Source organism: Perognathus longimembris, chromosome 6 (genome assembly GCF_023159225.1).
Source record: "Perognathus longimembris pacificus isolate PPM17 chromosome 6, ASM2315922v1, whole genome shotgun sequence".
In the NCBI taxonomy this organism is placed as follows: Eukaryota; Metazoa; Chordata; class Mammalia; order Rodentia; family Heteromyidae; genus Perognathus; species Perognathus longimembris.
This window is the reverse complement of record NC_063166.1, coordinates 61,393,739-61,537,917: the sequence shown is the minus strand read 5'-3', so window position 1 is coordinate 61,537,917 and position 144,179 is coordinate 61,393,739. Positions and strand designations below refer to the sequence as shown.

Genomic DNA, 144,179 nt, shown 5'->3' with positions numbered 1-144,179 from the left:
ACCTTTCTTCACATGAGTTTTGGGAAAAGAAAAGAAAAAAATTAAGCCATTTTTTCTTTGACACATATAATTGAATACATTGATAACATATCTAATGTTTTAAAGTATGCATACTTATATGTGTACTTTATGCACTACACATATACTTTATATGTTTATATATACAGAATCATGGCTAAATCAGCTTTATTACATAATTAAGTACACATAATATAGCTGACATTTCTATGGTGAGGACATTCAAAAGCTATTCTCTAAATGTTTCAAGAAGAAAATACAGTGTTGTTAATGATCAGTTAAGATTCCTTAAATTTCTCTTCCGGTCTAACTGAAATACTATCATTTTTGACAAACATTTTCCCTATCTCTCCCCTAACCACCTTTCCTAGACTCTGTGAAACATCATTCTCCTTTCTACTTCTATAAACAGAACATTTTTAGATTCCACAAAATATATGGTCATGATTTGTCTTTTGGTACTTGGCGTGTTTCATTAGCATAAGATCTTGTGTGCTCATCCACACTGTCATAAATGATAGATTTCCTTCATTTTATAGCTAGATGGTATTCCATTGTGTGAGTATATATAACATAATCCTTATCCACTTATCTTCTGATGGACACTATGGTAGATTCCATACCTTGTCCACTCTGAATAGTGGTGATAAACTTGGGATTCTCAATGTATCTTCAATTTACCAATTTTACTTCTTTTAAATGTCTACTCAGCAGTGAAATTTTTATACTATATGAGAGTGCCATTTTTAATTGATTTTCATATGGCTGTGCTAACTTAACATACTTCAACTATATGCAAGAGACTTGTTATGCTTTGTCTTTAATTAAAACTCCTATTAGACATAGGAAGATATTTCATTGTAGTTTTGATTTTTGTCATGCTGGTGATGAATGATGCTAAATATATTTCCTATACCTTGTACATGTTTGTATATATGATACTTTTCATTTATGTTTTGGATGAAATAATATTAGTTATGATTCTTGTGCATATTTTTCTACTTGCATTAATTGAATTAATATGGTTCAAAACACCAAAAACTTTCATAGCTCTATTTTACTATAGATTTAGATCCTTTTACATTTTTATATGCACACCATATCTTTCTTGTATAAATACTAAAGTCTCTATAATATATAGTAGATGTTAGTACCACGTCACACACTAGAGTATTTGGAATTATGCAGATATAAAAATTGTCAAAGGAATTAGTCTAATATACAAGCACCTACATTTCAAATCTAAGACATCTGTTTTCATAGCCACTCTTATTCTTATCGTATCAGGGAACATTATGGGGTGACAAGAGTGGCTACAAACTTGATTAGAGTTTAACTGTGCACTGGCCTTAGGATTTCTAGAAGGAAAAAGATGTTTTCATTATTAACTTAGTCCATCTAATCCTAAAATTAGAATAGAATTACTTCTGAATTGTAACAAAATCAGCAATAGGATAAAAATAAAAGGATGTAAGTTTCCTTCCCCAATACATCAGCATTTAATACAGACAAGCAAGAAGGATTACTTACATTCTTTTAGAACTCAAATTTTAATTCTTAGCCTTTACAAGTGAGAATAAATTAACTTGTTCTGAAAGAGGATAGTGTTCGGAAATTCTACCATATTTGACTAGATTTCAGATCAATTTCTGAAGTACACATTGAGGCAGCAGGAAGTCATTTTTCATATGCACGTATTGCAGGTCAAGTGTCAGCTTTCAGGACAGGGGTCGCGTTTATTGACACATGCTTTAAGATGATTCCCGTACTCTGATTTATGATATGACTTTTCAAAGTGAGTAAGTCCACTGGTGAGCCAGAATGCTAGTTTTACTGTTGATTATGTGTTGGGTTCTTGAATATCATCCCACCTTGTCTGAATTAAACAGAGCTTCACCAAAACTCTGTACTATGCAGTGAGTTGAGAAAGTAAAGAATGACCTGGTCTGAGAATCCAATATAAAAAATAAAAAGAAGGAGGAGGAGAAGACTTGTGAGAAAAAGTCATATCTTTCTCTGAGTGCCTATTTTCTCAGGGAATTGGTGCTCACCTGATAGTTCCCAACACACATGATTCCATTTCCCACAATGCAGATAATTGTTGTCTCCAAAGGATGGGAAACTATTTTTTACCTCAGGATAACAAAATATTGATTTCAAAGGAGATATTTCAATAATAAGAAACAGGTTCTTATAATTGATACGTTTGGAATTGGGGGAACTCTCTTTATTATGTTTTGTGTTCAATCTAACTTTTGAATGACAATTCATTTTCAATATGTCTATGTGGTTGTTCAAGCTAATGTTAATATGGAGAGAAAAACTGGTAACTTCTAAAGGACAATCTCACTGCTTCCTGAAAAATCCATGCCAGGTTAGTTTTACTCTGACTTCAAGAAAACATATCAATACTAGATATGCAGGTGACAGAATGCCTATTAATAAAATAATCTAAATATCTTTATCAAGGTGTATGTCTTATACACGTGATGAGAATTTTGTAGACATGCATATTAGATCTGTGAGAAACACAGAAGTTTGCTGTGTTTGAGGTTATGCTAACTCTGCTTTACTCTAAATCCACTACTGCTGGTTATTTTGTCAAGCATAAAACAGTTCTTTCCAACTATTTCCTTTTCTACCATTCTTATGACACATTTGAGACAACTTAACCAAAGCCTGTATCTTCTAACTTGTCCCACATTAAAATTGTTGCATTGTGAACTATATTGATTCCTTCAGAATTTTAATAGACATAATGTTTGAGGGTAGTTTCATTTGATTCTAATTAAACACAGATCAATTCCATGAAGCTAAATGAAATCATAAAAAGTGGTACTTGGGGTGATGTCAACAATTTATTTAAGATATTATCTCCAGCAGGGCAATGATGGCACATGCCTATAATCCTAGGTATGCAGGAGGCTGAGATCTGAGGAATGCAGTTTGAAGCTAGGCCAAGGAGGAAAGTCCATGAGAATGTTATCTCCAATTAACCACCAGAAAACCAGAGTGGAGCTGCAGCTCACAGTGGTGGGGCACTAGCCTTGAGCAAAAACAAGCTCAGGGACAGCACCCAGGCCCTGAGTTCAAGTCCCCTGGCCAACAACAACAACAGCAGTAAAAAGAAGTTATGCAGGCCCTGACTTCAAGTCCCCTAGCCAACAACAGCAACAACAATAAAAAAGACATTATCTCCAGAGATTTTTTCTTTTGGTCACAGATCATTTCTTATAAAAATGCAATCATTCTTAAAAGCTGTTAGAAATTAAGTTCTTGATATTGCCTGCAATCAAGACTCTCTTTAGTGGCTCCAGCTGGTATCTTCTCTTACCCACACACTTGCCTGTGTCATGTGTCAAAAAAAGTGACGCAACATGTAGAAATTCATTATGGTTAGAAGACAATGATGTTGGATGACTCCATTGTAAAAACAATGGTGTCTGCCTTCAATTTTTTTCCTTTTACCTATTTTTTGGGTAGATCATTAAAAAAACACAATTACTGTTCTAGACATTTGTGGATGTTATGCGGTTTTTGTTCTGGGCCACAAACCACATTTAAAAAAAGTTCTTAAGCCTTTTACTGTCATTGATTTGGCGAGACACTTAGCAAACAAATTGTTTCAGAATGCTGACGTCAATATAGTTGGTGCACTGGGTGATCAGATATTTCTCTTATAAAAAAGACTCAAATATTGCTCATTCATAAGTCAGAGTCAACAAACACTTTTTAATTGTGTTTAGTATCATATGGCCTAAAACTATTTTTCAAAAATAGAAAATTTCAATATGATTGTGTCCATGAACATTCTCCTTCACTGAAGATTTTAAAAATAGGATAGGAGATATTTTGATGTTAAAAGATAAAAACTCAGTCCTGTCAACATAATTTCAACTCAAAGTAGGCAAAAGAAGAAACATTGTTTGTAGATTTGAACCTTTTGTTAAATGAGTTAATATGTATGAATTTGTAAAAAGTCTTATTGCAACTGAAGCATAACGACTGTGGTATTTATTGTTATTTGTCAAATATCAGTCACAATTTAAATTTTTTAACATGTAAAATAATTGCTTTGATATCAACATACACATACAAAAACACATACCCACTGTAGATAGTGCTATACTAAATACAGGAATACAGGTATCTCCTTGAAATGGTCATTTAAATTCTTCTGTGTGTGTGTGTGTGTGTGTGTGTGTGTGTGTGTTATGTGTGTATGTGTGCAATGAACTCAGGGACTGACACTCTCACTTGGCATTTTTGTTCAAGACTTGGCACTCTATCACTTGAGCCACATCTACATTTTTTACTTTGTTTCTTCTTGTCAGCTGTGGAACTTGAACTCAGGACCTGGGTGCTCTCTGAGTCTCTGTGTGCCCAAGGCTAGAGCTCTACCACTTGAGCCACAGTGCCACTTCCTGTTTCTAAGTGGTTAATTCGAGATAAGAGTTTCATGGGGACTTTTCTGCCCAGGCTGGCTTTGAACTGCAATCTTCAGATCTCAGCCTCCTGAGTAGCAAGGATAACAGACAGAGCCACCAACATCCGGCTGATTTTTGTTTTAAATTTATTTAAAATCAAGTCAATAATTATATGATATTTACAAATACCCTTCATATTTATAAATTCATTTCTTCATTTCTCATTTGATCCTAAGATATATATTATTACTTTTTTTAAAAGATGCATTATTACTTCTAATTTACAAATAAGTTAAATAAATGTTATGTAGGATTTTGTATTAAGTACAGTGGCATCCACAGCTATCTGGTCATTAGAATCACCTGGAGGGCTTTAAAGTAAATCACGAAGCCACTATGATAACCTCATAAATTATGCTTTATCTGGTCAACAGTGTAACCTGGGCTTCGGAGTTTCAAAGAAATACTTAGGAGGTTCTAATGGGAAGAAGTGTTTGGAAGCTCTCTGGTGACAAGCAAGAACCACATACTGTATGTGGGAGTTCTGAGATATTACTAACTTTCTATATTTCACTAAGTATAGCTTGAGCTGTTAATCATAACAGTTTAGAAATTCAGATTGTGTGACTACTCTTCTCAGCATCTCACTTTCAGCAGAGGAAGAATAAGGTTATCTTTCCATCTGCCTGTCAGATCATGCTAATGTTCTGAAAACGCATGATGATGGTCAAATCTAAAATCTGTGTACCTCTTCTGTTTATAAACTTTGCATGAATTTTGTATGTGTCCATAAGGTTTTTAGAGAATATTTATCCCATTTGAGGAGAGGCATCTGAGATAGAAAGTGGTGGTATAGCCTACTGAAAGGCACTGTACCCAATGAGGAGCAAAGACAAAATTGACATCTAAATCTACCAAAGCCTATGAACATGTATTTGTAATCATCATAATGTCCAGTGTGGCTTCTACCTATGTGGATAATCACAATGAGATATGTTTTCCTAGGGGGAAGTTACACTGTGAGTAGCCAAGGATTCTTGTCAAATTAGTCATCAAAGCTACTTGAACATACACTTCATTACAGATACATCATCTTTCCTTCATTTGATCTTAGGGTTGGGCATCACTATCTTGTCCTGGTTCAAAGTACTTCATGTTCTCATGGACTGTATGTCCTTTGAATAGCAAAAGGAAGAACAGAAGGAGGAACAGCCTATTCATTGACATTATTAGTACTGGAAATTTCTGACACTGAGAGCTGAGGTAATTTTAAGCTTTCATGCAGCAAATAGATTTAAATAAAGCTGGAGTTCAGTCACAGTAAGCCCATTAAAAGTCCATAAGTAAGTTTGGGAAATACACCCAATGGTTTCTAGATTAGCTGAGTTGAAAAATAGGTGACATGTTACCCTTGTCACGACATACTAGATTTCAAGAGCTTTTCTGCTGCTTTATGTTACCTACTAAACCCTAGGAGATATAGATAGATAGATAGATAGATAGATAGATAGATAGATAGATAGATAGATAGATAGATATAGATAGATAGATAGATAGATGTATATATATGTGTGTGTGTATGTGTATATATATATATATTTTTTTTTTGGACTGTCCTGGCACTTGGATTCGGGTCCTGAGCACTGTCCCTGACTTCTTTTTGCTCAAGGCTAGCACTGTGCCACTTGAGCCACATCGCCATTTCTGGCCATTTTCTATATATGTGGTGCTGGATAATTGAATCCAGGGCTTCATGTATACAAGGCAAGCACTCTTGCCACTAGGCCATATTCCCAGCCAAACCCTAAGATATTGTTTGAAGAAACTCTACAGAAAATATGAACTTATTTCTTTTCTCTTTTGGTTATTTGTGTTTACATTCATAGATTTCCTCATCACCACCTATCTACATTTTCCTGTAGGAAATCTTTAATCATCATTCCTTATCCAATCTAAAAGAATAGACCATGTATGGAAAGCAATACCTGGCATTAGAAATGATTCTTTTTTATTTTCAGATGAAAATCATTGTTTCCATTTTTAAAATTATTCAAATAGAAAATAGTTCACATTTTACAGAAAGCTGAAGGAGTCATTTGGAAAGAAGATTCTAATAAAAATGATCTATACTTTAGTGAGTAAGAGATCTTAGAAGAAAAATAGCCATCAATAATAGGGTATACAAGGCATATAGAATCAGGATATTGAATAAATATCAAAGTGCATAATGAGAGCAAAGATATGCAGTAATTAAATTGACTTTAACACTATTGTGATGATAGTTTCACATTTTGTTCAATGTCTGAGAATGCTAGATAATACCTTCAAAATTTGAACTGGCAATTAAAAATGACAATGATGTTTTGTTTAGTTTTTTTTTTTACTATGTTGAGTGTAATGATATCATTCTAAAATTTTCTATATAGAAAGGAAGAAAGTGAGAGTTACCAAGAAGCCAAATGTGTTTTCTTCCACCATATTGCATAAATTGGGGAATTGGGGAAACATTTTCCTAATTTCCGGAGAAAAATTTGTGACCCAAGAATTCCAACCTCAGCCAAGTCAACATTCATTAGTAAGAGGAGGATCATCTCAGAACAGAAGTGACTCAGGAAGTACGTGATCCATTTATCTGTCATGAAAAAAAATTACTCAAAGAAGTGCTTTTTCAACCAGTACATGAATCAAAGTCCAGAAATTAACTCAATTTGAATATTGGCATGATTCAAAAGAAAAGGCAGTGGTTAATAAATTTGCTGAAGATTGAGGTCTAATTGTTAGAAATACTGTTATAAAACTTGACAAATATCTGACAGCAATTCTTGAACAGGAGAAAAATCATAGTACTTGAAAATACATTAGTAGAGCCAGGCACAAATTTACATCTTCAGTCTTAGGACTAATGAGGCTGAGGTAGGACAATGACTAAAGGAGTGGCCTTGAGTTCTAGCCCCAGTACTGAGGTCCACAAAATGTGTCCCCTGACTGTATTATTATTAAGACAAAACAGGGCTGATCGTTTGTTGTCATTCCTACAACCTGTATTTTTACCTTAGACGTTTTCCTCCAGAGAGCCTTTCACTACACTTACAACCATTTTATAATCCAGTCATCAAATAATAGCACTATTAAAGCTCATTGCATCTTAAATATTTGGACTACATCTGTAGCCTCTCCATGATTAAGATTTTGAATAGTTGCCTTAATATGAAAACATGTACATATATGTGACTAGTGCTACAATAGCTATGGGAATTCAGGTATTTCCTGCAGATGCCCATTTGATTGATTCTTAGAACTGATGTTTTTAGATCTGATAGCAATCTTCTTTAGCTGTTTGAAGAGCTTTTTTACATTCAGTGTTTCTTACACAGAGTTTTATATTCCCGCAATGTGCAGCAGCATGGAAGAGCCTGAAGATCTTTATGCTTCGACGAATGTGCCATTTTCAGAAGGACAGATGCTACATTATTCCCTTCATATGGTCTATCTGAAATAGTCAGTCATAGAAAATGTACAACAGTGGTTGCCTGAGGCTGGAGAAAGGGGAAAATGTGAGGTAGCTGTCTAATGGAAATAGTTTCATTCAGGCAAGATGAATAGGGTGTAGGGCTCTGCTGTTCAGTACTGTGCCTACAGTTAACAAAACTGTAGTGTGTATTTAAGTTTATCAAGGATAAATCTCAAATAAAGCATTCTTTTTTTAAGTTTTTATTCATGAAACTGTAACCTCTCTGTACATCAGTTTTATAATAATGCTGAATAAAATAGCAGACAATTTTAAAAAGAATTAGTATATTGTGTATGTAACTAAAGACATTCCGAGAATACAGGGTATGTAGATAATTACTTTATTCCTATGTTATATAGACTTCCATTCAAGTATGTTACAGAAGCTTATTACTAAATGAGCATGTTGTATAGACATAGAATGTCATATTCAAATTCTGCAAAGGAAGGACAGAATATTTACTTGATCAATAAGCCTTGTGAATTTCTACATATAGTTAAGAAAAAATGATAGAAACAGTGAAAGGAATGTGATGGAAAATAACATATAAGAAGTTAAAGCAAGAACAAAAATAAATATGAGGAGGGCAATGGGAAATTAGAAGATTCCCAATACAAGGGCATTAATAATTCTGAAATCTCAGAATTTCTGAAATATCATTTAATTATTAATATATAAATAAATATAAAGGTTATATATCTTATATGACATCATGTAAATCTGCTTTAAATAAATTATATTAACATATATTATATATTTTATAATATATAGTTTTAAAATTATATGGTATATTTTATAATTATGTTACGTATTATATGATAATTATATACATGTTACATACTATATTGATGGAATTTTAGGTTTTTGAGTCTAATATTGGATTATGTTTATTTTAATCATACACATCAATGTCAATCCACATTTTAATGTAAGTTATGCAGGAAAGATGACCAGTCAACAGAGACTAAAGTATAAATGAGAAAGTCTGGAGTGAGTGGGAGGATTCAGAGCATAAGAAAGCACCTGTACTAGGCAATAAAATAGGAAGAAATGGGGTACACATGATCCCCTGATACAGGGTAAGTGCTTAGTAAATGGACATTATTGTTGTAAAGACAATCGCTATGTTCATCCTTCACAGTGTTTGGTCACAAAACTATTTTCATCATTTCAGAATGGAGATGCTTGAGAAGTTAAGCCTAATGAGGAAGACTGAATACATGAGAAAGAACATAAGATATAGGAGGTAGACGTGAAAAAAATGAAATCAATTGGGTATCAGCCAAACAAATTTTTCACTGTGCACTGAGCTGGCCGAGAGCAACCCTCCTCGTCAGCCAGAGGAGGGAAGAAGAACAGTTGCCCGTGGGGGACTATTTTGGGAAGGAACACTGCAAAATGGATGTCCCACTGGACATGCTCCATTCTTAGGTATTTAAGATACAAACACCACTCTTACCCCATTCTCTCCTCACTTTGATGGAAATGGCTGTGTTTCCTTAATTCCTGAAGTGCAAGTTAAATCAAAACCTGCCCTCTAATTTGTAGTTTAAAACTGGTTAGTTTTGGCTGACTAATACTAAAAACCTAACACATACTATCATTTTTTTAAATCATCTTCGTTCCCTCTCTCTTATCCTCCATACACACCCACACTAGCACAGGAAAACAGAACGCTTAAAATCTCTCCTTAAAGGGATATTTACCCACCCAAATAGAGAGTGGCATTTTCACCATGTAAGATAATTTGGCTGTATAGCTTTATGAAATCTCCCTTCAGTAAGCATTTGGCAGTACCCCACTTCTCCTTCTACTTGAATTTGATGAAAGATTGGGACATGGCTTCCCCTTATCCTTGCCAAAAAGAGCATGGTGTGTGTTTACCTAGGAATTTTATCTTCCTCATGTTTTTCATCTCCTGTCTCAACAATTGGAAAACACAATGACAATACCTCCAAGTACACTGAATACCAAGTATGCCTACAACATGGAAACTAAAAGAACAAAAATTACACCGCAGCTATTACTAGATAATTTTAAAAGATATTCTTTGATAACGCCAACAATAGGCCAATAGGCCATAGAATATGTTAAATTTATTACACAAAAAAACAATTGTGTCACATTTCCCTGAAGTGATATTATCATCGTACCCCCCACTGATAAGAATGGATGGGTGGATTATTTTAAGATCTTTTTAATAAAAGGGGATCAGCCCTGATTTTATGTCAGTTGTATTGAATGCCAGTCTGAATCACTCCTATCTTTGTCATGCCACCCATATCTGACCCAAGAACGCTACCAAAGAAAGGAATAAGTGGTTCCTCCCACTGTCCTGGAATTTTTCAAAAGTGTTTTACTAAGCTAAAATTGTACTTTCAAGAGCTGATCTTTTTTTTTCCCCAGAAAGTAATTGGCAAGATAATTTCTGAAACCTAGCAAAGTCTACTTGCACCTAAACATAAAATCAAAACTGAGAAACATTACAGAATTTTAGTAAACCTGGAAAAATGAGTCAGAGGCAAATAAATGGATAATTACATTACCCAAAAGACATTAAAAAATAAATTATCTGGAAATAAGTGATAAATTCTCTTCACACACTCCTGGAAATTCTAAACTCAGTTCAATAGGCAAAGAGTTACATTTGTAACACACAAAGGCTGAAGAGAGAAATAAAGTGATGGAGGGTACCTAATAGATGATGAGCTTCCTTAGCCTATCATTAATATACCTATGATTTATCAGAAATGCACTTGGGTTGCTGGTGTGAGTATGTTTTGGAGAAGAGCCTGATGAGTCCATTCCAGTCAAATACAACAGGTTCTTGCTTCATGTATATAACAGACACACACACTAATATATGATGTATGCATTATGTTATGCCATATATTACATAAAATATAACATATATATGATTTCTGTTACTGTATTATATTAGAAAACTTACTGAAAGAAACAATCAAGAGTCCCTTCCTTCTTTGTGGTGAAACTTGTTAAAGACATTTGGTTCTACTGACACATTATTATATAAGCCTATGAAGGCAAAAATAATTATATCATTTTCTGTGTGAAATTTTCATGAGAGTAATATGAAAGCTAGGGATTGATGATTTCCAAAATAAAAGAATTTCCAAGATACTTTGGCAACACTGTTCTCCAGGATGTGTGCCATATTCTATATAGCCTAAGATAGTCTCTGTTTATTACTACTTATCTGAAATGACACTAGGGGAAACAGTGCTGAGGACTTAGGAGCAATACAATTGATATTTATAATACTTAAATAAATGAGATAAGTCAAAAGCAGGACATGTGGAATCAAAATGAAATGGTAAAGATGGGAAGTGCAACAATGTAACACTGTCGAGTGGAAGAAAGGAACATTTTAATAACCAGCAAATCAGATGTGGTGCACTGCCTGTAAAGAATATGCCTAAGTATTCTTCATCCATCAGTTAGTCATTCAGCAGTAAAACATCTAAAATATTGTACTTTGTTCAAACATTCTATTTACAACACTGAGGAAAAATTGATTATTGATCCCTAGAATTCTTCACATGAGTATGATATTATGATAAATATTAAGTAAAACAAATAGATCCAGTTACATAAAATGTGGGAGACTTCCCTATTATTCTTGTGTAGGCAAACATTTCTTTAAATTATCTTGAAATAACCTAGAAAATTAGCCTTCTTAATCATTTTTAGTCAGTGCAATAACCCATGAAACTGAATAAGTATCAGAAAGCTCCCAGAAGTTATTTTCTTAACAACTAATATAAGTTTATTCTCTTGTGTAGAAAATGCCATTCTACTGCAAAACACACAAATTTGTGTGGTAATTAATGTATGAAAAAAATGATGAACAATGGTGGGGCAATCAATGTGACTAGAATATAAAGCATCTCATTAATCATAACCCAGCCAGATTTCAACATGAGCTAAATGCATCATCCTTAATTTCATAGTTACCTTCCAATCAAAATAGAACAAAACATACAATTAAGCCGTCTAAAATAGTTGGATTAGGTCATTATATTTGTTGGTCAAACCCTTTCCTTTGAAAGACAATGGATTTCTTCATAGGAAACTCATGCTGGCTGGCCTACTATTGAATACTACCCATTGGTTTTTAGATCTTCCCTAAAGGGAAAAGTACCCAACTGCTCTATGCAAAATAACCATTTCTTCTAGAGGAAGCACTATTAGAACATGAATTGCAAGAAATGCAGAATTTTCCACCTTTCCTGACCTTCAAGAGAAAGCTTTCAATATTTCATCAAAGCATGCTTTCTATTGTTTTTTTCAGAGATACACTTCATCAGGTTAAGAAAAACTTCCTTTTCTTCATGATAGAAAGAATTGCTTATTTTAAGAAAGAATTGAATCAAATTGTATATTTTTCCATCATTATAAGCTTATATGATTTTGTTTTCATTGCTATCCATCACTGAATATTTAATTTAAATAATTTTAGCAATTTTTTAAATCATAGTGATTAACCAGGTCTTGTGCATTGTCCTTACTAAGCAAATTCTAGCCTCATGGAGAAGCTGAATACTAATGGCTTTTTCCTGTTATCTGAAGGTTTACCTAAGGGTTGTCATTATTATTTCACTAACTGGTAAAGTTTTATTTGAGAGACTTTTTTACTTGAGAATGCTGAGTAAATTGTATACAAGACTATTATAGTTTTACAATCTCTGGGGGTATTGATAATAATTCAAGATAAAAATTTCAATTTGCTGGTTAAAAATATCTCACTGTGAATTTGTCTGTTATTACTCAAGTACATTTGAATTGTGAATTTGATTTCTTAAATAGGTATGGGAATTTTTAAATTTCTTCTGTTACCAATTTTAGAAAGTTTCATTCCAAATATGCTTTTCAATACATGTGCTTTTATATTTTTAGCATAGAGTCAGAGTTATTCATAATACTTTTTTTCTTTTGTCTTTCCAGTGTTTTGCAAGAGATGTATAATGATATTCATTCCTCCTAGGTACAATGCTTTGGTTTTACACTGGTCTTGTTCTTAACAAGTCTTGCAAGTTGAACATCAATTTACTTGTCTTCAGTAAAAACTGTACTCTGTTTGGTTGTTACCTTGCTATTTCATGTCATTGATTTGCTGTCCTTTTCTGGTTATTTATTATGTTTTGTTAGTCATTTTAAATATTGGGCTTAATTACTTTTTTTTCTCTTTATCTTAAATTAGGTTCTTGGCTCTATCTCAAGAGGTTCATATTATCTAAAAAAGGATGCAAATTCCCTTTTATGATTTTAGTATGATGCCATAAGACTATAATGTTTTTTTATCATTATTCAATTAAAAATATTCCAAATTCCATTGGGGACTGTTTTTTAATAACTGTATTACTTAAGAAATATTTCTTTCCATTTGGTTTATAATTAATATCTAATTTAGTTATTTTATGGTTGAACAATACACTCTATGACCACATTGTTTGAAATTTGGTGAGTGTTTGGGGTAAGTTTTCAGTATGTGTGAAAACCATACCCATCTATTTGGTGGCTAACAAGTTATGCTATTCTAATTTACTTGGCAGCTAGTTTTAATTCATTGTGCTTTTTAGAGTTTTTGTATCCATACTTTTTTCTTCTTCTTATGTTTACCTGAGAGAGAAGTGGTAAAATCTCCAAGTATTGTTTTGATTCGTCTCTGTTGTATATTAGATTTTAATTCTGGAGATTCTTGAAATCACTGTTTTGTTACTATTTTATACATATAGATTATAATATTACTCTATCTTTAGTGACTTTACTAACCAATTTTCCTCTAGATACTTGGGATTTAACACAGACACTCACATATACTAGACAAATGCTCTACCACTTGTGTATATGCCCAAGCTTTTTATTTATATTTTATTTTTGAAATAGGGCTTCACTAACTTTTTTGGGGGGATGGCCCCAAATTCATGATTCTCCCGTCTTCACCATATTTTTTCTTTTCTATTTTTCAGATAGGATCATGTCTTGGCACTCTCAAATCTTCTGCATCAGCCTGACAAGTTTTAGAATTACAGGAATATGCCCAGGCTTCTGTTAATGTGACATTTATTGTCTGATACTAATATAGCTACATGAAATATTTTTGAACTAATTATATGCCACATTTACTCTAGATGTTTTATCTTCCTATATCCCGTTTTCCAAATAATATCTTTATATTTAAAATGGAATATTTAGAACATTCACAATTAATGTCCTCTCTGATAGACTCACATTTATATTTTATAATTTATATTATAATTCAGTGCTCCCTGTTACATATATTTCCTTTTCCTTTTCTGTGGGAGGGTCTGTATTTATTAATTATCTTATGTCCACAAAATTTAAAATACAGGCACATAAACATTAATAGCAAAATGAAACTCCAAAAGAAGATACTAAATGATCTATACTCATTAAAGTTAGTGAATTGTTTGTTAAAAACAAACCTCAGAAATAAACATCAGTCCCAGGAGGTAAGAAATTTAAACTAACTTACTTTTTTTTAAAAGTATATATGCTACTTTTTCTATAAGTGGTTGTGTAATACTACATGATCATAGGTAATGGCAACACGTAAATTAACACCATTTCACTGAAAATGTAAACAAGATTAAATACATAATTATCATTCCCTAAATCTAAATATTCAGAACTATATAAAAAAACAATGGAATCTATTTTGCAAAATCTCAAGTTCAATATTTAAGAGGAACAACAAATACATTGTTTTCATAGGTACCTTTTAAAGGAAAAAAAAGAATAATTTGCTATCTTTGAAAACAATGGTACCATTAATGACAAAAACTCATTCTTGAAGGGTTAAGCAAATGTAGGGGAGGAAAAAACTACACATTCTTAGGGCTTTTTAATGTGTTAAAGTTCATAAAACCTTATAGAAGGGGTCATTACACTTTGTGGTAGAGCAGGTTCCTTCTGGAACACAACGTTGTATTGGAAGTGCAATGCAGATTTTGGAGAAGCAAAGCTCCTCCAGTCTCTGTTCCTCTTACTAAACGGGACAGGCATCTAGGTCCAAAGCAAATGGACCCAGTCTAAATTCAGTAAGCAGAAAATGCAGCTTATCTCCAAAGCCATCTCTGAGAAGCCAGACACCAAGTGTCTGAAGAGCTGCAAAGTAGTCGCCCTGGACCTAAACTACTTATAAATCTTAAAACAATAAGCCTCTGGCCCAGTGCAAGTCTTCTGACATTCAGGGTGGCACCATTGCTAACTTATTTTCTGTGGCTGACCCAAACTGCAGTGATACCTCTTCCTTTTCCTTGTTGAGAAAAAATATTCAAAATATACAAATAGGGAAAGATGATTGCATACTAATTGTCCAACAGCATACCCAGTAATTGCTGTATTTTCTAGGCTAGGAGTCAAGAAGATTATTCAAAAAGATTGGTATATATTTTAGGGTGTGAAGAACACATTTTGTTCTCTGTTGCCACTATTTGCCTCTCTCATTGTAGCACGAAAACTATAGTTTTGTTCCCAAGAAATTTATTTAAAAAAAATAAAGGCCACTGAATTTTGGTCTATCTTAGCTTGAAGATCTTTGTTCCAATCTAGGAAAATAAGCTAGGTTTGATTTTCTTCTGTGAAATAAAACCATGTATTTGGTAACAAGATTTTCCAATTCATCAATATATCATGAACATATTTCCATCCTAAAAGAACTGTTACTAAAATTTTGGTCAATTACAGTTTGTTTAACCTGTTACTAGATAATTCTTTTACAGGTGTTTACTATCATAAAGAATGTAACAGTGGGATCATGGTATTTGTTTGGCTTGATTGTCAATTTGCATTTGAGTGAGATTCTGTCTTTGTGACTTCATCAGTTATTTCGGTTAAAAGACTGACCCTGTATAGTTTTAGATGACCTATTCAGGTACAATAGACAGCCACAAAGACTAATATTCCCTAGTCGGTCTTTTTTTTTTTTTTTGGCCAGTCCTGGGACTTGGACTCAGGGCCTGAGCACTGTCCCTGGCTTCTTTTTGCTCAAGGCTAGCACTCTACCACTTGAGCCACAGCACCACCTCAGGCCGTTTTCTGTATATGTGGTGCTGGGGAATTGAACCCACGGCCTCATGTATACGAGGCAATCGCTCTTGCCACTAGGCCATATCCCCAGCCCTCCCTAGTTGGTCTTTAAACTGGTTTGGCTCTTAGTGCAAAAGTAAATTCTTACTTCCATTTATTTTTCTCAATGTACTATGTAAACTCAGTCATCAAACTCTCTGAACAGTTTTCTTGAATGCGTTCCACAATTGAGCTAGTACTAAACCTATATGTACATAGAAGTAATTCTAAATAGTCTAAAATATTCCATATTAATATGAGAACAATATTCTTATGTTTTTGAAAATGAAACACTGATAATTGATTTGAGGCAAATTCGCAAGCATTTACAGGTGATAACAAAGACAACCCCCAAAGTAAAAGAGGGCAAGCGAAATATGAGGTTCTTTGTTTTATTTACTTGCCTATGGGTTTTTCCAGTCCCCTGAGAATGAAATTTCTCTCTTCTGACACCTATCAGCTTTCAGTGTTCTCTTCCTCAACCTTCTTTACCTTTTGAGTAATTAGGAAGTTGGAATGTATATAATGATAGAGGCTGAAAATTGGCAACTTGCACCCTAATTGACATTTGCCAAAGAAATGCATGTCCATATGTTTTACTGCTTACATCTTTATCTATAAAAAATACTTCAGACAATAAAACTTACCTACCTCTCCAGGGTTTTGTAGGTATAAAGGAATGAAAGTGATTGTTTACATGGATCCTTTAACCTTACATGTTATATATGAATTTACCATTCTAGTTAATGTTATTTAATGAAGACCCAGGAATAAAGTTCTCTTGGTTGTGCAGCACCTTTCTTTGGGTAACGGTCTTCTAGGGAGGTATTGTCCTTCATTAGGTCTAGTCTTGGTGAAACTGCAAATCAAAGTGCCTGGCCTCCCATGCCAAACTTGTGATCACATTACTTAAGCTGGACAAATTAGACTTTCTATCTTTGAAACTAGTGTCTTGAACTTAGTAATGAAAAGCTGGAAACAAAAAAAGGAAGCAGAGCATGTTTATTTCAAAACTGGAATCCCCAACAAGAAAGTGATATAGTTGATCTTACCGGGGTCTCTGGGATCGTTTGTTTTTACCCTTTTGCTTTTCTTCTTATTTTTAAAAATTTCTTACTTCAGTTCCATATTTTGCCATGCCTAACCCAAATATTAAATTTCCATTCTGCTTAAGTTAGCAGAATTGAAATCTGTGGCTTGCAACCAAAGTATACTAACACAGAATTATGACATATATTTTAACATCTAGCCACCAAATCACCATCTCTACAATTTTGATTTCTCAATACAGTTTTGTGATATAAGAGAATTATTCAATTTCCACTGGGCTTGTCTAATTGAAACTCACTCACTTAATTCCACTAGAAATCATAAATCTTGAACATTTTACTTTCTTCCACTATGAAAATTTTACAGTTTGCACATCTTGTTCCAATATTAATTATTTCATTAACATTGGTATAGAAAATGATAATAAAGACCGAGTTCAAATGCTTCCTTTCTGACATAAGGTAATTTTTACTCTATGTATCCCTTATAATCACTTAGAAATATTTTTCTTTTAAATGCATATGAGTAATTCTCACCAGAAACAATTTGACTGAATTTCTGAGCATGAGACCTGAAATGAAATAATTTGTACATATTCCTTACCGATTTGGAAACACAATAAAGGTTGAAGACTACGGATCCCCTTAATAACAAAGATGCTTAAAATGAAACATTTGTCTATTAGTAGTACTTGTCCCATTCAGAAAGCTTTGTCTAGATTTGAGAATGAAGATATGATCCTGAGGACTTGGTAAAATAAACAGTCTTGAAAAAAACACTAATCCACTGCAATTATTTTCCCATCAAAATAAAATAGTCCCAAGCACAGTCTCTTCCAAATAACAAATCTTTAAAACCAAAGTGAAAATTTAAAACCAACCCTTCAAATAGCATCTGTCCGGTACGCAGATGGCATGTTTTGATTCATTTCCCGTTCCACCTTGGTGGAGTCCATGGGATATTTTGAGATCAATGGGTAATTGGGAATTGGGTGCCAACTTAGGTGTTTGATTTGGAAATTGCATCTTGTAAACCATCAATTCCAAATACAGAGCAAATTGTTCCTATTATGCTTCCCTGAAACGTGGTAAAACAAACACTTTAACACATTTCTAATTGCAGGATCCATGTTCTCTGGGTGGCAGGTGGAAATTCATAGCTGCCAGGAAAAGTAAGACACCTGCTTTGTCCTTAAATACCCATTGATGGCTAAGGGAAAAGAAGACAACAGGATCTGCTGTAGAATAATCCTGTGGAGTAGACAGTCATAGAAAAATGTGATTTCAGGGTTCTTTGGAAGACCTTTCAGAAAATAAATGCAAGACGTAAGTCTGGAAGCCCTAACCCATTTGTTTTATATGTGAAGGATCACTGACAGAGTTATACACCTGTCAAACTTCATTGCTAACTTATACCTAAGAATATAGATTCTAGGTCAGCAGATATCCACCCTGACAACACTAGAGCTTATCTGGGAATTTTGATAGAAGTTGATGGCACAGCTTCATGCAGAGATTCCAATGTGATTGGTCTGGGAGATAACTTAAGCTGAGAGTAAATGGATCATTCAATAAGGATAATAAATTTGGGATATAAAATGAAAATTTATGGATTTGAATTGAGGCTTCAACACCATCATGTGATTGCTTTGGGCAAGTTGCATCTCTCATCTCTGCTTTCTTTTCCAGTTTTGCAAAGTCAAGATTCAGGTCATACTTGCCGAGGAGTGAATGAGGATGCCCCTGGAGCCTCTTTTCTTTTTCATCTCATTTAGCAGAGAGGTGGTTCTGCAGCAATCAGCTCAAGAAAGAACATGCTTATATCAACCCCTAACCCCTTCCCATTTACTTCTAATGTAGCCCCTGCCCACAGCAGGGATCAAAGCTTTACCATCTCCTAGGTGTTCTCTGTGTATTCCCCCATCTCCTCCTTCCTCTAGAATTATGTGGAATAATACTTTTTTAGGCTTCAATGTACACTTAACTTACCCCTAAGACTTAAAACACAAGAGCTTCATCCCTACCCTTAGAACTTCAGAGTTTCAAAGTCTTTAGGCTTGACGGTGGCTCAAGAATTTGCGTGTTTCTGTCAAGCTTTCAAACTTGATGCTGAGGATCATCTGAGATATATTTTTGAGAGACAGTGATGTAGAATATTTTGGAAGCAGCTTTCTTCTCCATAGTAATTGGCCATGTTTAAGTGGAGGATGAGAGTCTGAGTACTGTGCACACATTAAGATATTTCTGAGTATACATTCCCCCCTCAACCATCTTTCTTCTATTTATTTGTACTGCTAATGTTATGGGTGTGCCTATGGTAAGAGTGGAGATTATACACATTTCCACATGTAAATATGTTTTTGAATGGATATAGCACATAGTTTGGACTTTTTATTTACTTTTTTTTGAGAGGTCAAATTGGCAGTATTTATTGGAGAGCTGGTGACTACAGGTGGACTCCCGCCTCAAAGACCTGCAGCCAGGAATGTACCTTGCACAAATCTTTTAAAGACAAAACACATGTTTGGAGTGGAGACCAAGCCTTAACAAATAGTGTTAAAGCAAACTGTATAGAGAAATACTCAGAGGAGAGCAAAACTTCCCATCTGGGAAATAATCAGGGATGAGCATTCTCTGTAGTAAAGCTGTTTTGTTTTGTTTTTTTTTTTAATTTTTTTTTAACTAAACAGTATGACATCTGCAGCTCAAAGAATGGCCTAGCCAGGCACTGGTGGCTCAAGCCTGTAACCTCAGCTACTCAAGAGGTTGAGATCTGACCATCCTAGTTGGAAGCTACCCTGGGTGAGAAAGTCCGTTAAACTCTCTTTTTTTTTTGGGGGGGGGGTTATTAATTAAGTTTTGTTGACAAGGTATTGTGCAAAAGGGGTACAGTTACATAATAGGGCAGTGAGTACATTTCTTGTGATATCTTATACCCTTGTTTTTCTTTCCCTTCCCTAGATCAGGTAGGAATATATACAATACCCAGTGTACCAAAGACATATACAGTAGCCACGTGGACTACGCCAAAGGAAATTCACCTAGAACATTAAATATAACATCAACAATAGAGTTTGCTTATCCTTGTCTTATATGATCATACATATAAAGCTTTTGAGCTACTGTGATCCACTGAGAGGTCTTTTTTAGACCTTTTTATGTTTAGTAGTTGTTTGGTTTTAGTTACATAACCTAAGGTCGCTGACCCACACCTGTGGGAATTACCATTTGACAAGAACTTTTTTGTTTCACAGACCTGGTCTCTAGTGTGCCCCCCCCCCATCTTAAGAGTCATATATCAAGGAGATCATGCCCCCTTGTTTTCTGTGTTCTAGGCTTGTCTCACTCAACATTATTTGTTCGAGTTCTGACCATTTCCCTGCGAATAACAATATTTCACCATTCCTAATCGCTATGTAGTATTCCATTGTGTATAAGTACCATATTTTTTGGATCCATTCGTCATTGGAGGGGCATATGGGTTGTTTCCATATTTTGGCTATTGTGAATTGTGCCGCGATAAACATGGAAGTACAAATGTCTTTTTGATATCTTGGGTTTTGCTGTTTAGGATAGATGCCTAGGAGTGGTATGGCTGGGTCATAGGGTAGGTCTATATTGAGCTTTTTGAGAAACCTCCATACTGTTCTCCAAAGTGGTTGTACTAATTTGCACTCCCACCAACAGTGCAGAAGGTTTTCTCTTTCCCCGCACCCCCTCCAGCATTTGTTGTTGCCTGAATTCAGAGTATAGGCCATTCTAATTGGAGTGAGGTGGTATCTCAGGGCTATTTTGATTTGCATTTCCTTTACTGCCAGGGATGTTGAACATTTCCTCATATGTTTCTTTGCCATTTTTATCTCTTCTGTGAAGTCTCTCTTTAGCTCCTTTGCCCATTTAATAATTGGTTTTCTGGGCTTGGAGGGGGTTAGTTTTTTGAGTTCTTTGTAGATGATGGATATTAGGCTTTTGCTGTGCTGGTGAAGATCCTTCCCCATATGGTTGGCTATCTTTCTAGTTTGGTGGCCATGTCTTTAGCTGTGCAGAAACTTTTTATTTTGTGGTAGTCCCATTTGTCGAGTCTCTCCCCTATCTGTTGTGCCCCTGGGACTCTATTCAGGAAATCCCTTCCTGTGCCTGTAAGTTCTAGCATCTTTCCTACCCTGTCATTCAGTAGTTTTGAAGATTCGGGTCTGATGTTGAAGTCCTTGATCCATTTTGAGTTGATCTTGGTGCATGGTGATAGGCTAGGGTCTACTTTGAGTTTTCTACATATGGTTGCCCAGTTTCCCCAGCACCAGTAGTTGAAGAGGCTCTGTTTTTTCCATTGAGTTAAAAGCTCCTTTGTCTAATATCAGCTGACTGTAAGAATGAGGCTTTATTTCTGGGTCTTCTGTTCTATTCCACTGGTCTTCAGGTCTGTTTTGATACCAATACGAGGCTGTTTTTGTTATGATGGCTCTATAATAGAGCTTGAAATCTGGTATTGTGATACCTCCTGCACTGCTTTTTTTTTTTTTTTTGCCTAGAATTGCTTTGGCTATTCTAGGTCTTTTGCTATTCCATATGAATTTATGGGTTGCTTTCTCTATTTCAGTGAACAATATAGCTAGGATCTTGATGGGGATTGCATTGAATTTGTATAACAATTTGGCAATATGGCCATTTTCAGTATATTGATTCTGCCTACCCATGAGCATGAGAGGTCTTTCCAGATCCTTGTGTCCTCTTTGATTTCCCTTTTTAGATTTTTATAGTTCTCATTAAATAGGTCATTCATGTCTTTAGTTAGGTTGATCCCTAGGTAATTTATTCGTTTTTTAGCTATTGTAAATGGTACATTGCTGGTGTACAGAAAAGCTGCTGATTTTTGTGGGTTGATTTTGTATCCTGCTACTTTGCCAAAATGGTTTATTAGGTGTAGGAGTTTGAGGACTGCATTTTTTGGGTCCTTCAGATATAAGATCATGTCATCTGTGAATAGGGATAGTTTGATTTCTTCTTTTCCAATGTGGATCCCTTTGATGCCCTCCTCTTGCCTTATTGCTATGTCTAGGGATTCCAGCACTATGTTGAAAAGAAGTAGGGAGGGTGGGCCTCCTTGTCTTGTTCCTGAGTTTAAGGGAAATGGTTTTAGTTTCTCCCCATTTAATATGATATTAGCAGTTGGTCTGTTGTATATGGCTTTTATTGTTTTAAAGAATGTTCCATCTATTCCTGTTCTCTCCAGGGCTTTTAACAAGTATGGATGTTTTATTTTGTCAAAGGCTTTTTGGGTATCAACTGAGATGACGATGTGATTCTTAGTCATAGCTCTGTTTATGTGGTGAATTACATTTATCGATTTACAGATGTTTCACCATCCTTGTTTCTGTGGGATGAAGCCTACTTGATAGTGATGTATAATTTTCTTCATCAGTTTCTGGATCCTGTTAGCTAATATTTTGTTGACGAGCTTTGCATCTATGTTCATTAGTGATATCAGTCTGTAGTTCTCTTTTTTTGTTGGGTCTTTGCCTGGTTTGGGGATGAGTATATTAGCTTCATAGAATGAGTTTGGGATTTCTCCCTCTGTTTCTATTTCGCGGAAGAGTTTGAGGAGTATTGGTATTAGCTCCTCACTAAAGGTTTTATAGAATTCATTGGTGAATCCACCCAGGCCTGGGCTTTTCTTTGTTGGGAGGCTCTTGATTACCCCCTGTATCTCGCTGTAAGTTATTGGTTTATTTAGTTGATTTATTTCTTCTTTATTCAGTTTAGGCAGTTTATACTTCTCTAAGAATTGATTCATTTCTGTAAAATTATTGTTCTTTAGTGAGTACAGGTTCTGGAAATAGTTCCTTATGATTGTTTGAATACCGTGTGTATTTGTTTTAATTTTTCCGGTGGAGTCCCTGATCTTACAGATATAAGTCTCTTCTCTTCTTTTTTTTGTAAGTCTTGCAAGGGGTCTGTCAATTTTATTTATTTTCTTAAAGAATCAGCTTTTTGTTTTATTTATTTGTTGAATGGTCTTTCTATTTTCAATCAGATTTATCTCTTCTTTAATCTTTGTAATCTCTCTCCTCCTAGTCATTTTAAATTCAATTATTTCTTGTTTCTCCAAATGTTTTAGTTTCATCATGAGGATATTCACTTGCTCTGCTTCCATTCTTTTAATGTGTGTGCTGAGGGCAATGATCTTGCCCCTCAGTACTGCCTTAGCTGTATCCCATAGGTTTCTTTGTGATGTATTTACATTGTCATTGTGGCTTATAAATTTGTTAATTTCATCCTTAATTTGCTCTGTGACCCAAGTGTTAGATAACAGTGGGGGGTTTAACCTCCAAGTATTTGTGTAGCCTCTGTGGTATCCTTTGTAATTGAGGGTTACCTTGATTCCACTGTGATCAGATATAATACATGGGATGACGTCAATACTCTTGTATTTGCTGAGGTTCTTTGTGTAGACTATGACATGATCTATTTTGGAGTATGTTCCATGGCCTGCTATCTTGTTCTGTAGTTCTGTGAGAATTTGTTTGACATATTTAGGGCCTCTTTTATTCGGTGATTATAAATTTATCACCATGATGTCTTGATTCTGGATTTTTCCTTGTATTAAAATGTAGTACCTTTCTTTATCTTTTTGAGCTGATTGTAATGAGAAGTCCAGCTTGTCTGAAATCAGGATGGCTACCCCTGCCGTTTTGGTAAGTGTGTTTTCTTGGAATATCTTGCTCCAGCCTTTCATTCAGAGCCTGTTTTTGTCCCTTGTTGTAAGATGGGTCTCTTGAAGACAACAGATAGAAACTTTTTGCTTACGGATCCACTCTCTCAGTCTTCTCCTCTTTATCAGAGATTTTATACCATTTATATTCAAAGAGATCATGGATAAGTGTGGTTTTTTTTCCCTTCCATTTTCCTGTTAGGCTGTTTTTCCTCTCCCTTCTTCCTTGTCTTTATTGAGCTGCTCTTCCTGTTGGACTCTGGCTATTGTAGTTTCTTTCGGTTTCTGTCTGGGGTCCTGTACGTTTTCTGTTGGGTGGGGTTCCCCTCTTAGAATTTGCTGTAAGGCTGGTTTTTTATTCACATAATCCTTTAGATCCACTTTGCTATGGAAAGATCTAGTTTTTCCCTGGAAGGTGAATTCTAATTTAGCTGGGTATCTAATTCTGGATTGGTAGTTGTTGGCCTGGAGGACATGGATTGTGTTCTTCCAGTCTCGTCGTGCATTGTAATGATTCTGATCTTTTTTCCATTGTAATATAGTCTTTCTTCATTTTGGCTGCGTTCAAAATTTGTTCTTTATTCTTGAGATCTGAGGTCTTGATAATTATGTGCCTAGGCGAAGATTTCCTAGGGTCTGGTCTGCCAGGTGTCCTATAAGCTTCTGTTATTTGGGTGAGGTTATCCCTTGTGAGATTGGGGAAGTTTTCTGCAATAACTCTATTGAATATGTGTTGCATACTTCTGCTCTGGTACTCCTTTCCTTCATCTATTCCGATTATATGCAGATTATATCTCTTCTCCCTGTCCACTATCTCCTGGATTAGTTTGCCCTGGAGTTTGACAGTTTCTTAGAGTGTGGTAATCTTCTGGTCTTTATCAGCTGCATCGTTGTCCAAAAGAGAGATTCGAGATTCAATATGATCAATTCTTTGTGATGTGGCTTCGAGTGTGGTTTGCATTGTGGCGAGTGAGATGTGTATGGTTGCCAGATCAGCTCTCATTGTGGTAATTTCTTCTTTTAATGATGTTTTGAATCTATTTTTTCATGCATTTTGTTTCTCAGGATGTTAACGTCTTCTTTAACGGAGGAGTAAACTGTATCCATTTTTGGTTCCATTTCTTTCTTGACTTCCTGAAGGTTCTTTGAGACTTCCATTCTAAACTCCTGGAACTGTTTCCTGAATTCAGTCCTGAGGCTTTCGATCATTTCTTCTATCTTAATCTCATTTGTTTTTATATTCTCCAACTCCTCCTCGGTCATACTACCCTTTGGAGCTGGCGAGTTGGCTTGACCTTTCATGAAATTGTAATATTTCTTTGTGATTTATGCATCTGGAGATCTGCACCTGAAGGTGGTGACCTTGGCTTGGCTTTGTGCTGGTTCCCTCTGGTCCGTCAGTGGGGACTTGTTTGTGTCCTGGCTCTGGGTTTGAGTTTCGCTGTTGAACCTTACTGCCCTATGTGTGAGCATGACTGTCTCGGTTGTTGCTGAGGCAGTTACCTTCACTGCAGTTAGGGATGGGTAGGTTCTGTATCTTTCTCTGCAGTACTGTGCTCTGCTGCCCACCTGTGCAGAGTGTTCCTGTCCAAACAGGTGTTGCTCTTGAGGGGTGGCCCGCCCACCTGTGCGGAGTGCACCTGTCAGAGCAGGTATTGCCGCTGGGGGGCCCTGCCCACTTGTGCTGAGTGCACCTATCAGATGGCGTTCAAATGCCTACCAGTGGGCTGGGAGTATGGCCTAGTGGCAAGAGTGCTTGCCTCCTACACATGAAGCTCTCTGTTCGATTCCCCAGCACCACATAGATGGAAAACGGCCAGAGGGGGCGCTGTGGCTCAAGTGGCAGAGTGCTAGCCTTGAGCAAGAAGAAGCCAGAGACAGTGCTCAGGCCCTGAGTCCAAGGCCCAGGACCGCCCCCCCCCCAAAAAAAAAAGGCCTACCAGTCCCTGGTTCCTTGCTGGGGTGGGGAAGAGCTGGTGCAGACAGATTCAGGCTCCCCAGCTGGGGCTTTGGGGGACACTGGCCTAAGGTGTCTCCCGGTCACTTTGTTAGGTGCTGCTCCACGTGCTGCTAGCTCCTGTGTCCTCCCAGGAGCTGTAGGGTCCTAGAGCCACCAGATATGGGGCTCTTTTGTTCCCTCGGGGGTAGGGAGAGGGAGGGAGCTTTAGCTTCTTTGTCCCGTTGTGATGGGCTCTACATGAGGGTTTGGGTCTCAGCTAGAGCTGATCTCCCTTGGGGCAGGCGGGGGAGGGGGGCCGGCAATGGGGAACTTACTGGTCCTGGATTGAGTGTGTGTCCTGTGCTGCTGTGGGCTTTTCCGGGCTGGGGTGTGGCGATGGATCTTTTGGCGGTGGTGATCCCGGCTCTCCCTGTCTGCCCGGTTCCCCTGCTGTTGTCTGGTCCCGGCCTTTTGGTCCTGCACCTCCAGTCCTGCGCAGCCATCTGTCTCGGTCCAGTCTGTAAGCAGTCTGGGGCCCTTGGAGCTCCTGCTGTCTGGACTCTGCATTCGCGGTGAGACATTTTGGCTGTTGCTTCTCTGGTCGCTGATGGTCTATGGTTTTGTTTACCGATGCTGGGGCCACTTTCCCAGCCTGGTCCTGTATGGGCTGGGGTCAGTGGGTGGGAACCCTGGAGATTTTTCTGGCTCTGTGCAGGTTATAGGCTTTTCTTTCTTTGTTCTTTTTCGTTTCCTGTGTTTCTCTGTTTGTTCTGGTTTTGGGGTTTGCTGGTCTCTTGATGGGGCGTTGGGTGTTGGAGTTCCCAGCTCTCTATTTGGTTGGAGTGAGTCGGGGTGCCTCCCTATTGTGATGGTGCCATCTTCCCTCTCTCCATTAGACACTTATTTCCAATAAACTACTCAGAAAATGCCAGAAGTGGTGCTGTGGCTCAAGTGGTAGAGTGCTCTAAGGCTTTTCAGAGCTGGATGGAAAGCCACCCTCTCCGGGACGGCTGTGAGAATAAGGCAATGATGATGTTACTTAGACTCAGTATCCATATGTATATAGATATTGATCCTCCCCTGGAGGGCTCCAAGCAGATGCCCCCACCTGTCTAAAGTCTCCACTCAGTATCTGTGTTACCTAGGTAACTGGCATACCTAGAGGCAGACATTCACATAGCCACACCTCTCCAGTTTGAACTTTTTAGATGGAATCTAACATTAATTGTTTTGACTGTCGAATCCATCTTGTGCATCTACTATGTGACAGAAATTTGATGAGATGCTGGAATTACTATGTTAAATTGACACAAGAAAAAAGGTAAGCATGTCCATAAACAATGATAATTTCACAACAAATTTCATACTTTACATACTACCTGAAATGAAAAGGCTTACATTGTGTTAGTTATTACTAGGAAAAGGCCACGGCTGGTTTCTTTGTTACCTTTCAATCCTTCCTGGAGACATGATGGGCCAGCCTCATTCTTGCAACGTCCAGAACCCACTACAGAGATTGGCTGTATGTTTGATAGATTAGTTAATCAAGGATGATCATAGTGCTTTTCTGCATCATGTAAAGGGTGGATGAATGAGAAGAGGAAAGGGGGACATGAAGTCAGGAATGCAATGTACTTTGTTGGATTACAAAATTAAGAAGAGTGAAAGAAGGGGTGGATAGGGAAGAATGGGTGAGAGTATTGAAAGAAGTGATACTGACCAGGATGAAAACTTCTTTGTTCAATGGCAAATCTTTTTTTACAGCTACATAAAGATAAGTGAAGGGACGAAGAAAAAGTTCTTTTAGTTCTAAGTTATTTGTGCTCTAGCTTTTAAATCATTATTACCTTATGTTTGCACGCATGCTTTCTTGCAGAAATCATCACTTTTTTTAGTTTTGACTTCTCCTCCTATATGCTTGAGAGATGAATATTTATTGACTGTTTCATTGTAGTGTAGGGGGTGTGAAAAAGTTTGATCTCACAACAGGAACTAGAGATGTGAACTAGTGACCAAGGGCTCCCAGCCCTCATGCTCTGCTGTGCCCCTTAAGTAAGGGACACATATCCCCTGGGTATGTGCTTCTATCTATAAACATTCTGGGAGAGACTCAAGAGGACTTGATTTGAGACAAATAATGATACTAAATGAAACTACTCATGACATAATTTAAGAAGGGAATTTTGTTTCACATGATCATCAAAACAAGCTTCTTTAATGAAGTTACAATTACCCATTTTTCACTCATGGAATAGATCAGCTACTCCATTTCTTCATTCATCTTCCTGTCAGAACAGGTGTATTCATATTCAATTCCTCTAGTAATGTTTGAAAAATGGCCTTGGCTGGTAAGAAGAAGAAGAAAAATCATTGCCAGGCTTTATATTGTCTGTACTGACAATAATGGAATAAGAATGTGAACTGCATGTTAAGATATTAGGACTTTTTTCATTTAAAATATATCGTACTCAAAGTCTACCCAATTATGTTAACATTGGTAGATCAAAAGAAGTTGGAAAGACAGTCAGCTTATCTCTCTGTCATACTTTGACTTAGCAGCTACGCTATTTGTTATTTACATGACCCAGCCCTAAGTAAAATAAATCCCAGGTCAGCTGTTACCTTTTAGAACTTCCAGAAAAATTAAGGACTGTTTCTAACTTCCTGGTTTGTCTTAAAGCAGCCCCAGATTCAGCTATTTATCCTTACCACCTAGATTATATATTCTTCAAAATATATTCATTACTAGGAAATTCAATTCATATTTACAATCTGAGATTTCATTGGGATAGCATGTTCCAATGCTGATGAAAAACAGATCTGCTAATTTAAACCATATCAACTTCTGCACTCTGAGTCTGAACACCTTTACTGTGAAAGACCCTTGTAAAACCCAAAAGTGAGAATCACTGGAAATCATAAACATGGACTGGAATAAAAGCCCAGTGCCTGAAGAAGTCCAGTTACAGTTCTACATAAACTTAGTTACAGTAAACTAAGATTACAGTAAAATATTACTGACTCACAGTCACCCACATTTGGAGAAAATAAAGTACATTAGTATGATTTGGGGATTACTATACTATCTCCACTAAAAAAGAGGCATTACATCCCTAAACCCAGCATAATCACAGGCAGCCAGTATCAGCTTACACAGTCCTAGTGTGACCATTTTTGTGATTGTAAACCAGATGCATTCATTGAATTCCCATGAGGAATTTGGGCCAGAGAAGGTAGGGTTTTTCAATAAGGAAAATAGATTTAAATAAGGGAAATTAATCAAGATAGCTTTCCTGAGTCCTTACATGAACACCATTAGGGTAACAAATACCATGTTCAGAAGATACAGATCTTCAAGATATTCGCTATCGGATCATTTGGATCAAGATCCATAATTGTGCCTTGATATTTTGTACTATTGGAGCACCTTGCAAAAAGGGCATGGCAATCGTGTTCTGCTTGTGTCATCAGCCCACAGAGCCTTAGTAGAGTTAGCTTATGACTGATTATTAGGGGTGGAGGCCCAGAGGAGGATAAAGGAAAATCAGTTACACATTGATAGTCATAGAAAATTGAACTGCAATTGTGATAGCTTTGCAAGACTGCTCTGATTGAAAAATAATTAGTAGGATTTATGGCTCATGGTTTACTGGGAATGATAATTACATCTCAAGATTGTCTCAACAGACTACAGTATCGAATAGATGTCATGTAAATTACAGTAGGTATCTGTACATCAAACTTCACAACACTTTTTCTTTTTGTTGATAGCAGGAAATGTGTCAGAGGAGGACTTAACCTGTTTTAGTGTAGCAATTTCGCTCCCTAATTCAGACAGGTTTTAGTTGGAGGTGTTTATCACTTTGTAAATTCTTAATGTTTTGTGACCTTAGCATCAACCCATGGTAAAGGATCTTCCTGAATATCTGAAAAATCTTCCTAGCAATGTCTTGATACCATTGTATCAAACTCATTTTTTCCCTTTTGGGGTTAAGATTTTTGCTAAATGACTATGTATATACTAAAGCCCTCATCAAATATTGTTTAGAACTTATAGGTGAATATTCTATCAACTGTATGCAAATAAATACAGCTTAAATAACTCAAGCTGGAAAAAAGAAAATTTTGATTTGCAATCAGGTGTTAAAGAAAGGGTCACATTTATTTTCAAGAAAGCATTGTACTGAAACATTTTATTAATACAAAACATAGCAATATGATGACCTGTTGGAGAAAAAGTTGAGTCAAAGAAGCTACATATAAAGGAATTCATTTTGCATTATTTCTTCTAAACAAAATCCAAGAAGAAGTACAGTTGATTTAGTCATAAATTCAGAAGAGGGACGTAGTAATCAGAAACATTTGGTGAATGCAAGGCATGACAGAGCCATCTATGATATTGGAATAGTCTGTGTAAGGTTGATTTTTATGTATAACCGTATTAATTGAGCTTATGATTTGCACACAATATACACTATAACTTAACAACTTGATGGAAAAATATTGTTATGATCGCAGATTATAAGGCATTCTACAAAGTATGTTAGAATTTACTTTAGTTCATCAAATAAGAGTCAACTGGGAGGAAGAACCTGGTTTAGTAAAATGAATGAGAGTGACAACTAAGTGTCATAACTGGCACATTCGTGTCCTTTAATGACCAATAATTCAAATAAATTCTGGACTAGGATCTACAAAAGAAGGAAAATGTTTTACATCACTATGTTGCACTGATAGTTTTAAGCAAAAGAAATCAGGCATTTTAGATGTTTATATTTTAGGAAAATTGGTTTAACACATCTAGCTACTTTTTCATGGTTATATATGACAAAATGTTACATTACCTACTATTTAACTTTTGAGAGAAAAATATAAATCTTTCTTAAAGTGATATAAAGTTTCATAGGAACTTTTACAGTTTTAAAATTCTATCCTGAATAATGTTGTATGTTAAACAAGAGTTTTCGAAGGTTTATGGAATGAATTAGGGAGGCACTCCTTTCAACACAAGTCAATAGGGGGTATGAGGGACAAGGTAACAAACAGTACAAGAAATGTATCCAATGCCTAACATATGAAACTGTAACCTCTCTGTACATCAGTTTGATAATAAAAATTTGAAAAAAAATAAAGGCAAAAACTAAATCCATGAAGTCAATATAATTGAGGTGAAGATCTTCACATACACGGCTAAGCCTGGATCTACTTTTATTATACCTGATTGTATTAATCACAAATACTTTAGTAAGTTCCATGAGGACAAAGACTTTCTTTCATTCAATGAAATGCTGACAACACCTTTGGTATTGGCTGATTTTAATGAATATATATATATATATATATATATATATATATATATATACACATAGAGAGAGAGAGAGAGAGAGGAGAGAAAGAGAAAGACTAGATTATATTAACTGAATTTGTACTCAATTAAAAGAAGGCAATAAGCTTGATTCAACATTATTTTATAAAAACAAAAGGGAAAACATACATGAATGATCACTTTTTATATGACTTGTTAGAAATAATCCTACAGAAAAGTCGCAAATATCCAAATACTCTTAGAAATGAGAGACATGAAATATATAATTACCCATTTAGAAATGAAAGATTTATTCTTCTAATTGTGAATGCTTCTACAATACAGCTTCTCCCATTAATCTTTGGGTATTGCTTTAACTGAAGAAGCTTCCTTGTCCAAGACCCTTTCTCCAACTGGTCAGAAGGGAATCATAAAGACAAAATCCCCTTATGCTAACTGGGTCTACTCTAAGAACAGCATAACTCAATACTCATAACCCAATACTCTACAGCCTCAGTAGAACCAATCTTGGCTTTTTACTCCCATTTCCAAATGTTTACCATGACAGCATCACGAATTAGTAGACTGGTTCATTCTAATCTTAACTTCAGCAAGATACCACAGGCATAAGCTTACAAGAAATGCTTCTATTGATTTTAATTTTTAGCAGAAAGATTTGTCCAAAACCACCATTTTTCTACTCTTCTATTATGTGCTACAGTTTAATTTTAATACTTGTTTATCCCAAGCTTAGATGCAAGCTTAACCAGTTTCCATAAAAATAGACATGCCTGCTTTATCATAGATTTACCTCAGCTTTCTAGTTTTATTATGTGACTTTAGAAACTGGGGACTCCAGCTGTGATTACACACATGAACAAATCAGTTCACAACTCCTCTGGCAGATTTCTGAGCCACCTTGCTTGGGAAACACCTGGTAAAAACGTACTTTCATTGAACTTTAGGCAATTCCAAAGGAGTTGAAAGTCACTTAAGTAGAAACCCAACCATGATGCTGCTTTTCACATCAAAAGCAAGGTCCCAACTCCACAGGATGTGGCGGATTGCCAGGGGTTTAAGATTTGAGGGACAAGCTCACTGTGGCAGGCTTCTTTACATAATTGACAAACCAAAAGCCAACTCAACAAAGTTAACAGTTCACCTCTCTTTGGCCACAGAACTGGTAGTGTGATATTCCTTTGCTGCACGTAAATCAATTTCATGGGGCCATGAGGGGGTTGTTTTGAGTCTCTAGAAAACTAGCAACAAATTTCTGGATAGCTAAACAATGTCAGAACAAGGTACAGAGTGGTTTTAGGGTCACATTGGAGCCACCATTGTTTTCTTCTCTTCTTTTCTTTCTCTCTCAACTCTGCCAAACTACTTTTGGCCCAAGAACCATGCATTTGTACTCTAAGCAGATGGCCATACGGACCTGTGGTTGCTCCATGGGTTGCTGATAAATTGGATCAGGACATCACCATCACATCTCCAGATGTGTGTCACAGAAGCTTTCCAGAGAGTTTTCTGATTATTTTTTTCCCAACCACCTAGGCTATGAGGCATGCATTTCAGACAAAAGATGTTACACAGACTGAGCAACATTGTCACAAATTATTGGGGTTCTAGACTGAAATGTCTTCCCCTTCTTTGTGAGGACACTCTAAACTGTTATTAAAAGAAGGATATTATTTTAAAAACCTAACTCAAAATGAGTCCAACTGGCCACATAAAATTTCTGAAGGCAGGATTGAATTAATATGAGTTGTCTTATTTTGCTTCCTTTAAAGGAAGAGAGGAAATCATAAATTGATATTTCTGAATGCCCATATATGTCAGTTTTATTACACAATAGCCATAACCACCCCAGTTTTTGTTTCCTCTTTCTAATTTCATTCTTGAACTCATCAAAGTTAAAGATTTGTTCTATCCACTTCTAATATTCACCACATCTTTCTTCAATGGAAATTTCTTGGCAGAGCTGTCTATTCATAAAACAAGCCAGGCTATTTTCAAGATTATATTTGTCCAAAGTCTTACCAATCAATTGGCTGGGCTAGAAGTATTTTGTTGCATCCAGATGGAATCCAGGAATAGTAAAAATGGCTTTGTCAATGTCACTGGTTCTGGACTCTTGCGTGCTAAGGACCCAAGGGTAGACCAACAAACCGAGGGGCTTGTGACTCGTTATTCAGAGATCCAAACTAAAGTCCAGGGACTCATAACTCTAGGTACTCAGACTAGAAGTTACCCGCTCTGGGACTTGACTGTCAGATGTTCCACACTTAGAGACCAGTGACCCACAGTTTGTAGCAGCAGCTAGTGATGGCAGTAACAGGTGATTGCCAGGGTTACACCTCCCTAGCTGTCAAGACCTTGGGCTGTTAACAGTAATTCTACCCATAAAGACTATAAATAGGCAAAAGACCACACGGAGCTACCCTATCATTGTGTGCCTAAAGTTGTAACCCCAGAGGATATCCTAGCTAACCCCCAAAGGGAGTGGAATAGTGAGGCTGTACAGCCAGGATGGAATGTGGCATGGCTGTAGTACAGAAACATGCTGTTTGTAACTCATCTCAGTCATAGCAAAACTTTTATCCATATAAACTTCACACACCCTAAGATAGGCACACTGCTCCCATCTGTCAGTGATACGTTTCTCCTTGAGTCACTAGGGGAATGTCTTTTCTCCTTTTGACCTGACTGAAGTTGGCTTCTGCCGGGACAGCCAGGATTGCGGCTCTCTGGAGTAGCTGCAGGTGAAGTCATCTGTAATTTTTCAAGGTTTGTCTTGCCTGCAGTGAAGGTTTCTGGCACTGTGGCAGTCTATGACTGGAACAAGGCTTCCTGAACCAGGAACCATGTCTTCAGCAGCCATGGTTACTGTGTCTCTTGCAGCTGGAAAGTAGCTCTCTCTGGATAGTTTCTGACTTGGGCTGCCAAGCATAAAGGAATGGTGAGTCAAATGCCTGCTGTAGATAGTTTCATTTATTCACAGAAAACAGCAAAGGGTATCAAGGGTTGAGAGGAGGAAGGAATGATTAGACAGAGCACAAAGGATCTTGGAGGCCATTAAAGTATTCTGTATAATATTACAGCAGTGGATACTAACCACTATACATCTTCAAAACCTGATAATTTATTAACAGTGAGTGAGAATATTTTAATAATAATAACATGATAAAAAATCTGTTATAACAAAGGTACCACTCCTGTGTGAGATTTTGATGAGAGTGACTTGTCATATGTGTGGTAGGAGGTATATGGAAAATTCCTTTAGCCTGTGCTCTATTTGGCTGTAAAAATACAACTTCTTTAGGAAATCAACTCCATTACAAAAAAAAATTAAATAAATCACTCACTTTTTCTTAGCTTAAGAGATAATTCAACAAAAAATTTTTATCAAAATGTAGCTGGGGGCTGGAAACTTAGTTTTGTGGTATAGCGTTTGCCTAGCATACATGAAGCCCTGGGTTCGATTCCTCAGTGCCCCATAAACAGAAAAGGCTGGAAGTGGTGCTGTGGCTCAAGTGGTAGAGTACTAGATTTGAACAAAAGCAGCTCAGGGACAGTGCCCAGACTCTGAGTTCAAGCCCCAGGAATGAGAGAAAAAGTTCAGCTGGGCACTAGAGCCTCATATCTGTAATCCTAGCTACTTGGGAAGATAATATCAGAGGGTCACAGTTTGAAGTCAGTCAGGGCTTCAAAGAGCTGCTAGATTTCAGCTCTTATTAACTAGCAAAATACCAGACTGGAGGTAGGATTCAAGCGGTAGAGCATCACCCTTGAACAAACAAGCATAGAGGACATGATATCTTGAGTTTATGCCACATTAGCAGTCGTGTGTGTGTGTGTGTGTGTGTGTGTGTGTGTGTGTGTGTTGGATGAGTTCCACTGTATGAGTGTGTGTGTGTGTGTGTGTGTGTTGGATGAGTTCCACTGTATGAGACAACTGTAGCTGAGTCTCTCATGTCTCACTTAGATATTTCTTCAAAAAGTAAGGTCCTAAAATCCTTCCACTTTCCACTCCCCCTTCCACCAAACTGAGCTTGCCAATGCTGGCTGGAAATTGAATCTCACACTGACTGTATTGCTGACCTGTGACTGGAAGTCGAGGTTTCCATGAGTTATCATGGCCAGGATTAGTCTGCTGAGCTGAATGATTCAGTGAATCCTAAACCTCACATGAAACAGTCATTATGGATGCCTATTCAGTCTCCTAAGTGTTTTGTAAATCACAAAGGTTCTGCTACTTTCTTCATGGGGGACTAAGGGACCTCAGCACCAAAGACCATAATTACTAAAGGATTCCTATATCCAGTCTCTAAGAGGCAGTCAATAACAAATAACATTTGATGGGGAACTGGTACACACAAGACATTTGGCTGAGTCACTTACCTTATTGTATAATTTTCTAACAATGGTATGAAGTTCACATGGATGGTCTTGATTTATAGGGGAGAAAACAGAAGTTTGGAAGAGTTATATCATTTTGTGACGAACATATTATCTGATGTTTATGGCTTCTAATTTTAAAGTTCATTCTCCTCATATGATGCATTAGGAGAAACTCAGTACCACTGATAATTTTGCACAGTTTGTGATTGATGTTATAATACCCAAATGGTCCTTGGCCTCAAAGGGTACCTCCTGCCAGCAAGAAATAAGAGAAAATAATATCTACTACCTATTAATGTTTCAGGAAAATAATACATACATACAAACACACATGCACACATACACATATACAAACCTGCTCACACAATCCTTGTATCTATCTCCTCTGTCTTGGAAAATATGGCATAACAAAAAGTGATACTACCTTCAAGTTACAGTCCTTAAATGTGAGGAATTTTAAAACAATGAAAGAGAGAAAGATTTGATTAAGTTTTAAAATATATTTTTAAATATGTATGCCATGGTAGGACTTGAATTCAGGGTCTTGTGGTGTCTTCCATCTTTCTTGTTCATGTCTACTACTTGAGCCATGCTTCCAGTCCGGCATTTTTTTCTGGTTGATTGGAAATGGTGTCTCACACCCTTTTTCTTCCTTGACTGGTTTGAACTGAAACCTCTAGGTATCAGCCTTCTGAGTAGCTAGAACTACATATAGGAGCTTTCAGAGCTCTGTGAATGTTTTAAATACTAATTATGTCATTTGAATATTTTATTAGAAATTGTAAATTATTTAAAGCACCCAAAAATCCATCTTGTTCCTTTGAGAATTATATATCTATATAATAGTATATATAATTGTTATATAAGTATATAGGTAATATAATATATATTATCTAATATATTACATGTTATCTAATATACTAGATAATAGATATTATATTTAATGGTATTTTCCCAAGGTTAGATAATTCTATAAATGTCAAATAGAACTTCTTAAAAAACACCAAAATAAGAAATTAGCCCCCAAATCGTAATGTTGCCATACCCAGCAGTTTGGGTTTTCAACTAACATTTAGACCCAATTTAATCTTAATACTTTATGAACTGAAGAGTATAATAGTGTTGGTGCTTAGCCTAAATATTTATTTTTTATTGTTGTTTTTTTGTTTTCTTTAAATTTTTATTGTCAAACTGATGTATAGAGAGGTTGCAGTTTCATACGTTAGGCATTGGATACATTTCTTGTACTGTTTGTTACCTCCTCCCTCATTCTCCTCTTCCTCCTCCCCTTTTCCCTTCCCCCCCCCCATGAGATGTTCAGTTCATTTACACCAAACAGTTTTGCAAGTACTGCTTTTGTAGTCATTTGTCTTTTTTGCCCTGTGTCTCTCAATTTTGGTATTCCCTTTCACTTTCCTAGTTCTAATACCAGTATACACGGTTTCCAATGTACTCAGATAAGATACAGTGATAGTGCAGGTACACCACAGGAAGGGGATACAAAAAGATCATCAATAATAGAAGCTATGGTTACACATAGCACGATGAAAGTAATTACAACAGTGATATAACAATCTTTTCCATAACATGGAGTTCATTTCACTTAGCATCATCTTATGTGTTCATAAGGGCATAGCTGTTGGGCTGTTGTGATCCTCTGCTGTGACTAGCCTAAACCTGTGCTAATTATTCCCTATAAGGGAGACCATAGAGTCCATGTTTCTTTGGGTCTGGCTCACTTCACTTAGTATAATTTTTTCCAAGCCCTTCCATTTCCTTACTAATGGGCCAATATCATTCTTTCTGATAGAGGCATAAAATTCCATTGTGTATATGGACCACATTTTCCTGATCCATTCGTCTACTGAGGGGCATCTGGGTTGGTTCCATATTCTAGCTATGACAAATTGTGCTGCGATGAACATTGTTGTGCTGGTGGCTTTTGTGTGTTCTTGTTTGTGGTCTTTTGGGTAGATGCCCAAAAGTGGGGCTGCTGGGTCATAGGGAAGCTCTATGTTTAGCTTTCTGAGGAATCTCCATACCGCTTGCCAGAGTTAGCCTAAATATTTAAATTACAGATATCAGTCAAGCCAAGACTATATCCTTTGTCCCTAATGCTGTATTTTTCAACAATTAGAAGCCTGAGTATTGGTGACTGGATGCTATGAAGAATGTAGGAAGGGACAGTAGCCATCTTGTCAGAGCACTAAAGTGGGCATGCAGCTTAACACTTCCAGCCAAGAAAATTCAGTTTAGATTCATTGGCTTCCAATACAGTCAAGCCTCCTTTCATACCTCATGACATCATCTTTACATAAATGACAGGAGACAATACATTTCCCACTGTGAATTCAAAGGTCAAGATATGTAGGAAGAATTATTTCTCTACAAATTCACCTGTTCCCTACCACACCCCCAACAATGGCTCCATGGCTGTCTAGCAATACTTATTGTCTAAGAAAGTTACACATTCATTTCAGTCTTGGATGAATGGCTTCTGTGCTAGTTGTAAACAGTGTCTCTACTATCTCAGAGGAAAAAGTAATGATCTTTGACATATTTCTGTTTCTGGATCTCATTTCTCAAGCACAGTTGGATCAAGGTTTCATCCCTCATCAGTCTTCAGATTTCTGCAGGGATGTGTGTGGGCTGCTTGCAAAACAAAAAACAAAACAAAAAAACACAAAGAAACAGTAGATCAGGCCTACTTTCTCTATCTGTATGTAAATAATATTTGCCATTACCTGGCACTTCGGACTGGAAATGTTATGTGATTCCCTTGGTGCTGGAGGTCTTGTAGTAACTGCATAGAACCAGTTAGTCATGTGTTTCTATGGTTATTTATAAATATTATGACCAACCTAAGTCAATATATAATGATTATAAATGATTGTTTTTTTAATTGCCAGGAGCTGCTTTCTTCCCAAGTTCATTTAGGAGGACTCTGATGAATGTAACTTAACAACAGAAAATATTAACAGGGACAATATTTTGCCCGTTAGGTTGAGATTCAGACATCAGCTTGCTGTGAAAAATGAGCAAAGGGTGAGTAAGAGGAAAAGGGAGCCTTTCTGACTGTGTTGGAAGGAATACTTATGTCCAAGCATAGGAGCAATTTCTCAGGAGAAAATCATCTCTACATTTTGAGTGGAGAGGCAATCAACTGTAATGAAACTTTCCTCTAGGCCTGAAATTACACAAGAAGAATTAGGAAGTTTCTTGAGTTCTCTCAGACTGCACCATTGATTGGCAAAAACTTCACAATTCAGGTTTATTAATGTGAAATACTGGATAATCTAATGTAAAAGTTGAGTGGAAAGGGAATTTAATCAGTGTGTGCTAAAAAAACTTTAGGTGATGCTTTATAGAGAATACACAAAGCACGCTTTGGAACGTTCACCAGGCTCAAGTCAGGCCAATGCTCTCCAAACACACATTGGAGCTTAAAGCTTGCTATCTGAATGGCTATGTAGTTATGCACCATAAAATGATGATGCAGTTAATGGTGGATTTTTATATATAAAACTGCATCACCTGTGATTTCATAGCCATCCAGTTTATCTGTTACACTCTGTGATTTTTATACTGATGAAATAGTCTAATACATATTACCCAGAACACATTCCTGTTTTTAAGTGACATGCAACTATAGTTGTAGAATAGGAGCCAGGTTTGTTTGTACTATTTAAAGAAAAGCAGAGACAAATAGTTTAGTCAAAAGTGAACCATTGCAATTAAAAAAATTGTCATATACGTACAGAATCTTTTTTTGTAAATATCCTCTTTGTCATTAAACCTGTTCTAAGATTTATGAAAGACAGAAGGGTAGCTGCAGATGAGAAAGAGAGCAAATCACACTATGCAGCCAATTGTGAGCCAGGGACGAGACCATAGCTTTTTATTATCTCTTACTAAGCTTTCTGCTACAGCTACAAATACACAAAAAGGAAACGGTAAATTTTCGCTCAAATTTCTGGTGATCCCACACTATGATTATTGGAGTTGTTGCTTTTGGATCCATGAGGAGTGCATTACAGAGAAAGTGGCTTATCTGATGGCATCTGGGAAGCAAAGAGAAAAAGAGAAAGGGGGCTAGCATTGCACTATCTCCTTCAAGGGTAAGAATTCCCCCTAAAACCAAAAGGCCTTGCACCAGGCCCCCACCTCTAAAGTTTCCAACCACTTCCCAGAGTATCCCAGATGGAGTATCAAACCTTTAATGCAATAGTCTTTGGAGACATTTATGCAGACCATAACTTTCTAATAACAATAAGTTCAGGAGGGAAGTAATAATTGGATATCACATTTTTAAATCCTCCCTCAAGTGCAGGAAATAATCTAGAGTCTATTGCAGCAGACTGGATGAAAGATGATAATGGATCAGGTAGAATGGGAGTTCTGAAGATAGGAAAAATGAGATGCATATGAGGGATACTTTGAAGAGAAGCTAGACAGTTCTTGATGAATTGGATGTGGAAGATGATGGAAAACAAGAATGACTCTCCAGCTTCTGGCTTCGGAAACTGGCTTGATGGTTGTGCTGTTTACAGAGCTGGAAAAAGACTGAGGAGAACCAGGCTTGACGGAAGAATGCAGATGACTTTATTTTGGCCCTATTTTGCTAGACATGCCTTTGAGACATAGAAATTTAAAACATTCAAAATAAATAATTGGATGTTTGGGTCTCGGGTTTATAGAAAATATATGACCTGAAGTTAGAAACTTGAATGCTATCAGATGATAGGTTTAATTAATAAATTCATTGTAGAGGTAAGTTTCCAAAATAATCTCTGCAGTACACAGAGCTTTCAATTTTGCCCTTACTTTTGAGAATTTGGGTCATTGGCCTCTCAACTCTGCTTGTTCCTCACTTTCCTTGTATCCTCTTTCCTCTCTTCTACAGTGCTTTGTCTTATGAAAATTTCCACTTGCTTCTTCTAGCTGACCAGAAAGAGATCACTACATCCCATTTTGAACTGCTGTGGAAAAACCCCACTGAAAACAATAATAAATAGCTCTAAGGTAGTTTTTAGCAAAAACCAAAGAAGTTTTCTCTCAATGTAAATGGAACAGTCCTTGTCACTCTTTGTTCCTGATTTGTCTCTTGTATTTAGGAAGATTCTCATTTATACTTCATACTTAAATATTTACTCCTATGTGTGCTACCTGACACATACAGTATGGAATCCACATTGACTCAGAATATCAGAAATTGAAATATGGAGACATCCTTACAGACATTTTCAACCTGCTAATGTAACAAATGTAAAAAATATCTAGATTATTTTCACTGTCTCTTTCCTCTTCTTTCCCTTTCTTTCTTTGCTTCTTTCACTAGTTTTTGTTGTTGTTCGGTACTTGTGATTCAGTATTTCATCATCTCTCTATGCTTTCTCTGTCATGGCTGGTGCTCTACCCCTAGAGGTCCAGTCTGGTATTCTGGGCTGGTTAATTAGGGATGAAATCTTTTGAATTTTTCTACCCTGGCTACCTTTGAACCATGATCCTCAGATCTCAGCCTCCTAAATAGCTACGATTAAAGACATGAGCCTTCAGCATCTCACTTGAAACATTTTTTGTTGTTTTTTTTTTTTTTTTTTGCTTTTCATGTGTTTTTTTTTTCTTATTTATTGTCAAAGTGATGTACAGAGAGGTTACAGATTCATACGTTAGGCACTGGATACGTTTCTTGTACTATTTGTTACCTCCTGCCTCATTCCCCCCCCCTCCCCCTTTCCCTCTCCTCCCATGAGTTGTTCAGTTGGTTTACACCAAACAGTTTTGCAAGTATTGCTTTTGTAGTTTTTTGTCTTTTTATCCCATGTCTCTCAATTTTGGCATTCCCTTTCACTTTCCTAGTTCTAATACCAGTATATACAGTTTCCGATGTACTCAGATAAGATACAGTGATAGTGCAGGCACAACCACAGGAAGGGGATGCAAGAGGATCATCAACAATAGAAGCTACGGTTTCACATGGCATGTTGAAAGTAATTACAACAGTGATATATCAATTGTTTCCATAACATGGAGTTCATTTCACTTAGCATTATCTTATATATTCATAGGGGCATAGCTATTAGGCTCTTGTGATCCTCTGCTGTGACTAACCTAAACCTGTGCTAATTATTCCCTATGAGGGAGACCATAGAGTCCATGTTTCCTTGTGTCTGGCTCACTTCACTTAGTATAATTTTTTCCAAGTCCTTCATTTCCTTGCGAATGGGGCAATATCATTCTTTCTGATAGAGGCATAAAATTCCATTGTGTATATGGACCACATTTTCCTGATCCATTTGTCTACTGAGGGGCATCTGGGTTGGTTCTATATTCTAGCTATGACAAATTGTGCTGCGATGAACATTGTTGTGCTGGTGGCTTTTGTGTGTTCTTGTTTGTGGTCTTTTGGGTAGATGCCCAAAAGTGGGGCTGCTGGGTCATAGTATTAACTCCATACATGCTCTACTAAGAAGGTGTTTAAAATGAAGAAAATGATAAAGTAAAAATCTAATCCCACACATTTTTGATAATCATAATTTCTGGTTTGGGTGTATTTCTTTCTGGAACTTACATTATACATACCCTTCAAGGAAATAAGGGGACCACATTTGCACCAACCATTTGCCCATGCAAATGTCACAGCCTTTTGCTAGGTGACCAAGAGGAGGACTCCTCTCCTGGCCTGAGTGGAAATGACTGCAGGATCATCTAGAATTCACTGAGGATTTTGAGGGAAAACTCTCCAGTGGGAGCTGTTTATAATAGTCATGGATGAGACAATGCCTTCTTGAGCTGGAGCTGTAACTCATCAGCAAGCAACTCTGGTGGCCCTGTAACTTTCTCGTGTCCATAGAAACATCAAAGCAGTCCATGCTGCCACAAGGGCAGTTAACTTGCCTGTTTGCTAATGACCTCCCACTCAAGGCAGCCAGAACACTAGGAAATGATCTAACCATTGTCAGTTAAGTAATCAAATTGTCTTGGACCCCTATAACCTTTTAGCTTATTTGAAGGAAAGCAAATATTAACGGGGGGGGGGGGTTCCAATAAATCCATACCACTGACCTTACTAGTAACTTACAGTATGTAAATGGTTACTTAGTAATGTACAACTCTTACCTCTACTGGACCCAAGGAAAAGATCTCGCTAATCTATATTATTAGGAGAATTATAGGAAAAAGAGTTCTCTCCAAGGAAATACAATTAAGGCAAGGAGGACATCTTATGATTGAAATGTTCTTCCTGACACACTTTAGTTGTCCTCAGAGTTTCTGAGAGCTCATCTTTTCCTGCTACCTCACTCATACTTCTTCACTAAGCCCTAGTCCCTCTCACTTTCACATGTAGAGCAATCACACTATCAGCTTATGTTTCTTTCATGACTGTTTTGTCCAACCTGATTTGCTATTTTCCTGTCACTTCTTCATCTAAGAACTTTATCTTCTTTTTGACAAGAGCATAAAAACTCAAATTTCCTAAGAATGGCATCATTCCCTCCACAGCACTGTTGCTGCTGATCTAACTACATTCCATTGACTCCATGAAAAAAATAAAATAAGTAAATCGATAACAAATAAAAGACAAAAAAGAAACCCAGAGCCTGTACTGGGCTTATATAAGCCTATAGCTTATACAAGTATTAGCAGACTTCCCTGAAAGTTCCACCTTAACCAAATACCAAAGCCCTCAGTTCTTTTGCACAGCTTGTAAGCAAATGTGAGCTTGTAGACTAGATTTACATCTTTCTTACAAAGAAAGAAGAAATGTGAGTCTTGGAAGAAGGTATAACGAAACTTTATTTGTAGCTGTGTGATCACGAATTCCTGGTTAAAGATGAACTTGACTGATGGGTGTTTCATGATAGCCTCCTAGCACTTAATCTTAGCAAAATATTATTGTGCTGAATTTATTACAGTTGAGTCCTGAAATTAAAAATGGCCATCTGTGGCACATGTGTGTGGTACATAGAATAGTAATATATTGTGGATCAACATAAAGCAAAGGATACAGAGATTGTGAAAACTTAGGTGAACACAGTTACTACACCAAGACAACTAAATCAATATTCTGGACACCAGCATTAGTCCTCTTGAATGTTACCTACTTTCTGACCAATGAAGGGTATATATGAGATATATGTTAATAATTCTTTTCCACATTCCTCTTTTACAGACAATATAGGCTAAATCTGGAAATTCAGTGTACTTCACTGAAACAGAATAGTGAATTGAACAAAACCAATTTTTAGAACAAAAACATCACATGTATCAGAGAAAAGAAAAATGCTCCATTTTGTCTACAGAGCAAAGGCACAATGAATGTCTACAGTGTGAAAGAGTGTTCTTCTTGGATTTTTAGGTATATGTCAGGTCGAAAGTAAGGAGGTGTGGGTACACGGTTTGTGACCAAAGAAGGAGATTTGTAGTTTCATTAGGAAACAGAAAGCACTTGAAATAAATATCAACTACAAATCCTGAGAAAACACAACATATATTACAGGGCTAGAGGTGTAAAAGTTTTAAAAGAAAACTGATCTGTCTGTGAATCGAATAGAAACCACCCACCATGGATTAAGTTGTTTTTATTTTAAATGTCTTTCTTTACACTTTAAATTATCCGGATCCAGAGGTTAGAAAAGCTAATGCATGTGAAAATTTTAGTTGTAATTGTAGGCATATATTCTATCAGTACTTAATAAGATTTGATTTTTTTTGCTGTTGCTTTCTTTGTTATTGCTCATGATCTGGAACTAAAATCGTACAACTTATCAACCACAGAACCAGCACACAAACACAAAATGAGATCTATGACCCCCTTCATCTACAAGGACTTCTGATTCCCAATAATCTAGGGAAAATGTAGAAGCCTGACTTATGAAGCTAAACCATGAGTGGTGGTAATAGGTTCTGCCTCATATCCTGGATCACATGCTTCATAACCCTTTGCTTCCAGGTAAGAAGCCCAATTACTCTGAATCAACAGCTATGAGGAATTTGACAACACATAAAAAGGCCACATGTCCTTCCCCTCGTCAGCAATCTCAGCTGAATTCTCAGCCAATGGCCAATAGAACCTTCATTTCCAATCAGGAAAACTGTTATAGGGTAGCAGCTCCAGTCAGTATATAGCTTCAGTAGCTTGAGACAACCCAAGTAAGAATTGCTAAGGCAGATCTTCTGTCCTGCCCCATACAAGCAGAAACAAAATACAGTAGTTGTACTGACCCTATAAAATTATTATGCATGCTAGGTAATTGTTAGACAGCTAGTCTGCTACCCATATTTTCATTCTGGAATGAATATATTGGATTAAATGACTAGTAAAACATGTCACCTATCTGTTAGGTAATAGATTTGTTCATTATACTTGGGTAAATATGTCACTCTCTTCTTTACACCAATATTCCAGATGAATATTCATTGGTTATTAAATACAGGCACATTTCTTAAATCTGTATCTTCTGGTCCTTTTTTTCCTACAGAAAAAAAATCTTACCTGTACTTTCCGTCTAGCACCAAAAGATGATTTTCAGAATCATCACTTCATTGCTCAGAATATACACTAATTAGAGAAGTCTTAAAATGATGCAATGTCATACACTGTGCATTGGAACAGACTTTATTGAAATTATCTTTTCTACGGCTGCCATTGTGTTACATGCAATATATCATTATAGCAACCTAAGATTGTGCTGGTCTGTTTATTTTAAACATCCATGTCATACTACTGCCTTATTTTATGGTTGTTCTCAAATGGAGACATCAGAACATTGATGTATATACTATGGCCAACCCTGATGACGCTAGTGAGTCTCACTTTTTGATCCAAAACAGAATTTCTAATTTGGCTCTGTTCTATCTCACTTCGTTGGTGTTGGTCTAATGTGTCTATCTCTGTTAGTTGATGTTACCTTTATTCTTTAGTTTTCTGCTTCTAGCTTGAGCTATACATTTTCTCTAAGCACCCTTACTGTTAAAATTCTATCAAAATTATCAGGAGGAATATTGAGCCAACAAAATACAGAGTGAACACTATTCAAATTCTACTAGAAAACTACAGAGTTATTTATGAACACATGGTAGGCAAACATGGAACACACTAAATATCAACAGCTCTGCCATTCTGTGATACCAAACGATGAAGTTCTTGCCAGAAAAAAAGTTGAAATCCAGAGAATGATCATGAAATATATTGAACATTTATATTTTAACAAACTGGAAAAATCTAGAACAAATAGACAATTTTCAAACCACCCACAAGCTTCCAAAATTTAGTCATGATGTAGTCTTTTTTTCATAAATGTTGGGTCCCTACCTGGTTATAGAATGATTATAATGCTGTCTCCATAGAATGAATTTGGTAGTGATTTCTTTACTTCTATTTCATGAAAAGTTTGAGGAGTAGTGCTGTTAGTTTATCTTTCAAAGTCTTACAGAATTCATCTGAGAATCCATCTGGCCTCAAGGAATCATAGTACATTTACACAAGAGAATTTTACTTACCCATTAGAAAGAATAATATTATGCCATTTGCAGGGAAATGGATGAGCCTAGAACAAATCATGCTAAGTGAAGTAAGTCAGGCTTGGAGAGAAAAACTATCCATTATTTCTCTCAAATGTGAAAGGTAGATGTAAAGTACAACTAGGGATAATGATATGAATAGGGATGATGATATGAATAGGGCTGAATACATTTGCATACAAAGTGACTAAAGAAGGATATACTTGAGGAAGCAATCCAAAGGCATAATTCTTCTGAACAACCAAAGTACTGTTTATCAAAACAAATGCCAGGAAATGGAAATTTTTTTTTCTGGGGTAGGGGTTACAGGAATGGATGGGGGGAAAGTAAGCAGGTGAAGTTCTTGTATTCAATGTATGCTATGTAACAAATGGAATACATAATTTGTGGGTAGGAATAGAAAAGGGAAAATGGGAATGAACAAAGAAGCACTGTTCTCATAACCTGGAGTATGGAATTGTAATCCCATTATACAACTACTTAATAATAACCATACAATTAAAGCCAGGTGTTGATGGCTCATAACTATAATTCTAGCTACTCATGAGGCTGTGCTCTAAGGTCTGTGCTTTGAAGCCAGCCCAGGCTGAAAAGTCCATGAGACTCTTATCTCCAATAAACTGCTCAGACAAAACTGGAAGTGGCTCTGTGGCTCAAGTGGTAGAGTGTTAGCCTTGAGCCAACGAAGTTCAGGGACTGTGACCAGGCCATGAGTTCAAGCCCCAGTATCAGCATGGGTTGCACACACGTGCACATGCATACACACATATAGATCCATCCATCCATCCATCCATACATACATACATACATGTATATAAACTTAATCAGATCAATCAGTAGCAACATGAGTGAAACATCTCCCAATAGAGAAAGGCCCAGAACTGGATACTTGCTGAATTCTACTAGACATCATTTTTTTCTGCCTTCCCTAATTGATTTATTAAGTTTGAAAAAGATCAGACCCTGAAGAGAACCCCCATGAAATGACTTCCTTCACCACTTCCTGCCACCTCTGTGTGCCATTGGGAGAGAAAAAATAAGAAAAAGAAAAAGGTAAAGAAAAGAGTCTAGAGTTGAAGTGACTAAGCCAGGCTTCTCAGCAGATTGTTTGGTAGACTGAGGCTTGGTCCCCACAGCGCAGTCATTGGAAAGACACAGGATAAGGAGCTGTCAAGGACTTGTATGCTCATATATTTATTGTATGTATGCATTTGAGGCAGTTCACTTATATGGCTGGTAAGTGAGTCTTGTCCTATGGGGTTCTTAGTGTGTTCACACCATGCATGTCTAGCTTGTGGTAGAACTAGTGATTCAAGTTACTAAAGACTTAGTCATGAATGTCTCATAGCATCCCTTGGGCCACATCCTACTGGACACACAGGTAACGCCATGGGTGATTCCTTGTGGAAAGAGTTGCAACAGGCAATGGATATTAGAAGATGCGGGGCACTGGGGCCATCTAGAGGCTGGTTACCACAGTTTGTGTTTCTTGTAGAGCGTGAAGGTTGAGAAGAGGGAGGTGAGAACAGGAGTGAGAAATTTAGTCACAATGTCTCTGGTGCCTGGCACTGGTTTTCCTCATGCTTTTCTAAAGGAAGCTTCATATGTTAGTCACAACTTTTCTCGAATAGTCAAGCTGCTTGAACTCTGTCTACTAACCTTCCTGAAACACAGACACTGCACAGGGCAGGAAACTTTACAACTTTACAACCGACAGCTTAGTTGGTTCTGAAGCTTAGTCCCGAAATGGAGTAAGTTAGAGATCTTTGAAGATAGATGATAGATATGAGTAGAAAATAAATAGAAGGATGAAGAGAGAATCAGAAATTTTAAATGCTTCCCAGGTGATTCTAACATGCAGAAAAAGTTGAAAGTCACCAATTAGAGGAAAACCTTCTGAATTTTCTCTTTTGTGGACTCTCTCCTAAATTCCCCATCTTATCCTTGCAGCAATTATTTTCTATATCCAAGCTCCTTGTTTCTCAACTCAGACCCTGATTACTCAACTTCTCAACAAAGTTGTAGAATTTCTTGTTTTACTTCATGGACCAGTTAATTCCATTAACCAACATGAAGCTGGTCTTTGTAGATCTCCCAATGTGTAGGAACCAATTCCATTCATATACCCATGGGAGAAAATTGGATATGAGGATCCACTTCAGGTTCTTGACTAAGGAGTGATATAGTGAACCTTCTCACCAAGTACTCAAGAGGCAAACATCCTTTTTCAAAGGGGAAATTAATATGTACCAAATATAACAAAGTATATTATAACACGAGAAAACAAACCCCTCCTGTTAACACAAATATACCACATTATGCTAAGAGGAAGAAAAGGAAAAGAAGAAGAGGATAAGAGAACACAGAGATTGTTTTTTTGGTCTCCATGCTATCAATCAGTTTAATCATACAATGTTTCCAAAGTACACCCAGTCCAGAATAAGTAAACTTGTGAAATGACTTTGCAATTAAGATGCCCAAAGTTCACAAAAGCTGAATCCTTCCCAGGAGTCATCCTTACTACAACCTTTACCTTGGAAATCACATGTGAAATAGTTGGATCCCTTTCTTAAAACACCATATTTTGAAATTTCACTCAACTACATGGTAACTACAGTATCATTTATTTCATTACTTACCATTATAACAAACATAAAGAACTTCCGGTATAAATATTTGGCAACTTGAATGAAATTACTTCACTGTAGTGGTGGTTGTTCTGTGTTTCTTGAGAGCTCATCAAGAATATAATTAAGGAAGTCTGTCCTCTATTACACTCTAAAATTAAACTATGATTTAATAGGATGACTTCCATTTGCCTGGTAGTTAAAAAATGTGGATTCCTGTCCTGTTTTGTCACTGGCTGACTATTTGAATTTGAATGAAACAGTCAAATTTGATGAACATTGGTTCATTTATCCATAAAATAAGAAACTTCATGTTTTAATATATCCCAAATCATTTTCATCAATAAACATATAAAATTTTGGTTTATATTGTTGAAGTGAATACAATAACTATGCCTCACCATCTCCCCATATCTTCTTTCCTAAAGCTTTTTAGGAAAGTTCACTACTTTGAATCACCACTAACTTTGAATCATAGAGTTTCTTGGACAAAGGAAAATATACTAGTCTATAAATGTGGTAGAATAATCATTAGCTACCATTTGTTTACTGAGAATATACAGTACATAAATCTAATTGGTACCAGGGCCTCACTAAAATCCAGCTATAGTTAAGTGAGGGTGGTCTTAGAGAACCATGCATACTGTTGAAGTTCATAGGAAATACATTAGAAGAGAAACATACATGTTGAAGAGGCAGAAGAGCCATCATTTAAGCCTAGCAGCCCCCACTTATGATGTAAGTATACTTGAAAGGGGAAGAAAAGTGTATCTGTTAGAAAATATTGGTCTCCTTGGAATCTCAGAGATTAACCTTGAAAACCTCACTCTAGCACAGTTTTGAGCATACATATGTCTTGATAAAGATACTCAGGAACAGAAGAGATGTAACTACCATGCTAAATAGGAACCAGCATTTTGTTCTGTTAACAGAACTACCAATAGTTCCTTAACTTATCTATGGCCAACAAGTCAGCTTCTCATTTGAATCTGACTTGTATATCTATTAATAGGTGATTGTTAAATCTGAAAAGTATGATCCCACTCCAAAATGAAGGTTATATGTGTTTCTAATTGGAATGGACAGTTCTTGGTGAACTAATTTTATGTCTACTGAACTTCTCAAAATGTTGAAGGATTCTGGGAGGGTCTCATAATGAACTCCCTATAATACTGCCAACATTATCACCCAACAAACACTACATTTCCCAACTGAGCTTCTTTCCCTTCCGGTGTTAAGCCATTTATTCTTTCTTTCTGACCTCTTTCTCCTTCCCTTTCCCCCAAATAAAGATAATTAATTGACAACTTCTTGGATTAAGAATGGTTTGGGTTTAAAGAATTGTTGCAAGAGATTTAAAAGAAATGATTATGTAGAGTTGGAGCAATAAATAGGCCAATGTAGCCAGTTGATAGAGAAATAGTAGCAATTGAGGTGAGACTAGAATTCTAAGTTGGATGTAGATCTGAAAGGCTTCTGAAGGTTAAGGCATCTGGTGCTGTATAGTACCAGTCGATTAGAATTTTAGCAGTTAATGACAAGGATAAAACTGAATTTTAGGAAGATTTTGAAAACTGCACATTCTAGTGCATGAATGAGTTACACCATAAATTCTAATCATCATAAAAGGATTAGTTACCATGACCGTAACAAAGACCTGAGACAATCAATTTACAAAGGAAAAAAGTAGTTTATTATTTTGGATCAAAATTTGTGAGGTTTCAGTTCATACTCTGGGAGCCTGTAGCAAGACAGCAGCTTGTATTAGAACAAAACTACCTACACTGTGAACAGGAAGCAAAAGAAAAGGAGAAAAGATAGTTTGACAACTCCAAATAGGGAATTTTCCCAATGGCCTAAAGTCCTATTATTCTACTCCTCTTAAAGTTTCCACTGCTTCCCATTAAAATCAATCAAGGGGCTAAGCCTATAATACACAGACATGGGGGGGGGGGTTTAAATCCAAACTCCAGCAAGTACTTTGAACTTCTGTCCAAGAGATCATCACACATTCATTTGCTGAGCATAGAAGTTAAGTACTTGGAGGGAAATGACTAATATTTACTCCGGTAAATAAAGAAGATACCTGAAAGAAGCTAAGGGATGTGGGCCTGTTCATACTTAATGGAAGGAGGAAGGACAAGAAAGAATCAAGAGCTCTCAAATGCATCCCTTCCCTTCCTCAGGGGTAGAGAGTCTGGCTTTGAGGTGACCAACAAGTCAACATTGGCAGCAACTGAGCCACTAAAGCAATATCCAGTAAGCTACTGAAACCACAGAAGACTTTGAAACACATGCGTCTGGGTTTCAGTGTTATTCCCAAAAAATGCTGGTAGTCTTCCCCATTACCTCCCTCTGTGAGGAGTAGAAACAAAGTTGACAAAGAAGGCAATGGAGAGGAAGTGTACTCATCAGCTGAATCGTAACATCTGGTAGGGACTTTTCTGTTGTCACAGATGCTGGGAGATGCTTAATAATCATGCGAGCTTCTGGAAGGACCTCTTCCTGCAGGAGGGTGAGACAGCCTTAGGCTCCCAGCTGAGGGGAAATAGGTCTGGGTGAGTAGGAGAAAAAGGGATATAAAATGCATACAGAAGGGAGTGTTTACAAACCAGAGAAGAGGACACAAAATCACCTGGCCTTTTAATGTTATGTATTTCCCCTGACTTAAATATTTTGGTGATGCAGTCTGGCCCCCAGAGCTTCCATTTGAGTTGAAGTTCCCTTTTTCTTTTGCTTCAGTTTAGTGTTTTGCTTGAATCTGAGTCATAAGCTCCTTAAAGCTGGCAGGAAGCAAATGGTCAGGCTGGGCTGGCGGCTCTCGCTCTCTCCCAAGCAGAGGGAGTGTCTTGGCTGACACCTAAGCAACCTTTCCATCCCCAGACTCATTACAGAACCAATGAAGATTAGGAAAAGGGAGGCTGGGCTGTACTCTGTGAAGAAGAGGAAAGAGAAGCCATCCTGGAGAGATTCAGGCATGGAAGCCATTTTTAAAATAGAATAGCTTGTGAAACTACCTCAGTCTCTCACCAAGTCATGTACATGTTTTGTTTTTCTTCCTACCTAAACTGGCCTATAAACACTGTATTTTCTAGCTCCCACCTCATCCCCACAGGTTTTCATTCTACATCAAGCTTCTGATTGACTTTCTTCTATGATCTTCATCCCCCCATGCCTCATCGCCACAGCTACTCTAGTCTATGTTCACACTCCTAGAGTTGCAAAGTAGTAAGATGCAATCCGAGTAAACCAGGGAAAGATGTCTTTTCTGATCCATTCCAGTTCCCCTAGTATCTCCATTCAGTCATCTTAAGATGAATACAAATACAACCAGAAATGGAGATACCATTGCCAATCATTGACAACTGAGCTCCAATCAGTTGTCAGGACAAAAAGCACTAGCAAAGAGGGTGCAGATTTTGAGAAGGGAGAGAAATTGGAAGAGAAAAGTATGTGAAAGTTGCTTTTATAATTACTACAATGTGGGTGACCCTGAAGTTCAGGATGGGTGGGAGGGAGTGGGAACACCTGGATAGAGAGAATCTGCCAAAAGTCTAAAGGGTGTTGAAAAGTAACGCAGAGTGTTGGAAACAATCCTTACTTCGTTCTTGCTTTGTTTGTTTGTTTGTTTTCCCCTTCAACCAACCTGGTTACTTCAGTTTAGGACTGTACTTTGGCAAATGTTCTGCTTCCAGACCCCCACAGAAAAATATCTGTCTCACCTAAAGTAGTTCCAATATTCTGTATATTCCTCTCTCAATTCCCCGTGTCTCGCCCACAGCCGCCTACCATCATTTCCGTGGCTCTCATCCACTTTGTCCTCAGGCTTCTCAAACTCCATTTCTGACATGCAGCAAGACTCCCTAAACCCAGGGTCCCTGGCCTCCTTTCTACCCAATGTTCCTGTTTCTACCAAATGTACTTCTGTTTCTTCCTGCTTGTGCCATTGATGGATTTAGTACTGCTTATGCAGACCAACACTTTCCTGTCAATCAAGTCCTTGACCTCCAGAAGGCTGTCTTTGACCATCCAATTGAAAGAAGGTAAAAACAAATCAAAACCAAAAAAAAAAAAAAAAAAGGCCCTAAAATATCTGAAACAGGTTTGGTTTCAAAAAATTAAAACCAGTGAATGTTGAATGTGTAAAATAACATCTCCCACTGTCCTAGAGAGAACTTTGCAAAGCAGCTCTATTTCCTATATTCGAAATATATGCCATTTTGTTATGAATTGAGCTCTTTCTTTTCACAGACACTGGCTCTTTGTTTATTTCAGATATGAGTAGCTACACAGCTGCTCCTGAGCTCAATATTTGCAGCATATTAGTTATGAGAGATAACATTGAATTATTAATATAAATAATGTGTTAATATAGCCCCACCTGTATGTGTCAGGGGTCTTGGTCTTGGAAAATAGTCTCTATACTTAGTATGAAATTATTTTAGAACCAAAATAATTTCCATAGTGGGAAAAGCATGGTCATAACCACCAGGTTAAGTAAGTGTGCTTCTCCCTTTCCAATTGGTTAAGATGAGATATGCCCCTCAATCTTATTCCATGTTTCCATTCTGAACATTAGAATGACAGCATCCCTGCAGACAGATTGATCTTTGAGTAACTCGGCCAAACTAAAGGTCTTGTGTCGTGGCTTAATCTGACAGCTTTGGTTTGAATGGGAGCAAAAATGAAGTAGTGAAGGTTTTCAAACAAGTTCTGGTAGGATGGTAGTAAGCAGGGAGTGGAAGGAAAATGGAGAGATGTTGGCCAAAGGATAATAATATTAGAAAGAATAATTTTCTACAACTCAATTGTGCAGCAGCATAACTGTATTTATTGACATGCTAATGGTGCCTCCAACTTGCAACGGCTAAAATCATAACTTTTCAACTTTATGTGTATAAAGTGATATAAATTCAATAGAAAGTGCACCTAAATGTGCATCCATTATTGTTAAGAGTACTCATGCAACTATTGTGGTTTTCACTAGTAGCACGATATCCAATAATTCACCAGATATTTTGTACTTTGTTACAGGATGGACTTTCTGTTAGGTGATTTTGCCCAAGGATAGTCTGATTAAAGTTGTGAACACAAGCTCAGCTTGTGCTTAGGCAAGTCTAAATTGAGATATTCAATAAGTTAATGGAGGTTTTCAATTTACAATGTGTTTATAGTGAACACAACACTAATCTCATATGGAGAACCATCTGTGTTATACTTTTGAAAAATGTAAAGAGAATGAATACATTGCATTCTCACCAAAAAAAAAGTAATTGTGTGAGGTAATCCATTTGTTCGCTAAACAAAAGTACGTCATTCAACATCATGCACAGAGTAAAAATATCCAATGATTATCATTCATTTAAAGTAATATTTGAAAAGTAAAAATGGAATAGTGAGCCACTTCTCCCCAGCTACATCATTTTCTTAGGATTGGTGCCTTACAACAACAGAATTTATTTTCTCACAGTTCTGAACTCTACACCTTCAAAGTCATGGTGGTAACTTATATTTTGTGACCTTTACAATAACTTTAATTTTAATTCTGACCATGTCCCACAGCATTGAACTCTTAAAATGAGCTCTGTAGTTTGTATGATATTTAATGCTAGGATCCTTCTGGTTGAGGTCAACTTCAGGCATCAGCTTTTGAATTAGGGATTCTTACAAATGATGCCAGGTGTGCAGTTCTATTATGCCCATGAATAGTGCTTGGTTGAGGACCAAATTCTGTTTTTCCCACTTGTGCAGAAGTCATTGGCATGTCAAGTTGCAGAAATGTCACTATTTTGTATGCCAGAAAGAAAGAAATAATGTGCATAAAACTACCTAATGCTAATGAGCATCAGTTATAAAGAACATCCTTGACTTAAGAAATAATAATTAAAATATGAAAGATATTTGATTTTGAATCAAATAGTGTTGTGTGTGTGTGTATGTGTGTGTGTGTGTGTTTTGCCAGTCCTGGCTTGAACTCAAAGTCTGGTCACTGTCCTTGAATTTTTATGTTTTGCCCAAGGCACACACTCTACCACTTGAGCCACGGCTCCACTTCTGGCTTTTTCTGTGTATGTGGTACCGAGGAATTAGCCTGGGGTTTTGTGCATGCTAGGCAAGCACTCCACCACTAGGCCACACTCCAGCCTAATTGTGTGTGTTTTGTGTGAAGAAACAGAGACATGCATACATTCAAGAGATACTTCATGAGATTGTTCTTTTACACTTTACCATTCACTCTGTCCAGGAAATTTCCACATCTTTTACACTCTCCAGATCTGCCAATCATTTCTCCTGTCCACCCCCACATAACCAGCCATACGCCAGCCCACACTGGCCCCATCTAGCTTATCCAATCACATTTGGAATTAAATCAGAAATACCAGAGTCTGGGAATTGACATTATCTGGCATATGGTTCTGGGGTGTCTCAAAATTTTTCTTTAGCTTCTCTTTTCAAAAGGCTAGGGGGAGTAGTCCTGCTTCACTTCCACAAAATACCTCAACATCTTTCCAGTAAATTCTCTTCTGTGGCTTAAGTCAGATAGAATTTACTTGTGTGGCCTGGAACTGGGATGATCTTAACTAACACAATGCCCTATGGACATTTTTTGAAAGAAATTAAGAAGACTGTAAGTCCTGAAGATAGGTACATTTTTATTATCTTTTAATACTTATTTCAGCAAAGATTAAATACATAAAAATATAGTCATATTTGAAAAAGAATAATACAATGATATCACTATAATTTTTCATCTCATTCTAACCATATTCTAACCTAGCCCTCTCATTTCAGGATTGTGCAAATAGAGTGACAAGGATTCAAAGCTTTGATAACCATGAGATCATTATTTTAGATTAGCCTGGAATCATTCTTAACTTATTATAACAAGTTAAATAATGATTCATTCTAATTCATTCAACTAGGATGAATAATGATTTTATTTTTGGGTGCAGTATTAAGTGACCAAAAAACTCCTTGGTAAATTGCCTTATGTTCTTTCTGTCTATATAGTATTATAATTTCTTTTTCCTTCAATGTTGGGCAATATTGGGCTTGCTGAGCTCCACCCCCTTGATCTACTCCCAGCTCCTTAGTTTATAGTTTGTTTTTCAGATACAGTCTCCCTGACTTTTACTGAAATGCATTGGAATTGTGATCTCTTTGTCTCTACTTTCTGAGTAATTGGGGCTATAGTTGTATAATACCATCCCAAATCATAATATCCTGATTTTATCCAATTTGAAAATCATTATGCTTAATAATTTTCCACTTTGAAAAAAATGTCAAACTGAGATAGGTTGGGTACAGATCATTTTACACCTTAATGTGAATTGTCTAAGTCAGTTTAAGTTGATCCAGACACTTAGATAAAAATCACTCCCATTGAATAAATAGGAAGATCCAGTGGAAGTCTGAAAAATAAGGGATTTTGTGCAAATATTTCCTAATTCTCTTCTTTCTTAAAAAAAAAGTTAATGTGCTTAGAAAATTCTCATCCCTGGAAAGAAATGAATATAAGTCAAGGTAAATATATCAAATTAGCCATCTGTGCAAATAATCCATTCTGGAAGGTGACCTGCAAATGTCTTATGAATGGGAGCAAAGGGTTTCTAGTCTAGAGAGGGAAAACCGGACTGGTGTATAATATACAAAGCAGGCAGTAAACTGTGCAGCTATAGTTTACCTTACTTAGGGTGATGTCATGGTGCTATAGTAATTGACTTGAAAATAAGAATCAGAGAACAGGAATGCATCATTGTTTGTCCAGGACTGTCTGGAGACTCAGAGCACTGCCCAGGATCATTCTGATTCTACACAGGGGATCACAGTACTTTAGAGAAGCAACAGGTGTTTCCTCGACACTAAACGTCATGGAAATAAGGTCACAAAGAAAGAGACAAAAGAAGAAGGGAGGAGGGGAAGCAGGGAGGGAAAAAAGAAGACAAAAAATGAAGAAAGGAGGGAAGGCAAGTGGGAAGATTGAAGGAAAAAGAAAGAGGGAAGCAGTGGCAGAGAAGCCCTTCTCCCCAAAATACGCAATATCTGGCCTGCCGAAATGTTAGAATATTGTGGAGAGATGCTGATCCTCTCCTCAGGTTTGTCATAATCATATTTTCACTAAATTACCTGTCATAAATTGATTTTGTTTCATGGTGTCATCTTAAGTATGGAAGTTATTAGCTCACTGCTGCTTAACATTCAGAACTTGCAGTACATTACCTTTCTTACATGTGGTTTATCAGTTAAATCGGCATTTCTTACTTTAGTAACTTTACCACCCAGCCACAAAGTTCCTCAGTCCCACAGGTTTTGTTTATGCTTGCAGAGCTCATAAATAGGCTTTGCTTTTCCATACCCTGGAACCTTGACATATTCTAATTCTCTCTAGGCAAGAAATGGAAAACCTGTCTTTCAACCTCTAGCCACCACTCCCTTGAGCTTACCAGCCTTGAGTTCCTGAACTAGCAAAATAGGCTCAAGCAAAATTTCTTCTCTAGAGCCACACATGCCTCTTCTAATACAATGGTTTATGAAGAATCTGTTGGTATTTAGCAAATGAACTATGGTTTTCCGAATGCCTTTTTCTATGCTCTCAAATACTGAGCTCCAAAGTCTAAGCATCTTTCATGTTCATCATAGTGCATCAATCACCCATACCTACTCACAATAGACCCTCTCAAAACTGATGATGAGATGAATGAACACAGAGACACAAACAATTGTTAGAAAAATCTACTCAGTATATGAAAATCATATACAATACAGATCTCCTGGCTCTTTTTAAATTCTATAGAGATAGAAACAGAATATAGGGCAGTGTGAATGACTCCAGTCCATAAATGCACAAATGAGTTACATAAATCCTGTAAGTCAAAGTCTTATTGAAATCAGTTTGAACACCTTATTAGTTTTCTCTTAGTAATGACTTAAGTGAAATCATGGACATGCATACATCTTATATTTACATAAGTCATGATTTCATTATGTTTGAAAACCATGTAAGACCGTAATAGAACATTCTCATTTAGTAGGTCAGTTCACAAACTACCAAATAGTATAGTTTGAGTTCATGTCTATTAGAATATAAAAAGATTTCCTGGTGAGTAATTGAACATAGCTGTTAACATGGTAAGAACAGAGTGAATTTAATATACCTGTTAAAATCATAATCTTAACTTAAAATTGCAACAGAAAATACAATAGAGCCCTTTAAAACAGGTGGTTGTCACATTTCTATGAGTGTATATATGTGAACATATATTATACATAAACACATACATATTGTGTGTATGTATGGTAAAACGTAACTGACACATTGTAGTGGATATATTTTCCATACAGCAATTTAAGTTTATAGATTTTTGCATCACAAGTGTGTATCACACTCTATTAAACATGTGGTCAGAGGGTACAATGTTAACTCTGTTGCTTAACACATTTAATCATGGTTACTCACTCTTGCCTACTATTTGCTTTTCCATCATTCTCCCTACAAATGCCTATGTATCATTCTCCCCCACACCCTTACCCCCACCAAACATGGTCTCATTCATTCAAGTGGAAATAAGAGCCTTTTCCAATAAAGGAAGCTGGACAGACCACATGAAGCAAAAGGACTCCAAATCAAATGGCCCATTACTCATAGTGAACTGTTGATCCACTAAAATGACTGACCAGGTAACTGGGTCAATGAGCTCAAGGGAAAGGATTACTAAGCCATTAAAGCATCAGGAGAGTTCTTCCCCCTCCATACCCACTCAACAAGATGTGTGCATTTAATAGGACTGCTGGTTCAGCTCTCTAGAAAGGAAGTAGTTCTCACTTTGCCAAGCTTAAGAACCACAGTTTTAACCTTCACTCACAAAGACAAGTTGTGGTCCCAAGCTCCATGTGACTCATTTACCTGTACAGTGTGTGTTTCTCCTGGAGACATGCATGTATCTCAGAGCTGGGAGTACCTCTTTCCTCCAAGTCCTTCTCAGATTTCTTCTAGCAAAAGGTTATTTCAAGGTCATCAGTCTAGCCCGCAGGTTTTGAAAGAAAAGAATGACTTCTTAAGACTTATATTAAATATGATTATGACTGTATCCTCTTTATTTTCCCCTTTCTTAATGGGCATTCTTGGGAGTGGAAAAAAATCAAAGACATTCCCACACAAAAGTCCACATTGAAGTATGTTTAAGTGTCAGATTAAAACTAACAAAAGACAGGAAGCAAGGAGTTAAGACCTTAACTCAGTGCTGAACTCACCCTATTGTGCTTATGTACCAAGAGGTCAGAAAAAATTCAGGGTCAGAATTAGCTGCTTCTGTTTCCTTTCACTGCTGAGATATTATACTTAAAAAAAAAAAAACTAAATTGACAAGAACTGTCCAAGAGTCCAAAACCCACTCAGCCTGGTAATCTCTGCCTATCTTAGCTTTGAGAGGCATGTTTCAGCTTTACACCTTTTTAAAATTAGAAAAACATCTGTTGCTTTCGGTAAATCTTTTTTTGTGCCTGTTTTTTCTTTTTGGTTTTGATTTTTTGGTGCTACACAGCATTGTCCTTTCCCTTTCAAAAAATTAATAAGAAAAAGAAAAGATGACAGAAATAGGAAAAATGAGAATTTCCTATCAGTAATTATCTCACCAGTAATTTTTTTCTTTAGTAAGGAAGCCACTAAACTTATATTCAAATTTAATTTTCTAATCTAGGATCTTTTCCAACATCAAGTATAGTTTTGATTCCTTCTGGTCATGTTTCAAATTCTTATATAGGAATAATTTTAAATGTATTCTTATGCAGTGTATGCATTCTCTCCTGATATATACTCCCCTAAGCCCCTGGCACATCTTTACCTAGAGTTCTTTCTCACAAGTTCTGGGAAAGACATTACAGTTATGCACACAAGCCAACTGTTAGGAACAAAGAATGTGTTTTGTGCTTTGTATAATGGCAAATCATAGGTGGTCTTCCATAATCCATAGTGATTCTGAGCAAATTGGTATTGCTTTTACGATTTCAAATGAAGTTGGGACACTGAATCTAACCGGCACCATCTTGGGCATGTGGTAGATGATACAATAATGGATTTAACTGGCGCTGCCTAGTCTTCATGGGAGGCAGGGAAGTCCTACTTCCCAGATGACAGGCATGCTTGAGTTCCTAGAGGCAGAGGTGCAGACTTAGACTATAGGTTCTTTGGCCTGTCACTCAAGTGCCTGGAACTTGGGAGATTCTCAAATTCCCTGTGATCCAGTTCACCAGACCAGATTTTAGGATCAGAGGAGGGCAAACACCATTACACCAGGCCTTCTGTGCTGTGTCCTGTCTCCTGCTTCTGCTTCAGTCAATATGGTGGCCCATTTCAGCTCTCCAATAGGGTTAATCTGGGCTTTTGGTATTGTTATTCTGCCCTTTCTTTTCCCTCCTGCTCTCATGGCTTAGTTTTCTAACAGAGTTAAGTATATTTGGGCCACTGCAGGTCTTTGTATCAATAGTCTTGCAGATGTGGCCTTTGAGTCTTCCCTGTAGTAGAAAGATGACTGTATTTCAGCAAAATAAGTAATAACAATGGGATAAGAAAAGTCCTTGAGATAGTAGGGATTGTCTTTATTTATTCTGGGCATGTGAAAGCCCAGATTCAAAGATGTGCTTTGGAATCCTCCTTACTCCATAGCTAACGTAATAACTTCTAGGAAAGGTATGTCTTTTTATGGACTTCAGTGGGATATTTTCATGGATTCATTCCTTGATGAGTACCTCGGTGCTAGTGGTACTTACTCACTAATATTTATTTCCACAGAAGAATGTCCATCCTATATTTTCTGCTTGTCTCACTGTTTGTTTGAGGGTTTTTTGTTGTTGTTGTTGCTGTTTGTCAGACATGAGGCTTAAACTCACGGCCTAGGCACTCTCCCTGAGCTCTTTTTGCTCAACGTTGATGCTCTACCACTTTGAGCCACACAGCTCCACTTACAGTTTACTGGTGGCTAACTGGAGATAAGAGTCTTACAGACTTTTCTGCCTGGGTTGGCTTTGAAATGCAATCATCAAATCTCAGCCTTCTGAGAAGTTAGGTTTACAAGAGTGAGCCACCAATGCCCTGCAATTTATTGGCATTTTAAGGCTGAACTAAAACCTCAAGAAGTCGTAACCTGACAACGAAGCACCTGTCTGGTCCTTAGGACAGATACAAATCTCCCTTTCCTAAACACCTTCCAACCAAAAGATAAACGTGTAGTAGAATTCTGCCAAATGATTAAAAAAAAAAAAAGCTGATAAACATTCACTGAGATGAGGATTCCAGAAAAGTGTGTGTGTGTGTGTGTGTGTGTGTGTGTGTGTGTGTGTGTGTGTACATGGGTATTGGGGCTTGAACTCAACGTCTCCAGCTCTTGCTGGTGATTGTTTTTACTCAAGGTTATCACTCCACCAATTAAGCCATACCTTCACTTTTGCTTTTCACTGGTTAATTGAAGGAAATAGTCTCAGGAAATTTTCTACTGGCCTGGCTTCAAACCATAGTCCTCAGATCTTAGCCTCCTGAGTAGCTAGGGTTACAGGTATAAGCCACTGGTGGCCTGCTCAAGCAAAGATTGTAGCTTCTCTGGTTAAAAAAAAAAGGCATAACTGGCATACACTTTTTCTTCAAACTACCTTGAACAGCATTATAACTTTGGAGATGAACCAGCCTTCTGTCACTATCTGGTTATCAATGAGAGAATGAAAACTAGCACCCTGCACTAAGTGTGGAAGATATAATAAGTGGGTCATTTCAAAATGTTTCACCAGCCTTCTGCCTAATTTTACCTTTCTTGTTATGTAAGACAATTATAGACTTGGTTTTGAAGTCTCTGGGACCAAGTTTCTTGCACAATTAAATCATACATACTTGACTCATTGTCAGTTGGCTATTGCTGCATAATAAACAACTCTACAAATCTACAAGTAAGCTGGGAGAGTACTATTGATTTGAGCCAGACTTTTTTTTTTTTTTTTTTTTTTTGGTCAGTCCTGGGCCTTGGACTCAGGGCCTGAGCACTGTCCCTGGCTTCTTCCCGCTCAAGGCTAGCACTCTGCCACTTGAGCCACAGCGCCGCTTCTGGCCGTTTTCTGTATATGTGGTGCTGGGGAATCGAACCTAGGGCCTCGTGTATCCGAGGCAGGCACTCTTGCCACTAGGCTATATCCCCAGCCCGAGCCAGACTTTTTTTGGCTTCTGCAGGCATCTGGAGTTACTGAAAGGTAGACTTTCCCAGATGTGCCCACCTGGAGTACCTGTTATCTACCCCATCTTCTCTCTCACTTTCTACTTACAGAGCCCAAGCTTTTGCTCATAGGGCAGCAAGGTTTCAAGAGAAAGCATACTGTGAACGTTTCTATTCCCAATACATGCGTGAGTCTCAACATGACACTTGACCAAACCTGGATGAAAGAATTCAGTAGTGAAATGGAACCATTACCACACAATCATATTACATGAAAGTTGAAGGGTTTGAATCATGAGATTATTTGTGACTCTCACATAGGAAGTCTTTCCTAAACTTATTTTTAGCTAAATGTTTGCTCTGCTTAATTCATGGAACTGTTGAAAGAACCCTTTATTTTGGAGTCCACAGTAGACTAAATGGGAGGCCTTCGGAGATGCAAGGGACCAGATGCTCTACCACAAACTGAATTACTGCTGGTAAAATTATATCTTTGGATGTATACTTGCCAGCATAATGTTCTCTATCACCTACAGACTTTGGAAAGGAAACCAATTTAAGAAGAGCTTCAGTTCCTGGCTGTATTTTGAAAGTTTAATGAACATAAAGTGATCCTCATATTTGCCATCAAATAATAACACATTAAGTGATAGTCATCTACTTGGGATAATGCTTGTCTTGGCCTAGAAGCATGATTTCTATACTATCTTTTTCTTCTCTCTGTACTGTCATCATTTGAAGCAAACCAAATGTCATTGCTGTCATTGCTCTCCCCAATGAAGGATAAAGACGCTTAGAAAACTTTGAGGTGATGTCTTACAGATGGACATGGTTGATCTTGATTAAGACAGCAGAGAGTCTGTAGCTCAGAAAAAAAAATCTATTGATGAACTTTCACCTTTGATCTATGATATGTCAGAATCCAGCTTCATGTTATTAGTTTTTTTCTTCTTGGGTGTTATAGCTCAACTCTAGGACCCTGCCGCTCTGCATCTAGGTAGAAATATGTATCGTGTTTTCCTTCTGGAGTTTGAATAGGCAGCATCTCTTTGGATTTAGTGCAAAGTTCACCAGACTATAGCCTGCAGGCCAAATTTGGCCAATTAAATTCTGCTGGACAACAGTTATCCCATTTCCTTATATATTATCTATATATTATACTCTCTCTTCCTCTTATCTGCCAACTGTAAGGTGTTAGGACAATTTTGAAGCTATCATTGGATCTTGCAAAGACCTATAATGAAAAATAAAAGCCCTGAGTTTCTGAATGAGTGCCAGGGACAGATAATACTCCTATTTAGTCAACAGGCCCATATCCTCTCACTTCCTTGAAACCTAAATCGAAGGACACTATGGTCAACACTGTGTTAAATTAAGGAACAGAGCACTGAGAATTGTTTATCGTAGCAGCTAATACTCAGTTAGCTTGACTAAATGAACGGGCGATACACAGTTCCATACACAAATATCATAGTTAAATATTGAGTAACTATAGCACAAAAATATTGGCCCAAGCCTATATTAAACTTGGAGGTAACAAATGTGGTTACCATTTCCCACCATAAGGAGATGAATTCCCACTAGGGAGGATTTAATTATACTACTTTTAAGGAGAAGTAGATAAACAAGCCAGACATATACTTTTATTCTCTCAAAACAATGAGAATTCTTAGTACCCGGTGAGGAACATTGAGAAAAAAAATAGTGGATGCTTCATAGAAAAGTAGGAAGTTCTATGGCCATACCACCCTGAACGCACTCGATCTGGTCTGATCTCGGAAGCTAAGCAGGGTCGGGCCTGGTTAGTACTTGAATGGGAGAAAATTAGGAAGTTCCCAATTTTGCTATCATTATTGAGTCAAAGGCATGAGTCGAATGCAAGCCAGCATTAGAAACCTAGCAATTGCCTTGGTCAGAAAAGCAGCCATTTTCCCTGTCCACAATGTCTTCTGTACTCCATTTTTCTTGTCAGCTCCTCTTCCCCATGAGTTATTGCCTCCTCAAAAGACTTCAGATCCATCTTTGATTCCCTATTTTCTTTTGCCACCTCCATAAGTAATACATGCCTCTGAAAGGCATTTCTCATACTACATTGCAAATACAACATTACACATCTGTCTCTTCTACCAGGATTTAGGCCAGGACCATTCCCTGGAATAGTTTCTAGAATATAAAACATGCTTATGACATGAATTAATGGGAAACTGTTTGCTATGCCAGTGGAATTTAAATAGGATTAAAACTTAAAATGACTTTAGGAACACATAAAATATAGGTTCTTGGGCCTCTTGAGTTATGAGAATCACCATGGGGTAAAACTATGGAATTACATTTTTACAAAATGATAGTGGGGCATAGAAATCTATGTTCTAATCTTACTGTCAAGAAATCATTCAGAGGAGTTGGGTGGAATTGCGAGAAATGTAGAGAATAATGAAAAGTTGTGGCAGTGATCAAGATGCCTTGTACTCACACACTAACATGTTGAATTTGTACTACTACATAAAGATACTAAAACTAAATGGAGAAAAGAAAAAAAAGGAAAGAGAATGAAACATTCTAGACCCAGAACTGAAGACAAAAGTCAGCTCTTTTGCTTTGCGGCTTTTCCAGGTCACCTGATGCCACATAGAGGTGAGGTGAAGCACATCTTGAATTCATTCACTTGGTTACAGTAACTGAGTGCAAAGCACATTTGTCATTTGGGAGGACAGAATAATAAAACTCCTCATGAAGGATTTTGTGTTATCTTCGTCATCATCTCCATGGATTTTATATCAAGATATATAAAGGCACAGATAATCTGTAATAAAAGTTGATTGGAATCATTTGTTCAAGATTATATCAAGGTGCTAAAGAGGACTGGATGTTAAGTCGAGCTGTATAACTGCATTTTATGTAGAGGAGGACAAAGTAACATTGAACAAAAGACCTGAAGGAAATGAGAATGAGAATATTTGAGGGGAAGAGTATTCAAGGAAAAATAAATGAATAGTAAATAAAGTAGGAAGATTCCTGAAAAGCCTGAGAAACAGGCAAAAACAAAACAAAACAAAACAAACTCAGGATGGTTAACATAGAGTGAGAAAAATGAGTAATGTGTATGACAGTCCTCAAAGATAAAGTGATTTCATTTTCTTGGCCTTTATAGGTCACTGTAAGATCTTTGCTTTTCCTCTGTAAGTTGAAAACCCAGTGGGAGGTTTGGGGCAAAGAAGAAACAGCTATGACCGAAATTTTAGCAGCATCACTGTGGTTACCATGCTAAAAGTAGACTGAAGTAGCAGCAGGGGTTGGAGCTGGGATACCTGTTATGAAACTGTTTTCTTCATTCATGCATAGGTCAGTGGATAAGATCAAATGTGCCAAGGATGAGTTCTGATTCGATTTGCAAGGTAGAACCAATACATTTTTCAAACAGGTCAGGGAAATATGAGATGAGGAAGAGGGGCATTTAGGAAATTCTATAGTGTGGGTCTGAGCAACTGTAGTAGTGGCATTGTCATTTACTGAGCTACAAAAGACAAGAAAGTGAGCAAATCTGGGGGTACAAAGCAGAGTACAAAGAGGAGTTAAGGTGAAGCAGCTATTTCGTCCACTCTGGTCTTCTCTGGTTGTGTCTTTCAATGTGCCACTTGGGATCTCCATTTCCTAAGGAAAGGATAATTGCATATGTTTGTAAAATTACTGTATGAAACCATAAGGTGCTATCACGTGCAAGTTATGGGTATGTGTATGTGGAAATCTCAGGATGGTGTCATCAACCCCAAGAAAAGTTTTTCAATTGGGTTTTGGAAAGCACTCTGTGGGATCTTGGACCAGAACTTATCAGGTTAGGTCTTATTTTATTTTTTCTGAAAGCAAATGGAATGCCCTCTCTGGAAACTTTCACACTTCACTAAACTTTTGAAAAATGGAATGCCCATCATGAAACCATAATCTGAGGGGACATAAACAAGAGACCTTATATATCTAGCTCTTCCAACCAAGAAGCAGAGGCATGCTGTGTTGCCAAAGGGACTATGATTTCAACTGACTATACCTACACTCGTTTATTTCCTTTATAAAGAACCTAGAGTCCATTCTTGCCACCCATCTCCCATCTCCAACCCTTCCTGCCTTACCAGCTCTTCCCTCATTCCCAGCCATCAAATCTTGGTAGAAACAGCTGTCACCACAAAAAGGCATACTGGGCTAGGACAGCCAGCTGGCGCTGTGATTCACAAACAAACTAACCTTGGGATTTTATTTTGAGCAAAGGGGCTTCCTAGCCTGTGTTTTTAGTGGCTATCCATATGTTTTGCTCTTAAATAAACAAACACCATCCTTCATGCCATACTGGACCATATTGTGGGTTTACAGGGTCACTACCCAGCATTGCTTTGTGAAATATGTCCTTCATATTCAAAGTTTGCCACTGAAGGCATATGTACAACCAGTTTACGTAGCCTGACTCGTGCCCAGGCCTGAAATTCTTTTCAAAGAGGGAGAGGTGTGAACATTATTGCTCTAATAACAATTTAATGATCATTTCTCAAAGTGTAGGAAGAAGGGAGAGCTAATGAATGAGATAATACCACATTTAACATTTTTTAAGAAACTGGCGAAGTAAATGTGTTGCAGCACAGCACCATCTACTGTCCACACAGGAAAAAGAATGTGAGGCTAGCGATGGAAAGAGAGGAAGGAAAGGGCTGAGAAGGTTGGGGTGGGTGAGAAAGAAAAAAGATAAAGGAAAAGAAGCACAAAAAAAAATTACTTAGATGGCTATTTAGACAACTCAACATTGCATTGATAGAGTAACTAAGCTGTGAATGTATATGCGACTCCACCAACAATGCAAAAGATTCTGATGCGTCCTATTTATAAGAAAAATTACTTTATCATTTTCAAGATGCAAAAATAAATAAATAGCCTGCAAAAAATGGGGGAAGTGGAACAGTGAACAAATACAGACAGAACACTTAAAGGAAATGGGAAATGAGTATGAAGGAAGGTGCTCTTGGGGTGGGGAAAAACAATGCAGGGGGTGACTCTAATCAAGAAGCATTGGATACTTATGTGGACAAATTAAGTTGCTTGAAGTTAAGAAAAAAAGAAAAAATACCATTTTCATATCCAAAACCAGACATATAGATCAATGGATGAGAATGGAAAGTCCAGATATAGAGCAACACATTGAGTTTGTTATTCTTCTTTTCTTTCAAGCCTCAAAACCAACAAGCAAAAAACATAAAGCAAGGCTTTTTCTTTTGTAATCCAGTTAAAGAGCTTAAACTCAGAGCCTGGAGAGTTTACTGAATTTTTTGCTCAAGGCTAGTGCACTATCACTGGAGCCATAGTTCCATGTCCAGCTTTTCTTTGGTGGTTAATTGGAGATAAGAGTATTATAGACTTTCCTGCCTGGATGACTTTGTAATAGGATCTCAAGATCTCAGCCTCCTGAGTAACTTGGATTACAGATGTGAACCACCAGTGTACAGCTTGTAAGTCTTAATAAATATGAGAAGACTGAAATAATATTTTTATTCATACTTTATCAGATCACAATGGTTTAAATTACAAATGAATAGCAAGAGGAACTATACAAACACATGGAGAAAAATAACTCAAATTTGAATGATCAGTGGATAATTAAAAAATATCAAGGAAGGAATTTAAAAAATATCTCTAGGCTAAAAAAAAAAAAGAAATTCACTTGGGGATAGAAGACTCCCAGATCCTTGAGAATACAGAAGAGAAGTTCCAAAAAGGAAGCTAATTATTATGAGTGCCTACATTAAAAAAAAAATCTAAAAGCTCTCAAGTAACTCATTATGTACTCCAAAGTCTTAAGAAACTTAAGAACGAGCCAAACTCTGATTTAATATATAGAAAAAATAATAAAAAGAACCAGTGAAATGAAGAGTTGGTCCTTTGGAATAATGAGGTGTGACAAATCCTTGGCCAAAGTAACAAAAGAGAGAGAAGACTTCATAAAAATAGAGATGAAAGGGGATACTGAAACAGCTAATCACAAAATTCAGGGGCTTGTTAGGAACTATTTAAAAGCTTATATTCTAATGAACTAGAAAATCTAAATACATATGAGTTTCAAAATTGAAGAATGTAACAATTTAAGCAGATCAGTAATTTACAATTAAATCAAATTAATAATTATCTCCTGACCAAGGGAAGCCCAGGACAGAACAAATTCAACGATGTGTTACTCCTTCATAAAAAACAACAACACTCCTCAAACTATTCCAAAAAATTAGAAAGGCAATGAATGACTATCGATTCTGTGAATTCTATGACTATCTTTCTGTATGAAATGCCTTCCAGAAATGTTTTCTGGTAGCTAATCTTATAAAAATAGGTGGCTATAGCTATACAGTTTGGAAAACTTCCATTCTTTCCAAGTGCATCATTATATCCCCATTTATTTAGGGGGACCCCTACGTATTCTTAGAACCCAGTGACATCATTGCCTAAAGAAAAGAGTTCAAATGCTGCCACCTATAGGCAGAACATTTCTTGTGTTGAATTTATCGCTCCTGCAGTCAGCCAAACCAAGGAGGAAAGAATAAGAATTATTACTTGCAAAACCATTTGGTGTAAACCAACTGAACAACTCATGGGGGAAGAGGGAAAAGGGGGAGGGGGCAAGGGGGAATGAGGGAGAAGGTAACAAACAGTACAAGAAATGTACCCAAGCCCTAATGTATGAAACTGTAACCTCTCTCTGTATATCACTTTGACAATAAAAAAATAAAAATAATTTTAAAAAAGAATTATTAAACCCTCACAACATCAAAAGCAACTTTCCTGTAGTAATCTTTGCCTCATCCACAGTTTCATCAGCACCTCTCTTTATATCCCAGATCCACTAATATGTTCTTTGGACTATAAGAATTCATGTATTAGCAAGAATTTCTCATAGGTCTGTCATATAAGGTATTGCACCAACAACATACTCAGATAGGAAGTTCAAAGACTTTACCTGGAACAGTTCACCAGCTTAGCAAGGATATATATTGGATTGGCTGTGTAATTAGAAATGATGGCACAATAGCATGAAACTTGTGCTGAGGAGTTGTGAGGACACAAGAGAGGAAAGTAGGATCATCAGAATAGGTTGGGCATGGATGAATAGCTTAAAGAAAAAAAAGATATGCATGAGCATTCACCTGTAATGCTGATGCATCATCTGTTAACCAAGTAGAATGAGATATGAAACATAGAGAAGGCCATAGGAACAAAGTCCTCAAGGCTTAGAAGTCACTAATTTTATGTAATCTTAAAAGACTTCAAAGACAAGCATTACTTATGATTAGAAAGCTCTGTAGGACATGAAAGCTCTGTAGGAATATTAAAGTTAAAACCTCATTTGTACATATCGAGTGGACAGTAGTTACTAAGAGGAAATGAGGAGAGAAATCTTATCTACACAGAAACTTCTATTCCCAAAGGATATAATTAGCTTGTCTTTAGTGATGATACTAGAGTGAATTAGTCTAACTACTGAATTCCCCCAGAATATTGACTGCTGAGTTTAAGAAAAAGCCTAATATGTTAAGACCCATCACCTTTTTAGGTCTGAAAGTTACACATTTGGAGAGGATATGTGTCCCTTCTGATTTCTGAAAAATGATTTTGTAGAAATAATAGCCATTACTCAGGAACTTTCCACAATGGAAGTAAGTATCTTACACACTTAACCTTGCTATTTCTTTGCTCAGAACTTTACCATTCATAGGGAAACCATTCATTTATGACTCAAAATCTTCATTTATATTATACCCTTGAGTAATTGCTCTCATCAGTCATATAAAAGTCTGAAGATGTACGTAAAATTACTTAGCCAGTAGCTTAAATGCTTAGGTAAGCACTCCCCCAAACCTCAAAAATCTATAATAAAATGAGGGCTAACATGTCACAAACCTGGCCATATTTTTGATATGTGCCATTTTTTGAAAGATAGAGTTTCAATAAATATTATTCCTCTAGCATGTCATAAATTCACTTCTCTATAGCTGCAATAGCTTAATCATAGTTTTATGGCCTTCAATTTTTGTGAATTTGTCCATCTTCGGTCATCAGTCTTTTCCCTTTCAAAATATTCTTCATAAATAATTCAGAAACAATGACTATATTGTTTTCCATAATGTTGTTTAGTTTTAATGTTTTAACTCTTTCTCTCCTTTTCACTGTAGGTCTCTTTGAATCATTCTGATATTGATTTAAATAATAAACTGAGGTAGATTTTTAAAGAGTACTCTGTCTTTTAAAAATAATAATGGAATATTTTAAGAATTACTAATGTGCATTTAAATAAGCAACAGTAGAAAAAAACAATCTCTCTTCATTGCCTACCCCTGTAATGTTGTTCCAGATACGCACGCAGCTATTTAGCTAGAACCTATCAACATGGATCCATATTTTCCCCAAGCCTTAATGTGTGGTGAGCTGTGTGAGACAACCTTTCTCGTGGATATTATATTGCTTCATACAGAAGGTAGCTCTTCTAAAATAAACTTTCTAGGTGAGCCTCTTCTGTTAGTGTCTTAAAATGCTGAATAGCACAGCCAAGAAGTCAAGTTTGAAACATGAGTCAGTTTTGTCCCTGCTGGCACACATTTAAAGACATTCCATTTACCAAGTATACCTGCCCAATCTTCATAAATGGACCCATTCCTTTCTCATTCTCTTTTATTTTTGTAAGCCAAGAGTGAGACACAAGGAAAATAAGATCTCACTTTCACTGTTATGAGCGAAGAAAAAGGTGAAATTCTCAGATTATCCACTATTTTGGGGGAAAAGTTATTGTTAGCCCTTAGAAGTTACATCAAAAGCAGTATGGGATTCTATCCATCTTTGTCAGGAATGAGGAAGGATTACCCTGAGCCTTCACTCCATATACTTATCTTCCTCATTAGAGATCTCAGCATGGTGAGTAGTGGCATATTGAAAGAGTCTCACTGATGAAGAGCAATTGCTTAACCCTTACCCAAGAGGTGTTTACAGATACCATGTTCAAGTCCACTCTGCTGATTTCTCATGTTGAGAGTAGGTATTGAAGTTCATCCAAGGGTTAATATCCTCTTTACAAATCTGTTTACAAATTGTCACTTGTCCTGAACCCATATTCCATAATCGAAGTTCTACAAGGACCAAGAGCTTTATGTAGAAGATGAAAAGCATACTTCACTTATCCTCCCTGACTGCATTTCATGCTACAAAAATCCTCAACAATACTCTAATGTTGTTTTTTTAGAAACTTAGATATAGGAAGGACCTTCTGTAGTGAATGTGACTGTATTCCAACTGGAAGCTCTCACAGTATTGTTTTTGTCATGTCTGCCTACCCATCTACAAGCTTCAGTCAGTTTTGTTCCATATGGCCAACACTTGTGACTCTCTTCAGAAAGATGATCTTGGATTGCAGAAAATAGTTTTATTGAATAGAGAACTAGAAGTACTTGGGAATCTACAGTCTTCAATGGTAACCTACTAGCCTTGTTTTCTTGAAATTGAAGGTTATCCCAAGATGTGGGAATTTTAGTACTAAGAACAGAACAGTTCAGGGCAAACCAGAATTACTAGTCCCACAGAACAATCCCCCAGCAACATGTATATCATTGGACTATGCGGTCCTACCTAAACTTTGCTTCTTAAATTGAAACAAATTGTCAGAGAAAACTACTTCCTTGCAAGGTCCAGCTCAAGGTAGAATTTTCTTCATTGTTCATCTTCTGTTCTGTGTCTGCTTTTTCTACACTCACCTCCCCAGGAAGGGCTTACTTCCTGCAGATTACATACAGCCCCTTCCCATCTCAATAAAGTACTTCTGGGAAGTCCCACTGAGGACATCTCTGCCTCTCCATGCATGCTTGAAAATAGACTGAAATCCACTAAGTAAGTGATCACAAATTGTTGAGCCTCCTGCTCTGAACCAAACTGATAATACTCTCAACCTTGTGAGTTTCCTTTTCTGGTTTCTGTAGTGTTAAGTCAACCTGAGGCAAGAAAGATGGTGGAGGTGATAGCAGAGTTGACACTAATGGGCCAAGAAACCAAGTCATCATCACATGATTATTTATTCAACAATAAGGATCCAAGTGTATTTTTCCTGAAATACAACTACAGTCTTTGTATTTTAAAACATAATATAGTTTTCTCTATAATAGATTCTCTATAAAAGATTTCTCTATAATTAAAAAATCCTTTACTATGATAATTAATAGTTATTTAATTGTTTACATATATTTAAAATATTTATATTGGAAACTGTCACTCAATAAAATACTAGTGGAGGCTAGAATCTCTGCTTTAAGAAAAATTTTCAAAAGATCTCCTTCACTGACTTGCTCTTTCTTTGAACCATTAAAGTTACTATACGGTAAGGAGCAATTTGCAATAATTTACCAAAAAAAAAAAAAGAAATCATAATAAGGTAGCTGTATATTCTGTGTGTTTGATTTAAGGAAAAGAGTTTCCCTTTCAGGACCTCACGACTGTACAAGGTTCAAACAAAGTGCGGGGCACTAATGAACAGAGTCTGCTTTCCTGTGTAGGGCCCCTGCACAGAATGACTTCATTCAGAGCTACTGCTGGCACATGGAAAGTGTTGGTTTAAAAAAAAAAATCCCACAGAGTTCAGACAACCTTTTCTTAACTTTCTTTTTTTCCCCCCTTGTTTGTCTTTCAGGTCTAAGCCAGGGATAACATAAATATTCATCAGCTGGTATTTACAGTAGCTGTGAAGTTATGAATGAGGTCATGCGACTCCCCTCCTAGCCCATCTGCAACATGGCAACTTCTCTACTCAGCTCCCAGCCAAACGACACTTGATGAAATCCCCAAAGTGTACTAGTAGGCTTTTCAAATTCAGGCCATTTTCCCCCCTTTTAATGCTCAAAGCAGAAATGCTGTCTGCTTAATGTTTACCCTGGGATTATAGAAGAAGAAAAAGAAAAATATTGCTTTGCCAAGCTTTAAAGTTTCAGATGTCTTGATGCAACAGGCAAATGTGTTAGCAGCTCACAATATTGGTAGCATATATCAACGGATATGAATGTTGCTGGTTTTACACACACACACACACACACACACACACACACACACACACACACACACACACACATTCTAAATACCAGACAGGTACCTGGGGCATTCATTGTGTGAAGACCAGAAAAAATAACTATAGCTTTGATCTCTTTCTACAGACGTTAGAAAGAAATGTTGAAAAGCCCTTGAATGAGACAACATCAAACAGGTCCGCCAAGCTAACATTAAAAAGAAGATTACTCCTGAAACAGGAACAGAGTAACAGGAGTTACTCTTTCTGTAGTTCCAATTTCTCACCTATCAGTACTTTACAGTCTAGAATCGTTCTTTCTTCAGGGTTTCATTAAAACAATACTTAATAGAAAGATAGTTGTCAATGAAAGAAATAGATTGGTTAGGAGTACATATCCCACAGCTGATCCATCAGTCAATTGCCAGTGGTTAACAATCATAAATAAAAGATGTTTTTACAGAGAGAGAGCAAGTGCGTCAATGTGCAACATTCTGCTTATAAACATTCTGTTAATCAGGGTGTTTCATTACCAATGTACCTTGTTGTTCTTTCCTTGTCACTGTGGAAACGTCATCTACAATATCAGTTAACGGAGCAAATTTAGAATTTGAAGATCATTTGTAGCCAGTGTTTCCACAAGTGCCATACTTGGAAAATTCCTCTTGGACCCATTCTGTATTTATGAATTTTAAATCACAATTGCAATTCAAAATCTCTTAAAATCAGTGTCCTGTGTTATTTCTGGGTTTTGCTATCTTACCTATATATAACAGTGGAAATAATTGTCTCAACCACCACACCAGAGAGATGGAGAGCAGAGTCACAGGTGTTCAAATAAGGCCCAGATTCCAGCCTGGCAAAAAACTAAGCTGGAACAGATATTCGTGGCTAGATTCCTGTCCGTCTCCATCCTGGAGTATGCTGTGCCAGGACGAGAATTTGAGCCAGAGGGAAGTGCTCAACTATAGTCTCCATGACTCTGGCCCTTAGCAGAACAAAGTCTGATGAAGAGCTATTGGAGAAAGTCAAAGGCAATGACCTTCTGCAGGAAAAGCTAGAAGGTAGACAGGATTGATGGATTGTCACACATGTCTTAGAAACATTTGGGAAGCCAGCTGAATTAGCATAAGCAAGAAAACATTTCCTCCCCCTCTAATACTTGCTTTATGTAACGCATTCTGAGCTGGAAATAGCTTAGAGATAACTAGTTATTGAACTGTATGGAATTCATAACATAAGATTATACCAAGGGAAATCATTCGAATTAGATAACCATTATCCTATGTTGTCAGGGAAAAGGTCACTCAAATCCTAAAATGTACCCAAATCTTGTGTACAAGTGATTCTATGATTAATTTTTGGGCACAAAAAGCAGAACCTATCCAAGGACCAAGGCTTAGGTCTGTATTTCTAGCTACTCAGGAGGCTGAGATCTGAGGGTAGCAGTTTGAAGCCAGCTCAGGCAGGAAAATCCATGAGACTCTTATCTCCAGTTAACAACTAAAATATTGGAAATAAAGCTGTGGCTCAAGTGGTAGAGGGCTAGCCTAGAGCAAAAAAAAAAAAACAAAAACTCAAGGACAGTATCCAAACCCTAAGTTTCAAGCTCCAGGACTATGAAAAAATTCATAAAGTCTATAATTTATCTACTTATTTTCCTTGTTTTTAAAGAACTATTTAAAGTTTAAACACACTATATGTATTTTAGACTTTCTTTCATCCCTCTAAATCATTTAGAAATTCAATTTTTTACCCCATAAAGACCTTATTTGTTTAAGTACTTAGTTATAATTTTCAGCAATGCAATATGACTTCAGATCAGGTGAAGTATTTCAGATTCAAAGTTCCCATTCAGCCTGGCCTATGAAACTTTTGAGGAGACTGTTGCATGGTATAAGAAGTATAAAACTGTATTTTCTGTGAGACCACTGAAACATGTGACTTCCTTACACTCAGGATGCTTTAGCTAAATCTCCTTTTGGCTTCAATCTCAAGTCTTGTTCTGCCAATATGGTGTTTTCCTATAAGTAGATTTAATGCTACTTTGTTTGGATGCTAACCACAGCTATACTGAATTATCATTGATCTCACACACTGATCTTTTATTCTTCCTGGAGCTCCCAGGAAAATATCATCTCCTTTTTCTCTCCTCCTTAAAGTCTTGTACTCTGTTTTTAGGCAGAGCCCATAGTATATCATTAAAAACAGAAGATAGATTTCCTTTTCATTGCTTCTGAGGGACCATTCACCAGGTTCTGCATATTCAGTGTTAGTTCTCTTTACTGAAATAGCACTCAGCAGTTGATAGCAGAATCAAAACCATGCCCAAAATACAAAGGAGCCTCAAACCACTTCTATGTTATAAATCACACACTGGGTTTGGACTTCACCACTCCATGAGGCCATTTGCTTTCTGCCTCCTCTGTGAACTCTTTATACTATCTGATGATCTTACTTTCTTCCTGTGCTTCCTTGTCATGGTAATGCGGGATACAAAATTGTGTCATTTAAAGACAATTGATCTTTTTTTTTTTTGTTGTCGAAGTAACGGTTACATGGAGCTTCCTTCTGTTATATAGCTAATTAGGATAGCCTTGCCAGAGATTTACATAAACAAATTCTTTAGGTTTCTTACATCTAAATTTCACTGTGTATTATTATTATGAACTACTGTGCTGCTCCTATGAATGAACTGACCCTCCTAACTTACTAAGATGCTAACTGCTTTTCTATGACCAGTTCAAATTGTGATTTGTTCCTTCCTACAAAGCACTGTGGCAATGCTTAAAACATATCTGTCAGTATCTAGGCAAACTCTAGAAAATTAAAATGACACCCTCCTTTCCTTTCCTCTGATCCTCCCTATGAAATTGTTTTAAAATATATATGCTTATCATAGATCATTATTTCACTGAGCTTGTTCAACAGTGCAAACATTTTGTATTGAGGTGAGATGGATGGGAGCACAACTCTAAATGAATTCAGGCTATGAAGTCACTCTGATGATTATATTAGGAAGATATTGGGAACATGTAATTTGTGCTTCATTTCTGATGGAGAGCCAAAATGTCAGAAGGGTCTTGAGAACACAAAGTATGTTGAAATTGATAGGAAGGTTTGAATCCTCACACCCTGTGAGGGTTTGCCTGGGGGTTCTTCTTGATTTTATCTCTTCCTTCATTTTTCCCTCTCCTGGATAAGATAAAAACTTCAGAGGGCAAGTGAACTTTCATCATCAGGAAGGTGTATATGGATGCAAACTTTTGAAGACCAAACAAGAACAATTAATTCATCATATATCGTCTCTACTCAACAATTAAAAAATGTTGTTGCCATTTACTTACCTAAAGCCTAGAAGAACTTTGAAAGCATGTGCTAACAGAGATGATGTTTGGTATAAAAGGAAGAGATTCTCATTCCTGAGCTCTACAGAGAAAGGCATTTCAAGCAAGGAAGCAGCAAGATGCAAGCCTCCTTTCCAACTACACAACTTCCTTCTTGAGAAAGGCCTGGCCATTATATCATAGAGCTTCCCCAAGACTTTGCTATATTGATTTCTTCGCACTTACATCATTTTCTCCACCATTTTCCTGCCCAATACAGATTGGACAAGAGATGGCAAAGAAATCGGAAGCCAATCAAAGGATCCCAAATAAATTGTTAACAGACCTAGAATAAGATCAGCCAAGAAACATTTATCTACAATGAGGTTTGAGGGGAGATCTGTGAATTTCATTTGGTTTGTGCTTGCATGACAACAAAGCATCTGGCTGATTTAGTGGAAAGGAGGAAAATGGTTTATTCAGTGGCATAGACAAAACCAGCACTTGACCCAATAATTGGCTTCTCCAATTTATGAATTCTGGGTTTTGACTATACTGCACTAGCTTAATTGTGAGTATTATTTGATAAGAAATGTACTCACTGCCTTATGTATGAAACTGTAACCGCTCTGTATATTACTTTGACAACAAATTAATTAATTAAAAAGTTGCATAGATTAATTCTTTTTATTCTTTTGTTTCTTTGACAGATTAGCACTTTACCAATGCTTGAGTCTACAAACATTTTTCTTTTAAACTTAGTGGTGCATGTGGTGTGTTGTCGGGGTCCTTCGCCCCCAGCGCTCTCCTGGCCAGCAGGGAAGCGCCCCCCCCCCCCACCCAAGGCGGGCCAAGAAAAGGGGACCGCCTGCACCCAGCCCCCCTTTAACTGGAGGACAATCAGACAGTCCGGGAAAGTGTCACACATGGTCTCGCTTTATTGGAAGGAGCTTTGGCCTTAAAATGGCAGAAGGGGGAGGGGTGTGAAAGCACCTAGCTAGGGGCTATGAGGGACGGCCTGGGCCGAGGGACCAATCCTAAGAGGTGGCCTAATTCTACCTCACAGCCCACAGGACAGCTTCCGGGTTCACCTCCAGGTGCCATTTTGGCCACACGTGGTCCCAAGGCTGGGAGGCGGGACCAGCTAGAACCACCTTTCTGGTTCTGTAATCGCCCCCACGTGACCCCCGGGTGGGGACACACAGGCGGGGCCAGACAGGCGTGCCCCACGTCTTTTTTGTCAATGTGTTTGAGAATCCTGGAAACAGTGAATTTTACCTTTACAAGTGTGCAGAAAATTTTGAAAATCCTTCCTTCATTTTACATTCATGAAAAAATTTCTTCTGACATTTAAAGAGTATTAAAGATTACTTTAAAACAGAATGGTAGAGTGGGTACCTGTGGTTCATGCCTGTAACCAATATGTTTTGGACTCTAACTGAAAATAATAGCATATTAACAATATCAGGAGAGAACAGAAAGGGAAAAGGAAAAGTAGTTTTGAGAGTCTACTTCTACTTCTTTTCTTAGGATTCGTAATTCAGTTTAAGCCAAATATTAAACCATGACTCAGTATCAGAGATACTGAGTCAAAAGAAGAATGGAAATCAAACAAGCTGCTCATTTGGACCTTAACTTAGGGTCCCATATTTTTTGCTTATTGTAACATTCCTGGAAATTTTCACTTGAACTAATTCTCATGACCTAAATTTAGAAAAGTAATTCAATGAAAAAGCAAACAGAAAACTACATTTTGTTTTAAAGTGTCTTTTGGTTTCCCCCAATTGTCTATTGCACTGCAAAAGAAAGGAACGTAATTGTAACTACTTTCAACATCCCATGTGTATCTGTAGTTTCTACTATTGATGATGTTCGTGTATCACCTTCTTGTGATTGTATCTACACTATCTCTGTAATCTTATCTGAGTGTATGGGAAACAGTGTGTACTGGTATTAGAATTAGGAAATTCAAAGGGAATACCAAAATTGAGAGACAAAGGGTAAAATAAGAGAAACAACAACAAAAGCAATACTTGCAAAACTGTTTGGTGTAAGTGAACTGAACACCGCAAGGGGGGAAAGGGTGAGGGGGGAGGGGGGTATGAGGGACAAGGTAACAAACAGTACAAGAAATGTATCCAATGCCTAAAGTATGAAACTGTAACCTCTCTGTACATCAGTTTTATAATAAAAACTAAAAAAAAATTTAAAAAAGAGTTTTGAGTACTAAAAAAAAGAGAGGAACGTAAATAAGAAAAATTACTTCTGTATAATATTACACCATTAATAAACAAATTATTCCATGAAGAGGCAGAATGCAGATTGAGAAAGTAAGTCTTTGCCATCTAGTTTTCTAACAAAGGATTAATATCTAGAATGTACAAAGTACTCAAAATACAAACTACAAAAAAATTCTAATCAATAAATGAGCACATGGATTGACTAAATAGCGCTCAAATAAAGTATAAATGGCCAGTAATACATAAAAAAATTCACCATTCAGATGTTCATGGTATTACATGACTAATTTCAGCACTAAGGAGACTGATGCAGGGAGATTATATATTTGAGAACAGTCTGAACTAGATAGTTAGACCCTCTCTATAAGCAAACAAATAAAATACCCCTCCCCAAACAGTGTTCAATGTCCTTGGTCATCAGGAAAATGCAAATCAAAACTGTATGAGGATTCCATTGTAGCCCAGTTGGAATGCCTATCGAGAACATAGACAACAAAAAATGCTAGTGTGGATACTGGTGGAAAAGGAGCCTATAGGTAAGATTACAAATAAGTCCAGCCACTGTGAAAATCAGTATGGAGGTTCCTATACCAGCTAAAAACAGAATACTGTATGGTCACATACCTGTTTATAACCCAAGGGAATCAAAGAAGCATAAACAGTGATGTGTCTTTAGTGTTAGGAGATACCTTCCCACAATGTCTACTGCAGCACTATTCACATTAGCCAAGCTTATATGACCATGAGTAGAGGAATGTATAAAGAGACAGGTCTATGCACACAACAGAGAATTAGTCATTTAAGATAATGAAATTAATCACTTCTAAGGAGTTAGATAGAACTGGAGATCATTATGTTAAGTGGTATAAGCCAAATTCAGAAAAACAAATACTATATGCTTTATCTTATATGTCTAATCTATTTTGAAGGTATGAAAGTAGAATGACAAGAAGAATAAAAGGGAACACAAGAGGGTAATGAGAGGGTGAATGTGATCAAAGAACATTATAAAGAGATGTGATTTATAAAGTAGCAAATAAAACAAAAGTTTTCATAATTTTATACATTGAACAGAAACTTTTAATTTGTAATATCTTCTTTCAGAAGGAAGCTTTTGCATTTAACATTAGAAATCATTTCAGTATTGTTTTCTTTTGTTAAATTTAATTAAAAATAAATTGGACATCTTATTTTAATGTAAGAATAAAGTATAGTCCTACTTTAGTAAAATTGCATCTACCTACCCAGCTGCTTTTTGTTAAATGTTCACAGTAATGACTGAAGTGAAAGCCACCAAATATAACTGGTACTTCTTGAAATATTTAATCATTTAGTGATGTTTTCCTAATGACTAAAATGCATATTGGAAGTTATGATATTTTGTCCTCCTGTTAATAATGATTTTAATGAAGTTTTCCTTTCAAAAGTGTTTTGCTGTTCATACTATATATTTATAATGACCTGATGGTGTAGGCAGAAGCCACTACTCTTCATTGACACCTTAAGATTGAGAGTACTAAGGCTCTGTAATGGTTCACAGAGAAAGTCATTCAGGATCCTAATGCTTTCGTGATAGCAACGAAGTACTCACATACAATGTCAAGGGCCTTGACACCAATGACTTTGGAAATAAGATACACGTAAGAAACACTCAGGAGTTTGATTGGAATTGCAAATAAATGGGCTCTAAAGATAAATGATCCAAGAAGAGAATGCAGATAGGAAGGCAGGTCCAGGTTTATTTCCCCCAGGGATACTGAGTCAAAAGAAGACTGGAGGGCTGGGGATATGGCCTAGTGGCAAGAGTGCTTGCCTCGTATACATGAAGCCCTGGGTTCGATTCCCCAGCACCACATATATAGAAAATGGCCAAGAGTGGCTCAGTGGCTCAAGTGGCAGAGTGCTAGCCTTGAGCAAAAACAAGCCAGGGACAGTGCGGAGGGGGAGGGGGGAGAGGGAGGGGGGAGGAGGAGGGGGGGAGAAGGGGGGGAGGAGGAGGGGGAGGAGGAGGCTTACTAGAACATTACTGGTCATTTTCACTTGAACTAATTCTCATGGCCTGAGTTTAAAAAAGAAATTCAATGAAAAAGCAACAAAAAACTACATTTTATTTTAAAGTATCTTTTGATTTCCCCCAATCAGCTGTTGCACTGCAGAAAAAAGGAAAGGAAATAAGAAATAAAATACTTCTTGCTTAAGTCAGATTTGGGTAAAAACAGGAAATGTCATCTTATAAATTAGATAAGGAAAGATTTCTTCTCACATCAACATACAACAATGACCTTCTGTCATTTGGGTTAACATTTACATTGCCTAAGATAAACGCTCACCCTGATGTCTTTTTCTAACTACCATGTGACAGAGAGCATGCTGAAGCAAATCTAAGTTCAAAAAGTATATCCTCTGCCTTTACATTATAAGAAAACTTCAGGCTTCCTAAACAAACTTTACTTTGTTGCTATGCAACCGACATGCTACATAGCACATCAGACAAAAAATAAATGATGAATTTTACAATGAAGAGAAAATGTCTTTGCTTCCTGTTTGAGAACAAACCACAACTTCCTTTCATGCCGTCCTCTACCACAACCCTCTAAAACTGTTTCACAAACACCACTGTTTTGGCAAGATAAACAAGCAAATGAATAACACAGCAGTGACACAGATGCCATTTGCAAACTGCACGCTAAGAAACATCAATACCATGCTATTCATTAAAAAAAAAAAAAGGCTGCAAATCCAGGATTTCAAGCCTGATAGGCATAAGGAAGTTTATTTCACACTCACATTCTTCTGCCAGATAGAAGAATATAGGCAAACATAAGCAAAGAAGATTCTGGTGATTTCCATTGCTACTTACCTAGCATGTTTACAGAACTCAGGCACGGTTCTATTTAATGGCCTAGACTGAGATTTGGAATATGAGGAAGACAAACATGTATAAGGACATTATATTTTAGGGAGTGAGAACTTTGTAGTTCATACCAGATGTAGGCCCATCCATGTTTAACATGAATTGCTCAATGTACAAATGACTTAAAAATTGCCAACACTGAAAAAAATTTACATGTAAATATAGCTAGATACCCTTCTGGAGAAAGTCATTAAAAATAAAAAGTATACTTTCATGAAAATCAAAAGAAGTTTCTGACAGGAAGAAAAAGTGGAAATAGCCCAAACATTTAATGATTATAGAAGAGATAACTTGACTGTGGCATATCTCTACAATGGGTCACTACAGAACAATGCACAGAAATAATTACCTTTGGTACATTTCATAACATGCATGGCTTTTACACAGGATAAGCAGAGAAAGCAAAGTGTATAAAAATTGTTCCAAGTTCAAGGCTCCTCAACACCATTGGCAATACAAGTCAAGAAAGTTGACTTCTAAAGGAGCAGGTACTTTGGGAGATGATGAAAGTATTCTTCCATCATATTGTACATAATTGCACAATGTAAAAATTAATCCAACTATATACCTATCACCAGTCACTTTACACATCTCTATAAAAAGTATACTGGTATTAGAAGTAGGAAATTGAAAGGGAATACCAAAATTGAGAGACATGGGGTAAAAAAAGACAAACAACTACAAAAGCAATACTTGCAAAACTGTTTGGTGTAAGTGAACTGAACACCTCAGCGGGGGAAAGGGAAAATGGGAGGAGGGAGGGGGGTATGAGGGACAAGGTAACAAACAGTACAAGAAATGTATCCAATGCCTAATGTATGAAACTGTAACCTCTTTGTACATAGGTTTGATAATAAAAATTTGAAAAACAGTAAAATGTAAAGAAAGTATCAGTTATCAAAGAGCAGCTTTTGGCAATTAAGGGTGGGGTCATGCATTCTGCCCATAGCCCTACACTAACAGCTGGCTCACTCATCGGATGAGATAGAACCTTTGGGTTTGAGAACACACAATATGTTTTAACAGACTTCTAGGTGTTTCTGGTACACATGAAGTTTGAGAAACACTAATCTCATGCATAAAGTATATAAAACAACCTACAAAAAAGATAGAATTAGACTACCCACTTCTCATTGCTTCCTCATCCAACCTATCAAAATTAAAATAAATTTGGTAAGGAGATGGATACCCCACAATATCCCAAGGATATGTGTAATGTATGTGTTTATGCATGAGATTCAGGATAGTATGCACAGTTGACTTACTCAAAGAACTGATGACAAGTTTAAGGAATAAGTCTCATAGCAAAAATTATGTCATCAACACAACCCCTTCCTGTTTCAAAAATTAGATACTTTGTCTTTAGTGTTATCACCACTGTCAAATTACCTTTAAAAAGTTAAATGAAACAATTGTATAGCTTTCTGATTATGGAAAAAATATCAAACATAAAGCTCTCAGATCTGTTTTCCAACTCTGCATTCAAAGAGGTGGCACCCAGGAGCTCATGACAATGATAAGAAATTCACATGTGAAACTTAATTTTCTTTATTTTCACTGGAATGAGCATATATTTGCACAAACATCTTTGGTGGATCTTTATTCTCCTGATAGAAAATGCCATAGGAAATCATCTCCCCAAACATCAGTCACTGCAATTTATCATCTTCAAAAAACAGTACCCTAGGGGCTGGGGATATGGCCTAGTGGCAAGAGTGCCTGCCTCGGATACACGAGGCCCTAGGTTCAATTCCCCAGCACCACATATACAGAAAACGGCCAGAAGGGGCGCTGTGGCTCGAGTGGCAGAGTGCTAGCCTTGAGCGGGAAGAAGCCAGGGACAGTGCTCAGGCCCTGAGTCCAAGGCCCAGGACTGGCCAAAAAATAAAAAAATAAAAAATAAATAAAAAAAAAATAAAACCTAACAAAAAAACAGTACCCTAAGTCAACATAAATACTCTTTGCTACCAACAAAAGTATTAAAAATCAGAATCCAGAACCAAGGTTACTCTATAACTACTCCTTGATTACTACTAACAAGGAAAGTAAAAAAAAAAGACATAATAAGACAATAGTATTTCCTCCATATATTTGGAGAAAAAAAATAAGGAATAATATTTTATTTTGTCACAGAGATTCTTTTTTGAAAATATCAAACTTAGATATACTTTCAGAAACAAAGTCTATGCTTGCATCCACATGGTGATTTAGGAGTGCTCTGGAATTTAGTGAAGGGAAGGTGGAGATAAGTGAAACAGACCCCTCCAAACAATAAAATATATTGATAACACCATTTAAAAATCAAACTTTATGGTGGTGATTCTATCAATGGTGTCACTCAATGCTTCACAATGACTGAACCTTCAATTAGGGAGATAGAAATCAGGTTAAAATTGTTTTCCTATGAAGTTTACCTTCCATTTGTCAAATACTGAATGTGGAAATAAATCTGAAAGTCCTATGATCAGGTGCATAGGATTGCCAGCAACAACGGTATCAGGGCCTCCTCATTAGTGGATCATGACCTGGGAGCTTGATACCTACAATCACACCTTTCCCCTTCTTCTGTTCTTCCATTGCATCCTAGGAACAGAGTCTTAGCTGATGGTTCTGCTACCCTACTTAGTAATGGCTCACTTTCATTCTGGGCATGGACACGGGATTGGTTAAAACATGGCATAGGACAGTAACCTCAGAAATCTGAGAGGATCTACACTTTCTCTCTTGAATGGTCTCCATATAACATGACATTAATTGGCAGACAGACGAGAAGGAAGGAAGGAGGGAAGGAAGGGAGGGAGGGAGGGAAGGAGGGAGGGAGGGAAGGAAGGAGGGAGGGAAGGAAGGAGGGAAATATCATGACCAATTTCAAAAAACTAGAAAAAAACAAAAAGAAAGGGTCCTGATTTTCATTTTCTATGGTCTTTAAAAAGTATGTAGTTGGATTGGAATGTGACTATAAATAAAGAGGGAGCAAAAGAATAAAGAAAAGAATCTACAGAGAAAGAGAAATGAATGATGTATGCATAATGATACCAAGGAGAAGATTAGCATTTAAAAATTTAAGTGACTGTAATCTACATCATTGCAAATAGACCAAAATCTGCTTTATTTTAAAAAATATGCTTTATTTTGATTAAGAGATAATATACTCTACAAAGCATGACAATATATTCAAACACTAAATATGCATTTGGAAGCCCACATTTAAAGAAATAGCACAAGGTGTTAAAAAATAAAACTAAACTGAAAGTATCTAGAAAATCACAAATTATTCCTTTATTTCAGTCCTACCCAGTACTCCCTTCTCCATGTTGTGAGTCCCAATCTCATGTTACTCTGAGCATTTCCAACATTTCTAACCGGAACTTACAATTTAAGAACCAGGGTGTACCAAGGCTATTGAAACACAATGCAACTTCATAAACAGTGAGATCATTATCTCTGTGCCTCCATGTTCACTACCTCAAATTTTACCAAAAGGATATCTTTTGTTTCCCAGCACTTTCGCCTGCCAGAGGATGACGTTGTCTAAACACATTTTCAATGTTTTCTTTTTTAACAGTTAATATATTTCCAGGATGCAAGTCCATTTCTTTCTAAAAGGTTCCTAGGACTCCCATTGAAAAGTCAAAAGCAATGAACTAAAAGGGATCACTTTTTTTTTGTTGGAGAAGAACGACACCCTTTGTGTTGAAGTGGGAAATTACAGGCTGTGGTCGCCCTCTGCACAGTATCTCTTTGTCAAGTAATACATACTGAAAAAAAAATAATACAGATGGGAAAATATTGTGCACTGTCAGATCTTGGAAACAGCCAAAGGATTTTTCCGCACCAATGTCTTGTCAATGGCTTTCACATTCTGGCACCCTGAAAAAAAATAATGCATACATTTAATATGAAATGAATGCAATAATAATCAGGCAGGTAATCGTTTTCCCAAGGAATGTAAAACTTGACAAATGTAAGGTTTATGATTCAAGGTAGGCTTGCCAAATCTTATGTGGCATGAGACCATTTTTATTACCTAAACAGTCCTTAACACAAAATGACTGGCACATATTTTTATTAACACAAAGAGTGTATTCTTTCTGCCACATTTAATAGAGAGCTAGTGGCTGAAAGCTCCCTTTTAGGATATGTCTGAAGCAAATGAAAATGTGTAGGGAGGATTCATAGACTGGCATTCTTCTTATGTAGGCTCTGACAGGACGATGAGCATAGCAGTGCGTAGATAATTTATCTTGGGGGGAGTTCTATCAGGACTATCTATATTATTTGGGTCACAGAAAAGAATTCGTATTTACCACCAAAAATGGAGGAGTGGACAATTTGCTCAAGGCCATGTTTTGTTTTTTTGTTTGGTTTTTGCAGCTGGAATTCCATTTGGAATTAAATAGTTTTAGTTATAATACTTATTTATTCATTCATTTTCTCAACAAAATTCATTATTTATGTGTCAGATACTATTCTAAAAATTTAAAATATTGCAATGATGACAAAAGACAAAGAGATCTCTGCCTCACATTGGTTACAGTCTAAAAGGAAAGCAGGAAATGCATAACTCATATAATTAGAAGGTTATTCATATGACAGATGATATATAGTAAGTGATAGGTGCTAAGGAAAAAGAAGGAAATGAAAACAGGGAGAGAAAAATGGCAGTTCAATGGATGGGTGAATAATGGATTGCTGACTTAACCAGAGCAGTCACATAGGTCTCTTTGCCAAAGAACAATTTACCAGAAAGCATGAAGGACACAAGGAAGTTGTTCCTTTAGTTATCTGGAGTAGAGACATCCAGGAAGAGTGCATAGCCAATGTCAAAGCCTCAAAGCTGAAGTACAGCTGACAAAGCCACAGAATACCAAGGAGGCAAATGTGGCCTGGAGGGATTACACAAGGGTGCAACAGTAAGAGCTGCGATCAGAAAGGGTCAAACCACATAAGGCCTTGTAAACCACTATAAGGACTTTGGTATTTACATGGAATAAATCAGGAGTCATTGGAAAGCTCTGATCAGAACAGTAACAGGAACTAACTTGGTGTTTTTAAGTGACATTTCTGCTTGCAGTGATTGCAGATGTACAGAGGAGTGGTAAGCAAAGACAGACCTCTTACATCCACAGAAAGAGAGATGATGATGGGGTTCAGTCCCATTGGTGGCAGTGGAATCATCCATTGATTACATTTTAATAAAAGTATTCTAATATTTATAGCCATATTCTGATTCATTTTCTGATTATATCCAAATAATAGAAGCCCTATATGTGCAAGAGTGAAGAGAAGAAAGACAAGAATCAAGAATGACTGGAGATTTTCCAGTGAAACAATGGTGTGAACATGTCCTGAGCCTGGACAGGTTATACTTTGAGCAGGTAGAGTGGAGAGATTTAGAAGCCTAGTGTTTTACTGGTAGAGGTTGGCTTGACACTGCTAAGTGGAAGGGCTGACTAGCTAGTAAGATGTATACACTTGTGGGATGAGAGAGAGCAAGGTAGTCTGCAAAGTATCCATGATGACACTGTCAAAGATGGAGGCTAAGTAGCTGCCCCAGGCTATGAACATGATAGAACCCCCCAGCTCAGAAGTGCTCTGCACTGAGCTGTAAATATGAAGTCAACTTCAAATCCATGCCGTCCTCTTTCCGCTCACCCATTTTTCTCCACTAAGAAGCCTGGCTTAAAGACACAGAAGTAAAGAAAGCTGTACATGAGCAGGACAGCCTTACCACTCAGAGCCATGGCCAAACGAAATTCTTCTTTGAGTATCTCAAGGACATCTTGGACACCTTTCTCCCCCTAAGCAATTAAATAATTCCAAATATATTGGATTAATCAGTGTGTCTGCTTTCATGAATTTATTTCACTGTGAAAGCATTGTTTCATACATTTATTGCTTGGTCTAGATACCTGGAAAGCTAAGCCCCAGATGATGGGTCTCCCCACAAACACAGCCTTGGCTCCTAAAGCCAATGCTTTCAGAACATCAGTGCCTTTTCTCACACCTCCATCCAGGAAAACTTCTACCTTTCCTTCCACAGCATCCACAATTTCTGGCAGAGCATCAATCTGTGGAGAGAAGAAATTGATCATTTCACATTATTTGTGTTAAACTGTTGTTAAAATTTACCTCCAAGGATCTTATCTAACTAGGGCTAATGAGAGAGAGAGAGAGAGGGATTGAGGGAGAGATATTGAGGGAGAGAGAGATTGAGGGAGAAGTATTGAGGGAGGGAGGGAGAGATCGAGGGAGGGAGAGAGAGATCGAGGGAGAGAGAGATCGAGGGAGAGAGGGATTGAGGGGGAGAGAGAGAGAGAGAGAGGCTTAGCAGTTTTGTATAAACAGTAAAATTAATTCTCTCCAAAAGAAAGAAGTAAAAATAAAAAAACTAAGCTGATTTGGAATTAAGCAAATCATTTCCCTTTCAAAGTACAACACTGGTTTGTTTTTCTGTTCTGAATATTCAAATTCAAGCACTTTGATCAAATAATTTGAAGTTACTTATTATTGTTATCTTTAAGTAGTGGTACAAAGGAATTCAAATTCTACAAATCAGTTTTAATACCGTGCATTTTGGTCATTGTCACTCTTTCATCATTCTTCTCCATTTTTCCCCAACCTCTATAGCTTTTCTTTAATGAAAATAAATCATGTATCTTGTTGATATTAATTGTTGTTAACATTTTTTGCTTATTGCAAATCAGTGGTTGAAACTCATATAAGCAGTGATAGGTAAAAATACAAACATAACCAATTATGAAAAACGTAGTCTGTCATTGATTTCCCTGTCTACTATGCATTTGATTCAGATATACATTAGAACATTTTCTGTGTAACATTTTCCTTCCTCCTAAAGGAACATGATCACATGTAATATGAAGGTTCTTGTCCTGATTTGCAATGAATGATCAGATAAGCAAATACAGGATTCTCACAGAGTTACCTGATGGCTTGTTTTATTCTTCCCAATCATTTACACATCTCTAAATTCATTTTCTTCAATTTCCCAGTTTCCCTACTAGAAGTGGAAAAAAGTTGCCCAGTCCTTGCCTTTGATCTTGGCTATACAACATGGTTTGGTTAATAACATGTGTGCAGATGGGTCAAAGGGCCATTTCTGAGCATCACCTTTATGCAGCCCTATCTACTTACTCTCGTATCTCTGCCATGAATCCTCTGGTGAACATCCCCAGGACATGCTTCTCTCACTAGTTGGACCCCAGGGCACCTATTCAAGAAGTATAGCTATCCCAGGTAGGCCCATCTGTACCTGAAGCATACAGCCCATACAGCTAGCTGTTCCCAAGCCTCAATCAATACACCCTGTTAGTACAAAATTTCCCACTTAAAATCACTGAGTTTGGAATCTTTCATTTTACAGCATCATGTGGTATTATCTAACTGATGAAATTGACTGTTTTGTTATAAATCTTCATGTTTGAGAATTGGAACCATTCCTGTAGATAACAAAAATCTATGAAAATGACCCACACTCATCCCAAAATGTTCAAATCTAAAATGAAATCTAGACTCCACTTAAAATGTATGCTGTGAGGCTATCATACTCTTAACTGCACTTTTTCCAGAAATAACTGTGCTAAAATCACTCAAAGGCTTTCCTACTTCTCCCTTAAAATTTTAGTGGCTAAACTTAAATAGGGTTTTATGCAAAAGGCTAAAAACCAACACAGCTACAGATTTGGAGGAAGTAAAGGCAACACTTGGCACGTGGCCCCTAAATGTCTGGCAGGTAATATGATTTTCCCCTTTTCTTTTTGGCTTTTCTGCCTTGCCAAGCATGCTTTGGATCCATTTACCTATGTCCCCTTTCCTATACATAGTCCTCCTTTTACATTCAGGCAAGTTACATCAACATATAAATGCTACAATTTCCAAGTGATGATGCAAACCATAATTAAGCATATTTCCCCCATTTGAAACCAGAACCAAAGAAAAATATTAGCTAGCTCCAGTTCAATATGCATTTTCAAAATCAAACAAATCAAGTCTGTTTGGATTATTCCCAAAGCTGAATCTGGCCTCAAAGTAAACTAATAAGAATACTTAAAATGTGAATCCTGGGTTACAAAATGGAGCACGCATTTGTACGTTATGTGTCTGTGGATAAGGAAGTTCTTTCCAAGGGCTGAATCTTTCTAGCCATTCTTTATTGTTCAATAGTGGAAGCTTCTTGAAAATATACATTATTTAAACAATTTTGATCAGGGCAGATTGAATAAATAAATATAGGTACATAACCCACTTTGTTAAAGTCTGATTCCTGTTTATTTATTTTTTCTTTTGCTTCACATCCCCTTAATTATTTTCTTCATTTCTGAAATTTTAGATACAGGGCTTTAAATGACACAAACTAAAATAGTTGAATAAAATCAACATTAAGCAAAAACCAGAGCTTCTTTTGTTAAGAGCCAAGGAAATGAGTGTGTATAAATCCACTCCTGATTCTAGACCTCACCCATCCATTCCTCTTGTGAACTTGTTCCTAAGCACACTTAGACCAATGCAAATCTCACCACTGTGGTTTCCCTATCTTCTATGTTCTAGAAGGATTATGGTGCACTGGTATGAGCAGAAGCTAGAGAAGATGGGAACTGGCCACATGACTTGTTTTCGCCAAAAGAATGTAGAAGTTAATGATATGTCAGTTCAAAGCCTCGTTCTCAGGAGACCTGGTGTGAGTCTCTAGAAAACCTGCCTTCTCATGAGAACAAGCCCATTTAATAGACTACACGACGCAAGATATTGCAGAGCCATCTCTGCCAAGATCTTCTGTTACCAGCCTGACCTAGGGGACCTAGCAGATTACCACAGGGTCTTTCTGTGTATAGACCACAGTACACAGAACAGATATCAGCTTATAAGGCCAACCCACAAAACTGCGAAAACAATAAATGACTATTGATTTTAACCAGCAGGTTTGAGAATGGGTTGTTACACAGCAAAAGTCAATTGATACATCAAATGTTTCTCAAATAGGGAATTACATAGACCCTTTTTTACTTTAGGTTTATTTACTTCATCAGGCCAGAACTGGGGGTACAACTCAGAGCCTTGCATATTAGGCAAGTGTTCAGCCGCTGAACTCAACCACAACCCCACAGATTCCTTTATAAAAGAAAAAAAAAGCAAAGTACAATAAGCCTCATGAAACATACTTAAGGATTCAATTTGACTCCTAATTGCTTATGAAAATAGTTTACAGTAGAAAAGAACATTATAAGTTTGAGGTAGTTTGAATTGAGTAAACAAGAAACTAAATCACAAAACTGGGGTTGCTGTTAGGATCCAAACTCATCAGAGGGTATCCCTGTCTGAGAAGCTCTGTTGCTGTGGATTTTATAAATTAATTTTGGTCTATCATATCATATTATTAGAAACCAACTTAGGTCACATTACTGCCATGATAGTTTGAGCCTTGAGATGAACTTAGTTTTGTATGCTTTTTTAAAATTTTTGTCTATTCTTGTTTAACTCCTTTGGGATATAGCAGCATCCTGGCAATAATTTTCAGAATAATGGATTTGGGATAAAGGGCTAAAAAGAACTGAAGTGTAATTCCTGGTCTAGAATTTCTAGTAATATGTATTACTCCTTATCAGGGAACCCCATGATTTAAGAAATGTGTAAATCGTATAGTCCCATCATTGCATTTTCTTTTTGCAATCAGCACAACACTAGGAAGAGACTCAGGAATAAAAGAAAAGTCTGAGCTGCCTTCTGTACCTCTCTTACTCCTTTAGAAGGATAAGGGGTAAGGCATTCAAATTCAATGCTCCCATTTCAGTGTCCCTCCCATGACATCACATTGCTCCTGGAATCTGAGTGATGATGTAACCACGCCTTCAGACAGGGAGACTTTCTGTGTATCTCATGAAAAGTTGTACACCACAGCCTCCTTCATGCCTTTGCTCACCTCAAAACCCACAAACCGAAGGGGGAAAAAGCACCATTTGCCATAAACTGAGTACTTTCTCACATTTCTCTCATCATTGTGGGCCTTAAATTTGCTCTAAAGTGTGAGGCAAAACTCAAGCAAGTATCTCTCTTCATATACATAGAGGAGTGTTATTGTTTTTTAAGAAAACGGTCTCTGAGACCGCAACTCAAAAAGCCCTTTTAGGTAAGTTTCCATATGCCCTCAGCTAGAAGGAAAGAAACCACACCATTTAGATATTTTCCCCTTAAAATCTAGTTAGATTTGATTTCATGAGATTTATATTTTATTTTTAGAAAACAAACTTAATTTGGCCCTCACACTAAGTCTATGTCCTCATACACAAGTGAGGCATAAATCTGAGGAAAAGCCTTGAGCTGTAACCAACTTCTCCACCCTGCTCCATACAGGGCTTCACTTTCCATCTCTTTTTTACCTGTAGGCAACATTTAATATCACCTAAAATGTCATGTCTATAGAATCAAAGCTGAGTCGGACAGGGCTGGCAACTTCCAGTTCTATGATTTTAAATCTCTGACAGGATAAATCCTACAGTGTACAGACTTGGTTGGCTAAAACCTTTAGTGTTTCAGGAAAAAAAATCCTGACTGCCGTATATGCACCCAATATTCCCCTGTCGACATTCATTCTGCCTTAAGACTCTCATAGATGTTCCATGGATATTGTTTTTTTTAAATAATTACTTACTAATTGTCAAAGTGATGTACAGTTTCATATGTAAGGCCATGGGTACATTTCTTGTACTATTTGTTACCTCTTCCCTCACTCTCCCCTCCCCCCTCCCCCTTTCCCTCTCCCCCCCATGAGTTGTTCAGTTGGTTTACACCAAATGGTTTTGCAAGTATTGCTTTTGGATTCATTTGTCTTTTATCCTTTGTCTCTCGATTTTGATATTCCTTTTCACTTCCCTAGTTCTAATACCAGCATATACAGTATCCAGGGTACTCAGATGAGATAAAGTGATAGTGTGGGGACAACCACAGGAAGGGGATACAAGAGGATCATCAGCAAAAGAAGCTATGGTTTCATATTGCATGTTGAAAGTAATTACAACAGTGATATAACACTCGTTTCCATAAAATGGAGTTCATTTCACTTAGCATCATCTTATGTGTTCATAAGGGTACAGCTATTGGGCTCTTGTGATCCTCTGCTGTGACTAGCCTAAACCTGTGCTAACTATTCCCTATAGGGAAACCATAGAGTCCGTGTTTCTTTGGGTCTGGCTCACTTCTCTTAATATAATTTTTTTCCAAGTTCTTCTATTTCCTTATGAATGGGGCAATGTCATTCTTTCTGATAGAGGCATAAAATTCCATTGTGTACATCAACCAGCTCATTGAATGTGGTAGTATTTGACTACATCCTGGCCTCTCCACTATTATGGAGTACAACATTCAATTCCTGTTGTCTGAATAAATTCTACAGGTTATTCCAATGACAGACACCATACAGTAATTATGACTCAATAGTATTGATAAAAGAGAGAATGAGGTCTGGGAATATGGCCTAGTGGTAAAGTGCTCATCTTGTATACATGAAGCCCTAGGTTCGATTCCTCAGCACCACATATATAGAAAAAAGCCGGAAGTGGAGTTGTGGCTCGAGAGGTAGAGTATTAGCCATGAGCAAAAAGAAGCCAGAGACAGTGCTCAGGCACTGAGTCCACTCCCCAGGACTGGCAACAAACAGAACAAATTTAAAAAAAAGAAGAGAGAATGATGTATATGACAATCTAATTCAGAGAAGCTCCACCATCAGGAAACCCAATCTGATATATATATATATATATATATATATATATATGTTGGTATTGTTATTTAATACAACTTATTTTGTCTGGTACATGAAATTATAGACCATTATAGCTGAAAGGTACTAAAGGAATCATCTCGTTGATATTTCACTTCAAAAGATAAGGAAATTAAGATTTGTAACAGTTGACTCTCTCTTCCCTTGCTCAGTTTGGCCTTCCCTTTTCTCAGTCATGGTCTATGGTTAATTATCAAAGACCCTTGGTGGTTCTTTCTAGTCTCATGCCCTGCCAAAAATCCTCTGTTGTATACCTTCTGTTGTATAGCTAATGACTCATAATACTCAAGACCCTCTCCCTTAGCCAGGAAAATGATTTCTCAGGAGTCCACCACTTTCATTTTACAGTTGGAACACCAGCACAAGTCATCCCTCCACATAACACACTTAGGCTCAGGACTGTACAACCAGGAACCCACTTGTGACAGGGCAGCTGTCAGGGGACAAGGTAGCTGCCACGTGATGTCCTCTTCCACAGAAATCAGCCAAGTCCTCACAAGTGGACAGCCTTTAAGGGAACCACATCAATGCCTGCATCTTATAGTTTCTGGCCACTGTTTCCAGATTAGAGATGGATGAAATCGACTTCATGTTGTGTCAGTCCACACAACCTATGATTGGTCTCTGCTTCCCTACTGTTTGATGAATTTGTATTGGTTTCTTTGGCTTTGAGATCTCTTGGGGATAATTGTTCTCAGCTACAGCTCTCAGCACTGTTCTTTGCGGACCAGTTTAAACTTTGTATCTAGATTTGTCTGGACCACTGTATAAAAACCATAGCTTTCTATTAGAATCTCCCAGCTAACTTAAAGCAAAATCCTAATGTCTATGCACCATCTACTGTTGGTTAAGATTCTGATCTGAGGTGAGGCCTGGGCATGGTGATTCCTTCAAGTACTTCAGAGTTCAAATATTCACCTGAAGCCTGGGGCTGGTGGCTCACACCTATAATCCCACCTACTCAGGAGGCTACTAAGGAATGTGGCTCAAAGCTAGCCTGGGCAGGAAAGCCCCTTAGACTCTAATTTTAATTAACCACCAGAAAACCAGAAGTCATGATGTGGCTCAAAGTGGTAGAACACTAGCCTTAAGTGAGAAAGCTCAGGGACAGTGCCCAGACCCTTAGTTCAAGACTAATAACGGACAAAAACAAATCAGCTGAGGTTCTGCTCAACTCAACTCAAGTTGCCTATTTGCAGCTGGCTTCCTCTCAGCTAAAATGTAGGACTTCTATTTTCGTTCCTTTCTCAGTAGTTTCTGTGAACTTTTACTACACTCCTCCCACCCCCTGGAAATTCCAAATTGTCCCTCCTCCTGACTGTCACATTGTGCCCTTGATTACAAATCCGAACAAGACTTTAGTAATTTCCACAACTGTACGTTAGTTTATCTTCTTTGTATTCTTGTAGCTTGATCTTTTCCTTAACATTCCAATTTATATGATACCTACTGATGCACCTATAATTAAATGTATAATTCATGCCCACCATTGCCTTACAACTCAGCATGGCTTCTTTTATAACTACAAATAAGTACATTAGGCTAGTTAAAATAATTGTATTATCTAGCCATATACTTCTGCACTACTTAAATCTTGAGAGCTCACACATTCACACATAGTTCATGTTTGGTGATTGCACAAAACCACACAGAGGACAGGCAAAGCTAAAGATAGTCAACTTCTGATGATATGGAAATTCCAAGGAGAAATCTCCACACAGGTAGAAACTCACAGTGGCTGGCACTCCATCAAGTTGTCGAGCCCCATGATTGGAAACCAAGATCCCATCTACACCGTGTTTAACTGCCTCCCTGGCATCATCACCTGGAAAAAGTAAAACACCATCATATAGAAACAGCAACTTAACTGAGGACTCAGTCTCCCAGTCAAAGGATGGACCACTTCTCACTCACGTAATGCCTTATTTAATAGTCTGAGGAATAATTTAAAAAATAAACTGCTCATAAATTGAATCAAAGAAAGGATTTGTAGTTTTCTTCACTGCAAAATTTAACATTTATGTCAATAAAATTGTGTAATAGAACTATCCCTAGATAGTAAATGTTCATGCTCTTAGAAACTACCTATGCAAGAGTATAGTCAAGCTAAAAATTTTTAATTGATTAAATCATACCAGTTTTAATGTTTAGCAGAATTTGTACTTTATAATTTAGGTATTAAATAATATGAAAGTGGACACTGCATTGAGTATAATAGGCAATGAGTAGACACTATGAAAAAAATGAGTTATGCAACTTGTGGATGGAGACAAGAGGAAAAAATAGGGAGACGGAGGGAAGGAGTGACAGATTCTTTACTTGACTTTTGTAACTGTAACCCCTCTTTATTCAATGCTAAAAATGGAATATATTTAAAAATGATCATTAATACAAAGTGATGTCATTTACTATATTCAATACTATGTACTATTGCTAAGTACTATTTTACTATAGTAGATATTTCAATTACTATTGTATCCCCCCCACTCCCTCTTTAGAAAAGAAGACTGTGTGAGCACATGGAGGGAAGGCAGACATCTACAATTCAATAGTGGAAACCTTCCCAGAAAGTGTGTTTGCTGACACCCTGAGCCCAGACTGCCTGCCTCTGGCGATGTGAGAAAATAGACTTGTGTTGTGTAAGCTGTCCTGTCTATGGTATTTTGTGATGGTGGCCTGAGCTGATTACTGCCATTGTCATGACTCATTTTTATTGAAGAGTCCACTTTTAAGAAATGGTATGAGAAACTCTTAATGAATTGCTACCATTCACTAACAATAAAAGGTCCCTGGCTTTCAATGGTTGGACTTATAATTTTTCAGTTTCACCATGGAATGAAAACAATATGCATTCAGTTGAAACTGTGCTTCACATTTTGAATTTGGATCTTTTCCTGGGCTAGCCATACACAGTGTGGTACTCCATCATGACTCTGGGTAGGGGCAGTGAGCTGTCACTCCAAGCCAGCCTCAGCAACACAAGGGGAAATAAGCAATATTCTACAATGTACTGTGTTGGCAGTGTTTTTCGGATGCTGGTATCCAATAAATTATAGAAGATATTTAACACTGTATTTTAAAATATGCTTTGTGTTAAACACTTTTGTCCAATTGTAGGCAAATGCCTGTGTTCTGAGCACATTTACAGTGGGACAGCCTATGCTATCATATGAATCAGAACATGACCATGGAAGATGAGGAACAGCTATAATTTGTAGTCCAATATTCACTCTTAAGACTATTTTGTTGTATGTTTTCTTATTTGTTCTCCACACAGGTTATATCCTGTGCTAATTTTTACATTAAATATGACTGTTTTTAGCTGTTAAGCCAAGCATGCATTACTCCATGGAATCTTCTTTGTAACTTCTGTGATATTCATGGGGGAAAAAGGCCCTATTTTCAAATTTTCAGGATGACTTTTTCTCCATCCCATTAATTACTTCATACTTTACATTGGATTGTTACTTGATATTTGTACCATATAAGTTTCTACACCGCTTTATTTTTACCAGAATTCTAATTGCTTTCCTTTCTTTTTTTAACCATTGATTAGGAGACTTTGGTTTAGCCTCATGTTTTTTAAAACTTTCATTCCATCCACCCATTTAACTTACCATATCCTTTCCTCTGGATGCAACCATAGAAAACTACTTTCTTGCTTTATTCTGTTGTGGTTACTCTAGCCTTATTTTCTGTCTTCATCCTATAGGGTCATTCTCATTCTCTCTGGGTTGACTATGTTGGACTCTGATGGGTATCCTAATTCAATTTAGTTTACATAGTACATTTTTAGTGTGTTCTTTTGCAGCTCCCTAAAAAGGAGTCCATGAGAGTAAACACATAACTTAGCTTGTACTTGAATAGTGGGATCAGGTAAGAGAGTCTAGGTTGAGACATTATTCTTTGGTCTTCTAGAACCCATTGCTGACTTGAAGACTTGCCTCTGGAATGACTTGCATTCTTTTATAATTAAACTGTTTAAGGTTTATTTTATTGCCCTTTGTATCAATTCCATCAAGAATATGCTGAGCTGTGATTTATTTCCTCAAGATATTATCTTTCAGAAATTTTTCATCTTTAATTATTTCTTCCTAAACCTTTCTTACATTTTCCTATCTGAAATCCTTAACAGTTGGATATCTGGCATGTTGAGGTGATTGTCATATCTCTTCTCAGATGTTTATTCATTTAATCATACTTTTCCCTTTGTCTATTTGTTGTTGCCATTGCTGCTTTACATTTGGAGAAATATCTCTGACTACTCAACTCCTCAGTCATTTCCATTTTAGCTCCAGTGCTTTCTGAAAGTTCTTTTGATTGTATTTTCTGTTTTTCTGAATCCATCATTTTGATACTTAAAAGTTGTGTTTTTCACATTCCTGTCTTTCCTCTGAGTCCAGCCTTTCAACAGATTCTTCTTTATTCTTTATATTTTGGTGTTTTTTTTTTTACTAACTCTAATCTTAACCATACCCTACCCAACCCTAATCTTAACCATCAACTATCCCAAATCCATACATGACTGCATGCATAATACTTTTTTACAATCCTAACCCACTCCCCATACCTAACACTTACCATATCCCCTTTGCTAACCAGTGTTATTTTGGTGATTTTGATATGCCTTGTAATAGTGAATTCTCCACTGGTACTTAGGGAAGAATGGCTGAGGGACTCCTCTTAGAGTCCTGGGCTGTTTTGATTATCAGTTTCATACCTAACAAGTCTTTGCCTAGAGTGAAGATTTTTTCCTAGAGCTCCATGTGGAAAAAAGTTAAAACACATCAACTAAGGAGTTACTGGATCAGGACAAGTATCTTGTCATATTGTAAGTGGCACCCTCCCATATGTTGACCCAAACTTTTATTGGGTTCTTTTGGAAAAAAGAAATGTATTTTTCCTAACTGAGAGGTGAATGCTAAGCTACCCACTGTTAGGTAAGGGAAGGAGGTCAGAACAATTTCTGGCTGGTACAACAGCTTCAAAAACAGATATCTAACTACTTCCCTGGCTTCCAGCCTTTAGTTGTCCATCTTTGTCAACTTGCAAATTGTAATTCAAGAGCCTTTCAGGAATGCTATTCCATTACTTGTGTCTGCCTCTACTATGGATCATGAGGTATATTTTTTTGCCTTTTCCTTATATCAACAAATTTCCTTACAATCTGTTTCTTTCATAAATTCACTGAAGTCTCTCTATTACTATGGCTGTTCATCTTCTTTTGCTCTGCTGTCTTTGGCACACACACACACACACACACACACACACACATACACACACTTTAATTTCAGTGGGGTGTTGGGTACATAAATATCCAATCCATAATTGAAGCAGGAGCTCAGCACACTATAATTTAAAGTGTCCTTAAAATTTTCTCTAAAGGCATGACACCAATGCACTTTTTCACAGTGGAATTATGTGTAATGATAGACATGTTCTCTATCTGTGTGGTTACATACAGGGGCCACCTGTCACATACAGCACCTGAGAAACTAAAAGGCGGCAATATGACTCCAGAGCTAAAATCATGCCTTCATTTGATTTAAATTAATTTAAATAGTCCCAAGTGACTAATGGATACAACATTGGGTAGCTCAACTTTAATATTTGCATGATCTTACAATATCCTAATAAAAAGATAAATACATTATCGTAGTTGTAAAAAACGTCTAGATGTAGCCACTAAAGAAATTTAACAGACGATGTAAAATTTTCTTCTAAAATTGTGTGGTTTGCTCTGGTTATCTAGCTGTATGTATGATACCAAACAACAAGACAACTGTTAAAAAACAACTTCAAAACCAAAATATGTGAGTTATGCTGTTTTATAAACACCATAAGGAAGCATGCATGTAGTCTTCTAATTTACATTCAGTTGCCAGCCAACAAGTATTTACAAACTTTATTTTGAGAAATCATATATAACTCATAAAGAAATCCTATACAGTGCAAAATAATTAGCTATGGAGGCTAAGTCCACCTGGACTGCAGGTCCACATTTGCTGCCCACTTTCCATGTCAGTGGTGAGTTCTTTAACTTCCTTGTCCTACAGTATCAAATGAAGATGACCATCCACATCAACTTGGTCTGTAGACTAAATTAATTGAAGGTTTAGTAAGTACCTGATATGTGTTGAGCACTAAGCTATATTTGAAGTGTTATTTTTTACTTTCATGTGACACTGCAGGAAGTGTGTACCAAGAAAATGAGGAAGAGTAAAAGAAAGAAGGAAAATCTATTTGCAGAATAATTTGTGCAAGTGTATTTGTGTGTTCCTTCAAAATAATAGGTTCTGAATTTTCCATTGGAAACACTGCTACTTAGAGGCATTGCTTGTTGTGTTTTCATCATTTCAAGTGGGGTTCTGTGTTCTCTAAGTAGTACTTGAAATATAAAGGAAATGGCTTACTAAGAATTTAGGATATGAGTGTGAAAGAAACAAAGACAGTAAAAATAATTTAGAATCAGATATAAATTCCTTTCATTACTGATTATGAAACCTGTCTACAATTTTATACTTTTTATTATTATTTTGTATTTTTATTTTGTATTTATTTGTTTTGCATTCTCATATATGGCTGGGGATTAAGTGGTACAACACAAGCATGAAAGATGCCATAGGTTCAGCATTACAAAAATAAATATCTACATAAATATGTTATTTTATAGAAAAGCAATTTTGACTTCATGAAAGGGTAATAATGCTATTATCAAAAAGATCATGAATTTTTGATATTGTCATCTATCCTCTGAGAATGTTAATTTGAATTTCATATTTGTTTATTTCCTATCCATGATATTGGCAGCCTAAGAAATAGAATAGTCAATACAAATAGCTCTGTCTACTATTTTATTATATTTCCATTTGTAGTCTAAAATAACAAGTCAAAATCTCAAGTATTAAGATTTGCCCTCAAGCTCCTGAAGCTTCTAGAACAGGGATCTATACTGATTTACATGAGGTTAGTAAGTAAATCCTAGATACATGATGGCAGTTTTGAACAAAATCTAGGAATAGTGAGTGAATATTGTTTTTTAGTGAGGAGGAGAAGTAAGAGAGCAGGCAGGAGGATGAGAGGAAAAGAAGGTAAGAACAAAGGAAGACAGGCAGGAAGGAAGGAAGGAAGAAGGAAGAAGGAAGAAGGAAGGAAGGAAGGAAGGAAGGAAGGAAGGAAGGAAGGAAGGAAGGAAGGAAGGAAGGAAGGAAGGAAGGAAGGAAGGAAGAAGAGAGGGATAGAAAGAGAGACAAGAAAATGAGTTCTAAAAAGTAGTATGCTTTTGTTTATAAAAAGCCACTTGTTTCCTAGCATACATTTTGGTGAAGTAGATCTTTGGAGATGTCTGAAGTAGATGTTTAGAGTTTTGCTGAAGTTCTCCAAGGGTAGAATTTAATCACAGAAAAGAGATTACATCTTACATTCCAATTAGTGTTCCTTAAGATGCAATAGTTAAGATGGAAGTAGGATGGGATGTTTCCTCTAGCTCTTTGCAGTTCCTGCAAATACTATCTACTTTTCTGGTAAAAGAAAAATGAAAAAAAAAATGGTGACTTGGTGACTTCTTGAAGGAAACCTATGAGATGGTGAGAATCAAGTTTCCCAGAACTGGCCCTCCTACCCTACCCCCATATCCAGATGAGGCCTATGTGTTACATGATGTAGTTGTTGTCATAGAGATGATTTTTGTTTGTTAAATAGATGAAATAAATAGTTACAGAAACCCAGGAGAATGTAAACTTCACATGTGTAAATAAATAATTTCCTTTCAAATGCCAAATTGCCCCATTCTTTTTATCTTGCCCTTAAGCTCTCGCTAATTATACAGACTCTCATAGTCTTCCCTGCAGATTTTACCAAATTAATATTTTAGTCACATATTAAGTGTAAAACACGATGAAAGCAGGTAGCAATGAGCTAGACAAGCTAGGAAGAGGAGAAAAAAAGAGAAGATAGAGATGGTAGCAGTAAAAAGATCTCAGACTATGAAGTTCTAGATGCCAAAGTTATTTTCAATGTCACAGGTCATGGTAAATCTAATGAATGGGTTTTGCATCATAACCTAGACAGCAAAGCTGTAGAAAATGTTATGAATTGGGAACCCCAAATAGAAAAGTTTTTTAAATTGAACTGACCTCATCTTTTTACATTTGTCCCTTATTTAACTAAGAAAATTTGATGTTTTACCAGGGCCTTTCCCACAACCTTACTGGCAAACTTGGGCACTTGGCTACCCCTGGTGGGATAAAGTTCAAAGATGAGGGTTGATTGCAGTGTATCCCAAGCTGACTTTTTGATATCTGAAAAGATACCGTAATGCTGAATGTCCCCTGTTCTTCCCTTGAATGTATTATCTTCCTTGCCACCATCACCCCCACCCCACCAAATTGCTAGCCCCAGAAATAGAGCTTCATACTAAGTCTGAAAAGTGAATATAGGTCACTAACACAGCCCTGGTAAAACACCAGAAAAGGTAGGAAGAACACATTTAGGAACTTGAATACAATTAGAATGGCTCAAGCGGAGCATCTAAATATTCAGCATTGCAAAAGGAATGTCAGGTTCAAGGATGCTTTTCATGGACGATGCAATTTTAAGATCTTAATAATCAGACTTAATTGAGACTAACTGACAATACGGTCTCAGAGATTTCTATTTGTCTAAGAATAGGCCTCATCCAATTCACTCTCTAAATGGAAATAAGCAATTAATTCTAAAAAGAATTATACAATTTAGCTGGGAAGAGTGATTAAAATGACATGCCATGTTTAGGTCTTACCTCCCTATACAATAGTTTGCTTTTTTAGTTTGTAATTTAGAAGGTGAGGGGGTTTTGTAATTAATACGAACATGTAAAAATAATAAATGCAAAACCAAAGGGAAAGCACTGAAAATGTCGATACCCAAGTTTATACCTAAATGGAATCAAGTTTTAAAAATGTACCACCAAGAAAATACTATAATATAAAATTTACCTCATAAAAGTACCTGATATTAAAAAAAAAGAAAATTTGGGAGTTCGAATACAATTTCATTTTTCCTTAGGTTTCCTTAATCCACTTGTCCTGGGCCATCTCTGTGGTTAACTGTATTACTCTTGTTTTGATTACATATAGCATTATTCTAGGTCTGCTCACAATCTCTTGGACAACAACATTTCTTAAATGTTGCTTAATATTTAAACAACATTGGGTTCTGGACAGAGATAATGTGGGTTTTACCAAACTCAACAATTAGTGTTAGCCATTGGTAGATGGGGAGAGCACAAGATGAAATGCAAAAGGCTCTTCAAACAGGTATGTAGGTCTTATGCCATCTTCCTGGCTCCTCTTTGATCTGAGAACAACTGCTACAATTTTCAGGCGAACCAAGGAACTCAGATGCTCTCCCAAGATTTTGTCAAAGTACATGACTCAGTAACAATTGCCAATAAGGCAATGAAAACACAGTATCTTGGAGGGGGGTGGGAAGTAAGTTCCTATTTAGTGATAGTCCAGCTCTGTTTCTGAATGTTACTTAAAAATAAGGAGAAATATACTCACCCACACTGGAAGAGAGAATGAATTGTAATGCCTTTGTAGATTCCCACAATCCTATTTTTCCTGATTGTCTTTTCTTTAAAAAATTTATTAGTGAACCAACAAAGGTCCATGAAATCAGTATGCAACCAAGTAGAGAAATAAACAAACCTCTCAAAATGCCCTTTGCCACAATGGGCAATGAAGTAAGTCTTCTGAGCCATTTAACATCATCCCAGCTGAGAGATGGGTCTATTGCTTTTGTGACATACGCAGCAAGTCCACTGTTTTCTCCAAAATTTTCAGTGGGAGAAAAGGACAAATCATTGGCGTCAAAATTTTTCATCCTGAAATAATAGATATAAAAGAAGGAAAAAATCCTCCAGATTAGAAATATTTTACTATGACTGATTTGATGAAAATAAGAGGGGGAGGGGGAATTAGCGATAACTTTCCTGTGATTGATTCAATGAAAAAAAAGAGGAACAAAATGACCTATTACACATCACTTGGCTCTTCTTACAGGTTAGTCACATGCATATTTTCCATGTTTTGATGCCGGACTCTGTATGTGACAACCCAGCCATTGGTACTTGGCTACCTAAGGTTTATTTTCCACTGTGTGTTTATACGAACAAGTCTTCTTTGAGGAAAAATAATGTAACCAAGTTCAAAGTGTTGTGCTTAAGATAGTTTAATGATGCAGACAATAGACTTGATGTTACTTTCAGCTAGTAGTGCACATTCACATTAATCATAATGAACAAACATCTGCATGGCATTTCATAATTTACATAGGGCTTGATATGCCCACATTCACATTCCTTAAAAATAAAAACTATTCAAAAGTAAAGTTGATTATTTATGATCTCATTTTAAATAGGAAACCAAAAGAAAAGGAGATGGCTTAAAAATAAAACTAGTCAATAGTAGCATTTGGGTTTCAAACTGAGTCTCCTACTTGATTTATAATTATGTTCTCCTTGCTTAGACCCATGCCACTTTAGTATGGCATCTGAAATAGTCTGGAAATCTTCCAAGACCCTGGAGACTTTATTAGAGGAGGTAGGTACTACAGTTATAAGTGTTGATATCCTCCTATCTGCTTCCCCTGTTGACTCTGTGACCTGCCCTGTTCTTATAGTAGAGAGGGTAGACATGGGAAATATGAAACTGTTTCCCAGGGGCTAGGAATATGGCTTAGTGGTAGAGTGCTCGCCTCGCATACATAAAGCCCTGGGTTCGATTCCTCAGCACCACATATATAGAAAAAGCCAGAAGTGGCGCTTAGGCTTAAGTTGTAGAGTGCTAGCTTTGAGCAAAATGAAGCCAGGGACAGTGCTCAGGTCCTGAGTTCAAGCCCCAGGACTGACAAAATAAAAGAAAGAAAAGAAAAAAGAAACTGTTTCCCAGAAGACCAATTGCCTTATCTTTCCTTCCTTGATTTCGATTTCCTTGTTCTTTCTGGGGTTCTCTGGCTGATAACTTTGACAAGCCATGAGCCTTGCAGTGATCATCACCTTCATTTTATTGCTTATAGTTTTTTTTTTTTCTTGTTGCTGGAGTCTGAGTGACCTCCCATCATGCAGCTGACTGAACATGTCAGAGATGACGAAGTGCAAATACTCTGGATTTTACATCCTTCTAGGATGTAGCCTGTGTATGCCTGAGAATGTTCCAGTGGCTGCCTTGATAATCTGCTCTATTTTGTTTCAGTACTTGTTATTCCTTGTCCCAGGACCAAACACCTCTAACCATATGCCTATACTTTGCATATGAACTACTGGCAATAGAGCCACTGGCTCACAGTGCAACACAGAGAATCTAACCTGAAATATTCCATCATGGAGGTCTAATTTTGTTGACCCAGTTTAGCCAGTGTTCCTCTAACTTACCTATAAGATCACCATGTGCTTGTCCTATATGCCTGAAGTCATTTCCCTTGGCCTAATGTTTTCATACATAGCCTGGTCAGATTGGGGCCATTTCCCTAAACTAAGGGCAAGACTTTTCTCTCTGCAGTTCTAACCACTGAATGAATGTATGGCTATAAGGATGTGGGATGTCACCATTCATTGACACAGTTACATACAGCCCCAAATGCAGTTGCAAACATTACCCTGAAAGAAGGCAATTGAACAATCACCTTGACCTGGATTCCCCTTGCTTTTCAGGATATTGTAAATCATCCTGATAGCTAGCTATGTGTCATGTGGGGTATATGTTATAAGTATATGATCTCTGACTTGGCCCAGCTATTTTGTTCCTTTCCCCAGCACTACCAAACTGGACACAGTAAAGATCTAGGAGTCATGTCTGTAAACAGATGCTGTGCATGAACCTAGTTGGAAAAAGGCACACTATTTTAAAATTATTTTTAAACAATCCTTAAATCCAAACTTATATCTGATACTTTTAACCTTTTAATGTATTTCAGCTAAAATAACTGGTAGTGCATCAGGTATCTGTGTGTGAGGGTAGGGAGTGGGATATGTTTTAATACAGAAATGAACATTCTGTCCCATAAGACTATTCAAGCCATTGAAATCAAGGGTAGTCTTTTCACAAAGATTGAATAAATTAGTCATATAGTGTAAGGACTAAAATGGTTATTGAAATACTTTGGAAGTCATATGGATACCCATATGGTTTTAGTAGCATTTTTTTTCTGAAATGCTTGGGCTTTTCTTTTTGATTGAATCACTTAGCCGTGTATATTTGATCATAATCTTTGGTCTTCTGTAGTTACCCTAACTTGAATTGAATTAAACCTTCTATTCAATAAGCATACTCATAATAGGAACCTATTCCATTACTTAAATATGATATAAAATGATTTTAAATTCCAAAGTTAAAATAAGATTGTTAGTAAAAAAAAAAAACAAAAACTGTCCCATAGCAAGACAAGGAGGAGGAGGAAGAAAAAGAGGAGGAGGAGGAAGAGGATAATGTCTGTATGTGAACATACTCTGCCTGGCATATACCCCCTGACTCCCATCCCAAACAAGCTTCAGTGTTTCAGCAGGGGTGAGGTGAAAGGGTGAAATGGATAGGAAAAAACAGAAACATGGATAAAATTATATAAATAACTGTTGTTATTCTTGGACGGTGAAATGCAGATCAACACTTGAATGAATGTTGCCTTACAGAAATCTCAGTGCACAATGAAGCCTTGTTGTTACTCTCAAACTTTGTTCAAAGCCAGAAGCCAAGAAAATGTTTTCAGATATCTTGACAGAGACCCACGATGGAGTGTTTTACCAATGGGTCCAAGAGAAACCACCATAAATGCTATTTTTATTCAGATGATGACATGTATGTTTAAAAAACACTTAAAGCAGCTTCTGATAACCAAAGTATTTTGTTTCGTAAGGAAGGAAAAGGGAAATATCAAAATAACAACATGATTATTTAGGGCTTCATTTTTTTTAACTAATCTGTGAAATGACATAAAGACAAGAGGTGGAATTTTTTCTTTATAAGGTCATCATGGTGCCTTGAATAGCCCTTAATATACCTTTTATTGATCTAATAAAGAAATTGCTTTAGCGTTTAGTAAGTTAGCATCGAAACAATAATATCTACTAATAAAGTTAAATATTATGAGAGAGCCAATTGCAACACTAATATTCATGAGTATTATGAAATAATATATATAATTATTACAAATATTGATGTCATATTAAAGATAAAAGCACATATCTACATTAAGAAATCATGAAAGAAAAAAATTAGTACAATAGAATGGAAACCACCAGTGCCCACAGTGTCAATTCAGTAGAAAGAAAAAGAGACAAATAGAGAAGTTTGTGATTTTATTGGAATGGGTATCGGCCACCAGTCTTTCATTCTGAGGTTAAGAGTGTACTTGGGCCTGTGGTTCGAGCATACCTGTAATCCATGCTACTCAGGAGGCTGAGATCTGAGGGTCATGGTTTGAAGACAGACAGGGCAAGAAAGTTCATGAGAAACTTACCTCTAATTAACCAGCAAAAAGCCAGAAATAAGTTTGTGGCTCAAGTGGTAGTGCTAGCTTTGAGCAAAGCAGCTCAAGGATTTCTATGTAAGCTCTAGGTTCAAGCCCCAGGACTGGCGTGCGCACACACACACACACACACACACACACACACCCCACAAAGACAGTTTGGTGGGTGCCAGTGGCTCACATCTATAGTTCTAGCTACTCACAATGCTGAAATTTGAGGATCACTGTTCAAAGCCAATAAGGCCAGGAAAGTGTGAAATTCTTTCTCTGATTAACTACCCCAAAAAGGCCAGAAGTGACATTGTGGCGCAAGTGGTAGAGTGCTAGCTTTCAAGCACAAAGAGGATCAGGGACAATGCTCAGGCCCTGACTTAAAGCCTCAGGACCAGTACAAACAAAAACAAAAACAAAACCCAAAACAAAAAAGAGCACTTATGTTCAGAACATAACACAAGTCATTTCTTCTTTAATGTAGCCAGGCAATTAAATTTCAGGCTAAGGGCATACCTTTTGAGTTCAAATCCTTGTTCAATGTCTTCCCAATTATACCAGGAAAAGTCACATAATTCCAAGTATATTTTTATTTACTGACTCAACAGTTGTATACTCATCATCTATGTTTGCCTGTATTTTAGATATTTAGGATTTCTACATTATCTATGTAAATAATACAAACACACTGATATATATCCTCCTTATGATAATCCTAATCAATATATAAATTATAGAATATGTTGGATGATAAATAGTGTACAATTTCTTTAAAGATGAAGCAGAATTAGATAAACATTACCCTGTAGAGGCTCAAGTTAAAAATTCAATTATGAGGATATTAGAGCTGATGTCATCACAAAGATTTGAGAAGAAAATTGGTAGTGGGATGCATTGTTTGATAATTCATTGCTATAACAAAGAACCACAAATGAAGAGTTTTAAGCACCACAGATTTATTACATGATAGTTATGAAGGTCTGAAATCCCATAGAAATTTTAGGGGACTAAACTCATGGTTCAGGTCGGCCATCTTTACTTCTGGAGGCTCTATAGAAGGATCCAGTGTCTTTTTCCATCTGTAGGAACCACCTGCTTTCCTTGTTTTCTGACCACATCACTCCAACCTCTGCTTTGAACATCTCATCTCTTCCCCATTCTGACCTTCACATCTCTACAAGAAGGCCCCTTTATACTACATTCAGTTTCCTGAAGATACACAGGGTAATCTCCCCATCTCAGTGTTCTTGACGTAATCACATGATCAAATTCCATTTCGCCAGGGATGAAGATGTAGGTACTTTTACCCAATAACACTTGTCAATGAAAAATGTCTTATTAATCATGATTTGCCTTGATCATTGTAAATAATCAGAAACTACTTTCTTCTCTTGAAATTGCCTCTCAGGACATCAAAGTGTCAAATCTTAACCCAGGTTAAGTGAACCATATTCCTGGGGCAGAGACAAAGCAAAAGACCCCTGCATTAATGCTCCAAGAACCAGGAAGTCAATAGACTTCATTCCTGCCTTCTTCCAAAGCACAGAATTCTCCCTCATCTCTTCTCAGTTTCAAAAATCTCCGTGCTGTTTCTGATGTGTACTCATATGTGTTTTACATATAAACTAAATGGAGATTGCCAAACCCCTGAACTCTTGCTGTTTCCTAGATGCCAACAGCTGGAATCCTCCCCTTCTACCCCAGGCCAAGGAAGTAGCAAGGAACGAAGTGAGCCAGGTATTACCAACTCATTCTTTTTTGGATTTCCTGCCTCTCTGGCCTGCCAAACCTCACTTCTGAAAAGCCAGGCTTTTCCCTCTATGAGGCAGGTCAACTGCAGAAGAAACTGATTTCACATCAGACTTTAATGGATAAGCTCTCTGGGTGTATGTGGCTTCCAGAAGAACCCTTGATCTTCCATACATGTGTTTTGCCTTCAAAAGTTGACCAGCAGCTATTGGCCTGTTCTAAAGCCCATCTGAACAATGTTAGTAGATGCTGCAGGGCTGGGTGCACCCTGTGGTGGAGTGTTTCCCTTGTCCCCCACAACCTGGATGTGTTGCTCATTATTTGATCATCTTTAGACAGGAGCTGTGACAAGCTAGGAGCCACAACCATTTCTGTATACACAGGCAGCTGAAAGGGGCCTTTGTTTCTTGCCCGGCCCTTCTCGTCATCTGGGCAGAAGCCCAGTAGCAAAGGAAGAGGGAGAGGAAAATTCACCTTTCCATTCCTCACTGAGTGGCTTCATCCCTAAGGAGCAAGAAGTGTAGGCCAGAATTAACAACTGTGTCATCTCCTCCCTCCAATTCTGTACCATTTCACAACACATGTTGCTAACCAGAACAAGAAAATGTTTCTTTTTCACTCAAGGCTGGTGCTCTACCACTTGAGCCACAGTTCCACTTCTGGCTCCTTGGTGGTTAATTGGAGATCAGAATGTCCTGGACTTTTTTGCCTAATCTGGCTTTGAATTTTGATCCTCAGATCAATTTGCATAAGGTTCAATGGCAAGATTATTTTATGCATACAAGTAGATATGTATCCACCCCAATTAAAAAAGACGTTTCATGGTACTTAATTAATATCTATGGACTTGTGACTTTTTTTTTGCTAGTCCTGGGGCTTAAACTCAGGGCCAGGGCACTGTCCCTGACCTTCTTTTGCTCAAGGCTAGCACTCTACTACTTGAGCCACAATGCTACTTCTGGCTTTTTCTGTTTATGTGGTACCGAGGAATTGAACCCAGGGTTTCATGCATGCTAGGCAAGTCCTCTACCAGAAAGCCACATTCCCAGCCTGGACTTATGACTTTTGATAATTGAGACACACTCCATTCTAACTATCAAACATATAAAACCTCTGGTTTCAAAGAATCTTTTATCTTTACCTGGAAAGCTGATTCTATTTTTGACCTGTTTGCATTAGAGTCTTTAAGAAGAGCAAACAGAACAGGCTTACAGCTTCTTTTGTTTTCAGGCTTTTATCTTCCTAGTGCTAGGATGGGCAGAAATATAATTCTAGTATAGGCAGAGTGAGCAATGGCCACTTTAGAATGAAGTCTAGATTCCTCAGCATGAATGCCTCCATTGGCACTGAAAGTTAAAGCTAGTGTTGGTGGCTCATACCTGTAATTCTAGCTATTCAAGAGCCTGACATTTGAGGATTGCAGTTTGAAACCAGTTCCAAAAGAAAAGTCCATGAGACTCTATCATGATTAACCAATATGGATGTGTGGCTCAATGGTAGAATGCATATTGTAAGCAAGAAAACCAAGTGAAAGCAAGAGGACCCGAGTTTAAGCCCCATTACTGGCACCAAAAAAAATTTAAATAAAACCTGATGTTTTTAATCATATAGTAGTTACTATATTTATTTTATAACTTAGATATGTGACACTCACAAACAGGTATTATTTGCTGGAAATCGCATGACTATTAATGACATTATTTCTTAAAACCAGAACCTCTCATTCATTTTCACCAGTGCTTTGAAGCTAATGACTTTGCAGAAATCTAGTTCCCCAGTACAACTACTTGGGAAACTAGAGAAAGTTTTTGTGCTTGGCTCATGAAATTAGAGAGAATTAGCAAAGCGGGTCAGCAGCTGTGTCCTCATGTTTACCTGAGGTGAGGTGGCAGCTTAAACCTGTTCCGCACATCGTCGAAGCGGTTACCTAGGTAAGGGGTGTCCACAGTCACAAATATGGCTTTGTACCCCATCTTCTCAGCTCTCTTCACTAGCTGCGTAGTGACCTCACGGTCTTTGTAGATGTACAGTTGCAACCAGCGAAGTGCCTCAGGTCCAGCCTTGGCTACTTCTTCAATTGAAGAGGTAGCCCATGAACTCAGCATCATGCCAGTTCCTAGGGTCTGACAGGCTGCAAAAGAAAGGATATGATCAAGGCAGGCCTGATTATCAACCCCTTCAAAGTCTTCAAGTTGTAGGTCAAGGTCCTCTGAAAAGTGCTTGCCTGGTATGTAGAGAATGACAAGAGATTAGTCATAGCTTTCTAGAGCTGACTGTGTGACTTGGGTGATTGGGTCTCTCTAAGCGCCTTGTATCATTTGGGGCTAAGCTCATTTGTCTACTTGGTGTGTATAGGGTCATGAAGAGAATCAAGTGAGAAGCTGTTTATATAGCTAAACTGAGAAGTGAAAAATCTTTCCTGCTTTTCAAATGTCAGCCACACCTCTTGGAGAGCTGTGAAAACAGATTGCTGCATATCACCCACATTCTCTGTCTCCCATAGGTCCAAGATGGAGTCTAAGACTGACCCTTTTCATTTTTAAGATGATTCTGCCACTGATGCTACTGGATCATACTTTGACAATTAAATAATAGCAACAGCTGAGAATAGCGGTAACACAATGGACATGTGTAGGTTGTAATGTTAATTTTCCCTTGCCTTTGTATGTATTTTCATCCGTGTTCCAGGTCATTCATGATGTTCAAATAATATGAGCTGGAGATCACTGTGTCTGTGGCACACAAATTTGTACCCCCACCCCAGGGGTCTCTTTGAGAATTTCCATCATGATCTCCAATGACTTATAAAATATTATACAAAAGAAAAAATAAACATTCTACTAAGTCCTGACACAACCAAATCATTGTTTGATTTTCATGCAGTTTGGAAATGTGGAAATAGCATCAGAGCACAATGACTATTTGGATCAGAATCTCCTAACCAATATCAATTTAGCTCAAAGAAATTTTATCCTGGAAAGGATGTGCCCAAATGAAAGCCACACAGAGTGGAGCAGCAAAGTGGGATTAAAATTCCAACATGGGGGCTGGGAATGTGGCCTAGTGGCAAGAGTGCTCGCCTCGTATACATGAAGCCCTGGGTTCGATTCCTCAGCACCACATATATAGAAAATGCCCAGAAGTGGTGCTGTGGCTCAAGTGGCAAAGTAGTAGCCTTGAGCAAAAAGCTAGGGACAGTGCTCAGGCCCTGAGTCCAAGGACCAAAACTGGCAAAAAATAAAAAAATAAAAATAAATAAATAAAATCCCAACATGTCTGACCACTCATCCAGCAGAATGCTCACTCTAGACTTTCCAGATGGCCACAGACTCGGATACCAAGCAGAGACAAATATACTTCCTAAATACTTCAGCCTACTCCAAAGAGTAGGCTGGCCATGGGACTGAGGGCTATTGCCACAGCAATCACTTTGGAAAGGCATGGAATCTTGGAATCCAGTGGGAGGGTTGGCCACAACTTGTGGGTGCAAAGGGACTTTTCAGTGATCCAGCAAAGCAGACCACTAAGACAGGACATCTTTTTGTAGTTAACAAAAATTGCCATGCAGGCTTTATAGCTCTGTCAATAGGGACTTCAAAAGCTGCAAATCAGATTTTCTTAATTTCAAAAGAAATACCTACAGTCTTTCAGTAGAGATTATCTCAAGATAACCAGGAGGATAAGAATGAAAAGATAAGATCTATACCACTTGAACCATCTAGTATGTATGAAGTGTTAGCCTTCACAAACATTTTACCCCAATCACTTTAGTATAGATTTCCAAAGAGAAAGATACGTCACCTGATTTTTTGGTTGTCTTATTCCGATAAAGAGCTCCTAGAGCCGTTGCTCCTCTATGTATATGTTCCAGTGATTAATTCATAAGAGACTGAAATCTGGAATCAGGATCTCCCAAAATTCTAAGTAACTGCTATTTTCATTTGTAGGCACTCAAGAAATATTGGTGGTCTAGTAAAGCTATTTTGAGAGTCTCTGAGAGGGAATATAAGGTATACTGTCTGTGCTGATGTAGTATCTGTTGGGGGCAAAGTTATTACTCCTCAGAGAAGCAGAGAAGAAAATCCATGCCTCCTTTCATGAACATCTAAACATATTTTCCCTCGTTTGCAGTGCTGGGGATCAAATTTAGGACAGTGCTCTACAACTAAGCTATATCCTCAGTTAAAGATCTATTCATATGTAAAAGAACATGTGAATTGATTTCCATCTTTATTTAGAAGTAACAGTAATACATTAATGCCATTTCTATAAGGAAAATGCGTAGAAAATATGCACACACACACACACACACACACACACACACACACACTGCATGGAAAGGGACCCTGGTAAAAGCATAGACACAGAAGTATCAAAGATAGCTACACATACAACCTAGAAGGCAAGACTGGGATCTTAGAATAGAGATGGAGCATGAGAGGTTGAATATCAGAACTAGGCTGCAACCTTCCCATCAATGAGGCACATTCCATCAAAAAAAAAAAAAAAAAAGGCTATAAGCACAGTTCAGCTGACTGTTTCATAGCATCACTGAATGGGCCATTGTGATAAGGTATGTGAGCACATTCTGTGTAAACACAGAAGTCATGCAACCATAAAGGATTGGATGCAAGAATTCCTAAAAAGATTTTGAGAAAAAAAGAAGTACAAGAAAGCTTCTTAAATGTTGTCACCATTTTGCCAAAGATTTGGTTGTCCTAACATTGTTACACACTGACTTCTTCTTTAGCCAACTTCCCTTTACAATGCTTCTTTGCATTTTAAATGTATTAATTTGTTTACATATTTTAACAAATAGTAATCATGTGAATGTTTCCATCTTTCCCCCTAACTTCTGATAAGTGCCTTCTTACTCTCTCTGTGAGATTGTTTTTAGATTTTATGTATGAGACCACACAATATTAATGTGGCTGAACCTTATTACTTAAAATAATTGTCACCCAAAACTTCAAAAACCTGAAAAAGGAAATTAAATCAGATTTAAGGAAGTGGAAAAATTTCCTATGCTTCTGGATTAGGAGAATTAACATTGTGAAAATGGGAATAGTGCCAAAAGCTATCTACAAATTCAATGCAACACAATGAAATAAAAAAGCAACACAAAACTTATGTGGACTAATAGAAGACTCTGAATAGTAAAAGTAATCTTTAGAAGGAAAGCATTGCTAGAGGAATATCAATTCTGAACTTCAAAGTCTATTATAAAGCCATAAGTTATATGTAAAACACACACACACACACACACACACACACACACACACACACACACACCCCACAGAGAGAGAGCTTGGTACTGGCACATGAGCAAGCCTGAGAACCAATGGAATAGTATTGAAGACCCAGAAATGATCCCACAGACCTATCTATAGCCAATTAATCTTTGATAAGGGACCCAAGTCAACAGATGGAAGAAAGACAGCCTCTTCAACAAATAGTGCTGGCAGAATTTGCTATACACATGTAGAAAACTGAAGTTAGATCCTTATAGATAACCCTACACCAGAATCAACTCCAAATGGATCAAAGACCTTGAGGTAGGAGCTGATACCCTGAAAATATTACAAGGAGGGATAGGGGATACACTAGGGCTCATTGGCACAAAAATTCCACACAAAAAATGAAGATCTAGAAACACAACAAATCAAAGAAAGGCTGGATAAATGGGACTGCATTAAACTGCAGAGCTTGTGCATGATGGCAAAGGACATGGCTAGCAAGATAAATAGAAAATCCACAGACTGGGAGGAGATTTTCATTTGCCATACAACAGACAAGGGCCTCATATCTAAAATATAACTAGAACTAAAAAAATTAACCCCCTAATAGAAAATCATTAAAGAAACAACCACCCCATTACTAAGTGGGCTAAAGAATTAAAAAGAGACTTCTCTGGAGAGGAACTAAAAATAGCCAATAGACACATGAAGGAATGTTCAACATCTCTGGCCATAAAAGAAATGCAAATCAAAACTACATTGAGATTCCACCTCACCCCAGTTAGAATGGTCATTACCAAGAAAACAAATAATAATAGACATTGGCGAGGATGTGGCCAAAAGGGAACGCTATTACACTCTTGTTGGGAATGTAAACTGGTTAAACCACTCTGAAAAGCAGCAAGAAGGTTCCTCAAAAGACTAAACATAGAACTTCCCTATGACTCAACAATCCTGTTCCTAGGTATTTACCCAAATAACCACATTAAACCTACCAGCATAACTGTGTTCATTGCAGCATTATTTACCATGACTAAGATATGGAATCAGCCCTCAGTAGATGAATGGATCAAGAAACATAGTATATATACACAATCCAATTCTATGCTTCCATCAGAAAGGATGACATCACTCCATTCATAATGAAATGGAAAGACTTGGAAAAAATCATAGTAAGTGAATTAAGCCAGACTCAAAGAAACATAGCCTCCATGATTTCCTTCATTTGTAATCATTAGGATATGTCTAGGATAGGCCTAGTGGAAAAAATCACAATAGCTTGATAGTCAGGTACATATGATCATATAAAATGATAGTAATTGAAACGAACTCCAAGATATGGAAAAAAGAGGTTTTTTTTCCCTAATGTACTGTGTGAAGTTATTTCTTTTTTCCTTCTTTCTTTCCTTTCTTTCTTTCTTCTGCCTTTGGGTTATCCCCCATTGTCACTGCTTTTGATTTTGGTATCCTGTGTCTTGAATATACATTTATCTGATTTGGGAAAGAGAAGGGGAATCACAAAATGATGAGACAAAGGACACAGAGTGAACCAGTGCAACAGCGATATTCACAAGACAATATGTTGGAAACAAACTTTACAAGTTATGGGGGAGGGAATTGGGGGAAGGGATGTGGGAGAAAATAAAGGAAGTGGTAACACTGTTGGACAAGAAATGTCCTTATTACCTTACATATGTAACTGTAACCCCTCTGTACATCAACTTACAATAAAATTAAATTATATATATATATAATTGTTATCCAGTTCTATATTTGTTGTAGAAAATGACAAAATTTTCTCCTTATTTAAGGTTCCATAGTATTCAATCATGTAACCATACCACATGTTCTTTATCCACTCTCCCATTGATGGATGTTTAGGATGCTTCCCTTAGCTATTGTGACCACTGCTGAAATAAAATTGAGAGTGAAGAGATAGCTTTTACTGCCAATGTCAAGTCATTGAATATTTATCCAGAAATGGTATTCCTAGATCATATGATAATCTTTTTTTGTTTTTTTTAAAGGATGATGTCAAACTAAAAAGCTTCAGCACAAAAGAAAAGGCAACCCAGAGATGGGTGACTATTTTTGCAAACCACACATCTGATAAAAGGATACTAATATAAAACATATTAGAAACCCAGATGACTCAATAGCAAGAAAGCATCCAAGTAATGGGCCCAGAGTAATTAGGAAACAGAACCCTTAGTTTTTTAGAAAAAAAATCATTTTCAGACTCACCCTCAATAAAGCTTCTTAAAATTAAATCATGTGTGCTAGGTTGGGAAAATTTCGTAAGATTCTGTAATAATCTGGCATAAGGTAAGTATGGTTCTTCTTCCCCAGACTCCACTTAGTAGAGGGTTAGCTATGCTGCCTATACCATGGACTCTGTAATCAATGTATGAGAGGTATGTATCAATTCCTATCACATATGAATGTCACAACCTCTGAGTCAATATGACTCCTGAACTGAATGAAGAGTGATGAGAGTGGACTATCACAGGCAAGAGGCTTGCAAAACCAAATGAACTGGCAGCAATCTTCCCTGTGGACCAGAAGTGCAACTGTGCATATGGATTTGGGTGGTTGGTTGGTTTGTTCAATATATCAAGCCATCATGGAAACTATTATTTCTGGTCCAGGTAACCTACATGTAGAGAAATGAAGATAGGAAGCTTAACGTGTGCTTGAATTCTAGGGACTTGGGTACTAAATCTGACCATGCTAGAGCTTTAGTTGAAAGATACTCTGAAGATCTCTCCTCTCAATCTCTCTCTCTCTCTCTCTCCTTTTCTTTCTTTCCTCTCTTTTCCTATCTCTCTTTCTTCCTCTCTCATGCACAGGGCACACACACACACACACACACACACACACACACACACACACACATTTAGAGTCAATTTCTTCTTGCTCATTCCAGGGACTTGTACTGAAATCTTCAGGCTCTCAGAGGAAGTAGAAGGTCTTCAATAGAGTATCATCTCCCTGCTATGTCTAGCACCGTTCTGTTGTCCATATGTTTAAACTATGACTTTAACCAGGAACCACTAGGACTCAGGTATTCTTTGGTTCTCTTCACCTTCTGATGTGCTTAGGAATCACTTGGAGTTGCTGAGGAAATTTAGGTTCTGATGGGTTGGTCTATAGTGAGACCAAGGATTATACATTGCTTAAAAACTGCAGAGTAAGGTCAAAGCAATTGATTATGAAGCATTCTTGACAATGGAGTAGATGATTTTCTTTTCACAAGGACTCATCTAAGTTAATGGGTTATGTGTGAGGGTCCTCCAAAATTAGAGCATTAAAAAATGAGAGGGAGTCCAGGTGCCCATGGCTGACATCTGAAATCCTAGCTAACTCAGGAGGCTGAGATCTATAGATTGTGATTCAAAGACAGCCTGAGCATGAAAGTTTGTGAGACTCTCATCCCCAATAAACTACTCAGAAAATGCTGGAAGTGGCACTGTGGCTCAAGTGAACAGTGATAGCCTTGAGTACAACTGAGGCTCAAATATAGCCACCAGGCCGATTTCAAGAACCAGGACTGGCAAGGGGCGGGGGGCAGGGGAAAAAGCAGAACTTATCATTGGCTGTAGGGTAGGCAATGGATGTCACATGGTTTTCCAGCTGTCAGTTGTGCTCCTCTGAGAAATCTGCCTTTCTTCTGCAGGTCTCACCTCCAAGAGAAGAGCACACACTCATGTGCCCCATTTGCTCATATATTAAATTATAGCTAGCTGTAATGTCAAGGAACAAACTACTTGAGAGTGACATCTCCTCTCCACACACTTACTTATCCATAGATTTTGGATCATAGGGGAAAATAAATAGCCAGATTGAAGGAAGATGGCTGAAGATGGAACAGGAAGGAGGGAAGTTACTCAAAGTGAAGAATGCACTTGAGCGATTACAAAATAACTTGCAAATGTTTAATATCAGATCCAACAGTCTTACAAATAGGATGCTGAGTCACTGGGTCAAACTAAATCACATCATGCCAGGCATGGCACGGAAGGGAAAGACTTATAACTGAGAACATCCGCCATCCAAGTGATCATCGCATACTCATAATCAAGGAGAGGGTATTTGTCAATAGGAATAATTGCTTATAATTGGGAATCTTAATTCATGTGGAATAAACTATGCATCCAGACTGTAGTAAACAATTCAGCATTGTGCTACTTTAGGGTTCAACTGATTTTTTTTAAATAGGCCACTGTTCTGGGCAAGGAGAATTGAGTTTTCAAAATTATTTTTCTATAGGAAAAGAGAGAAGAAGAAAAAGAGGGTAATTTGTTAAAACGAACCTAAGGTGTTATGGCGGAGAGGTATGGGAGGGTGGGTTTATGTCTTTCTAAGATGCCTTTGATTTTAAAAGTCAGTCACCAGAACAGCTGCACTAAAACAGCTTTGTTGAGAAAACAAATCTTGTCATCTGCACAGGAAGTTACTGTGTGATGAACGAAATGCCATGACAAAGTATCAAGCAGTTGTGTGGCTCTAAAGTCAAGGCCAGATATTTTGAAATGTTTGCAGAAACAAACACCCATAAAAGCAATTGAGGGTGTCAGCTTTCCCCCATGTGGACCCTGTCCTTATTCAGACTATCTAAAATTACAATTGGGATTACCTAGAAAAAGTTAAGTTCTGAAGCCCTTGATTTAAGTGAAGAACCAACTAGATAGTCCAACTACTTTGATGTGGTCAAACAAAGCTTCAAAGACTATTAGGGGATCTTAACCAATTTAAGCAATGAAAGACTTCCTCTTTCCAGTGCTTTCATGGTCCTGGTTTCTGACTCTGGAACAGAAACCACACTGCCACTGTATCTTTTTCTTTCCATTCATACATGCAATGCTTCTCAGGTTATTATTCTGACATTGGATTGGATTGACAGGTCCTAGCATAACTGGCAAGTCACAAGGAGACCTCACCACAGTGGAGATGCTTCACTAACAATGGCTTTAAGTATGTTAGGTTAGTACTTGACAATTTCAATCAGCCTCCCATAGTTTAACAACCTCATTATTAGGACACACGTGAGCCTGCCTGCACACTGTTCTGCTACCTTATCCATAGCTCCATTTCTGGCTTTATGCTGGTTAATTAGAGATGAGAGTCTCATAGACTTTCCTCCTCAGACTGACTTCAAACAATGATCTTCACGTCCCAGCCTTCTGAGTAGCTAGGATTATAGGCAGAAGCCACCATGCCCAGCTAGGTATTGTTATTTTTATTATTATTAATAGTAGTATTAATAATAATATCATTTTGCCAGTCCTAGGGCTTGAACTCAGGGCCTGAGCATTATCCCTGGCTATTTTTCTCCTTTTTTCTCAAGGCTAGCACTCTACCACTTAAGCCACAGAGCCATTTCTGGCTTTTTCTCTTTATATGGTGCTGAAGAATCAAACCCAGGACTTCATGCATGCTAGACAAGCACTCTACTGTTACAGCCACATTCCCCGCCCAGGTTTTAATGCTTAATAGATGCTTTTACTGGTTTTGTTGGTTTTATTTTCCTTTGAGAGAGCTTGTCCTTGATGCCCAGGTTAGCCTCACACTAAAGCTTGCTGCCTCTCAAGTGTTAAGATAAAAGGCATGTTGCTACCATGTCAGTTTCTAATATATGTGTTCGATTAACAAATTTTGTGTCATCGTACACTGAACCATTTTCTTGCAAGTAAAAAGTTAGCTTTTATTTAAAAGGATCATGGTTGGAAACTAGCCCAGGTAGGAAAGTCTGTGCGGGTCTTATCTCCAAATAACAACCATCACAATAGTAGTGACACTGTGGTTCAGAGTGGTAGAGCGCTAGTCTTGAGCATAAAAAGCTCAGGGAAAGCGCCCAGGTCCTGAATTTAAAAAAAAAAAAAAAGATTACAAGAAAAATTTTGCAATGCTGGGCAACATCAGTAAGCTATAGGTTCCAATCAGCCACATGAATATGGAAGTAAACATTGGATATGAGATACTCTACATTATATTGCTAAGCCATCCTCCTAACTAATCAAATTAGTGGTATTTTCAGTATGAGTTTATCAGGATACAACCCACTGTGAAGTCAAGGAGTTTCTGTAGATAATCATGCACAGAAGACATGCATCTTTGCAGAAAGTGATCATTAAACTTTCATGACTGCACGTGTGTGTGTGATGTTGCAGTGTGAGTATTACGTGTATATATATATATACATATATATACACATAGTGTCATGGGTTTACATAGGTATTTATAGGTATATGTATTTGTATGTATCATGAGTGTGATATGTGTATCTATGTGTGCTTTGCTAAATATTTGTGTGTATACATGTATGTGTGTGATGAGTGTTATGTGTGTGTGACTATATATGTGCATGTGTGTATGTGTCATATTAGTGTTATATATGTATAGATTTGTACAAATTAGATGTGTGTATTGTGTGTATATGTTTATATGTGTGTAATGTGAGTTGTGTATGTGTGTATGCATGTGTATATACAATCTGGGGATTAAAAATAAGGGTAAATGACGTGAGCAAGGTTTTTTAGGTGTTTTAATTGGTTTCTATTCTTTTCTTTTTTATAAGTATTATATAAGTATTATATAAGTATAATAAGTATAATAAGTATAAGTATTATATAAGTATTATATAAGTATTCTTACAAATAGGTATTTTTCCAATGTTTACCAAAAATAATTTGGACAACGCTTTAAGATTTCTCCTTTGTTTCTCCCTAATTTTGGTTCTCCTTAGTAAAATGGACAATTATTGGACAAAGACACACTTAGTCAAACTTCAGGTCATGTCCACCACTGACAGAAGCCGGAGGGTAGATCTGGCTCCAGGATTTCCTTATCCTCTCCTGTTGCATGTCAATGATGATGACCCTGTAGGTCCACTCTAGAAAGTGGTGATAGGGGTGCACAGTTTAGTCTTGCATGTGGTGCATAAAAGACACACCGGTTCCAAAACAGTACAATTTTCTTCAAGAGCAAGTCCACTGTTTGTCCTGACTTAGGTGCTATTGGGACCCATGGAGGATCGTTTCCCAGGAGGTGTGCTGAAATGTGTCTCTCTTCAGTCACCAAGTGAAAAATGTAAATACATAAATCAATAAAACCTTGGAAAGTGCACCACTTGAGTTCGAAGTGAAGGAAATGACAGTTTTCCCACCCCCTACTCAGTGTTAAACTTGATCACTTAATCTTGGAAAATCCAGAACATTTGACAGCTAGAGCTCTCACTGACACCCTAACTCACAGTTCATTGGAGTTTGTGTGGCTTTTTGTGTTCCTCTACAGTCTCTTCCACCTGCACCTTAATAGGTGGTCAGATCATAGCTGAAACCCCCAAACTTCACTTTGGAATGTGCTGGCCTTTTAGGTTCAAAAAGAAAGTGTTCAGATTTAATGGTTTTATGACCCATCAAATCCTGTGTGGTAGCCTCTAATTGCATCCAGGGGCAGGAATTTCTTTTTAAACTTTTTTTCTGACAGTTTAATAAGAATTTGCTAATATGCTGAGCATTCCTGGAATGCTTTAGGTGGGTTTTCTTATTTCTCTATGCGAGGCCCCAGCACTCCCTCATGTGGTATGCATCCACATAACAAGTCAGAATCATAAAGATATACCCATACTTAATACATCGCATTTTTCTTTTGTTTATCCCTTGCATTTGAAGAACAAAAGAACCAAGGGGGCTGGGAAGGTAGCTCAGTGGTTAAGTGCTTGCCTAGTATGCATGAGGACCTGGGTTCAATTCCTGAGTACCACATTAACAGAAGATGATGGGGGGGGGGGGGGAGGAGGAGGAGGGGGGAGGAGGAGGAGGGGGGGAGGAGGAGGGGGAGGAGGAGGAGGAGGATCATCCAAAGTAATTTCATGGAAAATGAAACAAAAATTTGTTATAATCATAAGACTAAAACCAGAGTAAGGTTTGTAAAGCATCAGTGGCACAGTATTATTTTTAATTGCTTCTCTGAGAAGATCAAAATGCTCTTGTTACCTTGCAAGATTACACTGAGCAAGTGAAGCTGTGTATTTTATCTACTACAACGTTTTTGCTTATTATTGCTATTTCCTTCAGCGTGTTAAAAACTTGTAGAAATAGCTCTGTATTCTCTCCTGTAGAATATGAATGACAAAAATTTTAAAATCCAAGTCTCAAATGCATGTGCCATTACTACTAGAGATATCTATAAGACTTGTTACACATTGTAACAATCTCCACTTATTAAATTATGATTAAGAAATCCTCTATTCACAGAACAACACCTACCCAACTTTCACAGTGCCTTCCAGTTATCTGCCCTCCGGTTCAAAAGAGGTTTTCCAAATTTTAGTATTTGTTTGTTCATAATTCAAGACCCCTTATGTATGCCCAAAAATTTACACAAGCATCTTATTTCCCCTAATGAATTTCATTTTCTGTGGTTGTTTCCATCTTGTTAAAGTCACAGGATAAAACCATAAAACCATACTGTGTTTTCAATTAATATTCAAAGACGATAATATAGGGTTTGCCTTTGGGCTCTTGTTGAACTTAATGATATTTAGAAATTGGTGGTGGTAAGAATAAATGAGGTCATAAATTCAAATTGCCTCACACACATTAATTGCTTAATAAAAGTTTTCTTTTTTTTTCTTACAAAACTCTGAAATGTTTTTTTCTTTTTTTTTTTCTTTTTTTCCCAGTACTGGGGCTTGGGCACTGCCGCTTAGCTTTTCTGTTCTGTTATTGCACTCTAGCACTTGAGCCACAGCTTTTTTCATGGCTTTTTTGGTGGTTAATTGTAGACAAGAAGCTCACAGTCTGTCCTGTATGGGCTGGCTTTTTACCAGGATCCTCAGATCTCAGCCTGCTAAGAAGAGATTATAGATATGATCCAAAGGCATTTGGTTGAAGTATCACCTTTTGAATTATAATATTTGTTGAATATTCGCTTCTGCTTTTAGCAAGATTCAAAGATTATCTATATCTCTATCATCTATCTCTTCTTCTTCTTCCATGAAAAATGAAGTATGAAAAAAGAAGACAAACATATACAAATACACAATCCCTACTTACATTCTCTCAAGATGGTCTAAAATATACCAGACAGAATTGGAATTTCACAAAAGTAAGAAAGGATAGCTATTCACATCCAGTTATCTCTTTTTTTGATATTTAAAGAAAGTTTAAGTGGAGACAAACCAAAGAACATCCATTTCTTGGGAAATTTTCTGTTTTTAGCTTAATAGTTTTCCCATTGTGAGTTTTTTCTTCTTCTTCTTCTTTTTTTTTAGCAGCAGACATTTTTTTTTTTTAAGAATTCTTCTTCTGAATACAAATACGCAATACATATCAACCGCCCCTTAAGTGACACAGCTAAGATTCTTCGCATCAACTCCAGCCTTCTGGAGACATAGCATTCAAGCCATTGGTCTTGCTAAGCAGCTCACTTTATCATTAAGAAATGTAATCCTAGAGAGTGAAAATGACCTGCCACAAGAAGCAAACCCAGTCAGTGGTGAATTTCCCCATAAATCACATGTCTCCACTGAACACCCCAAGGGACAGTTGTAGCCCACAAAAGTATTTGCTTTGGCCCACACATTGTTGCTCTAACTAGTGTTTTTAGAGAATTGTGATTTATTTGGCAACATAGAAAAACCAGGAGATTAGACATACAAATCTAGATTTCTGGCTCTCAAAGTATTCAGAGATTTCGTGGCCCCCATATCCTCAATCCTACGGGGAGAAAGTCGCTAGATCTAAGATCTGCCTGCCCCTTTTTGGTTACCACAGGAAAATCTCAGGATGAATGGGATTGAGAATGTGATACTAGTCCTGGGACACATAAAGTCACTAATAATCTCACTCAAACAAAAATTGTAAACTGTAGTAGGGCATCTTCATCTTCAAGTATATTTTAGGATCTAACAATTCTTGAAACTGCCCCCCCCCTTTTTTTTAAAGATATTCTATTGTGGCCAGGCATGGTAAGGATCATTGGTTTAAGGCCAGCCTGGACTACATAAGTGAGATATAAGTTTCAAAAGTAAAAATAAAAATGAGAAAAGAAAAAAATATATAAATTGCAACAACTTTTTCCATGTCAGACATTCTAATTATTTAAATTTTTCCCATTTTCTTGTATCTTTTGCAACCTATCTCAAAGTGCTCATCCAAGTTTTGCCTATTACAAAAATAGGAAACATGCAAATCCTTGCATACATGCTTTTTTTTCTTAAAACAATATTTAGTTCCTGAGGTGTCCCCTGATATATTTATTACATAACATGGACTCAGATCTTCAGAACTTTGATATAGCATGCTGGATTATTGTCATAGAAACGTTATTCAATTTAATACTCTTCCCATTAATGTTTGAAAATGAACATTTTCATGTAACTTCTTCTTACTGCATAATGTTACAATACTCTATATAGACAATAAAGTATGCTATTCTGATTTACATTTCTTTGCTTATTAATGAAACTGAAAACTTTAACAGTACACTTCCCATTTAATGTATCCAATTGTAAAATTTCCGTTTATGTGATTTGTTCACGTTCTCTGTTTCTCATAATATGAGGTGACTTGTTAGTGTCTCCCTAAGATACTGGAAGTTCTTTACCTAGCATAAACATTTAACCCTGTGCAATGTCATTCTTTGTTTCATTTTTCTTTTTCAGTTTGCCATTTACTTTCCATTTTTATAATGTTTATTATCTTTAAGTAGTTTACAAAGAAGTTGCCACTCCCTGAAACAGTTTATGAATACAGTGCATCTTGACCAATGTCACCCCTATTGTCATCCTCACCCAACCCTGGCAACCCACCTCTTCCCTTACTTATCTTAATTTTAGGTTATGTGTTGAACTTTTTGGCCATTTAACAAAGCAGTTTATATGCACAATGCATTTTGATCTCTGCTTTGATTTGTGTTACCACTTCAACAGCCTCACTTCTCTTTGATCCACCCCTTCTTTCCATTTTAAAGCACTAAAACTTGCGTTTTTTTATGTTTATGTGTTTATTTCTTTTATCGCTTGTCACTTGTGGTTCCTTATCCCAACTTTAAGGGGACATACACTCATTTAAGATTTCCATTTCCCACTGTGGGTATGGATGGGTTGAGAGGGGTGAGGAAGACTGATGAAAGGGGTGATAATGACCAAAATGCACTGTATTTATAAACTGACATTTTGAATGCTAACCCCTTGGTACAACTACTTAAAGAGAATAAGAATATAAGAAGAAAATGGTTTCTCATTGTGTTTCCTTCTCCCTACCTATGTGTAAGGATGACCATAAACAAACCTGGAGCCCTCGAGCCTCGTACCTACAATGTGGCTTTAGAATCAAGAAAGTTGCAGCCCCTGATTAAGTCTGTCAATATCATAGTGCCATTCTCCCGTCTATGGCAGAAACCTGTGGCACACATGAAATGGAGGAACTTGAACCCACAAGGTCTTTATTCATAGAACTAAAATGCTTTAAAACAGCATTTAGTTTATATTCTTTAAGCCTTCATTCTTGCCTTTCTTATTATCAAAAGATGTCAAGTAGTATTCATTACTCACTTTCATATGGGTTTCTCAAGGAAGAATTTACAGAGCTCTAGGCACAATCTTTCAAAAGTTCACCACAGCCAGAGAACTAGGAAGTTAATACACACATCATACTAGCATATTCTGTTGTATTGTTTATGATTTTCTCTCCATTCCCTTCGAAGGCAGTCAGAAACGTTCTACTGAGAACACAACCCACCCATAAAGAAGAATCAAGATCCAAAAGTATAGGAAAAATTACTCATGTATACTGTACATCATTGTAATTGGGGTGGGGAGCAAGTTGTCTTTTAAAATAAGTTGGACACATGGCTGAGCCCCCTCCCCCGCATCATCTAGCTGTCATCTTAGCCAGACATTTCTCAGGTCTCTACTTTCTGAGATGTTGGTATTCACAACCACAATGCAACTGACATTCTACTAAGTCACTCCACAGAGCCAGGAACTTTCTATGTGTGAATGAGGCAGGTACTGTTTTTATCCCCGTTTCAAAGCTGAGGAAAAGGCACAGAAAGATGGTCTTTCCCTGCAACACACACTAGAAAGTAAAAGAGCAGAGCATATAAGGGCAAGCATTTTGATGGGAGAACCAGTGGACTTCATTTCTCTGAGTATAGAAACATCCGGGGAAGTGTTTGGTGAAGACCGAAGAAGGAACTGCTAACCATTAGTGAACTCGTGGCCCCGGGCTGCAAGCTCTCCTCCTACCTCTCACGGTGGCGAGCTCGCCGTCCTCGTGGGCCATGCGCTGCATGGCCGTGGCTGCAGCGCAGATGGGCATGCTTACCCTCTGCCCCAAAACAGTAGTCGACAGCTCGATTTCAGCCACATTCCGGAGCACTCGTGGATACAGCTTCCATCTAGAATTTAATGTTTAAAAATTAGTGTTAACATTTCACAAGCATAGCCAAAGCGTTGGCTTTAGGTAGAAGGAGAAGAGATGACAAATGGCGTGTGTTTTCCCTCATATGCAGAAGCGAGATCTAAAATACTCCGGGACATGATAAATGATACAGGACTCTAAGCATTCCCAAGTAAGATCAAAGAAGGCTACTCTTAGGGGAAGAACACAAAGGCATAATGCCTATGTGCCTCTAATTCAACAAAATATTATGTATCTAAATAAACTCCAGGAAATGGAAACAAGTGTGTGAGTGTGTGTTTATTTTGTCTTATCTTTGGGGGTATCTGAGGGGAACAGAAATGAATGACCTAAGAGTGAACACATGCAGCAGTGATATTCACTAGATATGGTGTTAAAAAATGAAATATACAACTTGTGAATGGGACTGGGAGGGAAAAACTGGGCCTGAGAGAGGAAAAGGATGACATTGTCCGAAGAAAAATGTACTCATCATTATGAAACATCATCTTTACAATAACAATACAAATATAATTTAAAACGAGAAAATATTGTTTGATTTTTTTTCTTTTGAGTCCAACAATTACTTGGTCAAGGAAAAAAGTTAATTTAAGTGTTTGTTAGGGTAGAAAATTTTAACCTTGAACTGGTAATGTACATAACATAAGTATATGTGCAACTTTTTCTCTGTCAGTTAAATTTTTTAATACAAAAAATAAAAGATAGCATATGTCCCAATTTTATGGATAATAAATAACTAATAAACAAAATAAGAAAGGATATTAAATTTCCCAACTTTAATTTTAATGAACACTATAGGATCACGCCAGTAATCCTAGTTACTCAGAAGACTGAGATCTGAGGATCATGCTATCCAAAGTTAGTGCAGGAAGGAAAGTGCTAGAGTCTCTCATCTCCAAGTTACCACCAAAAAGCAGAAGTGGAACTGTGGCACAAGTGGGCAAGTGACATAGCACCAGCTTTGAGAGAGAAAAAAAAGCTAAAAGATAGGGCCTAGGACCTGAATTCAAGTCCTGTACACACTCTCTCTCTCACACACACGCACACACTCTCACACACACACACTTAGTAGCAGAATTCATCTCAATTGGTACACAGTGAGATGTGACAAATTCAGAGTGACCTAGTGACTATGGCTCCCAAGATCCAGAACGTTCAAATATCTCCTAAACCCCAATCTTCTTAGACTCTCTCCCAACCTCAAGCACCTAACAACAATCATTTTGTTGGTGCTTTGTTATCATAATTCTGTTTGGTAGGAATTTCAAATCATAAGAACATGTAGTCATTTAGCCTTTTGAAGTCTGTCCTCTTTCTTTTTAACATCATGAACCTAATACTCATCCAAAATGTTGCACATACCAAGACTTTGTGTTTGGGGGTTGAAGAGTAGTATTCCACTGCACAGGGCTAGCATTGTTAGGGGTTAGTTCCAAGCTAAGGGACATTGGCATCACTTGTAGTTTGGAGTGATTATAAAGAAAAACACTATTAACACCGTTTACATCAGGGCACCTGTGGCTCACGCCTGTAATCCTAGCTACTCATGAGGCTGAGATCTGAAGATCACGATTCAAAGCCAGCCCAGGCAGGAAAGTCCAGTCTCTTATGTCTCTTATGTTATGAGTTTTGCCATGATTCTTCTGTGTTGAAATGAAAGCTAACTATAACTCAACAACCAATTAATCACTGATAGAGTTTATTTTCTCTTTCCTCTCAGGAAAACAATTTATATTTCCTCCTTATTTGGGTTCATTATTCCCCTAATTAGTAATTGATTACAACTACCAAAATGTCACCTTGTTTCTACTGTGTATCAATATAAAAACACCTTTTATAGACACATATCCATGCTTAACCAATTCTCACATTTCACTCCCTAGATTTAATGCTATCTGGAGAATTTTTAGTAAGTATAGTAGAATGACTTAGTAATGGAGAAACCAAAAATAAAATGTCCTTCATAGAAGCATACTTTCTGTAGCGACAAAATAAAATATAACACAATATTGCTTTGTGAACAAACTGCAGGTCAGGCATCTAACTCTTCTTCCTATAATAAAGTAAATCACAGTTCTGAAAAGCACAATAAAGCACGTTTTCCACGTAAGGCCCGTGCCATTCCTTTGAACATCCTGAATGTCATTATGTCATGCCACATGCTTTGTGGCTGGAAGTCTTTTCTTCCTTGCTGACCTTCACAGCAGGATGCTTTAATCTTCGTTTTGAGCAGGCAGAAGAAGAAATCTTGGAAAGATTTTTTATTACCAATAATTTCATTTTAATAGCAGCCACTGGCATGTCAACCTTGAAGGGCATTGATATTTACTTAGGCTTAGAGGAACAATCAAAGCTTTCATGACAAGAACATACATGTAGAGAATCATCTGTGGGGTGTGTGTGTGTGTGTGTGTGTGTGTGTGTGTGTGTGTGTGTGTGTAAGAAAGGGCCCTTTTTAAACGTTATAGTCTCATTTAATAAAGCCAAACACGTTTTTTTCTCATAACAGCAGCTTTTTCCTTGTCCACACGGTGGCGCCATCACCTCATTAACTGTGTGTTCATGCTTTTCCCCATGAATATTGTTTTCCATTTGGAGGAAATTAAGGAAATTGGTCAACGAGTATATAAAATACAATTGCTGAACAAAATTAAATAAATCCAATGGGATGGGGAAAATATACATCCTTTGGAGACTTTTCCACATTCAGATATACTTTTTTCCAACTAACAAGGACAGTACATTTGCCAGATAGTAGCCATAGCTTTATGCGCCTCACCAGACTCCTCTCCAGATTTAATTGGCTGTGCTATAATCCTATGTCTGATAGGAAAATCTGACATGGTGCCCTGAGGAGCCCTCCAGCCAGGACTTTGTGTCCATAATCTAAGTCCAACAGCACCATACATTTAGCTTATCATAGAATCAGGGAACGTACCCATCTCCTGCAAAGGATGGCTGCTCTTTGAAGGCATTTAAAAATCACATGGCATTGAAGCTGCATGCTTGCTGGTGATGCCAACGGGCCACTCCAGGCTTGCGTTTTTAGGATGTGTAAGACTCTCAAGTTCCATTCTAGTACATTTGCCTTAATTTTTGTTAACTCTAAACTGTTACATGATTCAGATAGCACCTTAACACCTATTTTAGATTTTAGCTGACATATCTAAAGCCTTTTATACAAATTGGAAATCTCTTTGGTGAGTTTATGGTGTTTCTTAAATGCATACACGAGGATAATGTCACTTTTAACCTTCAACTACTTAAGAGAGCCACACCACTGTCAGTGTCGATAGGTATAAATAGCAGAAAAGAGAAGGGTCTCCTTTCTAAAATCATGTTGCGGGGAGGGGGAGAAATCCTAAACACTACAATTGTGAAAATATTTTCCATCAGTAATAACTTCAGAAGAAGCAACAAGGTATGTGTATGAGTAAGATGTTCTCTTTTTCTTTTTCAAATGAACCCCAATCAAATCACATCATGAAAAATAGAACAAGTTGATAGCTGCTCCATTTATATTTTATTTGCCATAGGGAATTTCATTCTACTGAGTGATTTATTTTACTGCCTTTTTGTGATTTTTCCCCCCTTATTTTGGTCATTATCTTGATAGCATCCTATGTTTACTCCAGACATATCTGCAAGCAACTTCTGGCTTATATGAGTGGCCCGTGTCCTTAAAAATTCAAAATGTGGTTGTCAGGTCTCAGTGCAGCCAAGAGATAAAAGCTATCACTGAGAATGACCATTGGTTTTACTTGTGGGAATGAGAGGGATGTAAATTTCATAAATGTCTTTGAAATACCCTGACCTTGTGTGTCACAACAGGTTATCTGAGGTTTCGTTGACTTGCGGCCTTTATTTGAATCAGAATGAGAAACTTCAGAACACTTGCCTTCATACCATCAACCCCAAGCCTCTGCTGCCTTGATGCAAACGTCTCATATGACCAGCTAAGATGTCACAAGGCAAGAAATAAAGTCACACAGAAAAAGTCACACAGAGAAAGAGATGTTGCATGGGTAGCCACCTCTAATATTTCTTGCAACATAAACTCAACTACTTTTTTCCTCTTTAAATCTGACCAGAAGAGAATGATCATGGTTCATGCAAATAGAATATTGTTAACTCTTTCCATTGTCTGTGTCCAGTCTCTAAATTATTAAGTAAAGCCCACATAGGATGCTAATATTTGGTGGGTTGCCATTTAATTCACATGAGCTTTAAGCTAATTTTCCAGGTTTTAACTTAGAGGTCACCAAGCATTCTATGCCTAACAAACTTTCTAGAATTTGGGGGGTTGCTTAAATGGGCCAACTACTTTGCTGCAACCCTTTGTTCCTCTTCTGACCTCCTCTTGTCAAATTGCTTTGGGTCCATTTTACATCAGTGCAGTACTAATTGATCTCTCCTCAGCAGACTGGAGATTCTGGCCCCTGAAGACTAATTATAAGCATAAATGAATTAGTAAAGGATCATGAAATGTGTAAAGGGGAAAGAAAGACCGCATTGAGACTGAACAAGGGATCATCGGAGCAATGTTTAGACACTCACCCTATACATTTGTCAGATGCCTGGATATTACTTAATTATAATGGCCTGTATGGCTTTTTTTTTTTTTTTTTTTTTTTTGGCCAGTCCTGGGCCTTGGACTCAGGGCCTGAGCACTGTCCCTGGCTTCCTTTTTGTTCATGGCTAGCACTCTGCCACTTGAGCCGCAGCGCCATTTCTGGCTGTTTTCTGTATATGTGGTGCTGGGGAATCGAACCCAGGGCCTCATGTATACGAGGCATGCTCTCTCGCCACAAGGCCATATCCCCAGCCCCGGCTTTTTGTTTTTAAAGAAGACCATTCATAGACAAACCATGCTACCTGGGGGACAGAGATGACATGTTCCCAAAGAGGAACACTCTTCGATAACAAAATTTGCAGGTCCCCCATGTCTGGAAAAAAAAAATGGACAGCAAAGAGGAAGAATGTTGGAAAGGTTGGTATTGACCACAAGGCATTGTACTCATGAACTGATGCATTAATATGCCACTCCTTTGCACAACTAAAGATAACAAAATACAATTTTTAAAAATAATCATTTTTGCCAAAAATGTTTGGCAAATTTTAGGCCCATCCATTCTTAGCTGATTTCCACAGTGTGTTGTTGTTGTTGTAATTTAGCTATGTCTCAGGGAATCCTGAGTCCAAGGCTTCAGGAATAAGGAGCAGCCCCTCTTCACCCAGTAACATTTTCAGGCTCTTCTACTGCATCCTAGATGAAATCAATGCTGTCTGCCAAGGACCCTCTTGACTAGGACAATTTCAGGTGTCCTAATTTACATGTTGAAAAGTGATTTAAAGTAATTTTGCACAAGAATAAAGGCGAAATCAAAAGGAAAGCCAGTTCTTTCTCCCTGTACATTTTTATCCCCTTTCTCCTTTAATGTGTCATCATCAACAAATGCCTGTAACATTCACGATCTTTATGAAGGGCTGTACTGAACGAGAGCAGTATGTTGAAGCCCCTCCCTCTTCTACTACAAATCTGAGAGGAATCACCTCTTTACAGTTATCTTCCTTTCTTGTTTTTATTACAAGCAGAAACATAAACCATGACAGCTACCATCTTGTGCCTTGAAATATGAAAGTCAAGGGAAAGTTAATTTGGGAAGAGAGATGAAGCTCTGTGGAGAAGAGATGAAACAGGGAGGTTGAAAGATTAATGCCACACAGACAAATTGAAATCTAAAGTGAAAGTTTAGACAACAGTAATCAAAATGAATGATCTCACAAGAAGCCAGCAGGATGCAAACATTTGAAACAATAATCCTATCTGGTTCAACCAGATAAGATGACTATCTTGCATTTATAGCTGTTTCCTACTCCATGAACCTAAGCAATAACTGTCCTACTTTGAGAAAAAAAAATGGAGTCCTCAGAATTTATGACTATTTAAAACATTGTTCTTAAATTAATTGTCATTATACTTTAAGTGAGGGAAATGGGCTGGAAATTGCAATCAATTGTCCAATATTTATAGGCTTGGAATATTTTTTTAACAATTTAAAGTCCGACCTTTTCTGACAACTCCAGGAATTGCTCACTTTCTCTGTTCATCACAAATCCACACAAATAAATCTCCCTCATCATCACGAAACTAGAGCTTATTTTGGTGCAATGACTTTGTGTAATCTTAAAGTGTGTGTGTGTGTGTGTGTGTGTGTGTGTGTGTGTGTGTAATAGTACTGGGGCTTGAGTGCAAGCATAGGCACTATCTCTTACCTCTTTGGTTCAAGGTTATTGCTCTATCATAGGAGCCACAGTTCCACTTCTAGGGTTTTTTGTGTGTGTGTGTGGTTAATTAGGGATAAGAGTGTCATAGACTGCTGGCTTTGAACCACAATCCTCAGATCTCACCCTCCTGAGTAACTAAGAGTACAGACATAAGACACTGGCTCCTGGGCTTTAAAGTACAATTTTACAAAACAGATTCTCTTACCTGGAAAATGCTGTAATATTATCAGCCAAGGTTTCTTGATCATTTGCCCCAGATCTATAATAGTCATATATAGACTTTTGAAGCACTGATTTTGCATGCTGTTCATAATCATTGATACAAACAAGTCGGGGTAACATCTTCACAGGTGTTGCTACCTTAGATGTGGCTGGGTTATTTTCACGGATCGCCTTCTCCAGCCTGACAATCCAGTTATTAGTCAATTATTAATAGGCTTTTACCAAAGTTCATATTTAGTTGTCTCTTGTTTACATCAACTGAACAAATATGATATTGTTAGACTTTGAAATTTAATTTGCAGGCTATTCACCAAAGAACATCTGATCTACACGAAGATGAATATGGAATTTGGAACGTAGCTAGAGTTGATTCCTGTTGGTCATGTTGAAAATAGAGGAAAATGAGTCAAAATAAAGGACCTCAAGAATATAATCCAAAAGCACTCTAGGTTCAGTTCTACCTCATACTGATTCTTGCACACGATCTGCACTTCTGCTGTTTTTTTTGAGCAGTGCCCAGAAGGACTGCCTGTGGTCCTTCCACATTTAGGTAGTGTACATATCTTATGAAAAAAAGAGCTTATGGAATGACTTAAGTTATCCAGACAGTTTAGCTGATTATAAACATTTACCTTTAACATACAGCAGGAGGGCTGGATTTACAGCTAATTCTAAAAGCATCTTCTCTTGCTCTGAGAAGAATGGATGGGGGAAGAAGGGCAATTCCAAAAGACTCGGTGTTCTCCATGTGCAATTTCACTATCATGGGAGACTAGATGAGTTAAGGAATGGTAGCTATATCAATAGTTTTGACATTCGAGAGTCCTGGTTTTCAGTCCAGGAGCCTCTACTTCCAGCTGTTTCCTAGCTGTTGAATTCCAGCTGCCTACTCAGTGACAAACTTCTCTTAAACCCAGATGCTGTTTTCCAATTCACACAACATGCTAAGTGTTGGAATCAAGGACCTGTGCCACAAGCCCTCAATGAGGAACTTTTAAAAGGCAATAAACAAATTCCCCAGCTCTCTTTCTCCTACATCCATGTTCTACATTGTGAGCTCCAGCTGCCCACAGCAAGTGTGTGTGCATTTGCAACATTCTGTCACTCTCACGTCTCTACCCCATAGTGGTACTAACGTTGCCTCCCAAATAAACCCCTTTTTGTGTAACCCAAACCGTGATAAGAATACTACGCCAGCTAGGTGTCTGGGAGAATATATGTGTCATCATAGAAACAATTAGCACAAGCTGGTTAACAGATGCCCCTCCCTCTGTATCTTTCCAATGTCCATATTTCCTGCCATCAGCATTTTTTCCTGTAGAAATTATTTCACAAAGCAGTCTATGAACATAAACCATTGTGTCATCTCCTTCTGTGTTCTCACGCGCTCCCATCTTACACACCTTTTTTTAAAATTTGTGGCATAGAACATGAATTCTTGACTCCCATCACATTTTTAAAATGTTTTGTTTAATGTCAACTGGAAAGGCACACATCCCTGTATGTGTAAGAAAATGGAGATTCTTGGGCTTTTAGAAGGACATTTCTGTATTTCAAGTATGTTGATTCTTTGAGTTCTTTGCTAGATTTGTAATTGCTCCAATTTATTCTCTATATCCTCAAGAGAAATATAATCTTGCAATAATACCTATTCCTATGGCCAGATTTTTCAGTATCCTTGTCTGATGCTTTGTATAACTTCACAGATAGGAGAGCATGTAGAATTATAGTATCCTAAGATGGCTGTTGGCTTATGTTTATTTTATAGCAAGAAAACATGTAAGGGTGAGAACAATGTCTTTGAAAAGTTATTTTAAAAGGAAAGGGAATTTTTTCTATGGGAAGTGTGTGCTGGAGCCAGGAAAATGTACTGAAAAGCAAATTGACATAGGCAAAGGAGCCGGTTGAATGAATTTGTCTCTGCAGGCCTCCTTTCATTGATAAGTATGTCAAAGATGGTAGTACTAATTGTTGACCATTATAACTCAGTTTTTAAATGTTTTTTTTTTCAATATTGTGGTCCTTCAACTCAATTGCTTATTTATGTTAAGGAAATTATTTAACTATCCACAAGGACAGAATAAGGAAAACGTATTTATCCTTTATCATCTCCAATGCGCTTGTCTGGCTAGAATAGCTTTGCCTTACCTGCTTTTTGGCCATTGATTAATTATTCAGTGACACTTTAAATCAACATTGGCTAGTTATGGGAATATTGATTTACATTATTTTAATGGAATTTTGATTTAAGTTAATCTTCATGGAACTCATATTTATCCAATAGTGGTCATATTAACTAAAATTATAGATTCTTTACTCTTGTTTATAAATATATATTTAATATATAATATTGATATACATATATGTTATATTGCTGTGTTAATATGTCTTTACAATATTAAAATGAATATGTAAGGTCCACTGAATGAAAAGTTCTACAGATGTTAGGTTAAAGGCAAAATTGCAAAGCATTATTACTTATGAAAAGTAGTTTCTCTGATGGTGACTTCTTTAGAAACATTGAGTCCAAATGTCATGTGAGGTAATGGAAATAAATGAAATCCTCTTTCTTCAGTGGTGACACTGGGACTTCCACTCTGCTTTATATGAAACTGTAGTTTCAGATTAATGGCAAATTAAATGCATAAACATCAGATCATAGCTAGAGGACTAGAGACATCTTGGAAACTAAGTAAAACCACAGAAGCCCTCATTAAAACGCTGATTCTTGTCTTCCTTAAGTTTATTGGAACAGTATGATATTTATACATGTATATGTTTTTCCTATGATTTTGACACTCAAACGAAAAGGCTAGATTTGAGGACTTCATGTTGACACTTAGCAACTAAAATTTCCAAATAGAAGCAAATATGTTCCAGGGGGAAAGAGCAAAATTTTGTGAAACTCCAGTTTTATGAAATCACAGAAGAAAAAATATTTTGCTTTATTCAACTAGATAAAGCCAAGAGATATTCTGACCTTGAACTTCAGCTTTCCAGGCAGAGGTGAATCCTCACAGATGTGACAGAACTGTGCTATATCATTTTTTCCTGTATAACGGGTCTCTTTTGTTACCCAAGAAGCCAACTCAACAGCTGTCAGTTTGAAAACAACACTCTCTGGATCTATTAAGTTCCATAATCACTATTTACAGCTGTCTCTGGACAGAATCTTTTGAAAGTTCTGTGAGTGATTATACATTAGCTTCATGGTTGCATGCCTCCTTCTAATCAGAATAAAGGCTGAATTTCAACTTCCGTGCTGTAGCTAAGTGAAGTCTTATCAATCCGTTCATTATAGAAACTAAACACTCAGTCTTTCAGGTGTACCGTTTTTAATGTCTCTTTCTATAAAGCCCATATTATGGGCAACATCTTTTCTGGGAAAAAAAAAAAGATTATGCAATTTTTTTTCAGGGATGGCTTTCTTTCCAGGCTAGAATAAGACAATATTCTCGTGAAACTTGTACCTCTTTTCTATTGTAAGACATGCTTTAAAATCCACTGTGGAGGGCTGGGCATATGGCCTAGTGGCAAGAGTGCTCACCTCGTATACATGAAGCCCTGGGTTCAATTTCCCAGCACCACATATACAGAAAATGGCCAGAAGTGGCGCTGTGGCTCAAGTGGCAGAATGCTAGCCTTGAGCAAAAAGAAGCCAGGGACAGTGCTCAGACCCTGAGACCAAGCACCAGGACTGCCCCCCCCCAAAAAAAAATCCACTGTGGAATAACTCCTGAAAAACACACACACTACTACACTCCTTAAAAAAAAAAAAACAAAAATAAAAAACATACAGTAAAAGGGTAGGTGAGAGCATTGAAAAGAATATGGTGAATTATTCACTGAAAAACCAGTAGAAAAACTTATATCTCAATATTCTCAACATGAAATGATTTTCAAATTATTACTTAAGGCAATTTCCCCCTCCGCACTGTGTATGTCATTCCTGAAAACAGTAATAGCACCTCAGCTCTATTGCACCCCCTTGTCCTCAGGACTTCTAAGTTTCTTGCCTGTCTCATTTTCCAAGTGAGTCTGTTCAGTGGACAATAGTTAGCCAGCATTGGGAAACAAGCCATCTTATATCTCAACCCTTTTCATCTTAATATGATTTTCCAGAAATCATGTGGATACAGAGCATATAAATTATTCTGCTCTTTCAGCTCTCACTAACAGGAAAGTATCTGCTAATGCAATGTCAGTATTGATAGATGTCAACATTTTCCAGAATGAAGATGGCATCATTTTCAATGTACAGGAAGCAATTTCTCAATGGGTGGTTACATCTCAAAGTACGGGAATTTTCTTTAATAAAATAACAGACTAAAAATTATGATCAAACAGGCATGTTATTTATTTTAACCAACATTTCTAAGCACAGATAAGATGAGTTTTATAATTTTTACGGTTGGAGTCAATTCCTACTAGTGTAAAAGTAATCAACATTTAATAACATTAAATAATTCCTGCTCAGAAAGGGTAAGTAGGTTCTCAGAATGTTTGGATGCATACAAAATGAGTATTATCTGAACTATGAATGCAATGACAGAGATGTGAAATCTCTACGTAGCATTTTTTCCATTTCCTTTGATTTACACCCTCACAGGATGTCAGTACTTTCTAGACAAGTTTTCCCAACTGTATTACAGGATTAAAAAAAATCTTCCTATATGTTGGGGAAAATATGTTTTGATGGGAAAATATTATCTAGACTGTAACCTACTATATTATTTTACTGTAGCCTATTACTGTGTTTGAGCAATTTTACAATTTCTCAATTGTTGTTGTAGATACATGAAAGAAATATAAACAAACATTTGATCCATAACAGTAGTTTGGTTCAACAATCTCATCTTTCACGAACTTTCACACAAATGCTCAAACCAGGACCAAGGAATCATTATTTTATTTTTCTTTTTCCCATTGTCCACAGATTATACAGTAGTACGTCATACTGGCTTTAGTGCCAAATTATATTTCATTTCCTACCATTAAACAATACATATGTTCCAACCAGCTTGGCCCACGTTCCCTCCTTTTTTCTTGTACTGATGATTAGGTAAGAAATTTAGAAACTTGGGAAAAATCATGTTTCTCCTCTGCTTTTAGTTCTCTAATGACATTCCATCACAATTCAACTGTGGTCCATACTGCTTACCCTGCAACAATTGAGGAGTTAAATAATCTCCACTCACCCACAGGCATTGTGCTCATCTCCAACCACTCTTATTTTTGCTTGGAGATATGTTTATTCTTGCTTCAAAGACTTTATAATTGCTCTTCCTTCTCCTAGAAACACTTAACTTCTAAATTATTCTGTAGTGGACTTCTTACTCAAAGATGTGTTTAAGGCTTCGTTATAGTAGTGCACACTTGGAAATTCTAGCATCCGAAGCTGAGGAAGGTAAGCTACATAGCAAGACGTTGCCTCAAAAAGAAATTGTTGAAAGAGCATCTTTTCGGAGAAGCCTTCTTTGATCACCCAGTTTAAAATTGTGTTCTCCACAGCCCTTCCCCTTTGCTGGATTAGTTTGCTTCCAACCACTTATGAAAATTGGAAGTTATGTTATTTTTTCCGCTTGCATAATCTTATGTTATCAGTGTCCCCGTTGAAATGTAAATGAATCTCTCAGTGGTTGATTCTCTGGAACTGACTGTGCCATGTATGATGCTAGGACGGTGAAGCGCCCTCTGCTGTCATGTCTGTCCTTAAAGCCTCATCCTAGAACCTGTGAATTGTTACATCGCGTGAAGGAAGGACTTTAAGGATGGGACACAATGAAGGACCTAATGGTGGGAATATTATACTTGATTATCTGATTGGGGCCCAAATGTGGTCAAGTGAGTTTTTATGGGAAGGTAACATCATCAGTATGGGAGAGAGGTGGTGACAAATGAGGAAAGATGAGATGATATCAATGAGGCAGGAGACCCAAAATTCTGGCAGCCACTAGGAGCTGGAGGATGCAGCAGACGGATTCCTTCCTGAAGACTCCAGAAGGCACACAATTTGCAGAAACTTTGATTTTGGCCCTATACACCTCATATCTCTGACCTCTGGAACTATCATATCATAAATCTGATTCTTAATAAAAAACCATGTGTTACAATTCCAATAGTAAACAGACAGAAGAAATCTGATAATTTTCTAGTGTATGGGTTTTATACTCTTATTTTTAGATTTAAATCTAAATTTAAATTTGTTAGATTAACAAAATTATATGCCTAAAGCACTTTATGCAATCACCTAATAAATGAATTTTTTTGGGGTTTATGATATAAAGAGAAGAACTACTCCCTTTATTCCTCAACTTTGGCTGCAAATAAAATTACTTAACATATAAAATGCTGATACTTTCTAAAATGTAGGGCCAGAATGAAAATCCGGGGCTCTATAGTCACAAACTATTAGCAATGACAAAACACAACATTTAAGTCAAGCTCTGGGTTCTTGTTTTGGAGACTTTACAAATCTTGTCTCCATAAAGTTTCCTTTGCCCCTCTGAAATAACTAATTTAAGGTAATGTTTTTTATAACTGTAAGATATAGAAGTCAAGATATTTTAGTATAAAACCACAAATGAGAATTAGAGATGGAATTTAACAATAGTTAATAAAAAAATACACCAAGAGCCATGACCCATGTTATTTCCCCAGACAATGTATCTCTAAAACAAAATGGGACTTCTTGTCTACTATGGTATAGCAGAGCTTTACTCTAAGTGTGTTACATTTGTTTTAGATAGGAGATGTTAAGGCTGAGGCATTTATTTAACTTTGGAAGTCTTTATGGTGATATTTATATATTTATTTCAGTGTCTGGGGACTTAGGGAGGGCTGTACATGGATCAGGACATAATTGTATAGGATTTGTGAACACAGTAAGGTATAAATCCCTCTATACTATCATGTCTTGCATTCTATTGATCAAGCTGATGGGTCTTGTAGAAAGTTTCTGGAAAGAACCTGTAAAGTTGCCACTTTTCTTTTCCTACACAAGTGTTTTCCTGGAAGTACAGTGAAAGTCAGTGAAAACTGTGGGGAAATAAAGTGTATTTAATACAGAAAGTGAGCCATATTCTCACCAGGAGTGGGAGTCTCTTGCCAAATGATACACAAGTCCTAAGTTCTGGATGAATCAAGTTAGACTCTAAAAGTTCTGAAATTAGTTCCAAGTTGTTTAGACCACTGTACAGTCTGCTTCCTTAAAATCCCACTAAAATCTCTCCCATTGCAGTTAGAATTTCACTACTCTTCATCAATATTTTTCATACTACAAAGAAAATTATTAAATAGAAACTCCTCCTTGAGTAATTATAACGGAGATGTTCTCCGTATTACTTTCATTAGTAAAGAGATATTTTTTAAACTTAAAAACACTTTGATAAAGTTCCTGAGAAATTAAAAATTGTTTCCCATATATATCAATATATCCATAAATCTTATATTTAAATTTGTAGCAGAGATGGTAGTTGGTTCAAGAGAAAGATGATTTCTTCATAGTAGTTATAGTTTGCTTTCCCTTTTCTCAAATGACAGGTTGGTATATGTTTTAGAAATTTTTACATTTAGTTTCTACCTTTGTTTTTACTGAATTAAACTGTTTGTTGAATCTTAGCTAAACTGAAAGAGTTGCCATTCTAAAACTATGAGCCCCTTATTGTTAAAACTTATATATTAAGACAAGTTCTCTGTAATTTCCCATTTCTTAAGCATCTAAGACAAACAATTAATAATGGTTTCTTTGATGAAGGTTCTATTTTCCTTGAGCAGAAAAATGTTGCTGAAAACAAAGTAATCTCCAGTTATGTTTGCTTTATGTTATAAATTACATGAGGAAGAAACAAAAAAGCATTAACCCTAGGGTAACTAAGGATTACATTTGTAAGCCTAGGTACTTGAGAGTCTGAAATGAGGAAGATCATGTTTCCAGACCAATCCAAGAAAAATGTGTGTGAGATTTCATCCTAATAGAAAAATGTAAGAATGGTGTTATACAGTCTCCCCTCTCTGCCACAGTGGAAAATATAAAATAGAGGAGGATCCTGGTCTATTCTGGCCTGAACATACAAAAGAGGCTCTATCTCAAAATAAGCGGAACATATGTCTGGATGTCAGGCACAACTGGGAGAGCACCAACTCAGCAAGCATGAATCCCAGAGTTCAGACCCATCCCCCTTTCACTCTTAACAAAAAAATAACCATTGCATTCTCTTCAGTAACTTGTACCGGTGATATAGAGGGAAGAGGAGAAGCAGAGAAGAATCCCTTCTCATACCATAGGAATAAATGTAAGATATTGTCTACATCTGTTGGCACACTGCTGTGCAGACACAAAGAATTTCATGAAATTAATATGACAGCACTCCTAGTGACACCTTCCACTGAAATGTAAAACTGCATGATGAAATTTGAAAGAAATAAAGAATGGTTTAATTTCTAGCTTTTGACAAAGAGCAAACCCAAATAAGAAAAAAAGAGGACAGCAGGAGATGGTGGAAAATTATTTTGCATGGAGGCAAGAGTTCCTATCAGTGTCAATTTATTGTAATATGACAGGACCAATAAATGTGTTTGTGTTTGATGGTTCTTCCCAGCAAGGAAAAACATAGCTTTGACCTATTTCTTCCTTTGAGCTTCCTCCTCTTCCCCATTCAAATTTAAGAGGAATGAGGGAATAAATGGGTAGGGGTAGGGTCGGGGAGAATGTTGAAAGGAGTGGCATGGATAAAGACGCAGTGTATTCATAAACTGCTTTGTTAAATGGCAACTCCTTTGTACAACCACATAAGGACAATAGAAAAAAGTCAGAGGAAATCAGGAGGAGAGGAGAAAAGAAAATAAAAGATGAGGAATACTTAACAAAAGACTAGAATATACAAAAGGGAAAAACTGAGATATGCAAGGAAAGGGAAAAGAGAAGCAAAAAGGCAAGAGTTAATGCAGAAAGAATGCAGGAAAAAAAATTATGAGGGCTCTTGTGATCCTCTGCTGTGACTTGCCTAAACCTGTGCTAATTATTCTCAATAAGGGAGACCATAGAGTCCATATTTCTCCGGGTCTGGCTCACTTCACTTAGTATAATTTTTTCAAGTCTATTTCCTTACAAATGGGGCAATGTCATTCTTTCTGATAGAGGCATAAAATTCCATTGTGTATATGTACCACAAGAGTCCAATAGCTATACCCTGATGATCACATAAGATGATGCTAAGTGAAATGAACTCCATGTTATGGAAACGATTGTTATATCACAGTTGTAACTACTTTCAACGTCCCATGTATATCTGTAGCTTCTACTGTTGATGATGTTCTTGTATCACCTTCCTGTGGTTGTATCTACACTATCTCTGTAATCTTATCTGAGTATATTGGATACCATCTATACTGGTATTAGAACTAGGAAATTGAAAGTGAATACCAAAATCGAGAGACACAGGGTAAAAAAAGACAAACAACTACAAAAGCAATACTTGCAAAACTGTTTGGTGTAAGTGAACTGAACACCTCATGGGGGGAAAGGGAAAGGGGGAGGTGGGAGGGGGAAATGAGGGACGAGGTAACAAACAGTACAAGAAATGTATCCAATGCCTCACGTATGAAACTGTAACCTCTCTGTACATCAGTTTGATAATAAAAATTTGAAAAAAAATTAAAAAAACAAAAAAATTATGAGGGAAGAGAAAAGAGGGTAAGAGAGGAGTAAAAGTTACAGGGTGGCCCCTTTATATCAATGCAACAGTGAATAAATAAATGTGTGGACCTCTTAGGAAATGTTAATCTGGAAAAATTGGACTCTAAAATATTATTTTTAAAGATCAAAGAGGTCTCTTGGCTAAATGACCTCACAATATAGTCACCATATTTAGATGGCTTGTGATCTAGGAGTAAATCTACATTTCCATGACTTCCTATTTGTAATATGTTATGACACCTTGAGTTAAATTGTTTAAATCCATACATAGATTTGGTTTAAAATCCAGTATATTGGGACAACTGAATAAAGAAGTAGGAACTGAATAGTAAGTTCTTGAAATAACTGCAGGTAGTCTGAGTCATGTGATTAAGTATTTGATAATGCAAGAATGTAATTTTGTGCTAGGGCAGGAGGATGAAGACGCATGAATCCACTTTGATAATCAATTTATCGAGAAAATATGATAGATTAATATCAATATTGTCTTTAAAAGACAAACTTCCTTTGTGAAATCGCAAACGATATTATCTTTGAGACAGCATCAATGGTCATCTGATTTCATTAAAAGTCATATTCAGTTCTTCACAGAAAAATGCAAGCTACTTGCCGTCAGAAGCTGATTCCTTGTTGGACTGATGGTGAACAGATACATTCCAGGGGGAATTGAGGCCATGGAAATCAACTTCAAGAAGGCTTTAGGAGAGTCACAACAAGTTATAGCTTCACAGAACCTGAAACATTTCTATCTAATATATTTCAACAAAGGGCCCAAACAAAAAACATCAAGCTGTTATTTGAACATTCAACTAATGTGATGTATAGAAGCAGACACAAAAATAGGGTAGCATCCTTCATCTTAGACCAGTGGTGAGTTATGAGTGAAAGCTACAGAAGTTGCCTTCTTAGCCTGGTTTGGGGAAGCTACGTTCATAAGGAATTCCTACAGTGGAATGTCTTCCATAGGTGATGGAATGAAGTTTTGTCAAATCGCATTGTAATTCCACAGCAAAAGAGCCACATGAACTGTGAAGTTGATGAACCTATGAGTATAAAAGATGGATTTAAAAACAAAGGTGGGGCTGGGGATATAGCCTAGTGGCAAGAGTGCCTGCCTCATATACACGAGGCCCTAGGTTCGATTCCCCAGCACCACATATACAGAAAACGGCCAGAAGCGGCGCTGTGGCTCAAGTGGCAGAGTGCTAGCCTTGAGCGGGAAGAAGCCAGGGACAGTGCTCAGGCTCTGAGTCCAAGGCCCATGACTGGCCAAAAAAAAAAAAAAAACAAAGGTGAGTTTTTAATGACCAGAGGATCATCTATGGGAGTTCATACCAAAGGCCCTGAGCAGACAGAGAACTGATATTGATGCAAAGATCTTATTGAAGTCTTATTCAAAATGTAGTGTGATTATAGGAAATAGTACAGATGAATAAAGGTTAAACTAACCAGAGCAGGACAGATAAACCTCGGACAGATTATTTGTATTAAAAAGTTAAAAAGTACCTTATTCTTTTTATTGTCTCATACTCATATCTTAATGTTTCTTTTATCATCTCAAAAAGCTAGGTAAATAAAATCCTGAAGAATAACTTCCTTGTGCGATTTTTAATTTTTAGGTCATCTTAAGTAGGAATTTATCCATGGGAATCATTAAGCCAGGTTGAGGATCTTTTCAGTTTTGCTTACTTCTGCCAATATATCTTTACCCACCACCTCTATTAGCTTTTAATGAGAAATTTTGGGTTTTTAGCCTTAAGAGAGTAAAACTAGTATAATTAATGTTTGTGGTTAAGAAGTCTATTATTTGTTAACACAAAGATAGGCATAATGATCTGGTGAGCAGATTTTTTTACTTTGCTATGTATGTTAGCTAGAAATTTTCTTTTAAATCATTTCAGCTCATTTTTCTACCT

At 37.2% G+C, this 144,179-nt stretch overlaps 1 protein-coding gene across 1 annotated transcript; it reads right to left on the bottom strand.

Moving 5' to 3' along the window:
• Window positions 1-84,653: 84,653 nt before the first annotated feature.
• Hao1 (hydroxyacid oxidase 1) lies at window positions 84,654-132,686 on the bottom strand. Its single transcript, XM_048347422.1, has 8 exons — window positions 132,550-132,686; window positions 125,882-126,033; window positions 110,264-110,519; window positions 102,835-103,010; window positions 94,879-94,970; window positions 87,267-87,425; window positions 87,086-87,155; window positions 84,654-85,224 (listed from the first exon to the last, which is right to left on the bottom strand). The coding sequence occupies exons 1-8, from the start codon at window positions 132,684-132,686 to the stop codon at window positions 85,154-85,156; spliced, it is 1,113 nt and encodes a 370-aa protein (XP_048203379.1). The 3' UTR covers window positions 84,654-85,153.
• Window positions 132,687-144,179: the final 11,493 nt, after the last annotated feature.

Bases quoted from the DNA above. Each gene is read 5' to 3' on its own strand.
- Hao1 (XM_048347422.1), bottom strand. From the start codon at position 132,686: ATGTTACCCCGACTTGTTTGTATCAATGATTATGAACAGCATGCAAAA. The intron at 110,520-125,881 runs GTAGGAGGAGAG...TTTCTTTTGCAG, and splicing joins CGAGCTCGCCACCGTGAGAG to CCTGTCAGACCCTAGGAACT. The intron at 85,225-87,085 runs GTAAGGCTGTCC...ATTTTTTTTCAG, and splicing joins TTTGGCCATGGCTCTGAGTG to GGTGCCAGAATGTGAAAGCC.